A 144,179-nucleotide genomic window follows, 5' to 3' on the forward strand; every position below is an offset into this window, starting at 1 on the left:
ACCGGGCGTCCCTTCCATGCAAGAACCTAACTTCCCTCTGCCCAACATGAACATGCCTTTCGCACTAGTCGAGCCCTCAACGGTTCTTGTTGGGATCGATGCGTGCCAGTTCAACGAGTTGATGCAGTATGTCCGAGGGATAAATCTACAGATGAGGACATGGGAAGGACGCTTTGCGGTCTTGGCAGGGATGCAATAGCAACATCAACAACAATAACAATAACAACAACAACAACAACAACAACAACAATACCCATGAGGTAGAATGTTGACCAGAACCAAAACATCAGCTAGAATCAGAACCAATAGCCTGGCAACCAGAATTAGAATCCTGTACTAGACCCACCTCGTCGCTCTGACAACTAGAACCAATTCCCGATAGAGGAACTGAGCTAGGCCACAACACCAATTGAGACCGAGTGGTCCTAGAGAAGGCACCACAGACGTACATGCCACGTCATAGGAAGGAGCCACCTGGCTCTGAATGACAATGAGGAGGCAAAAAAGAAAGAAGAGAAGGAAGCCACTTTGTCAGCACAACAAGTGTCCCAAACTTCACCACTGGTAGTCGATATCCTCATGGCCCAATGACCGAAAGACTTCAAGGCCCCTAGCTTGGAATACTACGATTGGACAACCAATCCAGTTGACCACCTCGCCAACTTCCAGGCCCTAATGCAGCTACACAGGGCAAATGACGCGAGCATTTGCAAGGCCTTCTTAACCACTTTCCAGGGCAAATCTTGGATGTCATATTAGGGGTTAGCTGTGGGCTCCATTAAGAGCTGAAACCAGTTCGTTGACCTGTTCACTGCACACTTTGCTACAAGAAAGTGATGCCCAAAGTTCGCAACCTGACTACTCAACATCATCCAGTGACTTGATGGGAAGCTCCGGCATTACATCAAATGGTTCAACTTGGAGCGACTTTAGATTCCCAACCTCGACCTAGCTGTCCAACTCACTACAGCGGTCAACGATGCCTGATACCCAGACTTGAGCTGGGAGGTTGAGTTGAACCCTCTGGCATCCATGGAGGAGTTCCTCAACCAAGTAGCCAAGTTTACAAAGGCTGAGGAAGCACTCAGATTCCAATTGGAGCTAAGCGACAAGCAGAAGAGGTCAGAAGATGAGTTGAGGAGTAGAAAACACGATGGAAGAGCAAGTCACCAAGAACACGAAGAGGGGGAAAATACTGATGCAAATCAAGATGGCCAAGTATGTCAAATGGCCACCTCAGATGAGAGGAGACTTAGATAACAAGAACCTAAACAAGTATTTCAACTTCTATTTGGACATCGGCCATGACACAAAAAACTGCCGCAACCTCAAGGATGAGATTGAGGAGCTAATTCGCTGAGGTTACTTGAAGCAGTTCATCAAGCGGGAGGGACGAAGTTGACCTACTGACCAGCCAAGAGAAGTGCCACAGTCGAGTAGGGACCAAAATAGAGAGCAGCCTCCTTGAAACCCACCACCAGCAGAGCGACCCACCCATGGTGTCATTAACATGATCATGGGAGGGTCCATAGTGGTAGGATGCAACACATCAATGAGAAAGAACTTAGTTTGGGAGCTTGAGCATGAGGACAAGATCCCATCGAAGCACCCTTATGTGGAGGAGGTGACTTCATCGAGAATGATGCTTGTGGTCAAGTTAATTATAAGCGACTTCGAGGTAAAACAAATTTTAGCCAACTTTAGAAGCTCGACGGACATCATTTTCCTGGAAGCGTTTGAGCTGATGGAGCTCAAAGGAAGGACCTACAACCGGCCGACATCCCCCTGGTTGGCTTTAGTGGAGAAGTAGTCTGGCCCCTAGGCCGGGTGAGGGTGCTAGTAACAGTGGGCACCGCGCAGAACTCAGTGCATTTTGATCATGATTTCCTAGTGGTCGTGACCCCCTCACTCTACAATGCCATTTTGAGCTAAACTATCGTGCACGCCCTCCGAGCAGTAGTGTCGACCTATTACTTGTCGATGTAGTTTCTGACAAGTTATGGAGTAGGAGTGGTGCGAGGCGATTAGCTCGAGTCTTGCAAGTGTTACATGGCCGCATTGAAGGGCAAAGGAAAGCAGGCCATCGACATTGACCTAGAGCTTCCACTAGAGAACGGCGATGAGAGAGCTCGCCCCATGGAAGACACTACCCTGGTTCCTGTCTTAGATATTGACCCCGAGAAAACGATGTAGATCGGAGCTCACCTCGTGGAACCATTGTGTTTCGAATTTAGTCAAACCAGTCTGGTAGAGGAAAAGGAACCTTGCCCAGGAGTGGTGGAGGATAGTAAATGAGTAGGTCGGGAAGCTCCTCACTGTAGACTTCATTAGAGAGGTCCAATACCCCCAAGTTGGATTGCTAACCCAGTGCTCGTGAAGAAAGCCAATGGCAAGTGGCATGTGCTTCGACTACGCCGACCTCAACCGAGCCTACCCGAATGACATCTTCCCACTCCCTAGAATTGACTGTCTGGTAGATGTGACCTTAGGGTTTGAGCCGTTGAGTTTCATGGATGCATACTCTGACTATAACCAAATCCAAATGGATTCGGCCGATGAAGAAAAAACTACTTTTGTAACTAAGATAGGCATGTACTACTATAAAGTTATGCCCTTTGGTTTATTAAAAGGCTGGAGTGACCTACCTGAGCCTTGTAAATAAAGTTTTTAAGTTTTTTTTTTAGATTTAATTGGAAATAAAATTGAAGCTTATATTGATGATATGGTAGTAAAAACCCAGTTTTCAAATTCATTGATTTTTTATCTTAATTGCGTTTTTGACATTTTAAGAAAATATAACATGAAACTCAATCCGAACAAGTACATCTTCGAGGTCACATCAAGCAAGTTCTTTGGGTACATAGTGAACCAACGTGGCATCAAAGACAACCCAGACAAAATCCAGGCCATCCTAGATATGCGACCTCCTAGAACAATAAAATAGGTACAAAGGCTAACAGGTTGGATAGCTACCCTAGACCAGTTTATGTCTAAATTTCTTGGGTAGTGCCTTCCACATGTTTGATGAGCACAAGAGGTACCTTAGTTTTCCACCTTCGTTAACTAGGCTGAAACCCAAGGATGAGCTCAAACTCTACCTCTTTGCGAGTGACAAGGTAGTCAGCTTGGTCCTAATCCAAGAGGTAAACATGTGCAATGACCTATCTACTACATGAGTAAAGTCTTGCACAGAGACTAGGTATCCAAACATTGAGAAGCTGGCCTTCTCGCTGGTGCTAGTAGCCCATAAGTTGTGTCTTTACTCTCAAACCCACACCGTTGTAGTCTTAACTGATCAACCCCTTAGGCAAGTCCTCTAGAAACCTGAGGTCTCAGGTAGGCTGACAAAATGGCCAATCGAGCTCAGTGAGTACGATGTCCGATTTGAGCCACGCTCAACGATCAAGGCATAGGTCCTGGCTGACTTCGTCACTGAGTGTATGTTGTGAATGTTAGAAAAATCCCCAATAGTTCACTTCATGGCCGAATATATGGAGTCGCCACCCATTAGAATGCATAACTAGGAGTTATGGGCCTCCCGAATGTAAATTTCACAAAACTTTTAGGATTACGACTCCATATCAATCGACCAAGACAAGGCTAAGGCTAATTTAGGTGAATTGAGAGAGTGAGAGAGGGAAGGGGTTAGGCACCCCTCTCTCTGGTCAGTGTGAACACCATAATTCTCTGTTTATTTTAAATTCAGATTGAGAGTCTAGGTTATCCACCAGTTGGGAAGGACATGGAATTTCCTCTTCTCCCCTCTAGACTAACCCCTTTTGGACGTAGGGGCCTGAGCAAAAGGATGAACTCTCATCCCTTTTTTATTAGAACCCCCACCATCGTATTTAGTTAGCAAGGCTAAAGGGTAAAAGAAAGAGAAATTACAATAAGCTTTCAACTGTTAGAGGACCTGATGGTTCTCGAGTTCAACTTTGAATGAATGATAGAAAGCAAGACTAAAGCAGATAGTAATAATAATAATAATAATAATAATAATAATAATAATAATAATAATAATTAAAAGGAAGAAACAAACTCTAAACAAAAAAAAGGAAGAAAGACAAAAGAACTAAACAATGACTACAGGGACCAACATATAATGAAGTAAATGGACAACATGAAAGAAAAATCATTCAAAACAATAGTTCAGGTTTGAATAAAAACCTAGGGTGATGAGGTAATCGGTTTTTACTTCTTGTGGATTGTGAATCAGATCGATAATGTTGCAATAAAGCTCTAGGGTTGAATTATCTGCCAAAAATGACCTTTGGATAGAGATGTTTCGATTGAATTTCAAACCAACAAGTGATGGGATCTTCGAGTTGTAACCCATTCTCCTTCAAATTATTCTCATCCCATCTCCCTGTTTTGTTTTTCATCAAAACCTCCCTCCTTCTTTTCCTCTCATAGAACTCTCTGTCTCTCTCTCTTTCTCTCAAGACCTTCTTTAACGAGACAACTCTTCTCTCTCTGAGCACTATTCTCTTCTAACTCCTCTCATTCGACTAGAGTTCTCTCGTTTTCTTTCTCAGATGCCCTACCTTTTCTCTTTCAAATGCCCCGCCCAATCTCCCTCTCTCCCTTCAAAAGCCTAAGACGACTAGAGCCTCATGCTCATCCGACCTTTTCTCTAATTCTCGACCCCCTTCTTTCTCCTCTGACCTTCCCTTCTTGGGAAGGGAGGCTCCTATTTATAAACAGAGGGAGGAGAAGGTTCTACCAACTCTCAAGATGAAAGAGGGTTTTCAGCAAGTTAGGGTTTAAAGGAATTTTGGGGTCTAAAAGGTAATTTCATAATTTTTTGGGATAATTTGGTAATTTGGTAACTTTGAGAGAATTTTGGTGATTTGGGGTTTGAAGGGGCTGGTTTATAGAGGTATTTGGGTAATTTGAGGAATGAAGGGCATTTTGGTAATTTTAGGTCTAAAGGGTATTTTGGTAATTTTGGAAGGAGGGGTATTTTGGGAACTTGGGTGAGGGGATTTTGGTAACTTTTGGAAGAAGGGGTAATTTGGAAATTGGTACATGGGGTAATTTGGGTAATCTGGTCAAGGGTATTTCGGTAATTGGTCCAACTATCCAAGGGGGTATTTTGGGAATTTGGTTAGGGGTATTTTGGTAATTTGTCCAAGGAGGTATTTTGGGAATTTGGTGTGAGGGGGGTATATCACACAGTTATCGCACGTAATAACTGTGTGATATACGTCTTAGCTAATGCGCTTTTTATCTAAATACTTTTGTTCCATTAGACAGAAATTTTTTATTATGTTATTATCTTTGTCAAAATAATTAAAAATAAAAAACAATAAAAAAGGAAAATATAAATGAGTCCCAACTCTCAATACATTTCGGTTTTCCTTTCTCATTGTTTTTATTTTTAATTATTTTGACAAAGATAATAAAATAATAGATAATTTTTGTCTAATAGAGAAAAAACGTTTAGATAAAAAGCGCATTAATTGGGCCATGTGTCACAAAGCTATTACGTGCTCACTCATTGTACTTACCTAACGTGCTTACTACATCCAGACCCTCATTTTACACATTTACCCGGTATGAACTCCATCTTATCTGATTTTAATCCGATAACTTGATTTTTTTTGAGTCATTTATCAGTATTGTCTACAGTCTTTCCTCTCCTTGAGCTCAGGTCCATATTGCAATGTCCTAGTAGGACCAAGCCCAGCCCATGTACAAATGTTTGCTGGGCGTACTGATCCATATGATTCATATAAGCTAATATCTCTTAAATAAAGACCTCAAAGCAATGTTTAGAATGGAAGCCACCTATAGGCTTCAAAAAAATTGATTTAGAGAGGGAAAAATGGTTTCAACTTTGGACATATTAAAATTACCCAAGTCACAGTTTGGAAAGAGTGCAAATGTACAGTATAAAATACATATAACATAATACGAAATACAAGACTCTACATATTTATATTTGTACTCTTTCCAAACTGAGCCCAAGTGTTTTTGGAAAACGAGTTACAGTCTTACAGAAAGCCATTTTCTTAGAACTTGAATTAGTACTCGATTTTTAGTTTTATTTGTTTACAAAAAAGAAAAGAAGGATTTGTTTATCCATTGGCAAGCAAGCAAATACGATAAATAGCCATTTAAATGGCCATAAAAGAAGGAATTTGGTTTTCCTTACTATAAATGTGACAGAAGCCAGCATTGCTTGGCCAAGCAGGCAAAATACTCCCTTACATGCTTAGTGGTGTAGAAACTAGGGTGTTCATGGTTCGGTTCAACTGGTGGTATTGGTTTTTGGAAAATCAGTAATCGAAATCAAATCGAAGCCGATCAGTTAATTGATCAATAGGTTCAGTTAACTACCAGTTTGGTTCATTGGTTTTTTTTTTTATTTTCATAATATTATATATAATAAATATAAATAAATAAATAAATAAATAAATAAATATATATATATATATATATATAGAGAGAGAGAGAGAGAGAGAGAGAGATTGTTTTTGTTAACTGTCAGTTTTTATATTGGTTAATCGAAACCAAATCGATACCTTCAATTTTTCCAAAGTACCAAATTGATCAATTCAATTAAACAGAATTTTTTATTCGTTTTTTCTTGCTCACCCCAAGTAGCAAGCATTTAAATATCAATATGATACATCTAGTACGAGGTGTATCGTATTGATATCGGATTAGGGCGATATAGGATACGTTACGAATAGAAATGTATCTTGTGAATTGTATGTATCATACCGATATGAGCACGCATCGGCTCGTACCACATTGTATCGGGCAATACGCAACATATTCTATTAAAAATGCAAATGCTGTTAATACCTTGATTTGAACCCAAAACACTACGAGCGTGGTGCCAAAAGCCTTAAATACTCCATCAGACCACTTGGCCATGCCATGCGTTGTGATATTTAACGAAATAACACAATTTTTATTAATGTCTATCCAAATAAATAATCAATATTTATCTTTAACAACATCAATTAAAATTAATATAAATAATATTTAAAATTAATATTTTATAAATAAATGGAATAAATAATCTATCAATTCTATATTTACATCAAAATGAGTACCAAAAAATATATATTTACATCAAAAGATGATTTTAATCTCAAGAAATTTATACAAATAAAATATTAATAATATAATGATTACCTTACTACTTAAAATTTATAAATTTGTACATGATATATATCTTACAAACTTTATACATTTATATAATTATTAATTAATATTTTAATTTACATTAAATGATAACATATTTATTATTTACAAAAAATAAAAATTTGTTTGCAAAATATTCAAGAATATAATATTAAATTGAATTTATCAAATCCACTAATTTACATTTATATGAAAAATTAATTTCTAATTTCAAAAAATGTACAAATAAAAATTTTAATAATGAAATAATTATTTTAATAATTAAAAATTATGAATTTGCATATGATATATATCTTAAAAACTTTAACCAATTTTATATATTTTAAGTTAAAATTATATAGTTTTATAAAATATTAAATGATAATTTAATTTATATTTGAGAATTTAATATTTGGTTAACTTATTTTTCTTAATGTTAAAATGTAAAAATAATAAAATATAAAATAATTGACATAATAATTAGGATAAATATGATAAATTCATCTTAGATTCTTAATTAATGCATTGTATGATTTCTATGCATTCTGCTATTAATTATAATATATTTTCATGTACACTATTAAATATATATTTCTTATATATTTATATATTATTTATGACTATTTGACCATTAATTTATTATTATTAATGTATTTATAAAATTTATATATATTTTCCTAGTATAATCAAGTTTTTCATATTTTTCATACATATCCATTAGTTTTCAGAAAATATCAATATTTGAATCCAAATTAAAATTATTAGATACAATACTCGATACCGATTTATCTAATAAAAACTAGAAAGACGTTATGAGAATTATACCGAGAATAGCGTACTATCAACTATCAATAATGGGAGGACAATAATAGAATGAAAGAAGTAATACCCACGTTGGTTGTTATCAAAAATTTAACAACCTCAGCAATTGATCCTATATTAACTTGTCATAAACTCATAATTGTTGGTCAATATTGTTACACGTCAAAGACAAGCATTTGGAACTTGGCAGTAATGTCCAGGCCGGACTCGGACGCCGGGGCCTTTCGAGGGGGTAGTACTCTACTACTCTCCGTATTGGGGTGGCACGGCTAAGGACTCTTCTTCCATGTGAGCACTCTGCCCGGGTTGCTTTGAAGTTCGAAGTTTGAATGGGTCAGGGTGGTCAAACTTTGGGAATCTAACCCTCCCTGCCTGTAACTGCATACAAGCTAAGATGATTCACAGTTCACTTTCCTTTGAAAAATCATGTCATACCACTGAGTGAGTGTGAGTTGTACTGTTGACTGTTGTAGTGTGCGTGTGTGGTCTGTGGGGCTTCCATCGGCCAGCCCAGCCCAATCCATCATGTAGTCCCATCCCTTTAATTTGCTATATGTTAAACCCTAACTAACCACTTCTATTATAGAGAGTTTGAGGGAAAAATGGTTGGATCGATATGGAGGCTTTTCTGTGTTGGGACTACTTGGGAGGGAGAAGCTTCAGAATCATAATCATAATACAAGTCAGGTCCCTAATCCTTGGATGCTACAAGCCTTCGTCTTCGATTTCTTATGAAAATATACAAACAAGAAAAGGAATTGATCAAGTTTGGAAGATAGAAAAAGGATCGAGGTTGTTGGGGGCCTGGGGGGAAATGAATTTCCAAAGGTTGGTTGGGGAGAGTCTGACATTTCCCATGTGGGTTAGGCAGGGGACATGCTTTCCCCCATCTTTATTCTTCCCAAGAGAAGTTCTTCAGTTGTTCTTGTTGTTACTATTGCAAGACCTTTTTCAGGTTTCCATCTCTCTTTTGGAAAATGGATGGATTCCAAAAGTTACGAACATATAAAGTAATGGTGGATGCCACAGCATTAACATTGAACCAGTGGCTCTCCACCCAAATCGCCTTATAAGGAAGGGGCCACGAGTTCACCATCACCTCCCCCAGTCCCAGATCACACTCTCCAATATTCATCCATGATCCATGCCAGCCCTCACAGCAGTAATATTAATAAATGATAATAATAGTGGGAACTGCCCAACTGCTCTATTACGAACATAATTTTAATTTTTTTGTTATCGCCTTATAATATCATAATACAATATAATATAGTGACACAATGAACGAGTCAAGGTGAAACACATTGTTACGGTCAAAGATGTTGACCATCTTAATTTGCTGGCATCTGATCAATAGCTTTAGACTTCCGGTCAAAGCACTTAGCCCAAGCTAAATATCATTATTATTGCATTAAATAGTAAATAATAATAAGGTTTGGGCTGCACTTGTAATGGACTAAAACTAGTAACTTTGATGGAGAGGAAAACAGTTGGCTGTGGTGGCATTGTATGGTATGGCTTTCACAGATCAGAGAGTTGACACACATATGAGGCAGAGACGCTCCTTCGTCCTCATTTCAATTATGTTCACGTGTGGGTGTGATGCTAATGCTACTCCGCCAGTCCCCTCCACCATCAATACCTTCTTATCTTCTTTCCTTTATTTTTTATTTTTTTCTTTTCAACTTTTGTAATTGTGATGTTAGAGAGCTTCCTAGGCTCCTCCTCTCTTTGATCAGACATTAGAGCAGTGGGCCACCCTTATGATCAAACGTTACGTTAGTGCTCGACAGTCTTGCTTGCATTTTACACTAACTACTACTTTACTTGTTCACAATGCTTAACTTATCAATAGTCACCGCATAAATGCCGCTCGATTAATGATCAAACGGTTGTGTGGCGCCGGGTTTGGTGTTTGGTGTTTGCACAGAGAGAAGCTTTATATATACATAAAATTGCACTATGAAGTGGGATTGGTCATTGGTTGGTTAAAGTAGGACCATGAGAGAACAAGTTTTAGGGCTTGTATCATGGATGTGGGGTATGAAAATGGGGCCCAGTGGAGTAGGTTCTTCCCCTCTCTCAAACATTTGTTGGACTAGGACTAGGAGGGCCTTTGTGCCTTGATTAGGTCGGGTCGTATACAGACATCAGCTTTAAGAAAAACGCACCTGCTGTGAATAAAACTCAGCATCACATAGCTGGTTCCCATGATCATACTGTTACTGATACTAACTGCGCAAGCTAGAAACTTACTAATCAATCCTGCAATTAATTAGTAATTACCAGACAGCATCTTGATCCGGAGCATTCTTCCTTAAATTACAAAATGTGGTCAACTCGAACATCAACACTATTGAATTTCGGCCCAGTAGGCCCGGACCTAACTCGCTTGCTTATAACTCGATCGTTCGGTCTCTCATGCTTATGTTTTCTTAATAATATTATTTTTTCGTAGGAAATAATAATAATAATTGATGTAGGCGCGATTGGCTCGTCCAACCACAACCCTACACATGTCCAAAGGCGTGCTCTAAGTTGGGACCAATTAGGGTGCGTGCCCCCAAGTTCGGCAAGCTTCGCAGAACCAATGGCACGGGGTCACCTGGCGGCTTCGGATAGCCGCGCTCCTCGAGTACAGATTCCACCTCGACCGTCTAGGCTCTGTAGCCCCCAGGCAACCTGAAGTATAAATAAGAGGTGACTCTCTCTAGGTAAATGATCGAATAATTGAGCTCTCACTAGCACTTGAGATCTCTTACTCTCATGTGACATCGTCTAGGTGCTCACAGCTCGGACCTCATCGACTTTGTATCTCAATACTAACTTGACTATTGGAGTCTCTGCCTCGGGTATTTACTCGAGGCCTCTGACATTCTTCTCCTTGCAGAATCGATCTCCTAGTCCTCGGCTACCTCAGACTTTGGACCTCAAATTCTACTCATCGGCCACTTCAGTCCTCAGACTTTGGACACCTCGACCCCACTCAGGCTTGGGAGTGAATTGACAATGTTCTCCTGTGTCATTCCGAGCATCAACAATTGGCACAGTTTGTGAAACGTTGCTAAAACTTCCCTCAACTTACCTTAAAACCAAGAGAACATTCCTAAGCTCTAATCAACATGGTACAAAACACCAGGAACACCCAGAACCTAGTAATTCCAAGCGGTCCTCAACTAACTAGACCACCTCGCCCGGCGGGTCAAGGATGTGTATCCCCAAGTAGACCTGTTCATGGGCCGAGTAGCCCGATGGCCCGGCCAGGCCCGCACCCCGTCGGGCTTGGTCATGTAATTAGGCCTACGGGCCTGACCTCGGGCCTAATACAGTAAGCCCGACTGTGTTACGGGCCAAGCTCGGGATTTGTCAAAAAAGCCCGGCCCGAGCCCAACTCGACTCAGCATTATATATTTTATAAAATACAAAATATGTATTTTATATATTATATAAAATATATAAATAATATAATATTTATGAAATATATATATATTTATAATTTAATATATACAATTTTTTTTTAATTTTTTCTTTATAATTTCTCTCACACACTCTCTCTCTCTCTCTCTTTAGCTGCTTCAATAGTAGTAACAACATGGGATAAATTTCAGGTTCGGGCCCAAGCCCAGGCTTCAGGCTTTTTATGAGGGTCGGGCTCGAGCCCAAGTTGTAGGCCTGATGGTCGGGTCGGGCTCGTGCCTTAGAAAAATCTATTAATACAGAGTGAAAGCCCGACCCGGCTCGACCCATGAACATGTCTACCCCCAAGCAAGAGGTTGCCCTCAAGGCGGCCACCCTGTCGGGGCATCGGGCCACCAGGGCCAGCGCGAGTCCATAGACCCGTTAGCCCTCGTCTCCGCTAACTCCCATCGAGCTGAGCCCTCAGAATCTGGTAGTAGCCGACATACCTAAAGGGATGGGAGGTCCACCATATGGATGGCAAACCCTACAAGAGGGTTGGGCGAAATTTCAAAATTAAGGGAGGGATATACCTGATACAGAATCCACGCAAGAATGCTCCTCCCAACGTATGTGTTCACGCCCAAAGGGAGTACCAAATCCTCCCTCCACTAAAAATGACACAATTTAGGGTAAAGCAGGATCAATATGTAGTTCTTCACCAAGAGCTAGTGATTCTTCAGCAAAAATCAAATAAGACAGTGACCACAGCTTCTAGATTGTTTCTTCTCGCAAGAAACAATATCAAGATCGAATCTTGATCAAATCCAAGAACTAGAGATCGAACAGGATGGGGCGGTAAGAGCAAAAGGCAAGAGTAATCTAACTGTGTTGTCTTCTCTCTGTATTCAGCGAATAAGGATAATCACTTATCTTATCTGCTGATCCAAATCCCATATCCGCCCCTATTTAATTAATCTAATTAATGCAGTTCGAAATGAGCTTTTAGGCTCACTTCCTCTTTAATGTTAGCTAGCTTGGCTCTCTTTGTATGGCATGGGACCCTATCATTGATCTACACATTAGCCACATGGATTTAGCCTAGCCTCTGTTACAAGGCTTGGCCGAATTCATTGCTGAATACAGTGAACCCCTGAGTCCATCACTATGGGCTCTTAATGGGCCCAACATTTACACTAAATGGTCCTTGGGTCCAACCATCTTATGAAGGCCCAAGGACTGTGGGCAGATGTAAGATTAGCCCAACAGGTATAATCCTCAATGGTCTTACACTTAACCTCTCAGCCCATAATGATCAAACACTGCCCGACAAGAGATGACCTCTCCCTCGGCTGCAAGGTGCAGTGCTGCACTCTCTACTCACATGGATCCCAGGAATTAAAACCTTTTGCAAACATTTTGAAAATATAATATATATATGTATATCTCTATATAAATATATTTTACAAAAATACATATCATTGGTTGAAATCAATTGTCGGCAGTTTAGGTTTCCATCAGAGAGAGTGCATCCCCGATCATTCACTTTGTCCGACAAAGGGGTCGATCCTTTCATTATGATCACCCACTCAAATGAATTCTCAAATTGTCCTAACATACCCAGGTTTTGACCCTCTCTAAGTATCTCACTGATTGGCATATCAAAGACAGCTCAATCCGACACCTAGTGCAGTATCATAATTGAGTCTAGGGGTCAAGTGTAACATTCCAGTTTTGCCCATCTATCTTCAAGGTCTAGGGCAATACTGGAAGGTTTCAAGAAAACCCACACCACATGTACCTCATGTCTCACCCTGGCAGCTGAGACAAGCTACCCCAACCAACTTGGTGGCACATTAGTGTCAGCATTGGCAAGATAAATCTCCCCAGATCTATCCAACGACTGTGAAGATTCTAAACTAACACGAGTCTCATATGTGTCCAGTTTAAGGGTGTTACACATAAACACACCATAATAATATGAATCAATTATGTACTTTATTCATTTACAATAAATGTCAAAAGATACATCAATCTGATTGGAGCTAAGGGCATAACTGTCTAATAGTACCAACCAGCCACCAAGGAATGCGAGACTCCCTAGCCAGAGAGGGGAAGGATCAACATACTCCGCGACTACTACCAGAACTCCGAACAACACCACTACCGCCGAAGAGAGAATTCTTGGGATGAAGGTGGGCAGTCCGGCCACCATAGCCCCCACTCAAGGGCTAAGGGCCGACGTCGTGCCTCTCCCTCATAGGTCCCAAACCTCCATGACCTTCTGAATAACCGTCGGGCCAGAAGGAACAAACACGACCCTGCATTTTAGTACTCGGGAGTTTGGGCTGGTCCCCATCGAGTCCGCGGAGACCAATATGGGGCCTAGGCCCCCCGACCCACGAATCACGGGCTTGCAAGCCCATCTCAAAGTCGTTAAGGATGAGATCTGCCAAGTCAGGGAGAGCCGAGCTGAAGCCTTGACAACCATCTGAAAAGTTCAAGGCACTCATGCTCCTCTACGGGTACTCCGATGCCCTGATGTGCCGAACCTTCCAAGCAACTTTCAAGGGGGCAGCTCGATGATGATTCTCTGGCCTCACTCCTCACTCCATTAATTCATGAGAGCAGTTCACCAATCTCTTTCTCGCCCACTTCATCAGTAGCAGGCAGTGCCAGAAGAGCGTCGTCTCCCTGATGTCTGTCAAGAAGAAGCGTGGAAAGAGTCAGCGGTCTTATATCGACCACTTCAAGAAGGAAGAGGTCAAGGTCCGAGACCTCGACCCAATGGTCTCCATGCATGCTGCAATCAACGGTTTCCTCCCTAGCTCGGCCCTAAAGTGCTCAATAGCCAAGACACCATCGAAGTCTAAGGCAAAATTCCTTAAAAAGGCATATAAGTACATCACGACCGAGGAGGCCTTAGCTGGCGATCACCAAGAAAGGGAGGCCAAGCGCCATCAAGGAGGCTCGAAGAAGAAGAGGAAGAACGGGGACCACCATAGCAGTAACAACAACAAGGACCTTAAGAAACCATTAGCCTCGGCTTGGCTTACAGTTAGTAAATGTCACTCAACTCTACCCAAACTCAAATCCTGATGCAGGTTGGCAAGAAGGAGTATGTGAACTGGCCAAAAAAGATGAAGAGAAACCCCAAGAGGGGAAACCTAAAGAAGTATTGCAAGTACCACCACGACATTGACCATGACACCAAGGAATGCAACGAATTGATGTCCCTCATATGCCGCGACCATCTCAAGCAGTACGTCGGGGTGAGGCTGGGGCCTCATCCTTCCATCAATAACAGTAGCAGCAGCATCAATAGGTCATCGGCGTCATCGACGTCATAGTTGGGGGCATGGCCTCGAGTGGAGCCTTGGCCTCGGCCCGCAAGGCCTACGTCAAACAGTTGAACATCCCGTGGCTGACCCCCAAGAAGCAAAAGTAGGAAGAGGCCCTCTCGTTCACAGAGGAGGACTTAAAGGGGGTCACGATCCCCCATGATGACGGGCTCATGATCTCGACCGTCATCACAAATTTTGTGGTAAGGAGGATCTTGGTAGACAACAGCTACTCGGCCGGCATCCTCTTCTATGAAGCTGGTGCCTGAGTGCCTTTAGCCCGCCAACATCCCACTTGTTGGCTTCTCCGGCAATGTGGTCAGGCTGGAAGGAAGAATTACCCTACTAGTCATGGTAGGGACATAGCCTCAACAGGTGACGAGGATGAACAAGTTTTTGGCCATGAAGATTGGCTCCCCCTACAACGCCATCATTGGGAGGCCAACCCTCCACGTGCTCAAGGCAGCCATCTCCTCTTACCACCTCTTCCTCAAGTTCCCCACTGTACATGGCACCGGAGTCGTTCGAGGGGACTAACAAGTAGCCTACCAATGCTGAAGGGCAAGAATAAGGAAGCATTGCCACTCGAGGGTCTCAACCTCAGGGAGGAGCCAGTGAGCCAAGGCCAGCCGACCGAGGACCTTGTCTCGGTTCCCCTGGACGAGACCGAGCCTGATAAAATAGTCCGCGTTGGGTCCAACCATCCCCTAAAGAGCCTATCCGAACTGGTAAGCTTCCTCAGAACCAATGCCGACATCTTTGCTTGGTTTGCCGCTGACATGCCCAGAATTGAACCTTCGGTCATTACTCACAGGCTGAATGTGGACCCCGAGCTCTAGGCTAGTTCAACAAATAAAGAGGAACTTTGCACCAGAGCATTGGAAGGCTATAGGAGAGGAAGTTGACAAGCTACTCAATGTCGGCTTCATTCAAGAGGTACACTACCCTAACTAACTATCAAATGTGGTTAAGGTAAAGAAAGCTAATGGGAAGTGATGGGTCTAAATTGATTTCACAAACCTCAACCAAGCCTACCCAAAGAACAATTTTCCTTTGTTGAGGATATACCACCTCGTCGACGCCACCGCAAGGTACGAGCTACTCAACTTCATGGACGAGGAGAAAACCTTGTTCATCATCGAGCATGACACTTATTGTTACAAGGTCATGCCCTTCGGCCTCAAGAACGCTAGGGCCACCTACCAATGCCTTGTTAACAAAATTTTCAAGAATCAGATGGGGAGGAATGTTGAAGCCTACGTAGATGACATGGTAGTAAAGAGCCTAAAGGCCAAAGCAGACATCTCAGACCCAGCCGAAGCCTTCAACACCTTGTAGAGGTACAACAAGAAAATCAACTCCAGCAAGTGTGCCTTTGACATCACATTGGGCAAGTTCTTGGGCTTCGTCATCACTTAACGAGGCATAGAGGCCAACCCAGAGAAGATCCATGCCATATTAGATATGACACCACTTTGGTCGGTAAAGTCGGCCGACCACTGCCTACCCTTCTTCTAAACCATCAAAAAGCTAAAAGACTTTCAATGGATAGAAAAGTGTCAGCGCACCATCAAAGAACTGAAGTCCTACCTCACCTCACCTCCTCTCCTCACTCGCCCCCAATTAGGAGATATCTTGTACTTATACTTGTTAGTCGGGAACGAGGCCATCAGCTCGATCCTAATCAGAGAAGACAAAGTGCAGAGGCTGATGTCAGCAAGGTCCTTTAAGATGCCAAGACCCAATATCTCGAGGTAGAGAAGCTGGCCTTCGCCTTGGTGGTCTCGGCAGGAAAATCAAGCTGTATTTTCAAGCCCACATGATCACGGTCCTAACAAATCAACCTCTCAAATCCATCCTCACCAAGCCTGAGACCTTGGGACACCTGACAAAGTGGGCCATTAATCTCTCTAAGTTCGACCTCCAGTACCAGCCTTGGCCTACAATCAAAGCCCAGGCCCTGGTAGACTTCGTGGCAAAATGCACCTTTCGCCGACCCTTAGGCCGAGCCCCAAAAGAAGGACCAGAAGAGAGACCTCAGCTGACTGAGGAAGCTCGGCTCACCTGGAAGATTTTTGTTGACGAATCATTCAACTCTAAAGGAAGTGGAGCTGGCCTTATACTCCGAAGTGGAGTATGCGCTGAGGTTTGACTTCTTGACATCCAACAACGAAGCCCTCCTTGTCGGACTACGGATCACCAAGGACCTTGGCTCACAACACATGGAGGTCTTCAACGACTTTCAACTAGTGGTGAACTAAGTGAACAACAAGTACGAGGCTAGAGAGCAGAGCATAGCCAAGTACCTCACTGAAGTGCAAGAACTAGCCTGCCACTTCCAACACTTATCCCTACATCAAGCCCCCTAGTCCAAGAACATGAGAACTGATGCCCTATCCATGCTGGCAAGTACATTGGGCTCGGCCCTCGGCCGCACAGTTCACGTGGAAAAGTTACCTCGACCATCCATCAAGGAAGCCCAAGTCCTTCCAGTGTAGGCCGAGACATCATGGATGGGTCCCATCATCACCTTCCTTACAAAAAAACAGCTACCCAATGACAGAAATAAAGCCAAACAAGTCCGACAGCAGGCCACACACTACACCTTGCTTGAAGGAAAGTTGTACCAAAGGTCATTTACCTTACCTACCTATGATGCCTCCGCCAGGAGAAGGGCGAGTACGTGCTCCGAGAAATCCACAAAGGCATTTGTGGCAGTCACCTCGGAGACAGAACCTTGGCCCAAAAAGCACTTAGGCAAAGGTACTTCTAGCCGATAGTTCAAAAAGACACAGCCGAGCTGGTGCGAAAATGTGATAAGTGCCAAAGACACTCAAACATATCCCATCGGCCAGCCATAACCTTATCGGCCCTCAACAACCCTCGACCCTTCTCAAAGTGGGGCATGGACCTCCTTGGCCTCTTCCCTTAACCAACAAGAAACAAAAAACACCTCGTCATCACCATCAACTACTTCACTAAGTGGTTTGAAGTCGAACCCCTAGCCACCATCACAGCCTGGGTGATCCAAAACTTCAAGCCCCTAGCTACCATCATAGCCTGGGTGATCCAAACTTCTTTTGGAAAAATATCATCTACCGCTTCAGCCTCCCTCACATGTTGGTCACAAACAACAAGAAGCAGTTTGATGACGCGAGGTTCTAAGAATGGTGTGCCTCCCTCAGCATCAAGCAAAAATGCACCACGATAGGCTACTCTCAGGGCCTGGCCAAGGTCACCAACTGAACCATCCTCGAAGAACTGAAGACCAGATTCGATAGAGCCAAAGGCCTATGGGCCAATGAACTGAACATCATCCTGTGGACATATCGGACAACACCTCGGACGGCCATGAGAGAAACCCCATTCAACTTAACATATGACACCAATACCGTCATTCTAGCAGAGATCGGCCAGTTGACACTTCAAACAGAGGCATACAATGAGGCCGAGAACAGTGAAGCACTCAGAATGAACCTGGACCTATTGGAAGACATCCGAGAATAGGCACAAATAAGTGCGGCGGCCTACCAATAGAGAGTGGCCCGCTACTACAATTCAAGGGTGAAAGGAAGACACTACCGAGGAGACCTCATCCTCAGAAAAGTCATGGTGTTGGAGACCGGCGTAGACAACCTCGACCCCAATTGGGAGGGTCCCTACAAAGTCAAGCAAGTCGTCAGCTCCAACACCTTTCAGATTGAACACTTGGATGGAAGACTGGTACCTCAGACATGGAACTCGGATAATCTCTGGATGTACTACAAATGATTGTAATACCTATTGGCTAAACAATGAATAGTAGTACAAAGTTTATTATCGGCTCAATCTTTTGATGTGTAAGTTCCTATTCTAAGTGGCTAGTACCCCTCGATTGCACGGCTGGCTGACGCACCTAACCTTCTCTAAGGCCCCCATGCTCTTATTGCATTGTGGTCGGGACATACGATTCATCTCGAGCCAAACATCCGCCCAACATCCACAGTTGAGGCAAGGACTGATAAGTGCCTCGGCAACAAACTAGGGCCAATACCCTTGACCTATAACAAACAAACACAAATAAACCTAAGTACCTCGCGAGGAAGAAGCAAACCAGGTCGGTCGAGGTGTTACACACCCTACCCCAATCTTTGGCGGCAATCGACCACCTCGGCTCCCCAACACTTAGTGCGATCAAATCAAGAGGAACGCAACCCCGACAGCCTCAGAGGTTCACCTCGGCCTCGCCTAAATCAATACTTAAGGGAATAAAAAGCAAGCCAGGAAAGCTACACCTTGATGACATAGCTCAGCCTTGGCCAATGCCCTTTTACTCCTTAAGGAGCGACTAAGAGCCACTTTAGACTACCTTTTTGCCTACTTGTGACCTCTCGAAGGGGAGAGTCATAGATCCCTCAGTAAAAAAAGGAGAGAAGGAAGAAGCAGCAAACAATGATACACAAAGGCACAAAGTATGCAAAAAAGTTCCATTTGATATTCAATGTTCAAATTTATAGAAAGCTCCAGCCCCAGATGGGGAGGTCGAGCCCATTTACTAAAAGAAACAAAAAGGGAACATCAGGAGACTGGCTACACGTCACCCTCAGCCAAATGAGCAGTAGAGTCCTCAGCAATACCTGCGGGAGCTTCGGTAAGAACCTCAGCAATATCCTTGGGAGGAAGGGAGTCAGGGAGCACCTTCAACTTGTCCACCTGGAAGTCTAGCACCTGCCTCAACAGTGCCTTCTTGGTGTGCTCAATGCCTTCCAAGTAGGATTCAGATGCATAATTAGCCAAGCACTTTTGATGTTTCGGGGTCTGCCTCCAGACAAGGACAATGTTCCAATAGTTGGCCTCAGCTTCCATGGCCTCTATCGCCCGAGCTTCGACATCCACTACCCACCTCTGGGCCTCCCGTGCAACCCCATCAAGGTGAGCATGCTCCTCCTCGAACTTCTTCAGCAATTCCTGGAGTCAAGCGATTCGAGCCTGCTCAGCCTTCAAGTTGTCCTCCAGCGCCTGCTGGAGCTTCTTCTCTTCACCCAGGGTCGAGAGGGTCTCATCTCGGCTGCTCTCCGCGGAAGCCACCCATACCACAAGCTGCTTGCTCTTCATCTCAAGTTGATGCACACAATCAAGGAGGAGACCAACCCGGTCTCCTAGGCCAACATAGTGACGGTAGACTTGCAATAGATACACCATCAACAAAACAAATGATAACCAACAAATAACAAGTTGAAAGTTGAACGAAGCTCACCTCGGCCAGGAAGTCCAACCCCTGGTCCCAAACAATGAGGGGATCGATCTGCATCATCCCTAAGTGATCCCCCTGGGGGATCATTTGGAAGGCCTCTATGGCGTCCATCCTCCCGATGTCCCCTCAACGGGGCCCCTTTTCCTCACCAAGGCACTCTCCAATAGCATTTTCTTTGCGTCCAGTGGCACATCTATAAGAAAAAGCAAGGGATCAGTACCTTGGTGTATAACGAATAGTCAACGTGTGAAAGAGCTGACAACAGGACTTCTCCCACCAAGGGAAGCGGAATTGAGCCCCACAAAAACCAATGGAAGCTCAGCCTGCACCAGGGGCTTCATCATCCTGAAGGTGGGTTATCGTGGCGGCTTCATCATCCTGAAGTAAAGGCTTGGACTTCCTGATGGCTAAATACATCTCCCCCCAACTCGACTTGAATGACCAACCCTTAGGACAGGAGATGAAGAAAAATTTATTCTTCTAGTTATGGACAAACGAGGGATTGTCTAGGGGTTGGCCTCGCCGAGGTTGGAAATAATACATGCCGGCCTCAGAGGAGTGCTTCCTCAGCACAAATATGGCTCAGAACATCTTCAAGGTTAGGACCATGTCTTGATGCTGAACCACCACCGTCATGGCAATGATGGTTCTAAGGGTGTTGGGGGCTAATTGGCTAAGGGTAATTTTGTACCATTTTAGCAGCTAGGAGATCAACGGATGAAGGGGAAACTTGAGGCCAAACTCAAGGAAATGTTGGTAGACATAGATCTCCCCCTCCTCCAGTGTCCACGACTAATCACCAGCATCGGGGACTCAATCGGTTGGACCGAGGGATATGATACCTCTTAGCCAGGGACTTCACCTGGTCATAGTCGAGGATACTATCATACTCCGACCATGACAGGTGCTCTATGTTCACCCGTCCGGTGACATGCTCGGCCACCGTCCTCGGGCTGAGCTTGGCAACCGGTTCCCCCTCTACCACTAAGGGGGACCCCTCGGCCTCCCTAGGTGCCACAGACTTGGAATTTTCACAGGGAGAGTCCTCTCCCCTTTGGCTACACTCAATGTCCCTAGGGGCAACCCTCTTCCTCAACACCTCGACCACTCGATGTGGGGTTGTGATCTCGGCAACCAATGAGCCTGGGCCAGAGTTGACAGGAGTTGGGGTGTAGTAAGAGCTCACTATCAAGGAGTCCAGAAGTTCATAGCACTCTGGGCCAGAATCAAAGTAAGACATGGCGAGGCGTTTACCTAGGACAAGGACGAGAATGAGGAGTTCTAAAGAGAAGAGCTAAAGTCAAAGGCTCTAGGAAGCAAAGGGCTCTTGGAAGTACAGGCACTCGAAAGCAAATGGTGAGAAAATGCGCAACTAAGGCCCCTATTTAAAGGAAAATGGATGGCCCAGATCGCACCAGATCTGATGGCTACTCAATGACCGCCTCTGCAACCTCGTATGCTAACTGACACACGTCACTCACCTCAGAAAGATGAAACAACGCCAAATGAACTAGTCGGTCTCTTCACCGTAACTCGCTGGTCCACCTAACCATGTTCACCCAGGGAGTGCAGACCCGGTTCACCCGCGTTCTGTCTCCCCTATGGCAACAACACCACAACCTGCTGTAGGCATGGCCCCAACTCATCGATTCAGGGACCCGCAACGCATGCAACTTGGACCCGGTACCAGGATCCACCTCCTCCACAGCTCGCGACACCGAGGAACTGAGTTACCACATGAAAATGGCTAAGTACCAGCTCGGGCACCTAAGCGCCTTCTCCTCGACACACTCAGCTGAGGCCGAGGCCCCAACGAACTCGCCATTGCATCGATGTGAAGACAAGGTAGGGGGCAAGACCTCCCCTCACTCACACACAGTGGTACCCTTGAAGCCAAAGTTGAGGCCTCCCAATAGGTTCCTCTACGGCCACCCTCAAAGAACAAGGTCAGCAACACCACCGCAGGCCACGTCACTCTTGGAAATCCAACAGCGCCACCCAACCCCATCAGCACACTCCCTTCAACCGAAGCCAAGGTCTTCACCCCGGGCCTCCACTCTGGCCTCAGGAGTGGGGGCAAATGATGTAGGCATGATTGGCTCAGCCAAACACAACTCTACATGTGTCCAAGGGTGCAATCCAAGTCAGGACCAATAAGGGATTACACACACCCAAGTTTGGTGAGCTTCGTGGAACCAATGGAGCGGGGTCACTTGGCAGCCTCGAATGGCCATGCTCCCCACGTATGGACTCCATCTCAACCGTCTAGGCTCTACAGCCCCCAAGCGGCCTCAAGTATAAATAGGAGGTGACTCCCTCCAGGTAAAGAATTGAATACTTGAGCTCTCTCACTAGCACTTGAGATCTCTTACTTTCATGTGGCCTTGTTTGGGTGCTCACAACTCGAATTTCATCCACTCCGTACCTCAGTATTGACTTGACCATTGGAGTCTCTACCTCAGGTCTTCACCCAAGGCCTCTAACATTCTTCTCTTTGTAGAACCGACCTCCTGGTCCTCAGCTACCTCAGACTTCGGACCTTGGATCTCCATCACCTTGGATTCTACTCCTCGGACACTTCAGTCCTCAGACCTCGGACACTTCGGCCCCACTCGATTTTGGGAGTGAATTAACAATGTTTTCTTCTGCCATTCCGAGCATTATGATTTAAATATTTACTTTAGACCAAATGGGTTGTTGATTTGGTTGAGATTTTGGATCCTAATTGAAGACTAACCAGCATTTTTCCAACTATCACGATTTTGGACTCTACCCCATGTAAGTAGGGATGACAATTTTGTGGGAATTTTTAGATATCCAATTTGTTTCAAACCCTAAAAAGAACAGTTTTATTTAACACCGGTACTTGTTCCCAATACCTAATTGTAAATATGGCTAATAAGATATATATATATAAAGAAATAAAAAATGTGGTATGGTATAATATATAGTATAAATAATTTATAATATATAATATATTAAGAGAATTTCTTTTTATTAAGTCAAGTTCCAATCCTTCAACCTTCATGTTTATTTGTTTACCCATTTACCCTTAAAGCTTAATAGTTAAGAACAAGAGTCCAAGACCTATTGACAATGACTTTTGGGATTTTTTTTGGATTTTTTGTTCTTTGAAATTATAAACTTATTTTTTTCCCATTCTCTTATGTCACTTAGTTTTATTAAAATTTTGACTTATATTAATATTGTTTTGCTTTTTTATATGGAAGGGTTTTATGTAATGTTGGTTCTTGTTGAATGTTGTTTGGTTGGTAATGAACTTTGAAGAACATTTTTTATATACTTAATATTGAATCAAGGAATAAAGTAATAATAAGGCAATAACATAGGCTTAACTATTTCTGAAAACCATAAAGAAAGAGGGATTTGCTTTTCTAATGTTTAGCCAAGTGGCCCCACTTTCTCCTAAATTGTCTTTAATTCCTATTTATCTCCTAAATTATCTCTAACTCCTATTTATCTCCTAAATTATCTCTAACTCCTATTTGTCTCTTAAATCATCTCTAATTTAGTAGACAAATTCTCTCCTAAACTATCTCTAATTCTCATTTATCCTCTCCCCAACTTTTTATCTACATCTATCTAAAGAAAATTTTAATTACAAAATTTTAGAATTATTTAAATATTATAATGAAATTACATATTAACTTTAAAATATTTATTCAAAACACAAAAATTAATTATAATAGATTTAATAATATTCATATTATTCATAATTCTATATTTTTACAAATTATTCATCATAAAATTATGTAATAACAATATAAATTATAATTTTACAAATTATTCAATTTAAATGTTATTAAAATAATAAAATTTAAGATTAAAAATAAAACTATTTAAATATTTCAATAACTAAATATCTTAAATAACAAAACATTAAAAATAGATAAATAATTATATAGAAAATATTTAATAATGTGTAATAACTTTAAAATAAATAATGGAAATATTTAAATATTTTACATATTATTTAATATTTAAATAATGAAACATTTAACATAACCAATTTTAAATAGTTAACATTGCGAAATTATGTAATAAATTTAAAAAATTATTAAATGTGGAAAAATAATTATTATAAATTTCATAATATTCATATTAATAATAATTTAATATTTTACAAAGTTAATAATGAATTATGTAACTGTAGTACTAATTATAATTTTATGGATTATTAAATTCAATAAATAATTAATGTTTTAAAATTTTAAATAACAATATTATTTAAATAACTAAATAATATTGTAGATAACTAATTTCACTTATATTATAAAAAATATCTTTCAAAAAAATTAATATTTATTAGTAATAATTTTACAATAATATGTATATTCATTATATAATTATATATACTAAAATTAATATTTAATGTATTTTCAGCAAATTTTTATTATATTTTTGATAAATATATTTTCAATATTTATTTATAAATATTTTTTTTCTTTGTTATTTAAAAGAAAATTGTCAATAAGTATTGGAGATTAAACAACTGTTATTCAAAATTTGAAATTTAATTTATTGTATTTTTGTTATAAATTTATTTTTAGTTATTATTATTTTTAATTTATTGCTTAATACTAATTAGATATTAAACTATTATTTGAGATTTCACTATTTATTGACTAATTTAATTTTTTTTGTATTTATTGTATATTTTTAATTATTGGTTTTTTATTATATATCTATTATATTTTTGTTGTAAATTTATTTTCAATAATTGTGCATTTTTACTATAAATTTTTTATAATTATTAGAGATTAAATTATTGTTATTTATTAGAGATTAAACTATTAATTTATCTGAAATTAGGAGTGTTTAAGGATTGGTTCAGTTTAGTTGTAGGTTGTTTCACCAAACAAATTGACATGGTCAGGTCAGGAGTTTGCTACCTAAAATCAACTGACCATTAGTGAAAACCCACCAACTCGGGTTGTATTGGTTTGGGTCTATTTTGGTTTGGTTTATTTGTTCAAAAATTTAAACTTAAAAGTTAAATCTAAATTTAATAAATTATAGTGGTATTATTAAAAATTAAATTTATGATATAAAATATTTTAAACTAAGAAATGTGGGAATGTTCCCACTTTTCCATATTAAAAAATTATATTTAAAATATAAAATATATATATATATATATAGTCGGGTCGGTTCAATTTTGGTTAGTTTATAAATGACCAAACCGAAACTGACTTAACTTGGTCAGGTAAAAAAAATTTCTAAACCAAAGCTGATCGAAAATACTAGAAAACCGACTAACTCGGGTCAAATTCAATTGAATTTAAACTATAAAACAATTATATACTCTTATATATTTCTATTATTTTTACTTTTTAACATTAGCAAAAAGGTTAATCAAATATTAAATTCTCAAATATAAAATATATAATTTTTACTCAAAATATATCAAATCTTTTAAATTTTCTGAGATATATATCATATGAAAATTCATAATTTTTAATTACTAAAATAATTATTTCATTATTAAAATTTGAACTTTTATAAGTTTTTTGAAACTAAAAATCATTTTTTTCATATAAATATAAATTAGTGGATTTGATTGATTAATTTAATATTATATTCCTGAATATTTTGTAAACATTTTTTTATTTTTTTGTAAATGATAAATATTAATGATATTTAACATTAATTAAAATATTAACTTATAATTATAAAAATTGTAAGATATATCATGCACAAATTTATAAATTTGAAGTAATAATATAATTATTCTATTATTAATATTTTATTTATATATATTTCATGGGATTAAAATCATCTTTTGCTGTAAATTTAGATTTGATAGAGTATTTATTCTATTTGTTTATAAAATGCTAATTTTAAATATTATTTCTTTTAATTTTTAGCTGAAATGGTTAAATTTGGATGGAAACAAAAGTTAATAAAAATTATTTTATTTCATTAAATGATTAAATAACACAAAGCGAGATGGCTTAGTGACTTAAATTAGTGTTAAGAGTTTTGGTGCTGTCATTAATTGATCCGGTTTCAAATCGAGCTTAGTGGCTTAAAGTATCCTTTATATGACTCTCATCCTTTGTATATATGACTCTTTCATTTTATCATCTATTGCAATTATTCCCATATTTCTTTATATGACTCATTGTGTTTGGCATCAATACATTTCACAAGCATTATATGGTTCGGTTATGCAAAAATACATACAAAAAAATATGGAGATGCATGCTCATCAGTGTTTAAATTGCTTTGACTTCATTTTTATAATATTTTCACTATGACAAATTGACAATTTAAATTGAACAAAAGCTGTCAACTTTTCACATTTATGTACCACATCACTTTGCTGATTCAATAGATGTTTAATTTGATGATTCATGATTCAATAAACCCCTCTTCTTAAGAACCCCAAAGCTACAATTAATCATGGCAAGATGTTTTTCCAAAAATCAGCTTGTTGAATGCCAATGAAGAGCATTTTTTTTTTGTTTTTTCCTCAAGGCTGTGTTTAGTTGCGATGCAAAAACAAATATGTGCTTTGCATAAATACCTTCTTTCCGGTTCAAGAATGCAAAGTGGTTTCACAGTGCAATTCATTTTTTGCATTCTTCCTATTTGTTTGAAATTGATGCAAAGCGTGGGCATCATCATTAAATGCCTTAAACTTTTGGTCAAATGCACCAATTATCTAAAGAGTACAAAAATATATCCAAAAAATAGGAACAGTAATGCCCTCTCCTCAGGATACAAAAAATGTCAAAAAACACATTTTTGAACTCTTAATGATTGCTCTTTTGCATATCAAGCAAATGCTCACAAATCGAAACCGAGGTACATAAAAGCTAAGCCACCTTAATTGCTTACGCAAAAGATGAAGATGATGAGGGTAATCAGACAGTGTTTTGAGTTAATCTATAGCGAAAGAATCTCCTAGGCCTTAGCTCTCTGTCTCTCACTCAGAGAGGGTGGGTCCTAAATGTTATGAGTCTCCTCTCCTATCCTACACTCCTACATGCAAGTAGCATATCAGGTACTTGGCTCCTTCTTGCCCGTGTTTCTAAACAATCCTGCTGATCAAATTCAAAAAACTATTAATCCCTCCATAATTAACATCAAAACAAACAAACCTTGTTTGGTTTTTCCCCAGAGCTTTCAACTCATTGGCCAGATTGAATCAAGTATGCTTTAAAAAACTGTGCAAAACTTGATTAACTACTTCTTGCCCGTGTTAACTTAACTACTTAATTTGACTGGTTCCTGTTTTCTTGTTCCCTAATTAATCACTGATATATACGAGTCTAGGCAAAATCAAATATTGAAGTAGTTAACTATTGGAGTTTCAAGAAACTCTCCCAATAGCATTCTATATATTGCCAGTTAGGATGTATTTTCCTGAATCACAACACAACACGTGGCCCGTAACTCCCATCTATACAATATACTAGACTGGTGGAATATCTGGCTTCGAAGTTCAAACTTCAAATCCCATAATAACTTAATTAGTTCCTTATATAATCTCAACAATTAGCAGTAAAAGAAGGGCTGTCCTGTATTCCCGTTCATATATTTACAATACTCCCATCTGATCATCCATACTCATACTCAGATGTTTTACGGACCCACCGTATGCAGGATGTGCTTACGTATTTGGTCTGTGTAAGACTCTGAATAAGGCTTCCCATTTGGGAGGTGAATTGAATGGACAAGTACAGTGATGAAAAAGGAAAAACAATAATAATAATAATTTATACTATTTTAAAAAGCATAAATAACTTCAAGAATATTTCTGGAAAATTGGTTATTAATATTAAATGAGTTGAAAAGAGGTAATCTTAAGATATTTAATTCATTCAATTCCTTTCCATTAAATCCAATATTTAAGGTATTAACTTGCATTTACCTTCATTGAATCATATATTTAAGTCATTTTCGTTTCTTCTCATAATTAAATTCTATTAATTAAATCCATATATAATAAATTAATAATTCCAATAACATAAAAACTTATACTTTTAAAATCTACTTGAAAAAATAGTATTTCATCTAGGTGGTGGTAAGAAATTAAACTATTTTGGGTCAAATGGGCCAATCCATGTTGCTACAATTAAATCATAAAATTCACAATTAGATAAAATGCAAAAAAATAAAAATAAAAAAATTTAAAAAAATTGGGAACATTTTTAACATCATATATTTGACATATTAAACAATAATAAGTATGATAAATAAGAAATGCTTTTATTAATTATGGAAATGGAATGTAAAATTTAAATAAAACCATTTTCCTATTCTATCTCATTAAATCCTATATTTAAGATATATTTTTATCTCATCATTAAATACTACTAATTAAATCTATAATATTATTTTTAATAGTATAAAAAACATTTTGAAAATTAATTTGGAAATAATACCATTTTCTTCCTTCCTAGTGGTGGGTAAGCAATTAAACCATTTAGAGTCAAATGGGTTAATAAATAATGTCATAATTAAATAATAAAAAATTTAATATAAATAAAATATATAGTACAAAAAAATAAAAAAGAATTGGGCATGCCTCTAATATTGTATATTCATTATACTAAACAAAAATAAGTATGAAATATAAGAAGTAGTTTTATTAATGATGAAAATGGAATACCAAATTTAAAATCAACTTAGAAATGAAATGATTCCATAGTCAAATAATAAAATTTTTAAAATAAAAAATACAAAGAATAAAAAAAATAAAAAAGAGAAAATTTGGGCACGTATCTAATGTTATATATTTATATAAAAAAATATATTAGGTACATCTCTAATATTATAAGTTCATTATATTGAACAAGAATTAGAATTATACATAAGAAATAATTTTATCAATGATGGAAATGTAATACAAAATTTAATGTCAACCTAGAAATCAAACTGTTTTCCTTTTTGGGTGGTGGGTTAGTAGTTTGGGTCAAATGGATTAATCAATGATATGATACTTAAATAATAAATCTTAAAAAAATATACATACATATATATATATATATATATATATATATATATATATATATATTTATATATATGAACTATATAATTTAAAACTAATCCGAAAGCGAAGCTATTTTTTTTATCTAGAAGGGGGTTTAATGATCCAACTTTTCAAAGAAACTCATAATGTCATAATTGAATAATAAATGTTTTAAAAAAGATAGAACATAAAAAAATGAAAAAGTACAGAATTTTGTTGAAAACATTTGGGGACATTTCTAATATTATATATTCATCATATTAAATAAAAATATATTTTAAAGTAAAAATTATTTTTATTTATGACATAAATGGAATAATAATAATAATAATAAATAATAATAATAATAATAATAATAATTGTTAATGTAATTTAAAATTTTCATGTGCAATGCGTATGAATAAACATTTATGTTTATTTTTAATCAAATTGTTACTTTTGTTAATTTCCAATTTCTATCAAAACTATGATATATCTAAAATTTAAGTAATTAATATGAAAAAAAATGTTCTTACGTGCAACACACATGCTTAATTACTAATAATAATAATAATAATAATAATAATAATAATAATATATAACATGGACAAGGATCCTTTTATTTGGAATCATAAGGACAACTTACAACAATGAGATGGTATCTAATATCCAAGCATGCAGTGTGCAGATTGTAGACTGGTTTTGTCACTCACAACTCACAAGCTTTGAAACCTAAAGCTTTTCAAACTCTTCTTTTAGTTCGGTCAGTAATACCTGGATTATTAAATAATTGGACTTTTTAAGTATATTCTCTTGTCTAAGACTTACCTCTCTCTCCACCCTACTTAACAGCCTTTTCAACAGTTCACTAGAAATTGATTTGGAAGCCTAAGGTGGTGTTTGGTACAGCTATATTTTATTATTGTTATATTTTGGATTGATCAATACAAATTTGTATGATAAATTATTTTAAGGTTCGACTATAATACCAAAAAGAAAGATATCAAAAAACTTATCACCAATAAACTGGTATCATTAAAAGAGATATCAATTAGGTGGTATTCATCAAAATTCACGAGATGCTTTGATTGGTAAAAACTCTTTTGATATCATAAATTTTCCATTCATATTTAAAACCTTTTGAAAACGTTCTGAGTCGATCAATACAAAATTTAAATAGTAGATCTAATTAGATCTCATGTCTGACATGGATTTGAATTTGAATCTGTTAATAATGTTGGATTCAAATATGATCCAACCGATTTAGTTTCTTAAAATTTTAAAATATATAACAGTTTATATAAAGAAAAACAAAACATACAAGTATTTTCATCATACATATACATGCGCTTTATAAAAAATAAATAATATAAAAATTTGAAAAAATGAATATAGACAAATTTGTATTAATCACCCAAAATGCTACAGTGCTACTCTACATACAACGCTATTGTACGAAACAACCCTTAAATCCATCTTATTCCTTATGTAGTCAGGGACTCGGGGGCAAAGCATTAATTGTTGTGGCACCAACAACAGTAAAGCACTTTCAGATCACAGTATTGAATGTATTTAACAAATTATGAAGCCTTAGAGCTAGATCTAAAACTCCATGAATCAACCAGGAACACGGCTGAATTGGCTCGATAGAAACTCGACCCAGTTGACTCAAAATTCCCCATCCCCACTAATGACTTAATTAATTATTTCTGGAATATACATATTGATCACATTACAAAATAAGTGACGCGTCAAGTTGAGCGGCTAGCCAGTAAATTTGAACAACAAAATCGATTGCTTGGGTTTTTTATGACAACAATCTCCACTCTGAAGTACTACGTACAAATGTACCAAATGAATCTTCGTATTCAAACTGAGGATTAAGGGCAATGGTTAAAATAATGCATCAATGGTTGATGGACATTACTGTTTAATTATCTATAGACAGCTTAAACTTGTGGGAAAATAATGAGATAATCAAGATTATAAGTTTATAACATCTTTAGAGTACTAAAAAATCGTGATAATGGTTGTTAATTTTTATTCCATTGTTTGTATTAATTAACATAAGGAAAAAGCAAATCACGGCCGTTATATACAAGTGTCTAGAATATTGGATTTTCAAACAATAATTAAAAACCTTTTTCTCGAAATTGTACTTTTAACAAAATTATAAGTGCACAATGTAGGTGTGGGGCAACCCCAATTTAAGGTATTTGGGAATGATATGACTTACTATAATATATGTAGTTAAAGATTAAAACAACATTAAGAAATATGATTAAATTAATGGGTCATTAATGTGGGATGCAAATATTGCCAACTTAGTGTTTTTCAAGGGTCCAGTTAGTTTTGGATATTGTGCCCTCTTCTTCCCCCTCATTACTTCATTGCTTAGCCCTGTAAACAAAAATTATTCTAAGATCCACGCCTCTTTCTAAGGCTAGGTTCATTCATTGGTATATAATAAGGTGTGTTTGGTTTAGTAATTCTTTTTTAAGAAGATATTTTGACAGTTAAAATGGGTAAAAGATCTATTAAGACTTTGGAGTCTTGTCTTTAAAGATAAAGACGTTTGGTAAGTGTCCTAATTTATCATGGTCTATGAGACTATTAAATAAAATATTTTAGGAACAGAAAGATGGGAAGCTTATTGATTTTCAACAATTTGGGGTTTCCATGATCTTTTTGGGGTGTGGATCTTTCCAATTTTTTGTCTTTCATTGCCAAATGAAAAAAAAAACACAAAAAAAAAAACAAATTTTGGTCTTCCAAGCTTTGAAAAATCCAAAAGAACTAATGGGGTCATACCCTGGCCTAGTTGGTTTGCCACCATGGATCCAATGTGGCAAGTAGTCCAAACGTTAGCCTGATCATATCATCAATTTGAACTACCACCATAATTAGAGCAACAATTGCAGAGTAGACTGAGAACCCTGCATGATAAGGGGCACGTGGTAGTAGGACTACCCCTTTGCAACTCTCCACGATAGAGAATGTGAAACCAGTGTGAAACAACAAATGGAGGGCACCTTGGTACACGCCACACCACATATTCCAACAAGCAAAGAGCGTTGTTGTGCTCCCCCAAGTATTTAAAGGAACTCTTCTTGGGGTATTGCTCTCTTCTTCCACTCTCAACATTCTAGACCTCTCACTCTCTTGCTCTTCAACTTTGCTCGACTAAGACTAGTTAGTCCTTACAAATTCGGCCTAACTAACCTCTCTACCTTATTGACTTGAGGGTTAAAGTTCTCTTCCCTAGGAAACCACCTCAAGGCTTCTAACTTCGGCTTTTGTAGGTCATTGGACTATCATCAACTCATCTAGCATAACTTGTTCATCACAATCTAGTTCAACTTGGCTAACTCAGAAGGACTCTTATTTGTTGCTCGTCTACCTCAATTCACACATCAGATCAATGTGTAAGATTTCCTCTAGAGATCCATCATTTGTCGCTTTGGCATTCATTGAGTCTTGATCACAAACAATGGAACCCAGTTCATAGATAGGAAGTTTGAGGAGTATTGTACAAAGTTCAACATAGAACATTATCCCACCGCAATACACTACCTGTAGAGCAACAGTTAAACTAGGATCAATCACACCATTTTGCATGGATTGAAGATACACATGGACTGAGCTAAGGGTAAATGGGTTGAGGAGCTACCCAGCGTCCACTGGGCATATTGAACCACCCCAAGAATTGACAATAGAGATACTCCCTTCATCTTCACCTTTAGGGTCGATGTAGTGATCCTAATAAAAGTTGGATCCCCTAATCCCTATGCTTCAAACTGAATTATATGACGAGTCCATCAACAGTGAAGACCTTTGAGCCGAGCTCAACCTCTTGGAAGAAGATCGAGATTGGGTTTAGATTAGAATGGTTCCTTATCATCAAAGGATGGCCAAGTACTACAATGTTAGGGCCCATAGCAATTCAAGATAAGAAATCCCATGCTTTGCAAAACTTAGACCAAACTAGGAAGGACCATATGGGATCAATGAGACACTCAGGCTAAGCTCCTACTAGTTAGAAGATCTCAATAAAAACCCTACTCCTTGAGTTGGAATTCTACTAACCTAAGGATATACTATCAATAAACAGTGCCAAGCTGAACGATGAATGAAGTTTGTGTAATCCCTTTATGAACAATGAAATGAATTTTCATAATATATCCATTTATCATACTTGATGTTATTGAGTACCCACGACACCACACACATTGAGCACTAAGCATATTGACCTAGCCAAACACTAATAACCTAGGCCTACTATATAAAATGCCTAACTTGGGTTGGGCACGACGGGAATGATGCCCCTACTACCCATGGCAAGAGGACAACCAATATGGACTGCCCTGCATGGTGTCCACATAATCTTGTATGGATGAGTATCCGTGACTTTGGCCCCTTTGCCTAGTGCCTTGGGGAGTAAAGCTGGCTGAGGACCATGGCCCACCTGTTGAGGAGTCTTAGATGGGCTCACAAATGATCACACAATCGAGTGCTCTCGCTTAGACTAATCCCACTAATTGAGAGCTTGAAAGTTCTTCAACCATTGAAAATTAGGTAACATTTGAGCCATTAACTGAAGACTCAATCACACTCAAGCGAGTTCATGAGTGAAGACCTCAGTCTCATGAAAGTTGAGGCCACGTCATATCACATAAGCAAAAGTCAAGTAGTCAATAGGATCATAGAGACCAAGCATTATGTGTGTGTAATTAAATAGTCCAATGTGTCGAGGTTTAACATGTTGAAAACAAAAAGAGGGGGGAGAGAAAAAGGATGCTAGTTAAGATCATTGATGCAACAAAAAGATTATCCATTAATGAGCATTGTATTTACATCGCTTCTGATCGGCATACCAAGCTCTATAGCTTAAGCAAAAAATAAAATAAAATAAAATAAAGAAAAAGAGAATCAAAACAACCAAAGAATATCCAAGGAAGAATCCTAGTGGTTCATTGCTCAATTAGAGGATCACCCACATTTGCTTGAGTATCGTACACCTATCTAGCCACATTGGCTCTACTCCCGCCTCGACCATCATAGTTTCCTTGGCCAACACATCACTGCCAAAAGGGCTGAGCTCCTCTACGACTTCAGCTATATCAAGGCAAAGCCACATGACCCTCCCCTTGTACTAGTTAAAGCCGAAATGGTGTAAGTCCGTGCCAAAGTCATCCATGATGGCCTTGAATTCACCTAAGGCCTTGAACTCAACCACCACTTCCTCCTTTGCTCAAGTCACCCTGGTGTCATTATCCTTCGCCTACTTCCTGTGTGAGGCCATCTTTCCCTTCATATCATGCACCTTGATGACTTATCTTCTTGACCTCATCCTTCATACCCTCAAGTGCCTTTTCGGCCTCTAGCTTGTCCTTGAGCCCCGCCTTGGCGGTCTCTATTTGCTCTGCATACTTTCACATGCCCTGCAACCTATTCACCACCTGCATCACTGTGCAAACGTTTTGTAAAACATTTCATCAATACCAATCTAAGATAAAAGAGCTAGCAACAATATGACAAGGTACTTATTACGTGGTCTATGAATCATTGTGCTCTCCAAGGCACCAATCATGTAGCTCGTCATCTCCATCCAAACCTACGTGAGTAGTATGACTTAGGCAATCTACTTGGCCACACCCTCTATCTCCAAAGTGTCACCAAAATGAATGGTACATTGTAGTTGGTATATGTCATCCTCAACCTGTCCTGAGGTTTGTCCCTCTAAACTCCTCGAAGTCATCGACTAGCAACATCGACCCATCAAATGCTACTCCTCAATTTGCACCCTCGACTTCTTTGAGGGTCGTGAGGTCAACTCCTCAGCCTGTTATTGGCATGAGGGCAAGACCACGCCCAAAGTCATAGCCTTCTTCATTGTAACCTCCTAAAAGTGCTTTATCTGCCTCCTCACTTGGCACCCATCTCAGTGCCTACATGACATGAACGAATAGTCAATACTTGGAAAAGCAAGAAAACAAAAGAAGAAAGAAAATGGTCCAAACATACAGGCTTCCATAGTTTAGGGACCAACTAGCTAGGGGGCAACATCAACCTAGCTCAAATTAACATGGTCGAGGAGGTGTACAACTTTATATCCTCCTCGACTATCAATATCAAGGCCACCCTCTCCTCCTTACTTAGCTCCATTTCCTTCAGAGCCTTCACCTTGGTCCTTAGTGTGGTCAACTTAGGCTGTAGAGGCCACCCATCCTTGTGCTTTATAAAGAAAATCCAACCTTCTAGTGATGAACCGAGGAGAAGTTCTCGACAAGAACCTATGTGTTTGGCTAATCCAAGAAATAGTAATATCCCTATTGTGGTTCTTGAGGTGGAGAAGGTAGTGAAGGACAGGGAAAGTGATTGGAATGTCCAGGATGGTTCAAAATCTAAGAATCCCAACTGAATACCTAAAGGAATTTGACGTTAGCTATACGGGCAAGATGTGGTGCACCTCACCATGGACCTAGAGATGCAAATGGATTGGATTGGATTTGAATCCGATTCGAAAACACTGTAGGTACGATCTGGTCCAATTTGAAGATCTGAGCAGATCTCATAAGTACTGATTTGAATTCAAATCTGATCAAGGTGTTGGCTATTTGAAACTGATTTGTTCTTAATTATTATTTTTTAAATAATTTATTAAAAGGAAAATAAAATAACTATTTAAATAAATAAAAACAAAAAATATAAGTATTTTTCAACTATTTTCATGAATATATCTACATGTTTTTTATAAAAAATAAATAATATAAAAATTTTACAAAAATACAATATAAATAACATATTTATAAAAAATAAACAACATATATAGTATATATAAATAAATAAATACATAACATATATATTGGATCTAATAGAGGCGATTCGAATTCAACCCAATTTTTAATCGCATCCAATTATCAGATCCGAAAATCTGAAACGTGGATATTCAAATCTAAAAATATAGGATTGGACTTTAGATTAGATCAAATCAGATCATGATCTGATCCATTTGCACCCCTACATGGACACATGACCTTGGTCCAAAGGAAACCCAAGCCCATTACAAAACTCTCCTCATACATGTAGAGGTTGCCCCCTTGATTTATATAGAGACAACCAACGACTAGATCATGGCCAGCCAATGGTCCAAATCAAGTGTTCTACTCTGCACGCATGTAAGCTTGGTCTGACCACATACAGACCATTGTCATTACTCTGAACTAGGTCTGACCACATAGCGTATGAACCAACCAAGCCCCAATGCCACTACCGAGTTCTACATCTGAGCACAATAGGAGCTCTTCCATTTGATTGCAGCCAAACACCTCCCTCCTTGACTACAGAACTAGGGGGCTGGTGATGGGACCATACCCTCGACTAGTTGGCCTACCACCTTTAATCTAAAGTGGTAGGTAGTCCAAATGTTGGCTTGACCACATCATAAGTATGAACTTCCACCATGAGAGGAGCAATAGCCATAGAGTGGACCGAGAACCCCATATGATAAGGGTATGTGGTAACAAGTCTAGCCCTTCACAACTACCTATGATAGAGAATGTCGAGCTGCCCTAAAACCTCAAACAGAGGGCACCTCGGTGCACTTCACTATCCCAACAAGTAGGGAGCATTGTTGCATTCTCCCCAAGTTTTTAAAGCCACTCCCCTCAAGGTACTACTTTCTTCTTCCACTCTCAACATTCTATCCCTCTCACTCTCTTGCTTTTTCAACTTTGCTCGACTAAGGCCAACTTGTCCTTAGTAGTAGCTTAGCCTATCCGACCTTGTCTCTACTTTTACTAACTTTAGCATTGGAGTGCTCCTCCATGGGGAACCACCTTGGGGCCTTTGACTTCGGATTTTGCAAGTCGTTGGACTCTCATTAGGTTATCTTGCACAACTCACCTAATATAAATCACCCATCACAACACATCCAACTCGGTTTGTTTAGTTCAACATGATTCTTATTTACTGCTCATCCACCTCAATTTGATCAAACATTAAGACCAAATAGAAAAACTTGTCAAGCATAACTCACATAGCACAACTCATCTAGCGTAACCTGTCCATCACAAAACATCCAACTCGGCTTGTCCAACTCAACATGACTTTTATATGCTAATCATCCACCTTAATTTGAACAACATCAAGACCAGATAGAAAGACTTGCCAAACACCCCAAGTAAATGCTAGTGTGTGTGTGTGTGTGTGTGTGTGTGTGTGTGTCCTCAATTTTTGAGGATATTACATGAATTTAGTTACACCATTTTATGCATCTAATAGCAAGACATTTCAAAAAAAAAAAAAAGGAAAAGGAAAAGAAAAAAAATGGAAATATTTATATTTGTACGATATATTTGGATATATTGGTACATAAATGTTTTAAAACATTTTAAACCATGAAAAGATAAATTCCATTCCTCTTATAAAATAAAAAAATGGAAAATATATAAATATCGATATACACCAATACCCATCTTAAAGTATTTGTTAGGGAGATGCACTTGTGTCAGCACCCAATTTTTGCTCGGCCTATCGCCTGAACCTCTAATTTACCTCAAAAACCTGATCAGGCCCATTCGACCTCTTCGAAATACCTCAAAACCTAGTTTTTAGCCTCAAAAGCCTTCAGATCCACCGCAAACCTACCTAATACCAATCCGATGGCCTCAATCAATCCCCATTAACACCTAAACCACTAAATCAGATGCCACCATTAGACTCAAGACCTCCTAGAATACCTACCCGACAAATATTAACTCAAAATTTCTCTTTTTACCCTCTCGTCAAGCAAAAATTTCATTTTGACTTCTCTCGTTAGTTTAAAACACCCACAACTTAGATCCCCTTAATCCAAACACATCTAAGCCAATCAGATCATATGATTGTGCTCTAAACACACCAAAACACCTGCCCATAAACTTAACCCAAGATCCTCCCGTTTACCCCTCAATCAAATCAAGATTCTAGATCCTCTTGTTGACCCAAATTCCTATGATCTTGACCCTCTAAACCAATCAGACATTACCACTAGATCACGGATACCCTAAAATACCTATCTGTAAAATTTCAGCCTAAAATACCTTTGTTTGCCCCTTCATCTCACCAAGATTCCATTTCGAAGCCCTAAATTAATTGAACCACCAACTTTCCAGATCTGCCCAATCCGGATCATGTTGGGTCAATCCAACCTTACAAATCAGCTCATAATGTCGGAGAACCCCATGTTGTAAAATTTCAACTAAAAATACTCCTATTTGCCCATTCTTCAAAAAATATTCTGTTTCGATTAATCCTATTAACCCACACATGCAAAATCATAGTACACACTCAGACCCTTTTCAACCTTCTGATCTCTGACCTAGAACACCCACCACTGTATTAGAATCTCGGTCCGGCCGCCCTTAACCCGTTTGAAACAAAAATACCACGGTTTTTCGAAATTACCAAATTGCCCCAAAATTACCAAATTACCACTGTATGTTAATATAAAGCCGATCCTAGCTTTCTTTTGAGAGAGACGAATTCAAAGGGGAGAGGAGAAAATTACTGTTCATCTTCTACCTCTCCACTCGACGCACAGCAGCAAGGCTGAGATTTCCCTTCTCCGGCTGCATTTTTTTTTTCTCTCGTTGCTCTCTCTTTTTCTCTCATCCTCTCTCCCTCTTGCTGATTTTTTTTTTTTTTGTTTTGCGTCCAAACTCCTCCCCCCCTCCCCCTGTTTTCAGACCTCACTGCCGTCGCAGCAACTTCCAGCAGCGGCGGTAATCTCCTCTCTCCCTCTCGTTCTCTCACACTTATCTTTCTCTCTTTCCCTCTCTCCTCCTCCTCTCCTTCTTCCTCTCTTTCTCCCTGTTCGCGTGTTTTTCCAGATCGGCTTCTCTTGTTCTCAGTCGCAGAAAGGTCTCACGGTGGGGGGATGTTTCCCTATTTCCTCTTGGATTTTCGGTGACTTCTCACTGCTCTTATCAAATCATTCCTATTCCCCGACAACCATACCAGCTCCCTTCACCATTTTGGTTCCTAAAATTAGTCACAGGTCCCCTGTTCTCCATTGTCACCGCCGACTAAGATCGAACATATCTACTATTTCCGACGGCCTTCCCTTCTCAGCTTCAAGTGAAACCCAACACTCAAAAGGACCGCAACGTCACACCAAGCTTCTGGTCGAAAATGCCGGTCACCATTGTCGTTCGAGAAGTCAACCCCAAACGAAGCATAGCCAGCTGACTCTCTCTCTTGCAGCTTTGACAAAGTTCAGAGCCAAAATCCCAACCGAGTAAGTACTGTGATTGCTATTTTTTTGTTCATCTTGTTTTCTGGATTTGTTTTCCCGTTTGCATTCGATTAATCAAGATCTGGGGGGAGGAGGAAGTTCTCGGAGCCGGCAAGGAGGCCAATGCCGAGTCGGTTTACATGTGATCTTCGAAACCCAGATCAGCCGTAGTCTCTCTGTTCGCAGTTTTCTTTCTTTGGTGATACTGTTGATAATATGGATGTCTAATTGATCCTATCGTTCAGGATTCAATGCTGAATAGATTTCCCGATCTGTTGATTGCTATGCTTGCCATATTCAAGACTGCAATTAGCGTGCCGTTTTCTTCGGTTGTTGATGGGTGTAGTCTAGGTATTCAGTTATCCTTTATTTCTTAGAGATTGGATCGTTACTTTCTTCTCGAACCAACTTCTGAATATTGCCGATGATATTGCTTTTGAATCTCTGATTTGATGAAGTGATTGCTGTTTAGTTCAGGTTTTATTTAGTTAGTTATTTGGGACGGTAGTTATTTGTGTTTGCAGAGGTGAATGTTTAGTTGGTAGATGCTCGGACACCGGAGAAGGGGATTGATCTGAAAACTTTTTTTTGAAGGCGGATTGATCTGAAAACTTAGGTGGATAGGGATCTGTTTCAGCAGATAAATAAGGATTAAGTGAATAAATGATATATCAGTAAAAGAAATAAAAAATGATTGTAAGACAGAATTAAATAAAAAAAATAGAGAAGAACAGCTAAGACACTAGTAGGGATTAGGTCTTTTGCTGATTGAGAGAATTAAAATAAAAAGTTTGGCAAACAAAACTTTGGCTTGATAGATTAGAATATATATTTGCAAAGGGGGTGGGGGTAATAATAAAATAAAATAAAAACAATTTCAATAAAAAAGGTCATAAAAAGAATGAAGGGAAAAAATAAAAAATAAAAACATATGGAAATATAAAAGATTAAAATAATAATAATAATAATAATAATAATAATTAATAATAATAATAATAATAATAATAATAATGGGGTTCTATAAGAAGATAACAAAAAATAATAGTAGAAAAAATTAATTAAAAAAGAAAGATAATAAATAAATAAGTAGAAATGGTTAAAATTCTCTTCTATGTACATTGCTTTTATAGTTTGATGTGTTTAATGATTATTATCCTATTGGTTTGAATAATTAATTGTGCTTTTTATGCTTATGATCGTTTTAAGCCACGTGTGGATCCTACCTATTGGACCCGAGAGAGGGGTGTCTAACCCCTTCCCTCTCCCATTTCAACGCAAGTAAACCATTTTCTAGATACTCAGAACCTAACATACACTTGCATATTGACTTTGATTATCTAATATGTATTTGGCTACTCCTACCAAACTTGGTTATTATTGCTTCTTATTGTTCACCAAACTTGGTTTTAGATGTATTCGGTTACTCCTACCAGAAGAGAAGAAATTAATTCTAAGTTCTAAGGGCAAACTTGGAAACACAAAAATATGGTGGGTCTCTATGTCTCTTTATAACAAAGAATAAGATAACTAACTAGTAACTACCATTTATCTTGGTTAATAAATCATGTGTATTATTATTTCGGAAATATTTCCGCTTGTATAGAAATTAGGAGTGCCAGCCTGCTAGTCATAAGGGCTTAAGGCCCACTCCAATGGCTCATCCCGTAATAACAGGCCCACTGGCCCAGGTACAATGCTACACGTACTCTCTCCCCAGCTCGCTATCCCCTTTGAAGACCAAAATCTCGTCACGAGTCACGACTCACGAGAGAGAGAGAGAGAGAGAGTAGGGGAGTGCGTTTGTGACTGTGTAACCGCTAAAATAAAAAGAAAAAGGTCACGCACTTAAATTGCTACTCTATCAGACTATCACATCCGCTAAATTTGGCGGCACTAAAACCATCCCTAACTATCATCGCTTCGACCAAAGACCAGATTTCTCTCTGGTTCTGTCACAATAGCGGTCAATTAGATTTCGTGTCTCCTTGTACAGTGGATTTGGCCTTCAAATAATGGATTTTTCTGTGTGGATGTAGAGAGAAGATAGCGAGAAATGAATGGAGGACTCCGGCTCTTCATTTTCCCTCTCCAATCTTCTCTGTCAAGAAAATGAAGGTTGCTTGGATGGAGAGGTATACGAAGACGTATTTCTTAATTTAAACAATTACCCATATTCAGAAACCGAAGAGGAATATATAGAAATGTTGGTTGAAAGAGAGAATAGTTTTGGAAGCAAATGCCATGAATCTACGAATGACTATTCGATGATGAACGAGAGCTGGCTCAAGTGCGCTCGCTTGGATGCTATTCAATGGATTTTCAAAGTTTGCTTCAACCTTTTTCTCTATTTTGCTTTGTTTTCTTTTTTTCCCCCTTTTTCTTATCTTGGATTTGGTTCAGCTTCTGAGAGTTCCGATGCTTTTGATTCAGACTCGGGCATACTTTGGATTTCGCTTCCAAACAGCTTATTTATCCGTCACTTACTTTGATCAGTTTCTTTCAAGGCGTACCATTGATGTAAGAAAATCTTTCTTCTTTTTCCTCCCCTTTACTTTCCTTTTCAAATGGCAAATAAACAACAAGAGGGTTTAACTATTACTTCTTTAGTTCTTTTAGGTGTTGATTTTCATTGATCATTTTCTTTTTAATAATAGAGAGGGAAATCTTGGGCGATTCAATTACTATCGGTTGCGTGTTTATCTTTGGCCGCAAAATTGGAAGAATGCAAAGTACCGGCATTATCTGAGTTTAGAGTAGAAGAACGCAACTTCGAAAGTAAGATCATTCAAAGAATGGAGCTTCTAGTTCTGAATACGTTAGAATGGAGAATGGGTTCAATCACTCCTTTTGCTTATTTCCATTACTTCATCAACAAATTTTGTGAGGAATATCGACCAAAGCACTTGGTATCTAGAGCTGTGGAACTCGTCCTCGCTATAATAAAAGGTAATCTTGAGCGGAAATCTTTACCTAAAAAAGGGAAAGAAAAATTGATAGGTATTTGATATAGACTGAGAACTATTTCTTCGCTTTCGTATATTTGTCCTTTCATTTGTTTGTTTATTATATACAGAGATGAATTTGATGGATCATCGCCCATCTGCAATTGCTGCTGCCGCAGTGTTGGCAGCAATGGATCAGAGATTAACAAGAAAAACAATAGAGTTTAAGATGAGTTCTGTGTCGTCATGTGGGTCTCTTGAAAATGTGAGTTATTTTCCTTTTTCCTTTCCTGTTTCATTAGTCTTGTAAAAACAATTTACAAAGATCGGATTTTGATAAATGTTTGTTTGCAGGAACATGTGTTTTCCTGCTATAATCTAATGCAGGATTTAGAGATGGGGAAATTGAGAATACCCAGGCTTGTAATTTCTCTAGATATATCTTCAATTTATACAACTTCGACAGACGTTGTTGAGGATTCATCCTTAACCTCTGCGGTGGACACTAAGAGGAGAAGACTTGCATTCAATGACAGTGATGAAAATTGTGGCATAGCTAATGAGAAACCACTCCGCTAAGGCAAATCTAATTGACGACTAATGCCAATCTCGAGAGTGCATTTTACTAAGATTTTGTGTTTTTCTTTTAATTTATTATTATTATTATTATTTTTTCAATCTGATTTACTGATCTAATGAGTGTTACCCTCCAGTTCCTAGATATGATTTGGAGTTGAGTATGGGTTTTGTTTTCCGATGATACTCAAGAAAGTCTGATCGACAGATGAACTAGCATGCGTTTTAATAAAGAGGGGAAAAAGAAAGAAAAAAAAAAGCAAAATGAAACTTTACCCCACCATGAAGAGCTTACTGCAAGCCTGAAAGCTACAATACAAGGAGGGAAGTGAAGGCGGAGGGGAAGGAAGTCTAGAAAGCCATGGAAGATTGTTGATAGTTATTCAGAGTGGTGTTTTCATTTTATACTACATTACTACTTATTCAATTTGTTGTATTCGTTTCTTTCTTATAGGGGGCTTGGGATGCTTCCAATGTCTTTCTAAAGGCTGAAATGAAAGCAATGAGGAGAGATTGGGGATGGGGTGGGGGGTGGGGAAGGGAAGGGAATTGTTTGTGTGATTTGATGCATCTGTGTTGCTTGTTGGCCATCAAAAAGTATGTAAAGCTGAATGTCGTTCGATTTGTTTGAATGTTGGGGTGGGGGGGGGGGGGGCTTTTGGGGGGAGTGTCCTGCTTTTTACTGTTAACTAGCCTGTGTTGGAGTCACGAAACTCAGTGCATTGAGAGATGATTACGTGATGAGCTAAAAAATCTTTCTGTACCGGAATTTCATTTGAGAGATGATGCTTATTAAGGATATTTTGATTGGATGGTCCACTGACAACTGCCAACTTTTTTTTTCCTTATCACGTTGTCATACATCCTTGGAAGTGGGAACAGGCTAATGCTTTGCTGGTGGCATGGGTAACATTAACAACTCAACTCAACTCAGTTAATTACCCTGTTTTTCTACTCAACGTCCTCTCATTCGTATTAAAGCCAAGCCTTGCACGAGACATGTCCAAGTCCAACCCAACCAAAGGTAGTTAATGTTGTTGATAGCTAAAAGCTCAAAACTTAAAAGGGTGTGCTGTCAATTATCATGTTAGTTATGTTAATATTGCACTGAATATAATTAAGTTAATTCTAAGACAAGGGCTGTGTAGGGTCAAGTTTGGAGAGTGGGAAACTCTTGTATCTGGACTCTGGAGGGTAGACTTTGTGTTCCCTTATCTAATTTATTTTTTATGTAAATGGCAAGAAAAACAAAGTACATTTTCCCCTTGAAAATGATTTTACCCTTTTCACATTGAAGCAAACGGAGCCTTAACCTCAAAAATCCCAAGCTGGAGGTGGAAGGTCTCTGTTTGTCAAGGCAAGCTAGGAAACACTTGTACCACAAAAAAAAAAATTTTGGATTGCCAAGCTCGCTAATCGTACCCGCCATTGTACATTTTCCAGCTACCCTTTCTGAAGAATGCATGGACCTTATCATGAATTGCAGTGGTTTATCCCAAAATGTGGAAAGGCAGGCAGAGATGAGTTCTGTCCACAAGCTGTTGCTATCCTGTGGTAGATTTGATGACATGTTTGCATCCTTAACCAGCCTTTTGCAAAATATTGCCTCTGGATTTCGTATTAGATTTGGAAAAGTCTCCTCTCAGAGTGTACCATCTACCAGACAGGCAAAAACTAAGTTATCTGTGAAAACCTCAGCAAATAACGCCAGCGGAAAAAAATCTTCTAGTTCTGATACTTCCAATTTTGAGGAAGATTGCCTTATTGCTGCGGGAGTGACATGGCAGATAAAAGACTCGCTCATGTCTGTAGATACACAAAATGCCATGCTAAAGTCCAAGACACTGGAACTGGCATTTTCAGCTTTGAAGATCATCTCTGAGGTTATTATTGAACAATGCATGTGTTATGATTTCCTGGAAACATCACCAGTTCTTGCATACGCAGCTCTTGCCATGAACATGACTTTTCAAAAAATTGGTTTAACTAATAAAACCAGTCCTGATGAAAACAAGAATAACAGGTTGGATACTACATCATCGGAGGTATGGCTCTTCTTAACTTCATTTTCTTTCTTTTAATGCATTAAATTTTCTAGCAATTTTTATTAAATGCCAATTGTCTACTTAATGTTTTATTTTAATTAATATCAAAGAAACAATATCTGAATGTTAAAACCAAATAGTGTCTATTTTGTCAGAGTTGGTAATTCTTGCTTTCCTTCTTTTGGGTTTGACTTTTTGACTTTAGTCTGTCTTTTCAAGCACAGATTGATGCTGACCAAAGCATTATCTTACATTTCCAGAAATTATTCTAACTGCTATTTTCTTTTTCAGATGACAGAGTTGGATCAGTCGGTGAATCATCTGCTCAATTGTGCAGAGAAGCTAATTGATGCAAGGCCCATTGGAGAAACTAGCTCACTGCCTTTAAATTCTAAGAAAGGTGATGGGCATATATAATGCTAAACCAAGAATGCCCTTTAGACATCATCAAATGTGGATTTTCGTTACACTATTGCACTTTGGAATTTTAATTTTCATATTTCAACCTCAGTTATTGCTTCTGTTTCTTGTTACCAATACTTTTAACATTTTGGATGTCAATTATGGAATGCATATGAAGAGTACATAGCTTACTAGCATCACTGGAAATTAAATATTATCATGCAATTCATGAGTCCATATATTAGTATTGATTAGCAGCTTACTTACACCTGACCATATCTAAAACGGTTATATAGTTATCTATTTAATGAAAGTTAAGCTTTTATAAATCCTACATATTTTTTAGAGAATTATGGCCATTTTACCAATAAGGAGTTGGGCTATGTTGGGAATTGAATCTTTTCCAATTTTTTTTAATTTTATCTAGGGAGTTGCTTTTTATTTGTTTTTGGTTTCTAAATTTGTTTTATAACAGTTTGTGTTTTCATTGAATATCTAATTCTGTTAGAAGTTTTATTTGGTCAAGACTAAGGCCTAGTAAACCCTATCTCTATTAAAGTGATGGAATCCTTAGTTTGAATAGATTGAATGAGCGAAAATGAATTTGAAGTTTGAATATTTTGTGGTGCATCCTCTCTTTTCTTCTAAAGGTGTGATATTTATTTATTTATTTTTCTCTTTCTCTTCCTCTATCTGTTCTTCTGTTACTCTGTTATGTTTCTCTACTGCAGTCTCTATTTTCATATTCTATAAGTTATCTTTCTATACCTTCTCCTTCCTTTCTTATATCATACACCCAAACACACAATGAGAAGATTTCTTAGTTGGATTGTCTTGTTATCTAGCCAAAACAACCCAGGAAACTTCCATGGGTCAACTTATATTGGGCCCAGAAGGGGGATCGGGGGTGTCCTTTTAGGTGCCAAACTAAATTGCCACATGCGTGATTCCTGGGTCATTTTGACTTCCTCACTAAATGATTTGACTAGCAAGTGTGATTAGTTTTTCCTTATTCATTATTTGTATCTCCCAATCCAATATCAACTGGATGCATACATACCCTCAATCTCAGTATTATTTTCAGCACAAATTAGAAAAAAATGTTTATTGCAGTAAAGTTCAGTTGGGAGTGCTGAAGCACTCTGTATGTGAAGGACATCTCCACTACCCAAGTACCCAACTGGATGTTTTCCTTTGTTCAGAAGTATATACTTATCTTTCTTCATTATCTTATTTCTTTCCTTTAACTTAAACATAGGATCCAGTTTATCCGAACAAAGGAAGATATCAAATATGTTGAAAATGGTTACCACAGTTCTCAAGTCTATTGTTGATGCCATGGCCATACATGTCGGTTCTCACAATCAAGAAAGGTGCTTGTGGTTCACTTCAGTGTTTGTTCAACATGTCATCTCAACTCTAAGGAAGCATTCCCATGATAATCTACAATTCAAAGAAGACGAGTTGAAAGAAGTGTTCTCTTGCCTCGGGAGTTCCTTCACCTATGCAATAAGGTTGCTAAATATAGTTCTCACAAATTGCAATGACTCTTCACCACCACCACTGGAGGTCTCTGGTCTTGTGAATAACATGTTTGATTTGATTGCCTCAACTGAATCATACGTGGGTTTGGGCCATGCAACACGCCTTGTTTCTACAGTGAAGCCATGGATACCTGATATAATATTAGCATTAGGATATGACCACGTTATGATAAGGACTCCACAAGGAGGAGGTTGCTCCAGTGCATCTGATCACATTTGAGCACCGTTTCCCATCATGGTTCACAATTTTGGGTAAGGTTGAGCTCTGTGAAATAATTGACTTTAACCAAGATGAGACTGAAAGTTCATGAACCAGAGGATTTTGGGGTTTTCAAAATACTAATGGAAAAGGTAGCTCTACTTATGAGAGAAAATCCAAAAGTACTAGATGCTGTTGGGGTTATATTCTTGACTGGTTCAGCAGTTGGGCTTGAAAGGAAGGATTTTGGGTTGGTTCTGGGATTGGTGCATTTTGTTTGTATTAAATTGGCCAGAATAGACCATGGAGAGTGGGAAGAACTGGGGCTCATGTTGGCTTGTCTGAAAGTGCTTTACCCCCAAATAGATGCTTACATTAGGAATCCGAGAATAAATGAGGATGAGAGGCAGCAATTAGAGAGTACAATGAGGTTACTTGAACCTGTTTGGAGGAATTATATTTATGAAGATGATGATGGGTGCATGGCGGAAGATTAGATGCTAACTTCACGGAGCCCTGTTTGTTAATCAGTAAGTTCTCGTAGTATGAAATATAGAAGGAAAGCCCTGTTTATTTGTATCTATTTTTGAATAGGTCAGGTAAAATTGTATTACTATCAAAAGGAGGATTTGAGACCCATATATAAGATATTTACAAGATATTCAGTATACATCCATCACAAGATATACACCTACAAACATTTAGAACTTCGTCACTCAAATTGTTGCAAAAACGAGAAAGTTCAGCCGACTGGGATCCACTGGAGGAAGCAACCTGAAGTTCAGTATCATTTAGCTGGCGTTGCTTAATAGTGTTTCTCCCACGGTAACTGCTCCACTTTACCAATGCCAATGGTGGCCTTCTCCTTGGCCCATGCCTTTTCTTTTTATTTGTAAATTCTCATTGCCTTAACTCAAGTTACCTTATTTGCCTGTCTAATCTATACTACTAAAAGTGTGAGTAAGTTATAGATCCTAGAATTTTTCTGACTAAAATACCTAACTCTTTGAACTTGGTCTCCCTATATTCAAAACAGGTGTTTGAATTTAAAGGCTGAAAGTGACCTTTCAAGATTGCAAAAAAGACTGCAAACTTATTTGGCCCTTTCTTTCACAGTTTCATTCCTCGTTTCCACCTTTCAGATGTCGGAATTTGTTCAAAGACCAAAGGAAAAATACAGGCCGGCTCTCACAAGACCATGGTTTGTGAAACAAGCATGTTACACACTACCGAAACACAACACCAAGGAATATTTATTTGTACAGCCACTGTAAAATCCCAAGACAACCCTGTATAAAGAATCCAGGAAAACATTCTGGACTTCAAAACTCCGCTTTCTGAAGCAGTGTAGGAACCGAAGGTCTGTCAGGCCAAAAGACTATATGCAATAGAAGCACGTAGCAGTTGGGAAGCAATAACAAGTGCTGGATTAATAATTTGGTGCTTGACAGAGTAGTTTTCAAATATACCCTCCATTTAGGGATCCTGTATACTGCTTCAACCTCACAATGTTCCTCCTATAATGCTCTCCCGAAAGTGCAATGGTGACATCTTGAGTGTCAAGGCCGGAGTTCTCCATGCTTGTTACACAGCTATCTAGGCTCCGCTTGATATTTCTTTTAATGTTTTCTAATGCAATTCTAATGATATTATAGAATTGTTGTAATATGTTGCAATTATTTTATGTTATTTTAACATTATTATATAAAACAATAGATAGCAAAAAGGATAGGATAATGTCATAATTAGGTGGTATTTATCAAAATTCACCGGGGGATGATTGATTAAAGCAGTTTTGGTATCATGTCAGCAGCATAGATTTCCCTAAGATTTAAGTACAAACGAAGTCAACAGGGCCTTAGGCTTTGTATGCAATTTCCTCTGAATTGATGCAAAAGCATGGGAGTAAAAATGAATTACATGCAAACACTGTTTTACTTTGCTTGTTTGTAGTGTAAATAAAACAAAACCTGATGCAAAATAAAATAAATTCAAAGCAATTAAAAGTAAATCGTAATTTACGATCTTCTTGTTTGCACTCTCATGCATTTGTGCTACTAGTGCAGATGAAATTGCACTGCAAACAAATGGCTTAGCTTAATTTTTTTGCTCAAAACTTAATTCTTCAAGCAGTGATTATTTGGAGGACAATTTAACCGAACGTAACCTTAGAAGCTTGACAAAGGATGAGAGTTCGGATCTCTCACTTTCATCTCAATGTCGTACTGCAACTCTACAATTGTAGTTATTTAAACATCATTGAGATGTTTTAACCTAATGGAATTGCACCACCGCCACGCTTGTGGCACCTATTAACTCTTTTCCCCAACCAGAGAGAGAGAGGGAGAGAAGTCGCTCGGTATTTTATTGCTTTACTAAGACTGGAGGATTGGACCGTGAAAACTGGGAATCAGTGTTCCAGTTGGATGACGATTTTCACATGTTCAACAGCTGACCGCCTGGTTAGCTGGTAAAACCATGACCCGTTGAACATTCTGGTTTCTAGTCCGGTCTCAGTCATACAACATTGCTTTTAATCGTCTTCCCTACTGCATTTCCGGACCAAACCTGCAAGGATTTAAAAGTAAACTTCCAGTCCCGGTCTCGTGTTTCTCTATTATGGTTATTGGATAGGAAAATGTCCATTTATGTTTCACTTAAAAGTTAAAACTAGTAGCCATGGTTTTAAAAGGCGGCTGAGGTGAGGTGAGAGGCGTACAAGGTGATGCGGCCAAATTTCACCTGGCCTCAGCAGCCTCAGTCTCAGAGAAAGGGGCGTAAACCTCAGCTTTAGTGAGGCGTAGGCGTTTGGTCTTTTGCCTCAATATACATGAGGCGGTAGCTTTAAGTTAAAACTAATAGTCATGGTTTTTTCTTTTTTTTTTTTTGTCTCAAACTCTCAACTATGTGGGGCAGCAGATATGTGGGAGGTTAGAGACTCAGAAATGTAGGTGTGCTGCTTTGTTTTAGTTTCACTTTTGAATAGTAAGTGCTGTGATGAACTGCTTGGATACATGTTGCTATGTCGTCATCAGATATATTGAATCTAGATCCGTTCTGTTATTCTCATTTGAATGTTTCCGACTTTTACCTCTCAACAGTCTTGGTGAAATAATTCCTCTTCTGCATATCCTATTTCAAATTTAAGACTAGTTCGTCCCCTTCCTACTGGAATTATACAAAACAGGATCATTAAATGGCACAACCGTTACTCCTATTTGACTAGTTAGATCATTGGCATGTGAACCTTTTATAAGTGTGGTTCGAGAATCAAATCCGTAGGGTGGATTGGTATCTACCATCTAGAGCTGTAGTCTTGGTGAAATAACTCCTAAGTGACAAATAATTATATAAAATTTCAATTATTTATCTTTTTCATAGTTTTAAAATTTTTAATTCGAGGCTTATGCTTCAAACCGCCTCAAAGCTCACACTTAAGTAAGAGAGCTGGGTTAAGTTGGAGTGAATACATGGCAAAGTGCATTATAAGAGAGCTGGGTTAAGTTGGAGTGAATACATGGCAAGGTGCATTATAAGAAAGCTGGGTTAAGTTGGAGTGAATAGAAGTACACAAGGGAATAGGGGTGGAAAGAGAAGTTGGACCGTAGGAACATGAATGAAAGGGAAAATAGATGAGTGAAACTCTTGTAAAAATGAAGATAAAATACAGATGGCATCTTTATACCGTTTTTAGATCTGGTGGCTCAACGACTCCTGATGTTCTAACTCCTGGTATTTATAAGTTAGAACAGCAACTATAACGAAGGTTTCTAATATTTGGTGGATATCTGAAATTTACACACCAAAAGGATAATAGTATATGTATCGTCAAAATACATCCTCAAGAAGAGAAATAATTTGATCGAGAAAAATTAGAACTAGCTTGTTTCTCAACCACCTACAGGACTATGGAGATAAACTGTAAACTTATCATTAATACAACTCTTAAAATTCAATCTAACTGATGTTGAAAAAAAAAAAAAGGTTTGAATACCTATTTAGATCCCACAGGGATCAATTTAACGACAGCAGCAATTGACATTCCAAGAAATCCAATGAACACACTAAGGAACCACTGTGGTAGAGTGAGCGGATATGTATTTGCAAATGTACCAAGGAACTCAATGATTATAATCTGAAAGAGAACAGTGCAGGTGAGTACAGCCACGAATACATAGTTCTTCAGTATGCCTTTGAAAACATTTATCTGCTCCATCTCCCTGGAACTTATTTCATTGAAAACCTGTAAGAACGAAAATAAGATGCCCCTATTTCAAGTTACATCCAGCATGGTTACAAATGGAAAACTCATTACTTGAACAATTATGAACAGCAATTCATATAAGTCAGGATTTGCCGTAAACATTTCAACTTATATCTTTTTAAGACTGACATATGGTAAAAGTTTTGAACTTTTGAACAACCAGTCCTGAGATTAGTGGAGTGGTGGTGGACTTTTTCCCAGCTTCTAGGGGTGTTAAGCAGGGACTTGGTAAGAAGTTAAGTAACCGTTTCTGTTCAGTTAAGTAACCGTCGTGTTTAGTAGGTTGATCTCGTCTGCTAATAAGTGGGACTTGATAAGAAGTTGGGGATTATGAAGAATTGATTTTCCAATTACACAGTTTCAGTTTGCAGATATTATTTTTTGTTAAGGGGCATATGTCAGAAAGGTAGGGAATCTAAAAGAGTTAATAAGGTGGGTTTGAAAGGCTTTCTAATCTAAAAATTAACTTGGACAAAAGCTGCATAGCAGGTGCTAATATAGAGCATAGGAAAGCTGAGGCTATTGCAGCTTCTTTAAAGTCTTCTATCTCTGCTTGGCCTTTGAAGTATTTGGGCCTTCCATTAGGAGCCAACCCTAGGAACATTTTGAGAAGTATTTGGAACCCAGTAGTAGAAAATTTTGAGAAGAGATTAGCTTCGTGGAAGAAAAAGTTTTTTTGAAGAGTAAAAGGAAAATTTTCATTAACAAAAAAGGAAAATACAATCCGAGAGGTGACAAGATTACACCTCGTCAATACAAAAGAGCAACATAAACAACAGAGAAATGATCAAAATTACAATCTTGAATTTCGAGGACATTCCAAAAGATTTCCCCCAAATCTGATCAGCTACTTTGATCCAAATCTAAAGGCACCGATACTCAAACCACCACCATATTCCGACCAGGTTGCAAGCACCTCAAAACTTTTGACTTATCTTCAAAACATCTTCTATTTCTTCCATTCCATTCCAAAGAATCCAGTGTAGAAAAAAGAGAAGCCACTCCAAACTGTTCTTCCTTCCCTCCTATCTTTGATCCATCCTCACCCTCATCCTTACCCCCTCTTCCTAGTTCTTTTTCAAATTTAGACTTAGACTCCTCACATGTCCTCACCCCCTTCTTCATCCCAACCTCTATTCTTCTCAATTGTTTCTTTTTTTTTTTTTGTTTTTCTCTTCCTTTCTAACTTGCTCAAAAGTTTTCCTCGCAAAATCTTCCCCTCCCCAATAGAACAGGCCCAGGGATTTCCCCACTTTCACCTCTCTCTCAACCAACTTGCTTATTTCCACCTCTCCATTTCGGAATATACCCGTTTCTTCTTTTACCTTACTCCCCCTCTTCACCTCCTTCCTGCCCCAACTCTTTTCCTCTAGACCCTTCTCCCAATCTCCTACCTCAACCCCTCTCTCATCTTCAGCAGCCATAGCAATACCCACTAGTCTCCTATTATAAACTCTCTCCTGCTTGTCACCCCCTCCACAATCAATAGACCACTTTCTCTTCCTTCCACCTACCCTCCCCTTTTCTTCCCCAACCGTTGAGTTGGCTAGCGCCCAACCCCTTCTCACAATCATTTGTCCCTCCTTGAACCACCAAACCAGAGTCTTCTTCTTCCACCTGCAGCCTTGCAGAACCCAACATATCTCCCACCGCCATCTCAAGTGAATGGGAGACCGGCCTTCCAAAAGAACTATATCTCCTTGGGAGGGTGTATCACATTGATTAGGGCTACTCTTGCCAATTTGCCAACCTACTTTCCCTTTGTCTTCAGGATCCCACCTAAAGAATCCAAGAAATTAGAGAAACTTATGAGAGATTTTCTTTGGGAACTAGGGGAAAGCAAGGACCATCTAATTAAGTGGGAGATTGTGTGCAAAAATAAAAAGGGGGTTCAGAAATAGGAAATACGGTATAAAAGAATGCAGCATTATTAGGAAAATGGTTGTGGAGGTGGCTTTTGGAAAGAGGAAGTTTGTGGAGTGAAGTGGTGGCAAGTATTCATGGTTGTTTAGAGAGTGGTTGGGATATCAGTGTTTCTCATCGGGCCATGTTGGTAACACCATGGAAGGTAATTCACAATATTCTTCCCCAGTTTCTCAGGTGTGTCAAGTATGATGTGTGTTCTAGGAATTTTGTTCTGCTTTGGGAGGGTATTGGATTGGGGATCGTGCTTTAAAGGACCCTTTTTCCTCCCTATACTCCATCTTTTTTGTATAAAAATGAGGTCGTGTCCAATTTTATCTCCACCTTGGTAAATCCTTTGGAGCCAACTCGGGTTTTGGTTTCCATAGAGGGTTAAGAGATGAGGAGATTGGTTCTTTGCCTAATTTGTTGAGTACCCTTAGTAAGGTTTGTGTGGATCCCTCAAAACCAGACAAAAGGGTTTGGTCTCTACTTTCCAAAGGGTCTTTCTTGTTTCTCTTTCTTTTAATTCCTTTGCCAATCTCCTCCTCAATGTTCTCCTCGGGTTGGTAGTTTGTGTTGGGAAACTTTCTTGGAAAGAATTAACACAAATGACCTATTTCAGAAAAAGAGACCAAATTCTTGTTTACTTCCTAATAGGTGTACTCTCTGTAAAGCTGATGGAGAAACTGATTACCACCTTATGGTTACTTGTTCGGTCGCTAAAACAGTATGGGAGTGGGCTTTTTCCCTCTTTGGGTGTATTTGGATTCCCCCGGGGAGCGTCCAAAGCTTGTTCTCTTCTTCATTTTTCAGATGGCCGAAGAAGAGAGGGAAGATTATGTGGAGAAGCATTAGGGCAGCAGTGTGGTGGTCCCTATGGGAAGAAAGAAACTCACGAATATTTTCAGACAAGGAAAGAACCCTAGAAAACTTATTAGATCTAATACTTTTAAGGGTACCCACTGACTGAAAACTATGGAGCTATTCTCAGGTTATTCTGTGGCTGATTTGGTAAGATATTGGAAAGAGATAGCTTGCTCTGCCCTATGTAAGAGGGCTCGTAGTCCTTCTTGGTCCCCTCCTCCCTCTAGGTTCATAAAACTGAATTTTGATGGTAGTTGCTTAAGGAATCCAGGGCCTTATGGGATTGAGTGTTCAAGAATAAGGATGGGGTTATCACTGCCATGCTCTCAGGCCCAATTGGAGAAGGAGACTCTCTTAGGGCTAAGATTCTTGCAGCCCTGGAAGGTATCCAAAGAGCAAGAGATTTGAACATCAGATGTTTGGTCCTTGAGAGGTGCTGATTAGGTGGCTAAAGGAAGAAAACAGTGGTTTGTGGAGTTATAACAATGAGAAGAAAAAATTCAAATAGCTGAGTAGGGATATTGTGTTGCATTACAGCTGGATGAAGAGGACTGCTAACTCATTTGCTGATGGGTTAGCCAAGCAAGGGGTGAATAGGGAATCTATATTTTGGGCTAACTTTTGACTTTCTTCCAATGTATTCTGTTGGTGGGGAGTTAAGACATTTTACCTCCCCCCCTTTGTACTTAAAGTTTCACATAGTTTCATATTATTAATAAAGTTTCTTGCTACTGATCAAAAAAAAAACAAAAAAAACTCCTCAGTGTTTCTCTGTTAAGGAAATTTGTAGGCTTGTTCTTCCTAAAGTTAGTGTTTTTTATTGGAAAGTGTTCTATGGGAAAGTAAACACTTTTAATAACTTAAAAAGAGATGACATTTCCTGTGTATCATACCTAATTAGTATATTCTTTGTAGGTTTAACAATGAGGATACCTACCATTTACTAATCTCTTGTTCTGTTACTACAGAATCATGGGCTTGGCTTTTCTTTTTATTTGGGTGCAGGTGGAATATGCCACTAGAGGGCATGCTATTTGATTGTTCTACCTTTGCTTGGCCTAAAAAAAGGAAGGTTCATGTCGTGTGATAGACCAGCTTTATTGTGGACCACATGGGAAGAAAGGAATGCAAGAATCTTCCAAGAAGAGAGAAGGCTACAAGAGATAAAGGATCATGTGATGAATAGGGCTATCCAATGGTTAAAACTTCAGAACTATTCGGTCAATTTTTCTTTGATGATTTGTGGAGGAATTTGTGGCAAGTTGATCTTCCAGAGAATAATAGAATTTTGGAAAGTTGGACACCTCCCCCTGAAAGCTTTGTAAAGCTAAACTTTGATGGAAGTAGTATTGGTAATCTAATTCTAGGCCCGTTAGGAATAGGTGGGGTCCTCAAAAATGAGGTTGGGAATATTTTATCCTTTTACTCAGGTCTGCTGCTGGGAGTTGGAGATTCTATAAGGGCTGAATTACTAGTAGATGTTCAAGGAGTTCAAATTGCAAATCAGCTTGGTATGGAATTGCTACTGATGGAAGGAGACTCAAAAGTAGTGGTGGGGTGGTTGAAAGACTCAAAATCTATTATTTGGTGCTATAGAAAGAATCAAGATATTCAATAGCACATAGAATATGAATACAAGGAAGGGCGGCTAATGCCTTGGTTGATTGTTTTCCAAGAAAGGGGTAAATAGGGACCATTTGTTTTGGGCTCATTTGTAACTTGCTTTATTTTTTAACATTTGTTATTAGAGAGGACGCAACTCATGCCTCTCTTTGGGAAGCTTGTATTGCTTTGATCTTTTGAATTAATAAATTCTTCTTTATTGATAAAAAGAAAAACTAAGAAGCCTCAAGTCTATCTAACCATGCTGCGGCCTATAAACAGTATTGCAAGTGCCATATTTTGGTATATTGATTGTACAAGTCGACGTTTGCTTTGGTCAGTGCCAGTGAGATACTTCTTTTTGACAACTCATATTTTTTAGTTATAAACAGAAAATGTTACAAAGCTCGTAGATGTCCCTAGGGGAGGTTAGGTCATCTACCACTCTCCCAACTACATCAACACTTTACAACTTTGCTTAATACAATTCTTCTCTAGTATCCCCTTGTTTGGTTAATGCACCATTAATGCTATTAGCTGACCTATGTACCCATTGAATTTCTATTCGAGAATTTCTTGTCAACCATTAAACTTTCGAGTTTCATTTTTGTAGCACCACAAAACTCTTTCATTGTTCTTCATCCAACTGATCACCACTTTGAATCCTCTTTAATAATTAACTTGTTAAGGTTCATATCCTTTGTCATCTGAGCCAGTAGTTCTGCTCTTAAAGAGTCCCAAATTCCAATAGGACCCAAGAACAATGCCCTTACTTGGCCTCCCTCATCTCTACAGACACCTTCCGTTCCAGATGGTCCCAAATTGTCAAGGTTACCCTTACAGAAATGCACTCAATTACAGCCTCATTATTTCATTCTTGCTCCTTGAAGATTCTTGTATTTCCTTCTTCCCAAATTGTTCTAATAATTGCTGCAGTAGTGCACCTCCAGTTCTCCACATTATTTTCCAGCTTTTCTTTGGCCATGTAAAGGTTGACAAGATGAATGAGCTAGGCACATCATAACGAGGCATCTATTTGCACCCAAATAAAGAGAGAAACCATTACCAAGTACAAATAACAAATGAACAACAAATCAGTAATGGTAGGTCTCACCATTATCTTTGCAAATGATGCACCAATTAGTTCTCTTCTAAAAATATCCATTGTATTGATCTTCTTAGAACATCTCCCAACAAAAAGGTTTAATCCTGGAAGGAATAGGAGTACACCAAATCTTTTTTACAAGAAAGGCCTGCACAAAGTAGATGGAGGGCAAATAACTCAAAGGAAGGTACATGAGAAAGAATTCGTTGGATGAGAAGACTAAATACTACCATTAGGGTTTTGAGGATCAGACTAAACCCCTTCCGGGAATTTTAGCAAGTTTAGGACAATAGGGTAAGTCCCTAATACCTCTTTTTAAACCCAAATCCCAATCAAGCCAACATGTGAAAGATGAAATTAAAACAAACTTAGATATAGACTCCTCTTTAAAGGTAGTGATTGAAAAAAAAAAAAAAGGAGAAACGGTTTTTAAGAGGGACTTCCCCTGCCCACAAGTCTTCTCAAGAGGATTTTATTTCCAGAGCAAGCATCATAAATGATGGAATTTAGGAATGAGGAAAGAATAAGGAAATAATATTGTGGATACCCTTCCAAGGAAATGACAAGGCCCTTGAGGATAAGCCAGCATCCCACCCATTAGTCATCGGCCCATGAATAGTCACCACCACTCTATGACACAACTTCTTTCTCTCAATAGGCAACCTACATAACCATTTCCTTAACAAGGCCTTAATATTTCTTTTCGATAATTCCTATACCCAATCCCCCTTGGTCCTTCTAAACAATACTTCCCACTCTACCAATGAGATTATTATTTCTCCCTTTTCTTGTGCTAGTTTCCTCTTGCCAAAATTCTCTCTCAATCCACATATTTGTTCCATAATGAACTCATATCACCTTTCCTTCAATCCTTCTTTCACCTACATATCTGTTCCATAAGACCCCTTCCTTGTATGCTATATTGCCGCTATGTTGTTGGAGAGATTCCATCATTTGGTGGAGATTATGCATTCTAACCCTTAATGCACACTAATCTCCACCTTCTCTTTATTTCTCAACTTTATTATTATTGCTACTTTGGGCTTCCAATTCTTATGCTTACACAGTCCAGCTACATTACCTCTTCCCTTCAATTGTACCCTCTTTGACCAGACTTGCAAGACTCAATTTGTCACTTTAAAGCATTGTTTCCAGCAGCTGTTTTCTGCTTCAAATCTTAAAACTAAGGATGGCAATTTTTGACCCATCCAAATCCAACCATTTAACAGGCAAGTCCATATTGGTCAAGTAACCAATTTGGGTCACATAGAGTTAGGGTCAGTTGGGTCAAGGGTATCAATAGGGTCATCATTTAGGTTTAGGGTTCAAGCAGATCTATTCTACAGCTTTTTGTCTCCCTCCTCCATGACGCCAGCATAGTAAACGAAGGCAGCATTTTCAGATGCCCCTATGCGATTGATGAATAATCCCAACCCTTGCCATCGATACCTCTTCAATTAGTTGCTATGGAAACTACCTTGTCATTGATAGCTATGATGGTGTCTCCTCCGTGTCCAGTGTTGGCACAACCACCTCTGATGTAGTTGTGAAACTCCAGACTTGACTAAAATCCAGCCTTGTTAAAATTGCCCAGAACCCACCGATTGGACAACTGTGGCAGCATCATTTCCACATGAGAATCTGAGATGGCCAAGAAGCTCACAGCCATATGAATGGTCCCAGTATTGACAGTGACAATAACAGATGGCTCAGCTTAATGAAGTAGGCCCTTAATCCTCTGAGTCTCTAACCATTGCTGCCCTAGTACATATCTGAAGAACTCTCCCCCTTCTCTTGGGCCATATAAACATGTCAAAAAGCCTATTCAGCACCAAAGGCAAGGTCCACCTGTACCCAAACAAAGACAAAAACCTTTCCCAAATACCTGTAACAAATGGACAGGAGATTAGTATGCAATAACAATCATCTCCATTAGCTTTGTAAAGAATGCATCAGTTTGGAGACAAGCAAAGAAGAGGCCTTCTCTTTTATAAGTTATCCGAAGTATTAATCTTCCCATAGAAAACTTTTGAACAAAACGCACCAACTTTAAGGTGAAAAGGTCTACACCAAATTACTTTGGAGGGGATAAAGCCGGAAGGAAGGAGAACACAAACGAGAGAAAAAGGAAGCACAAGAAAAAAAAAATTCCCTTTAGGATTAGGAGAACACAAACAACACATGACTTAGAACTTTTTAACTGATCTAGTGTTTTAAAAGCGCAAGGGCCAATTTGCACCTAGGGTGCATGGTTCAAGGCGAGATGCATGCCTTTTTAAGAAAGACACTAAACTACAAAAAAAAAAAGCTAAAAAATCAAAGAAAAGTCAGAAAATTAAAAAAAAATGCCAAATATTTTAAGAAATGCAAAAAAAATCAAAAAAAAAATATTAAACATAATGTTAATAAAAATATAAACATAAATTTTAAAATAAATGTTTTAAAAAACCAATTATCTAAAATTAAAATACATAGATATAACATGTAAAGCGTATTGAAATGAAAATTTAAAAATAAAAGCAAAGAAATAAAGCATTTTCAAGCATGTAAAACCCATGATCTCTTTTTGCATAAACATCCTTAATTGCATTGCTTCAAGTAGCTAGTGTGATGTAAAACATATTGCATTCTTGATTCTATGAGTAGCCTTTGTACCATGTCCCTCGAGGCAAGCCCGAACAAATCTATGTTAGGGTTTGAAATTCTTATTTCTCACATGAAAAATAATGATTTTCTAACTTTAATTGCCTTTTAAGAAGATATTTTATTGGAATGAATAAATGAACAACATTGGTAAATAGGGGGTTCTCGGAGCTCCGGTGCGCAAAATTTTAAAAAGGCCCATGCCTGGGTTGAGGGGTGTGGTAGGGGGTCCGAGGGCAGAGCCCCCGGCCTAGCCATTAGACTCAAAAAGAGGCAAAAACCGCAAATATTTAAAAAGGTGCAAGCCTGGGCTGAGGCGCATCAAGCGTGTGCCTTTTGAAAGGGATGCACCTAGGACCTGGGTGAGGCACATACCCCAAAATGCGCCTCGCTTGTGCACCTAGGCACGCTTTTTAAATCACAAACTAATCAATATTGGGTCTATAGGTTGAGCCAACTTGATTATGCCATCTATGAAAGAATTCTTTGCACTTTGCATGTGTGTGTAAGAGAGAGAGAGAGAGAGAGAGAGAGAGAGAGGGAGGGAGAATTGTTAACTTTGGGTAAGTGGGTCAAAGTAGGCTGCAACCCATTATCCATATAGATATTAGAAATTCGGATTACAAATGGATGTAGGTGGTTAGTGGATGGGTTAGCCTTCAACCTGCATTCAAAGGCTCAAAGTATTGATATGTATAGTATCAGTATAGATGGCCACCAAAATGCAAAATGCTGAGAGTTAGGGGATTCATCCTAACAAGCTTATCTCTTATCTAAATATAAAACTGAAAAAATTAATATTTTAAAATTTAGGGGATTCACTGGTCAAAACACACGATACACAACATTTCTCTATCATGTATATCAATATTTTAAACCTTCCAGCATCCAACCCAACCAATCCATTTGCAACCCCAATTCAAAACCTTAAACCCTAATTAGCTGGTTAGCCCTACTGAGATGCCTTGATCGATATCTAACTAAAACCTATAAAATATTAAAATCACTCTAACATCTTGCTAAATTTAATTGACCTCTTGAACCCTAAGTTTACCCTAACCAATCATTTTGGTTTTCACCTTTGTTTGCCCCCCCCCAACCTGTTGAAGACTGATTCATGACCAGCCACCTTGCTGTCTCAATTCAGCCATCTGTACCTGCAGCACAAAATTGCCCCTTGATTTTAAATGAAAATGAAAACCTATATACTATAGCTCCACTGCAGTTCATTGCATTCTGCGTATCCAGTATCATGGCCCTGTCCATCATTAGCATAATTTTTGGGCAAAAGGCTAGCAATGAGATACCAAATAGATAAACAGATCGGTGATGGAAGACAATAACCACCTCTTGGCAAACCACCAAATAGTGTTACAACTAAAAGTAATCAAACTGCTGCTGTTATCTATCATTCAACAACATTGGCCTACCACCCAAAGACGAGAATCTACTTGGAACATAGTTCAGAAAAGTTACCTGACAAAAGACGAATGAGTTAAAAATCAGTGTGTTCAGAACCAGATCAGAATCAGGGCCATCAAGATGAAACAATGGTTTTCCTTGTGCTTGAAGATACCATATGACAACAAATTGATACAAGGCTTGTCCTAAGATATTCCTCCACATCACATTACTGATAAAATTCCCCTTCCTTCCAACTGGTGACCTCCTCATTAAATCACCATTGGGAGGTTCGGTAGCAAGTGCAAGTGCTCCCAATGTATCCATAATCATGTTCACCCACAAAAGTTGAACAGCTGTGAGAGGAGCATTCCCTGGAGCATTCATTACCAAAAGTTAAGAAAAAAAAAGGACAAAAAAATAAAAGATTGAAACTAAAAAGAGATCACAAGCATAGACTTTCTTGAAAAAGAGACTGCAAAGGTTGAAATGGTAAATATGTGCATGGGTTTGCTTTTACCTGTCAAACATGCAGATGAAAAATTAACTATTAGGGCAACCACATTAACAGTCAGTTGAAACTGAACAAATTTTTGAATGTTAATGTAAACTGAACGCCCCCATTTGGCCACAGTCACAATTGTGGAGAAATTATCATCAAGTATTATGACATCAGCACTCTCTTTTGCCACCTGAACATTGGAAAAAGAATTGTTTCAATTGATGTTTGATATTCTTCATTCATAAAGAAAAAGTTGAGCTTAATAACGATAAACATCCATTACCAAATTATTTGAACAAAAGGGGGGGTTCAATGCAAAGTGAAAAGGCAAAATAATGGCATCAAATTCAGCAGATAAGAATGAAATCAGAAAATCATCCACAATCAAATAATATGGAAGGACAAAAATCACCATAACACCCTCAAAAATCAATTGAAATTGAAACTAGGTTTAGCACACGATATACTAGATTCATAAACTTCATAGTTCAACCCATGTTTATATTAATGCAATAACATATTTCTGCCCATATTTTTCTCTCACCAGAATCTTGCAGGATGTGTTTCAGCTGACAAGAATGAAATCAGAAAATCATCCACAATTAAATAATATGTAAAGACAAGAAACACCAATAACACCCACAGAAATCATCTTAAATTGATGCTAGGTTTAGCACATTACACGATATACTAGACTCATAAACTTCATATTTCAACCCAAGTTTATAATAATGCAAGAATATATTTCTGCCTGTATTTTTCTCTAGACAGCATCTTGCAGTATGTGTTTCCAGCCCTTTTTCTAGATCAGACTGCATGACCAAATCTAGGATTGCAGACCAGCACACAAATGTTGCAGCAATCCAGTCACATAGTTAAGTCACAAGAAAAATCCATCTAAGCTGAAACCTGTTGGTCATTAGTGCTTAGTGTCTGATTACACAAAAAAGAACAAAAACAACCATTTACCAGCAATCGAGTTTAATTTTTCAGATGCATGCCATAACAATAAAGAGCCATTTGCCAATCTTGGCCCTGACTACCCAAGGTTTTGTGAGGGGTGGACTAGATATGGAACTAACCTCCATTACTTTTTGAATCGTAGTTTTCTTTTAATAGTAAAAAGCAAATTTCATTAAAAAGAAAAAGGAGATTACAATCTACTCAGGTGTTAAGATTAAACCAAGGAAAAACAAGTCAAAGGGACTCTAACAATTACAAAATTGTAATTTGACTACACCCCAAATATAAGCCTCTGGATCAAAGAAGCAGACTTGAGCGAATCTAGGCAACAGTGAAGCACCTACTAGAGTTGACTAGGCATCACCTAGTGATAGAATTTTACAACATTAGAAAAAATACATTTTAGGTGAGGTTCAAAGTATTGATATAATACACCCTGTATCAGGTGTATCATATTGTATCTAAGGGTCACAAACATGGTTTATAAAAGGAATTTGGGGGTTTGAACATTTTTAAAGGTTAAAAGATGATGTGACAAGTCCACTGTGAAGGTCAGACCAAAATAACAACTACAACAATAATAGTTTGGAAAACCCAAAGCTCTCAATATGCAAAACTTGTGCATTGAGAGTACCGAGACTTTGAACCATGATCTTAGGTTAGTTTCATAGCTTAATATGCCAATCAGCATGCATACCAATTGGAAAAAACACGAAGTAGAGGTTCCAGCAGAAAAGGAAGTTTCAAGTGGGAGGTTGAAGGAGGTTCGGGGAAGGGAAGGAATCAAAGTTGGAGGTGGGGAAGTGCTTGTGTTGAAAAAGTTTCTGATTTTAAGAGGAGTCAGGAGGCAAAGAGACAGGAAATTGGCGATGAGAAAGAGGTGGAGATAGATGTGAGGGGACTGTTGTAGCTATGGATGGGAGGGCAATCGGGTCAGTTACAGGGAAAGATTTCGGAACATGTGTAAGCTCAAAGGTGATATTTTATCACTTTTCTTGCATTCCCTTCTTTTTCTTTCTTAATAAATTTTCTTTTTTAACTATTATCTAAAAAATGCCATAACAATCAATACCAATATTATCTCTATAGTTATTAGTAATCTATCAAATTAGTAAGCAATGCATAATGTTGAAACTTGCAATCAAATAGTTATTTCACGTGTGCCTCCTTTTTTCAATCCTTACTTCTCATCACAGAAGCTCAACCTTTCCTAGTTAAAGAGGTATGGTGTTGCCAGATTCCCCCTAAAGTAAAGGTTTTTTTTGGGAGGCCGTTAACCAAATCATCAACACCCATGAGGGGCTCCAAAGGAAATGGAAACACTGGGCTCTCTCTCCTCATGTGTGTGCTCTTTGCTTGAAGAGCGGGGGAAATACTAACCATCTGCTGTTACAATGTCCCTATGCTTCTAGACTATGGCAGCTTTTCCTCTTGCTGTTTGGAAAAACTTGGGTGGCACCAGGTGCAGTAGTAGATCCATTCAAATCAGATGTTTATGGTGGCTCCACTCAAAGACAAAAGATCGTTTGGCAATGCATTCGCAGTGCAATTCCATGGGTTTTATGGTGTGAAAGAAATGCGAGCATTTTTGAAGAAAAATGCAAACCTGTAGAGGAAGTGTTTGAACTTACAAAAGTAAGGGTAGCTCACAGGGTTGTGATATGTGGAGCTTTTCAAGGGGTTTATATCAATGATCTGCTTAGGTAGTGGCAGGTGGTGACAGAGTTTCAGCATACACCATAGTTGTCAAGGCAACAAGGCGCCCTTTGAGGCTCGCCTCGCCTAATCGCCTAACAGTTTTCTACTTCCTACTATAAAATACTTCTTTATTCATTCTTTTTTGAGATTATAATTGCAAAATAGACATTATTAAACTAAACTAATCATTTTGTGTGTTTATATACTAATTCATTTTTATTATTTTCTTATTTATTTGGGTTTAATCAACACAAACATTGCTAAATGCTGTATTGAACCCTCAAAGACTTAAAAACCTGAACCAATACGTAAGGAAGAACTCAAAATTTTATCTAATCAGCACATTTTCTTCTTCTTCTTCTTCTTTCTTCTTCTTCTTCTTCTTCTTCTTCTACTACTACTACTACCAATACTTTTTATTTTCTTCTTTTCCTATAACAAAAATAAGGGTTCAGCCCCTATATTTTTTGAATTTCATTTTCCTTCTTCCTTTTCTTCTCATGAATATGTTGATTTTCTATACTTTAATATGAAATTTATACTTTTCTTATGAAAACCATGAATAATTATTAAAGAAATATGGTTATGGCACCTAGGGAACTACCCTAAGATCTATTTTTTAATTAAAAAAATTCATCACCTAGACACCCGCCTAGGCGACTAGGCATCCCCGAGTTGCCTAGCCTCGCCTTGGCGCCTTGAAAACTATGGCATACACGAAAACAAAGGATGGTAGATTGGTCCCCTCCTGATCTAGAGGTGCTCAAACTCAATTTTGACAGTTGCAGCCTTGGAAACATATGTAAACCTGTCCTTCAAATCTGATAAATAAATTTGATTACAGCAGTAAAAAGAACAAAGATAAGTGATTACAGCAGAAGGAAGAAGATGAAGATGAAGAAGAAGAGAAGGAGAAGAGAGTTCGATGGATTCCCTCCTCTCTCTCTCTCTCTCTCTCTCTCTCTCTCTCAATCTTTAATTTAATCTCACTTAACTTAGACTAATTACATCTCTGCCCTTTAAGTGGGCAGCCAGCATATAAAACACTTAAAAGAAAACAAAACAAGTTAATAGGCCCATTAACACATAAAATATAAACAAAACGCTACTTAAAAGCACTAAGGCCCATTCAGCCCAATCTCTCTACACTCCCCCTCAAGTGGAGCATAGATGTCAATCATGCCCAGCTTGCATATATGGTGAATCAATTTTCCTTTTGGAACACCTTTGGTCAAGACATCAACCAACTGCTCCTCTGAAGAAATGAAAGGCAAGCAAACTTCCTCTAAAGCAACTCTTTTTTATCAATAACACTTTCATTAATTCATCAGTAGAAAATTTACAAGTGGAAGACAAACACACTTATCTTCCAAGAGTCGCAAAGAACTTCAAGAAATGAAAAAAAAAGTACAAAGATACAGAGACACTAACGTTACAGCTTAGCCCAAAACAAAGAATCCCTTTCTGCCCCTTGTTTTGCTAAACCATCAGCAAGGAAGTTAGCTGATCTTTTAATCCAACATGTCTTAACTTCCATCTCCCGCACCAGCCATTTGAATTTCCTCTTCTCATTATTATACTTCCATAAATCATTTTGATCTTTAGTCAGCCACCCTATCACCACCTCTGAATCCCCTTCAATTATAAGTTTCTTGATGTTCAATTCCTTAGCTTTCCGGGCTCCTTCCATAACTGCACATATCTCAGCTCTAAGGAAGTCACCCAATCCAATTGGGCCTGAGAACATAGCAGAGATGACCCCATTTTCATCTCTAAAAACACCCCCGATCCCCGCTTGTCCCGGGTTTCCCCTACTGCATCCATCAAAGTTTAATTTCAAGAATCCACTAGGTGGGGGGGTCCAAGCCACACTCATTACTGACTTGGTCTGCGTGCAATTTGCAATTTCACCCCACTTCCTCAACATGTCATCCACAGTGTAATCTGTGAATATTTCCAAAGATTTCAGCCACTATACCGCCCTAAAATGTATGATAGCCCTCAAATCTGCTGCTCCTCTCTGAGTTTCTGAGAATATCCTGGAGTTTCTTTCTTCCCACAGTGTCCAACATACTGCAGCCCTTAGTCCTCTCCACATTGTCCTTCCCCTTTTTAACTGCCAAAAGGCCCTGCATGTCTGATGGGGGATTCCAACTGCATCCAAATAAAGAGAAAGCCCAATCCCACAATGACCTCGCAAAGTGACAAGACACCATTAGGTGAAAACCAGTCTCCCCATCTGCTTTACGCAAAACACACCACTGAGGTGACAAGCAAGTATTGGGTCTCTTCTTTTGGAATAGATCACCAGTGTTGATTCATTCCAGATAGGCTTCACAACAAAAACTACCAACCCTAGGAGGTATAGCTCTGCACCAAACCTCACCAACGGGGAAAGGGGACAAGGTAGGACTAGTGGACTGACTTAAGACTTTGAAGAACGAAGCACAAGAGAAAATGCCATTGGGGTTAGGTGTCCAAATTCTAGAATCCGCCCTAGTGGGGTCTAAGACAACATTATCAAGAAGTGCAAGAAGGCTCAAAATACAGTTGAAGTCTGAGTCCCTCAAATTCCTTCTTAGACCTAAGTTCCACCCAATCCCAGAAGTGGAAGAGGACGGGGTGGTGAAAGACGAGATCGACTCATTTTTCAAATCAGAAAGAACATACAAAGACGGAAATTGATCCTTTAGAGGGGCACTCCCCACCCAAGTTTGTTCCCAAAATTTTATGGAGTTACCGGAATTCAAGTCATACCTGATATTAGGAATGAAAACTAGTAACAGGTCATGAATGGCTTTCCAAGGAGAATTGCTTGTGATCCTAGCTCTGATTCCAGCATCCCATCCATTGTGCTCCAGCTCATGAATACTTGCCACTATTCTAGCCCATAGATTCTCCTTTTCCATAGGAAACCTCCACAACCACTTCCCCAGCAGAGTCATATTCCTTCTCCTAATACTCCCAAGCCCCAAACCACCACACGACTTACTCCTACACACTATCTCCCAACTAACTCTATGATCCCTCTTCTCTTCTCCCGACTCCCACAGGAAATCTCTCATTATCTTCTCTAATTTATTAGCAATCTTCACTAGGATTTTAAACACCGACATGAAAAAGATGGGTAAGTTAGCAAGCGTGGCCTTAATTAGTGTAATTCTCCCACCAAGAGAGAGGTAGTTCTTTTCCTAGGATACCAATCTTTTTTCAAACATTTCCATCACCGGGTTCCAGAAACTCTCTCTCTCTTGGGATTATCACCTAATGGTAATCCTAAGTAGTTCAGAGGCCACCCCGAAACTTCACACCCCAGCACTTCAGCACTCTCCCTGATCTCTCCCTCCAAATTCACCCCCACTACACAGCTTTTCCCAAGATTAACCTTCAAATTGGACATTTGCTCAAACAGTTGTATCACCGACTTTAAGTTCCTGATAAACCTCACATTACCACATTTTTTTATCAATAACATCAAGTTCATTAAATTAAGAGAATAGAGGGAAAGGAATACAGAGGGAGATAAAATAACTTAGCTCCCCAAAAAACAAAAAACTCAGGGAAAGCAAAGAAAATTAAAAACTAGCCCAAAAAACAACCTCCCTAGTCAGTCCTTGCTTGGCCAACCCATCCACAAATGAGTTTGCACTCCTCTTCACCCAGCTGTACTGAATCTCTATGTCCCAACCCAGCCATAAGAACTGTTTTTTCTCATTGTTAAAGTTCCACAAACCACTGTCCTCTATCTTCAACCAATCAACCACCACCTTCGAGTCACCTTCTAGAATCAAATGGCTAATATTTAGATCTTTTGCTCTTCGAATTCCTTCAAGCGCTGCAAGGATCTCAGCCCTAAGAGAGTCACCTTCTCCAATAGGGCCAGAGAATAAAGCAGTAACAATCCCTTCCTCATTCCTGAAGACTCCTCCAATCCCAGAGGGCCCTGGATTCCTTACACTACTGCCATCAAAATTCAGCTTTATAAAGCTCGAGGGGGGAGGGGACCAGAACGGACAAAGAGTCATCTTGCATCTTGCAGTGGAAGCAATCTCTTTCCAATTTCTTAGCAAGTCATCCATAGGACAATCTGAAAACGACTCCAAAGATTTTAGCCAGTGGACCGCACTTATAAGGATTCAGTCTAACAAGTCTTTCAAAGTTTTTTCCTTATCAGAAAATATGCACAAGTTTCTTTCTTCCCACAAAGACCAGCAAACCGCTGCCCTAATACACCTCCACATAGTCTTCCCTCGCTTCTTAGGCCAATTGAAAAGAGATGAGGAAAACAAACCTTGGACAGTCTCTGGAGGATACCAAGAACACCCAAAACGGGAGAAAACCCATTCCCAAACAGATTTAGCAACCTTACAAGAGACCATGAGGTGGTAGCCAGATTCCCCATCAGCTTTACAAAGAGCACATCTAATAGGAAGTAAACAATAGTTGGGTCTCTTTCTTTGGAGTAAGTCTAAAGTGTTGATTCTTTCCAGGAAATTTTCCCAACAGAAAAACCCCACCCGAGGAGAAATAGGTCTGCTCCAAATTTCCTTAACTGGAAATGACAACCCCAGAAGGATAGGAGGTTGAGTTAAAGTTTCAAAGAAAGAAGCACAAGAAAAGGAAACAGAGCTAGAAAGGATCCAAAATCTAGTGTCTTCCTTAGCAAGGTTTAGTAAGACACCCTCAAGGGAGGCTAGCAGAGCTACCAGGCTATCCAAGTCTGTATCCCTAATTGCCCTATGCAGGCCAAGGTTCCAACCAAAGCCCAAAGTGGAAGCTGAAGGGACTAAGAAAGAAGAAATGGGTTCATTTTTCAAGTCTGAAAGAGCATACAAGGAAGGAAACTTGTCTTTCTGAGGAGAAACCCCGACCCAAAGATGTTCGCAGAAATTTATTCGGTTACCAGAGTTTAGACCATACCTGATCCAAGGGGAGAAAACTGGAAGCAAATTATGGATGGATTTCCAAGGAGAAGCTGTTGAAGCCCTTGCCAAGATTCTAGGATCCCAACCATTGTCTTCGAACCCATGAATGCTAGCCACAATCTTAGTCCACAATTTATCCATTTCCAAAGAGAACCTCCACAACCACTTCCCCAGAAGAGCCATGTTCCTTTTCTTGAAATTACCAATCCCTAGACCTCCTATTGTTTTACACCTAGAGACCACCTCCCAACTCACCCTATGATCTCTCTTCTCCTCTCCAAGCTCCCAGAGAAAGTTCCTTATTAATTTTTCCAAAAGGTTTGAAACCTTTGAGGGGATCTTAAACACTGACAAAAAGTAAACAGGAAGGTTAGCAAGGGTAGATTTAATGAGAGAGACTCTTCCACCTAAAGAAAGATAACTCCTCTTCCAGGCCGCTTGCCTCTTCTCAAACCTCTCCACTACCGGAGCCCAAAAGCTGACACTCTTAGGATTATCTCCTAAAGGGAGGCCCAAGTAAGTCAGGGGCCAATCCGTAATAGCACAACCTAGCTCATCTACAGATGCCCTTAGGTCTCTTTCGTTCACACACACTCCCACCACATAACTCTTGTTGAAGTTTACCTTGAGGTTAGAAATCTGCTCAAAAAGTTGTATTGTCAACTTTAGATTCCGGATCCAACTGAGGTTCCCTCCTACACAGAAAAGGATAGTATCATCTGCAAACTAAAGAAGAGTTAAGGGAACCTCCTCCCTTCCTACTCTCCACCCTCTTATCAGATTCCTCGAGTCTGCTCTATGGATCAATCGCCCAAACACATCAACGATGAGGGTGAAAAGAAAAGGGGAAAGAGGATCTCCTTGTCTTAGACCTCTCAACGCCGGAAAGAAGTCCACCACAATCCCGTTCACCAGGATAGAATAATGGCAAGTCCTAACACAGCCCCAGATCCACTTGCACCACCTGTCACCAAAACCAAAACTCCTCAACACCTCCATCAAGAATGACCAATCAACCAAGTCAAAAGCCTTCTCCAGATCCAATTTGCAGACCACTCCCTTCTTCTTTGACTTTCTAAAGCTCTCCAAGCTCTCATTTGCAATGAAGATCTGATCGGTGATCTGTCTTCCCTCCACAAAAGCACTTTGGTTGGGTGCAATAATAGAGGGGAGCACCTTCTTTATCCTAAGAGACAGCACCTTAGCAATGATTTTGTACAAGCTAGTCACCAGACTAATAGGTCTAAAATCTTTTGGTTGGGAGGCATCTTTCTTCTTGGGGACTAAGGCAATGAAAGTTGAGTTCAATCCTGGGTTTATCACACCCCTCCTATGGAACTCCTCAAAGACCGAAGCAAGATCATTCTCCAAGATATCTCAGCAATCCTGGTAAAAGGCCATTGTGAACCCATTTGGACCCGGAGCTTTTGTCCTATCCATAGAGAAAACTGCTTCCTTTACCTCCTCCATATCGAATCTTTTTTCTAGCCACTCTCTCTTCTCTGCACTAAGAGTCGGCCAGTCCAAACCCTCCAACCACACTCTCTCATTCATAGGCCTTCTAAAAATAGATTTGAAGTGATTTACTAGGGCCTTTGCAATTTCAGTCGGGTGAGACAAGACTGCTCCATCAACTTCCAAGTTAGAGATGTAATTCTTCTTTCTCCTTCCATTTGCCACTGAATGGAAAAACCTTGTGTTTCTGTCTCCCTCCCTTAGCCACTTACACCTAGATTTTTGCCTCCAACTGATTTCCTCCTTGATCAGGATGTCCTCCAACTTCCTCCTTAAAACCCATCTCAACTTCTTTTCTTCCACTCCTTTAATTGAGATTTTAGGTATTGGAGTTTCTTGTGGAACCTCATTCCCTCCCAATCAACTACCGGATTCGCTTGCTCCCACCACTCTCTGATTTTCTCAGTGAACCCCGGATGAGACAACCACATATTTTCAAACTTGAAAGGGGTAGGCCCTACTCCTCTTAATTCCTCCTTGACCAAAACTATTGGCCAGTGGCCTGAAGTGAGTCTAAGGAGAGCCCTAGAAGAAATGTTGCCCCAATGATCCTCCCAATCAGTTGAGAACAAAAATCTGTCCAACTTAGAGCAAATTGACTAAGATTGAAGGTTGGACCAAGTGAAGTTATTATTTAGGAAGGGAAGTTCTTTGAGATTAAAAGAATCCACAAATTGGTTGAACTTCCTCATACTTGTTGTCACTCTCTGTCTGGGGTTGTTGGTTTCCTCCATAAATCTCACTACATTAAAGTCCCCGCCCACACACCAGGGTCCATCCCAAAGGCCTCTAATGTCACTCAATTCTTCCCATAATTTCTCCCTTTGCCTATAGTCATTGGGGCCATACACATTTGTTAGAACCCATTCATACCCATTGGCCACCTGTTTGAACTTCAAGGTGACAGAGTGATCTCCAATTAGCTCCTCCACACCTAAGAGAACTATTTAGACTTAAGATTCTCATTGAAAACTAAAGGCTTTAACCCTAAGTCCTCTAAGAACTATTTAGACCCTTTTCTTCTAATCCATTTCACTTCGAACTTCTTGTCCCCCTCAATATCTTTTTTTAATCTCTCCACTTCACTCAGCCTTCTGAACTTCATCTTGTTGTCCCCTTTATTTTGCATGTAGGGTTTTAGGTCATTCGGGTTCTTCAGCTTGCACCCCAACTTTTTCACAAACTCTACAACTGACTCTTCCCCAAAGGTTTCCTCTTTCCCTAAAGAAGCACTCTCCTCACTCCTAGGAAGCTTCTTGTTCCTTCTCACTTTACCTCCAACCACAACCCTGTCTGTCCCCTCCAGGCTCCCTCTCTACAAATTCTTCCTTTCCACTTCGCCCAAGAGGCTTTCTAAGATTTCCCTAATTATTGTCTCTGCATGAATCCTCACCCACTTCCCCCCCTTGTAGACTCAATGTGGCTTTCAGACTAGGGGCTTCCGACTCTTGGTTGGGAAGAGAATTTGGTACAAGAGATACAGAGCGCTCATTAGTATCCAAAGCTGAATTGATAGAGTTGAGGGATTTACCTAAGGTAGAGAAGAGAGGAGAGAGCACAGGCAAAGGAGAGGTAGTCACTTTCTTTTTTGGGAAAACAGAGCACTCTGTCTCCCAAAGATGGGGGAGGGAAATCCCTGTCGTTGTATCAACACAAAGACCCCTTTCTGTACCCAAGTATGTACCTCTTTGTGAAGTACCCTTGTTCTACTCTGAGAAGACCCGAGCAACCTCCTTTTCGGCCTCTTGCAAAGCACTAGAACTAAGGGGGGGCTCAGCCAGTAATGGGTTAAAATCAAACACCCACTCCTCCCGAACTCCATCAAGTCTTCTTCATCAAGTCTCCCTTTCTTTCTTCTGTCCTCCCGAACTCCATCAAATTCCACTCCTTGATTCTTGCTTTCAAGAATTGTCTTATGGAATCTCATCCCCTCCCACTTCACCAACGGGTTACACTCATGCCACCACTCCCTCACTTTGTTAGGAAACCCTGGATGAAGTAACCACATATTTTCAAATCCAAAGGGGGTAGGACCTCCACACCTTCTTTCCTCCTTACATAACACTATGGGCCAGTGATTCGGAGGTCACCCTTGGGAGAGCTCTAGCATCCAAAGTTCCCCAATGTTCTTCCCAATCCAAAGAGAACAGGAATCTATCCAGCTTAGAGCGAATGGGTCTAGATTGGAGATTTGACCATGTAAATGCCTTATGTGCTAGGGGAATCTCTTTAAGCTCAAAGGCATCCACAAAACTGTAAAACTACCTCATGCTTTTTGTCACCCTCTGGTTAACCTTGTTGGACTCTTCCGAGAATCTAATCACATTGAAATCCCCACCCATGCACCAAGGCCCATCCCACAACCCTCTAACATCAGCCAGTTCCTCCCACAGCTCATTTCTCTCTCTATAGTCATTGGGTCCGTAAACATTTGTGAGCACCCACATATAATCATCCTCTTGCTGCTTAAACTTCATGGAAACCAAGTACTTTCCGATCAACTCCTCCAGACCTTCAACCACATCCCTCTTCCACATTGTTACAATCCCCCCGGAAGCACCCCACAATGGAGCCACCACCCAGCTAATCCCCCTGGCTTTCCATACACTCCTTGCCCATTTGTCATTAAACTCCTTTCTCTTAGACTCTTGCAACAGCACAATGTCTGGGTCATACCGTCTTACTACCTCTTTTATTGTTGCTCTCTTCTTCGCACTCCCAATTCCCCTCACATTCCAACTAAGAATCTTCATTCCGCTTCTTTTTTACAAACCCCTTGCCATCTACCCACTACTTTCCCCCTTTCCTTCTATCTCCTTTTACCACGAGCTTCTCGTCTCCTTCTACATCTCTCTACTTCACTCAACCTCCTCTTCTTTGTTATGATCTGCATCTTCCTCTTCTGTAAACTTTCTTTCAACTTGTTCAAATCTTCCAGCCTACAGCCCGAATTCCCTAGAAATTCTGCTATTGTGTCTTCTCTCCCCGATTCCACCACCCCTACCCTTCCTACAGAATCCCCTTCATCTCTATCCACCTTCCTTTCCTTCCTCTCCTCTAGTCCCACCTCAGTTCTTTCCTCTCCAACCTTCCTCCTCTTAATGTTACCTCCCTCCTTCCTTGCTTTCTCCCCATAATTCTCTCCATCTCTACCCTCATTCCTTTCCCTCCTCTCCACTAACCCCTCCTCCCCTTCCCTCCTCCAAATCAGCTCCCCTTCCACATCCTTAAACACTCTTCCAATGATTTCCCACACTTTTCCACTCCTATACCTTTCTTCCCGCACCTTCCCACAATCCTTCCTTCCCCTCTCCCCCTTCTCAGAGAGCCCACCTACTAGCTCGGCTGCATATTCATGGCCTACAGAACATGGTATAGGAACGGAATCTGGAGCCAAAGACACAGGAGACACATTAGTAGCACAAATCGAAATCACATGGTTACCTGGGACTGATGGACAAGCTAGAATAGGATTGCTCTCGACCTCTTGTTCCGGAGGTTGGTAAACAATTATCTTCCTGAGTTGAATGGGAAGTACTTCCGTCCTTTGGTCAACCTGGTGATATTCCACTCTACCCCTGGGTCACCCCTAGATGGCATATTCCTGCTCTGCTTCCGGTTCTCCCAGTTTTCCTCTTCTGATAAACCTTGCGCACTCTGTGGTCTTGGGAGTGAGATAAGTCGATTGCAGTCTTCACCATGGAATAATCTTGCAATATTCCACCCTTCCATATCACCTCCAACACAACTGCCTTCATCATTTACACTGCCCACGCTAGAGCCATCAACAAAAAGGTCCTCCGATTCATCATCGCCTTCACCGCACTGCACCCCTCCTTCAAACTTCTCTTTCTTCTCTTCAGTTCTTCCCCTAGTGAAACTTGGCTTCGGCCTCTCTGAGAAGCCTCGCATGGGGCTAAGCTCCTTCAAACTTCATCGGGAGACCCACTGTAACGCCCTCTTCTTTTCTAGTTTCCGATGCTGCGTGCATTCCCCCTTTTGGCTCGCGGCTGGGGACAATAATAGACCGTAACCAATGTCTATCATAGTCGAAACCCCAATCACGTGTTTCATTAAAAGCTCACGCGCCTCTTTAACAAGCGGGGTCGGGCCCGCTGACCTGTATGGGCCTTTACAAATACCATTAGCAGCCCACATGGGCTTTTGCTTTGGCCCAATCTTAAACACCCGCGAACTCACGTGACTTTTAAGAAGGTCACACACGTCCAACCCCGGCCCCGGTTTGGTTTTATCAGGTCTATGTTCGGTTCTTCCTTGGACCAACCCCCTTTCCTTGTTCAAAAAAGTCTTGGCGCCGGTTACAACCTGTGCAAAGGACCTGCCACCCTCCAGACTGTTCACTGCTTCCACACGCGAAACTCCCACCCCCTGCCTGCTACCCTTTTGTTTCTCCAGCAAATGTTTTTCCATTTTGGTGAAAGTGCTTTTCTTGTTTGAATCCTCCAACCCTTTCTTGCCATGCAGCTCTTCTTCTTCAACCTTCTCATCTCCCTCCCTACGAGCCTCTTTCCAGAGCATCGATTCAATGGATGAAGCCAGCCACACTGAGTAGCAATGCCCTTCGATTAACACCTCTATCTTTCGAGGAATCTCCTCAGGTTTTACTCCATTCAATAAAATGGAAGCTGAACAAAGGTCTCCCCAAAAGGCACCTCCTAGTGATCCTCCACACATCAAAGCAATGGCTTCAGCCGTTTCTTGCTTCCACAAGTGAAAGGGAAGACCTAAAAGACGCAGCAACACTCCATCTTCAACAAAGAAATCTTTGGAGTTTGATCCCGGACACCATCTTGATACTGTGAAATTTCCAAGTTTAGCTTGGATATTTAAAGCCTCAACTTCTACTCTGTTCTCAAGCAGATCCAGCAAAGCCTTGTCCTTCTCAAAAGGTGTTAAAATAAATGTGCTCTTCAACTTTAAACTTGTTGTTAACAGCTCTGCAACTTTCCTCCAGTCAGGAATGGGAGTTGAAGCTTTAACTATCAGTTTACTTTCCCAATCACCTCTCTGTATGTTTACTCCCATTCTGTATTTACCTGCCCCAGCTATCACTAAAAGAGTCTCTTGCTTAATATTGTTCACCATACTGCTAGAACTGCTTATCTTCCTTTTTACTATTGCTTCTCTTTTAAAACTCAGGCGTTTCAACAGTTCACATAAGGCGCCATGAACTGCCTTCCAGCCCTGACTCTTTCTTCCTTCTGGAAATCAGATCATTTGCTTACCCTTGCCAAAAAAAATCTGTCAAGGAGATAAAAAAACCTTTAAGGTTTCTCTTACACTCTACAACAAACCTTCTTCCAGTTTCTGAGAGAAGCTCTTTCCAACTATTTTGCTTGCCTTTGCTACTCGCACCTTCCACAAACTCCTTGAGCCCTTCAATTACCCCCACCCCTTCTAACAGCACCATCCCTCTCTTTGCTTCCCTGATTTTCAAGCTCAGTTGATCATTTAATCTCAGTTCCTCAAATAGAAGCTCCTTAGATTCAATCTTCAAAGCTTTTTTCCAACGGCCTACCTCCACAAATTCTCCCATCTCAGTTCCTCACCCTCTCACCCTCTCACCATCTCAGACAATGGCAACAGACGAAAACACAGTTCCTCACCCTCTCACCCTCTCACCAACTCAGACAATGGCAACAGATGAAAACACAGTTCCTCACCCTCTCAGCAACCCTCTCTTTGCTTCACCCTCTCACCCTCTCACCCTCTCACCCTCTCACCATCTCAAACAATGGCAACAAACGAAAACACAGTTCACGAGTCGCTGGATGGAATTATGTTCAATGTTGATAGTTACCTAATTATCACAATAGAGCATCACTGGCTTCTCACAATCAATACCCAACTCTCCCAAAAGTGATCTCAGCCACAATAATTCTGACACTCCATGTGCCATTACCCTATGCTCTGCTTCAGTTAAAGATCTAACTACCATAGACTGCTTCTTACTCCTCCATGAGACAATGTTCCCTGAATCTCTGCTACTAAAGCACAATATCTTGAAGTGGATCTCCTATCATCAATACATCTGGCCCGGTCAACATCAGTGTATGCTTCCAACTTCATGTGTCCATGCTTGGAAAATAGGATGCTTTTCCCTAGAGTGCCGTTCAAGTAACATAAAACTCTTTTTACAGTTGTTAAATGTGTATCTCTAGGAGAATTGCATAAACTAACTAATGACACTCACTGCATAGGAGATATCTAGCCGAATCATATAGAGATATAGCAACTTCCCAAGCAATTTCTGCAACACTCCCTTATCAGACAACAATTCACCATCAATAGAACAAAGCTTGTGATTTAAGTCTATAGGGGTGGAGGCCAATTTAGCACTAAGTTTGCCAATCTCTGCAAGGAGATTAAGGACATACTTGCGTTGAGAAATAAAAATACCATCTTTAGATCTAGCAACTTTAATTCCCAAGAAATATCGAAAATCCCCCAAATCTTTTATCTCAAACTCAGTGTTAAGAAACCTTTTGAGCTGAACCACTTCCTTGGTGTCATTACCAATAACTACAATATTATCGACATAAACAATCAAAAAGGTCACCAAGGAATTACTTCTCTTTACAAATAAAGTATGGCCAAATTGAGTCTACATGTAACCAAAAGAAACAAGGGCAGCTCTGAATCTCTCAAACCAAGCTCTAGGAGATTGTTCGAGACCATAAAGAGATTTGTTCAATTTGCACACATTCCCTTGCATTTCCTTCCCATACAACTCTTGGAGGTAAAAACATATAAACCTCTTCATGTAAATCTCCATTCAAAAAGGCATTTTCAACATCAAATTGATGAAGGGGCCAATCAAAAGTAGCCGCTAGAGATAACAGAACTCAAACTGAAGTCACTTTAGCCACAGGAGCAAAGGTCTCAAGATAATCAATACTATACATCTGAGTGTAACCTTTAGCAACTAATTGAACCTTAACCCTCTCAACAATACCAATAGAATGATACTTGATAGTGAACACCCATTTACAACCAATTTGTTCCTTCCCCTCATGCAAATCCAAAATATCCCAGGTATGGTCCTTATGCAAAGCATCTAGCTTAATCATCATAGCATCCCTCCATTCTGGTTTGGATAAGGCTTCTAGTACGAACTTAGGAATCACATGTGTAGAAACGGAGGCAAGAAAAGAATAATAGGTTGGAGAAATAAGGTTATAGGACAAGTGTTTGGATATACAATGGACTTCTAGTACGGACTTAGGAATCACATGTGTAGAAACGGAGGCAAGAAAAGAATAATAGGTTGGGGAAATAAGGTTATAGGACAAGTGTTTGGATATACAATGTGTTGTACACTTCCATTTGCCTTTGTAAAGGACAATAGGAAGGTCAAGATCTAGAAAGGTAGTAGATGGGTTAGAGGAAGGCTAACTTGTGATATTAGTAGTGATGGAAGGTGTAGGAGGCTCTATTGAAGGAATGAAAACAACTTGCCCATACCTGAGTCTATCTCTGGTTCCACCTTTGGACAATAGGATGTGAAGGAAACGTGGGAGGATGAGCAGGAGGAGAAGGGGTTGCAGGAACATGTGAAGTAGACACAATGGGAGGTGCTACAGAAGTAGATGACGCTAATGATGAATCAATAGGAACTAGGAGAGGAATAACTAGGGACATAACAAACGGCTCCTCAGAATGCTCCCCCTCAGAAGAAGTACCAAAGAAAGGAATAGACTCGGCAAATGTGACATCCTTGGAGACTAAGTAGGTGCCACAAACCAGATTAAAACAACAATATCCCTTCTATGTGAAGGCATATCCTAGGAAGACACTTATTTGTCTTAGACTCAAATTTGTGTCTTTGATGGTTCTGAACATGCACATAATATGTGCACCCAAAAACTCGAAAAGGAAGAAAGAAGAGATACTCATCTAGAAAGAAAAGGCTAAAAGGGATTTTGAAACCTAGAACCAGGGAAGGCATATAGTTAATTAAAAAATAAGTAGCACTAAGGACAACATCCCCTCAAAATTTAGTAGGAACATGAGATGCAAAAAAGAGGCTTCTAGCAACCTCAACTACATGGCGGTTCTTCCTTTCTGCCACTCCATTCTATTGTTGAGTGTAGGAACAAGAACTTTGATGAATAACCCCAAAGGCATCAAGGTAGGAAAAAAGGTTCTTCTCAAAATATTCCTTAACATTATCAAATCATAATATTTTGATCCGAGTGTTAAACTGGTAAGAATGAATTCATGAAACTTTTGCACACTAGTTGGTACTTATCCCGGGATCTCGGTAAATCCAAGTATCACGAGAGAAATCATCAATAAAGAGGATAAAATACTTATAACCGTCCATAGTAGGTTAAATGATATGACCCCCACACATCAGAATGCACAATATGGAAAGCAAAAATAGATCTTTTATTACTCAATGGATAAGATCGTCTATAATGTTTCACAAGTTCACATGACTCACAATGAAAACTCGATAGAGATAGTCCTTTAAACATGTCGGGAAACAAATGACTCAAAGCAGAAAAAGATAAATGACCAAAACATAAATGACATAACATGACTCGATCAATAGACTCTAACAAAACTTACTCCAAAACAACTTCATTAGGTGGTCCAAGACTTCTACCATGTGTGTCCAGCAAGTATATTACATTCGCCTCATGGCCACTCCCAATCATCCTCTGAGTTATCAGGACCTAAAAATCACAATGAGTAGGAAAGAAAGTTATGCTACAATTCATGGACTTGTTCAAGCTACTGACAGAAAACAGGTTGGTATTAAGTTTAGGGACATGGAGAACAAATGATAAAACAAGAGTGTCAAAGGCTTTGATATCTCCTTTGCTAGAGATTGGAGCAAGAGACCCATCTACAAGGGATATATCTTCTCTCTACCAGAGAGAAGCTAATATGAACAAAAGAGGTTAGGTATACTGGTCATATGATCTGATGCACCAGAATCAATAATCCAAGGGGTTTTATGATTACCTGAAATAGTAGCATGATTTGCAAAAGCACAAGAAACTGTGTGGTTAAGTGAGCAAATGCGAATGATGAGGTGTTGCCTGAAGGGTTGAATGCTGCAACAATGGTCTCCAAGTGATTAAGTAACCTCCCATACCTTTCAAACTTTGCCTTTACTACTACCAGCTGCTCCATAGTCGATTTTTCTTCACTTTCCCTATTTCTTCCTTCAGGCACTATAGCAACACTTGCATTTTTAGGCTTCCCTGTCTGACCACTCTTCTTGAAATTGTTGTTACTATTGTTCCGAAACTTGACCGGGAGAAGTTCTAGATGGAGTTTCCGACAAGTGTCCGTAGTATGCTTCGGTTTCTTGCAATATTCACATATCACTTCCTTCTTCTCAATCGGCCCTTTTAGCTTTATCCAAGTATTTGCGAAGTGTTCTGAAGGTGGTCCTTGTAGATGTACTTGTCATCTACTCTCTTCACTGCTCACCATAAAGTATGCTTGAGCAAGGGTGACTTCACTTTGGCCAAAATATCATGCCTACTAATGTTGAACTTAGGGTTGAGTCCTGTAAAAAACTCAAACACCCGGTTTCATTCTACCAATTTTCTAAATGTCTATGCATCCTCAGTGCCCTCCCATACAACTGTCTCCATAACATCAATCTCCGGCCACAATGACTTAAACATGGAGTGGTAAATTGCTGCACTCTTCTCCACCTATCTAAGATTATTCACATCACTCTTCAACTTATAGGCTATCGCAACATTTAACTTCTATGAATATGTTTCAGTGGCACTGTCCCAAATCTCCTTCGTTGAAGTCATCCAAAGGCAATGTTGGCTTATGTGAGGCTACATAGAGTTGACTAACCATCCAATCACTGCGTAGTTCTCCTACATCCATTTTTCATACGTAGGGTCCGTCTCTACAAGTTTCTCCTTATTGCTTGTGAGATACCCCAATTAACCTCTACTACAAACATAAATCCGTATAGACTGTGCCTAGGCTAGATAATTGGTTCCATCTAGTTTAATTGTAGTCACTCCACCCAAAAAGTAATATGCTAGACCAACCTCGAATACTAGAACCTACTTCATTTCACTTCTAGATTGCTCCATTGATCAAATGAAAATAAAAAAAAATGAAAAAAAAAAAAAAACTAATTTTTCAATCTTTATGGGACTAAGGCCAGCCCAATACCAAAAGGTTCAAAGAACTAGGATTTCACTACACTCAACTCAATGGAAGAAAGAGAAAAGAGGCAGCCACTCCTACCAGAGCTTCCCAACCTTCTTCAAACCTCAACCGCCCCCTTCTGGGAACCCCAAGCCCTGAACGCCACACCCAATCTTTCTCGTTATCCTATAACTTGAAATCTCTCTAGTTGGCTAGGGTTTTGGGTAAGAAAGATAACAGCTTCACTTCTTGGCACTCTTCGGCTAGACTCTAATTCTCCAAACCCTCTACCAACTAGGTAAACAGTCCTCTGATTGATCAGAAACTTATCTCTCCATACACTCTTCTAATCGAAGGGTGTATGGGAAAAGTAAGGGAAGAAACTGCTCTGATACCAAGATGTAAATATATCCTTCAAATCTGATTACAACAGTAAAAAGAACAGGGAAAAGTGATTACAGCAGAAGGAAGAAGATGGAGAAGAAGAGAAGGAGAAGAGAGTTCGATGGATTCCCTCCTCTCTCTCTCTCTTTTTATTTAGTCCCACTTAACTTAGACTTATTACATCTTTGCCCTTCAAGTGGGCGACCAACACAAAAAACACTTAAAAGAAAACAAAACAAGTTAACAGGCCCACTAACAAAATATAAATAAAGTATTAGGGCCCATTCGGCCTAGTCTCTACAGAAACTAAGGACCCTTAGGGGTGAGAAGAGTTAGATGGCTGGTATTAACAACCTTCGGACTGTGATGTGGTTCAGTTTCTGCAAGAAAATAGAGAAAGAAAAGAAAATAACAGAAAGGAGAGGAGACGAAGAGAAGAGAGAAGAATGAAAAAAGGGAGCAGTTATTATGATTCTGCCGCCCATATATGATATTTATAGATTTCTATCGTAAAAGAGATTACAATGGCATCTATACCCCTGCCCCTAATACACTACTTAACAGAATAAATAGTAACTACAAAGGCCCAAAAGAAAAATAATAACAGATCCATAACAAGGCCCAAACAGAATTAAAAAAAGTAAATAAAGAAATAACCAATATGACGGGGTAGCACCAAATAGATTACTATACTGTTTCTCTACACTCTCCCTAAAGTTGGGAATAGATATTGGTCATTCCCAACTTGCCTAAATCTGTCTCTAACTTGACCCTTAAAATTGCTTAGGTGAAGAGATCAACAAACTGCATACCGGGGGCAACATAAGGAAGGCAAACTTCTTGGGAGGCAACTCTTTCTCTAAAAAAGTGTCAATCCACCTCAATATGTTTGGTTATATCATGTTGTATGGGATTATGAGCAATATTTAATAGCAACCTGGTCATCACAATATAGCATTAGTGGCCTTTCATGTTCAACCTCTACTCCTCAAATAGTGATTTTAGCCATAACACTTCAGCCACCCCATTAGCCATTGATTTGTACTCTGCTTCAGCAACAACATTTTGTTTTTTACTCTTTCAAGAAACAAGATTGCCTCCAATAAGGGCACGGTACCCCGAGGTAGATCTCCCATCATCCACACAGCTAGCCCAATTTGCGTTAGTGTACACTTCTATCTTCATATGACCATTATTCTTGAAGAGTCTACCTAGACACCTCTTTATGTAGGCAAGTATCCTTTTTTTTATCAACAAAGTAGGCAAGTATACTTCTTCTTGGAGATTACCATTCAAAAAGGCATTCTTAACATCCATTTAGAACAACGACCATGAGAAGTTTGCAGCAAGTGATAACAACACTCATTTATCAAAAAAAAGAAAAAAGTGATAACAACACTCTAATTGTGTTCATTTTGGCAATTGGTGCAAAGGTTTCTATGTAATCAATACCATAAGTTTGTGTATCCCTTAGCAACTAATCAGGCTTTATATCTTTCAATTGAGCTATCTGCATTGTATTTCACTGTAAATATCCATTTGCACCCAGCTAGTTTCTTCCCTCTTGGCTGATCTACTAGCTCCCAAGTATCATTGTGATAAGTGCATCCATCTTTATCTTCATTGCTTCCTTCAACTCAAGTACTACCAGGGCTTCTTGCACTATTCTGGGAATGGATACAACAACAATGGACACTAAAAAGGACTTAAATGATGGTGAGAGGTGGTCATAAGAAAAAAATTGAGAGATGCAATGGGCAGTAGATGAGGTGCAACGACATTTCCCTTTGCGTATTGCAATAGGAAGGTCAAGATCATATGTGGGTGGTTGAGGTTCAATGGTAGTGGTAGGCATATCTTCTGCAACAACTATGGGTACAATGAGTGTAATACATGAATCTGGTGTCACAAAGGTGATAGGAGGTGACCTGGACTACTCATTACTAGAACCAACTTGCTTCTCCCATCGTCTATAAAACACCCTCAATTCCTTGCAGTTTTGACAGCCACTCTCACTACACTCCCCTTTAGTGACAAGAATAGGCAATGGAACTTCTTGACCAAAAACACCTTATTCACCACACTCACCCAAAGAAAAACTCCTAGAGTAATAAGGGTCATCCTCAAAGAAGGTAACATCCATAGACACAAAATAAGTCCCAAAAACAAGATCATAATAGAAATACCCTTTCTGATTTTGTGCATACCCAAGAAAAATACACTTGGTTGCCTTGAGATCAAATTTGGAACGGTGAGGTCCAAGGATTTGAACAAAAAAAGTGCAGACAAAAGTCTTAAGGGGAATGGTGAATTGGTCTTTATCAGGGTATAACAGGTTAAAAGGAGCTTTCATGTCTAAAACTTGTGAGGGAACTCTGTTAATAAGATAAAAAACAGTGTAGATGGCATCCCCCAAGAACTTAATAGGAACATTAGAATTCAGCATAATGCTCTTAGGAACTTCAAGAATCTATCTATTCTTTATCAATAAGATGAATGGTAGAGTCTAAAACCAAGTTTCAAGGGTGTCAAAGAATCAATCCGACCCCAACCCCCAAAGAGCCTTTATTATATTATGAATATTTACAAGTAAGCCAACATGAGCTTAGAGAATTTACGAGAAGGCCCTTATAGGCCAAAAGGATTATAAGAAAGCCCTTATAGGGTTGAAAGAGAAAAATAAAGTAATAAAAGATACAATGCAACAAGGGCTACAATATTAGAATACATAAATATTCTCCACACTCCCTCTTAAACTGATGCGAAGTCATAAGCATCAATCGCATCAGTTTGCCCACAAGAAATAGATGTCTTGCCCTCGTCATGGCCTTGGTAAAAATGTCAGGAATTTGCATATCTAAGGCCACATGAGCAAGAGAAATAGATCCAACAAGAAACATATCTCGGATAAAGTGACAATCCACCTCAATGTGTTTAATCCTCTCATGAAAAACAGGATTTGAGGCAATCTTGATAGCACGGATGTTGTCAGCATAAAAAGGAATCGGAGTAGCAAGATGAACACCAAGATCATCAAAGAGAGATTGTAGCCAAACAATTTCACTATAAACAGATGACATATCTCTATACTCTGCTTCTGTAGTGGACTTGGAGGTTTTTTGTAGTTTCTTGCATTTCCAAGAAATAAGGGAATCACCAAAGAAGACACACCACCCTGTAGTAGAGCGTTTGGTGTTGGAGAAACCTGCTCAATTAGAATCAGCATAGACTCACAACTGAATAGGAGAGGAGGCTAAAAAGAATAGGCCCTAGGATAACGTGCCACAAACATATTGAATAATCTAATGAACAACAGTTAAATGGGGTTGATGAGGAGCAGAAACAAACTGACTCACAATCTAAACCACATAAGAGATGTCAGGATGAGTCATAGTAAGATAAATGAAAGAACCCACAAGTTGTCGATAGAGTGTGGCATCAAGAAGTACTGGACCCTCTGTTTTGGATAATTTGACATTCAATTCCAATAGAGTATCAACTTGCTTGTCATCAAATGAAATTAGCCAACTTAAGAAGATCATATGCATACTTTATCCGCGATCACTTTGTTGAACCTCAAGTCCTAGGAAGTAGATGAGAGCACCCAAATCCTTCATATGGAATGAATTATGAAGTAGGGATTTAAGTTCTCAAATTCCCTCATCATCATCCATTATCAACAACTTATCATCAACATAAAGGAGGATTGTGATGCCTTGAGATCTTCTACAAATGAATAGAGAATGGTCAAAGGAACTTTGGCTATAGCCAACAGCAACAACATCACAGAACTTCTCAAACCAAGCTTGAGGAGCTTGTTTCAGACCATAGAGAGACTTTTTCAATTTGCAAACAAGCGAGAGATCATTACAGCCCAGTGAAGGATTCATATACATTGTCTCCTTGAACTAGCCATGAAGAAAGACATTCTTCACATCCAACTAATGAATAGACCAAGAGTGTACAGCTGATAGAGCCAGAAGAACATGACCTATAGTAATCTTAGCAATTGGGCCAAATGTCTCTTCATAATCAATACCATATTCTTGCATATACCCCTGGGCATCAAGGCAAGTCTTATATTAGTCTAAAGAACCATCAAATTTCAATTTGATAGTGTAGACCCATCGACTCCCAATAACAAAAGCATTTGAGGGTGTAGGGACAAGATCTTGAGTGTCATTCTCATGTAAAGCATTGATATCTACATCCATAGTTGCTTTCCAATGAGGGCTGCTACTGGCTTGTTGGTAGGTACAAGGAAAATACCGTAGAAAATGAACTATGGTTTAAAGGAAAACAATAGCGGTCAAGAAGTCTAGAAATGCAGGTGGAACGACAAAGAGGAACAGAGGTAAGAGGAGTATCACTTACAGGCACATCAACAAGATGATCCAAACTGGCAAGAAAAGGGTGGCAGGAGTAGGGTCTGTGCACGCAACTTCTTGTAGGAGAAGACAAGAAGATCCTTCACAACTATCAAAGAGGAATTGTCTTGTGTATCAAAGTTATACAAGATAGAAACTAAAGGAGTGGATAATTTAGCAATACCAACAAAGAAAGAAATATGTTCAAGAAAAACAACATTACGGAAGATACAGATACATCAGACAGATGGATCATAGCATAAAAATCCCTTATGGTCAGGAATATAACCCACAAAGGCACATATAGCAAATTGAGCAGATAATTTGGAGCACTCACAAGAGGGGAGATGTACAAAACATAGACAACCAAACACATGAAGAGAAGAAAAGTTTGGTGGATGACCAAACAATCTTTGAAAATGAAAGACATTAGAAAGAACAAAAGAAAAAATGTAGTTGATCAAGAAAACAATTGTACTAGTTGCCTCTACCCAAAAGGAAGGGGGAGCATGCGACTCCTATAATAAGGTCCTCACCACACTAGGGACATGCCTGTTCTTGTGCTTAGCCACTCCATTTTGTTGGGGGTATCTAGACAACTTCGTTGAACTTGTATCCTATATTAGTTTTCAAGTAAGATAAAGAGTCTCCATCAATGTACTCTCCCCTCGAATCTAAGCAGAGGATACGTACACAAGATTGTAACCAAGTTCGTACCATGGTGTAGAATAACCGAAATGTTGGGAAGACTTCTGATTTGTGCCGAACAAAATAAATCCATGTGTGCCTAGTACAATCAACAATAAATAGTACAAAATACATGTATGCCAATTGAGAAGTAACAGAAGAGGTCCAAACATCAGTATATTTAATATCAAATGGAAAAGTAGCATGCTCAGACTTATGAGAAAAAGGCAAAATACAACTCTTAAAACAACAAAAAACACATGAAGTATCAAAAGTTTGTAAAGAGGAAATTTTTCAAAATGCGGATGACCCAAACACTTATGTTGTAAGTCTCAGATATTGTTTATTTGACCAAAAAAAGGAATTAGATGAGGATCTAAAATAAACAGATGACTTGGTTGTGAGTACTTCTTGAATCCCAATGCAAATAGTCAACCCAACCTATGCCCCTTTCTTTTCACCTTCCTAGTGCACCGGTCCTAAATCAAGTAGCCATCATAAGAAAAAGTAAGAAAATGCCTTCATCAAGAAGTCCAATTGAATCAGGTTTGTAGTGAGATTTGGGACAAGAAAGGTCTTGGTAAGGGAGAGGGAAGAAGAGGGAGAAAGCCTATGGGACAAATCATTACTACAAATGATGTCCAAGTTTTCACCATTGGTAGTAACAATATGTTTGTGATGGATTTGTGTTGTTATTTGAAGATTCTAAGTAAGCTCCGGTCATATGATCGGTAGCTCCATAATCAATAATCCAAATAAGAGATGAGGAAGAACAATGACCAAAAAACTCACCAGATAAGCCAACAGTAGAGAAAGTAGAAGAGATAGACGAAGATACTAATTGTCGAATTTCCTCTTTATCCATAGAAGCAGATGATTCACCCAGTGATTTAAAAGGCGCACCTCGCCTAGGTCCTAGGTGCAGACCTTTCAAAAGCGCCTTGCGCCTCAGCCCAGGCGTGCGCCTTTTGAAAATTTGGCGCTTTTATGCCCTTTTTGAACATAGCAACTGGACCGGGGCTCCACCCCCGGACCCCCAACCATGCCCCTTGAGGCAAGTCCAAACAAGTCTTTGTTAGGATTTGAAATTCTTATTTCACACATGAAAAATAATGATTGTATAACTTTAATTGCCTTTTAAGAAGATATTTTATTGGAATGAATGAATGAACAACATTAGCAAATAGGGGGTTCTACTCCGCTCCATGAGTGAGTGATCGAGAACCCCCAATTCGGTAATGTTGTTCATTCATTCATTCTAATAAAATATCTTGCAAAAAAGCAGTTAGAACTATGAAATCATCATTTTTTTGTGTGAGAACTAAAAATTTAAAACCTAATGTGGACTTGTTTGGGCTTGCCTCGAGGGGCGTGGCACAAAGGCGGCTTGTAGAATTAGAAATGTAATATGTTTTACACTACATTAGCTACTTGAAGTAATGCAATTGAGTGGAAAAGGAGATTAGAGGTTTTACATGCTTGAAAATGTTTTATATGTTTGATTTTATTTTTAAATTCTCATTTGGATATGCTTTACATCTTATTTTTATGTATTTTAATTTTAGATAATAAGCTTTTAAAAACATTTATTTTAAAATTTAAGTTTATATTTTTATTAATATTATGTTTAATTTTTTTTTTGAATTTTTTGCCATTTTTTTAAATTTTCTGACATTTTTTAATTTTTAGCATTTTTTTGTAATTTTGCGTGTTGCATCAAAAAGGTGCGCGCCTGCCTCGCCTTGTGCCTCAGGCGCAAATTGACCCCTGCATCTTTTTTGCACCTTGCGCTTTTAAAACACTGGATTCACCTTTGGCAGAAGGATCAAATTTAGTAGGGGTGACATCAAAAGTCTAGCTCTCAGTTACTTGGTAAGCACGATGCTGGTTCTTTTCTTGAACACCAAATAATATGACCATGTTGCTTATAATAAGTGCACACATTTTTTTATCAATAACAGAAATCATTTTATTAATGGACAATAATATTACAACATGCTAGGAAGAGGTAAATAGGCTTAAAGAAAAAAGAAAATATGATTATAATACAGCCCAAAACATTTGTTCCCTTCCCATGTATCTGCAGAAGCATTTGCAGTGCTCTTCACCCATTGACTCTGAACCTCCAACCCCCTAGTTAGCCATTTAGCCTCCCTTCTCTCATTTGTAACCTTCTGTAACCAGCTTTGAGTCTCCTTCCACAATTAGTCTATGAATAATCAACTCCTTTATCACATTCTTCTCTTTACAATGAGAAGCAATATGGGAATTGAGTCTTGGAGGCATCCTTATTGGCTGGTTTCTTATTTCCATGGGCAATGAAAGCAGTACCAGCCCCAAAATCATCTCACTTTCCATCAAGTCCCACAACAGTCAAGAGTTTAGTCTCCTCCCTAAGGAGTTCACCCATCACTAAGTCTAGGTCTGGAAGAGTTCCTCGGCTCAAGATGTTAGACCTGATTATTTCATACTCATGTTTAAGTCTTCGTTTCTCAAAGTGTTTTTGAAGGTATTTGACATATTCCGCAAAATCCAAGGGGTCAATGCGGACCAACTCACATTCAACCCATAAATCCTGAAATCCATAATAGTATTCTTGTATTTTTCTATCCCTTTGGCAATAATCAAAATTTTCAGTTTCACTTTGATACTATCTTGATATGTTTGATCGATGGTAAACCTTCTCCAAATATGCATTACATATCATATGCAGTCCTCATTCTTCTCATATGAATAGAAATATAGGTCTCTATATAATTCAGAATCCAAGATACCAACTTTCCATTGCTGAAATGCTCTCACATCAGTTTCTTCAGGTTTAGTGACTTTACCATTCAAATAGCCCTCTAAACCTTTTCCCTCAACAAAAAAATCAACATGAAACTTTCACAAGTTGTAATTAGTTCCATTAAACTTTACTGGAATTATGTCTACTTTTTCAGCAATTTTATCAAATTGTTCACAGATGAAAACTATGCTAGTATTGAAGCCAAGCTTACAACTGGACAAACAATGACTGATCTTCAAGCAAAGATATCCGAAATCCTTCAACACACTAAGAAGAGTCTCACAACAGAAGAAGGATTTCCTAAGAAACAAGTCCAACTAGCAAAGTATTCAAAGTTAATAGTCCAAGAAGGAGATTGCAGTCCTACCGATTCAAAGAAGGGATCAAAACCCTACCAAAACATATTGAAATCCTCAACCAAACAAAATAGTATCTAGAGTAGGCTAGGGCGACACCAACTCTAGAGTTTCAAGATTAACAAAGCAGCTATTCGAGAGAAATCGGAGAAAACTCTACCTGGTAGGTGTCCTTTTCCAGGAGAAATACCAGAAGAACTAAAACCCTTTCCAAACTTATTCAAACCAAACCAAACAAGGAGATATTAGTACAGCTCCTTTGGGTGACACCAAATCCAAAGTTTTAGGCAGATCTGATAGTTCAAACAAGAGAACCAAAGAAAGCCCTAAAGCCGCTGTCGCAAGAGTCCATAATGGAATATAGTGTTGACTTATCAAAACAGCCCACAGAAGCTTCAAACCATATGTAAGAACTCAAGAGAAACCTTCAATCTTGAGCAGAAATCATATGCTAGAGCTGGTACAAAGAACCTGCTTTGATACCATGTCAATAAGATGAATAGTGGAGAGTCTAGAACCAGGTTTCAGGGGTGTCAAAGAATAGAGTAAGCCCACATGAGCTTAAAGAATTTACAAGAAGACTCTTATAGGCCAAAAGGATTACAAGAAAGCCCTTATAGGCTGATAGAGAAAAATAAAGTAATAAAAGATACAATGCAACAAGGGCTACGATATTAGAATACATCAATACTCTCCACATTCTTTCTCTTAGCTACTCCATTCTACTGGGTGTATGAGGACAAGTACTCTAATGAATAACCTCATACTCAAGGAGATATGAAGCTAAGGGCTTTGCAAAATACTCCTTGGCATTCTCAGATCTAAGATTTTTTATTCTGATTCCAAATTGAGTCAAAACCATCTAGTGGCATGGGTCAAAGTAGGTACCTAATCTCGAGAAGACATAAAATAAACCCAAGAAAAACAAGAGTAATCATCCACAAAGAAAAGGAAATATCAGTACCCACCCATTGCAATAATATGATATGGCCCCCAAACATCGGTATGCACAATTTCAAAATGAACCATACTTCTTTTATTACTCAATGAATAGGTTGATCTACAATATCTACAATGCTTTGCAAGTTCATAACTCTTACACTTCAAACTAGACACTTGGATTGACTCAAACAAAATAGGAAAAAGACTCTTCAAACACCCAAAAGACAAATGACCCAACTGATTATGCCAAGGCATAATCTAACTCACAGACTGAGACACAAAAAACCTTCCAACCTCTTTCCCCCTCCCAAGTTGATGCTCGAGCAAGTAGATTTCATTCATCTCACGGCCAATCTCAATCACCTTCCTTGTCTTTAGATCCTGAAAGACACAATGACTAGGAAAAAAAGTTACTAAGCAATTCGGGATTTTAGTAATGTTAATCATTGAAACCATATTAGTGTTGAGTTTGGCGACATGAAGGACAAGGACAAGAAGATAGAATCAAACACTCTGATATCTCCCTTACCAGAAATGGGTACATGGGAGCCTTCAACAATAGAAACCTTGTCTCTACCAGAAAATAACGAGTAGAAAGTAAACATAGAAGATAAACTAATCATATGGTCTGAAGCACCTGAATCAACAATCCAAAAAGAACTAGAGTTACTTGGGACCGAAGCATGATTAGCAATAGCTCTTGTACTTGAGTGAGCAAAAATTGAAGTGGGAGTAGTAGTAGATGTAGTAGCTGATCCGGATGACTGAGATGATCTTGAGGCTCCAGCTTCACACTCTAATTGAGTTAAGGCAACTCTGACTGCAGCTAAGGCATCTAGGGATGCAGATTTTGTAATAGACAATTGCATTGGCATTACCCTTCTTATTCTTGAGTTTTGTTGGAATAAGATGGGGATAGAGCTTCCAACAGATGCCCCTAGTGTGTTTTAGCGTCTTACAATAATCAAAAACCATCTGACTCTTGTCTTCCCTCTTTATTTCCCTCTCCTTATTACCAATAGTCCTTCGTTCCACCATTTCACTGCTGCCAAGGCTGATTCCATGGGTGGGAGCTATAACATAACCTTCCTTTTACTCTCTTCACTGTGTACTAGTGAATAGACCTGAAACAAAGTGACTCACAATGCCATATTCTAAATTTAGATCGGCAAGAAATTCAAACACTATTTGTTTCAACCAACTTCCTATATGTTGTTGCATCCGTTTGGCTTTCCCATTCAATGGTTTCTAGGTGATCCATCTCATGCCACAAAGATTTCAAAGTGGAGAAATAAACAAATACAGGTCCCCCCCCCCCCAAGTGGAGAAATAAACAACCAACTTTAAGGTTTTTTTTAATAAATCTCCCCATTGTTTAAGGTTATTCACTTCACTTTACCACTCATAGACCCTAGCAATATTCAGGGGCTGAGTAAGTTTCCTTCAAATTCTCCCAAATTTCCTTAGCAATTTTCACCCATAGGTAATTTCTACTGTTGTGAGGCTGCATAGAATTGCACAACCAAGTCATCACTATATAGTTTTCCTGAACCCATTAAGCATAAGTTGGACCTTCCTTTGCTGGTTGCTTTGTGTTTCCAGTTACATATCCCAGTTTCCCCCTTTCCTCCAATGGCCATCATGGCTGACTGAGCCCATTAACCAAGTCATCATGGCCGACTGAAAAGTATTGTTTGGCATACTTCCAGACCCCATAGATCCATCCCCAAGTGATTTTGGTTCCTTCCCAATTGTCTCCATACTAATCACACCACCAAGGTCCACAGGTATTCGAAAAAGAGTCTGTATAACAGTTCTGCACAACAAAAAACAGTTCTAGAATGCCTAGAACCCTAGAGCTGATTTGTTATCAATAGTTTAAAGCAGTCCAGAACAAAGAAACGGTTCTGAAATACCTAAAACCCTAAAACTGATATGTTTTCAGTAAAGTCTGGAACTAGCCCTAGAGATAATCAAGGGAAAATTCAGCCACACCCTCGAACTGATGTTTTTCAGTAAAAATTGGAACCGGCCCTAGACATAACCAAAGAAAGATTCAGCCGCACCTTCCAGAAGTGCCCAGTCTCCTTCTCCAAGCTATTGATCTCAGAAAAAATGTTGTTTTCTACCCAAAAAACCCTATGCGCCAGTATTAACTGAAGGGTTTAACCCCTAAACCTTAATCTGATCCATGAACACACTGATCCTTCCTGGTTTGTTGATGATCTCCAAGACTCCAGATCTTGGGCAGCACAATCTCCTCCAACAAAGATCCAAGAATCAAGCAATTCTGACTGAAAAGTCCAGCCCTAGTCTATCCTCATGTAGCTGGCTGGAACAAGACTACATGAGAACCCTGGCAGAAAAGAGAGGAGAAGAAGAGAAGAAGAATGAGAAAAGGGAGCAGTTATTATGATTCTGATGCCCAGATCTGATATTTATAGGTTTCTATCATAAAAGAGACTACAATGACATCTAAACCCCTACACCACCTAAGACACTACTTAACAGAATAAAATAGTAACTACAGCAGGCCCATAACAAGGCCCAAACAGAACTAAAAAAAGTAAATAAAGAACCAATATGGCAGGGTAGCACCAAATAAATTACTATACTGTTTCTCTACAGAGTTGTTAGAGACCATGAGGTTAGTATCATACTAAGCTATTCCAGTCCAGTGGAACAGGGAAATTCTTCTAGAGCTAAACTTTTGATCTTGGTTCAGAGTTTGAAATTGTTGGTTAGACAGGAGTTAAGGAATGCGGAAGTTGAGACTTGAGAGTGACTGTCAAATGGTTTTAGGCTGGATGACAAGGTGATACCAAATTCCTTGGAAGTTCAGACCTTTAGTCAGAATGCTCAAGCTCTAGGTGTTAATTTGAACGCTTCATTCAAATGGGTGCCCAGGAATGCCAATATGCTGGCTGATTCTCTGGCTATGGCTGGGGTAGGGAAATCTTGTTTAGATGGGGGATGCCCAGGACTGGCTGCTAATGTTTAATTTGTAACCAGTGCTGTTTTTTGCTTTGTTGTATTTTATTGTTTCTCTGTTGTCAGCTTTGGATGCTTTTTTGGCTGTACTTTTCGTGTGCAGCCTGGTGTTTAATGATTATTTTCCCTTTGTTGCTTATCAAAAAAACAAAAAACAGAGTTCTTTATGGTTGCAAACCTGTTACAGATATAAAAATGCCAAATAAATCTAAAATGCTAAGCTCCTAAATCTGGAACAAATCTGAGGAGATTGACTTATCTTTAGTATTTAAGTAAGAATTATGAATATAAACACCATTAAAAATAGTATAAAGCCCCACAATTCAAAGTACATTCTTCCCTTTATAGTGAAGATAAACATGTAGAGAAGATAGCATTGAAAAAATAAAAGGTGAAGCAAAGATTGATAAGGAAGTGAGGAATGAACTTCATTAATCAAAGCCAAAACATAAAAGCAAGGACCTTAGTTAAAATGACTCTGAGAAGTTAGCCAACTAAAAACCTGTGTTGCACATTTTTCCTATTGGCAGAAGTTCATTAACTGTTAATTTATGCGTAGCAACAAAAGCTCTGCTTGATAAAGAAATATCACCTCAGTTCCAGCAATGCCCATTGCTAGTCCAATATCTGCTTCATGAAGTGCTGGAGCATCATTTGTACCATCTCCAGTCACTGCAACAACTTCACCTAATGAGGATCGCAAGTGCTTCACCAATGTATGCTTATCCAAAGGTGAAGATCGAGCCATGACCTGGATATAATAGAAAGAATTAGAAGTTGATCCCATCAAGATTTTGCCATTATGGTGAACTGTGCCACAATGAAGTTTAAACAGACAACCTGAATTTTTGGAATTAATTCATGCAATTCTTCATTACTCTTCTCCCTGAAGTCCGGACCTTCAATGGCTATTCCATCAGTCAGAATACCACATTCCTTAGCAATGGCCTTTGCAGTGTTTATGTTGTCTCCTGTAACCATTCGTACAGTAATACCAGCTGATCTACAAATTGCAACAGACTCCTTGACTCCAGGTCGGACAGGGTCTTTAATACCCACAATTGCTATACAAGTGTATCCTGTAGCTGGAATTGGATCATTGTCAGAGAACCCATTTTCTATTTCCATATAAGCAAGGCAAAGAGTTCGAAGAGCTTCACTAGCAAATTGTTCTATTGTATCCTTGAGATGGTTGGTAGAAGCTTCATCAAGATGAACAACCTCATCCGTTGCATCTATAACCTTGTCACAAGCAGCCAGTATTATCTCTGAAGCTCCTTTAGAGTGGGCACGCATATGTCCTTCAGAAAGCTCTAACACAACACCCATTCTCTTCTTCATGGAATTAAATGGCTCAACTTTAACAAGTTTTGATTGTTTGCGCTCAGCATGAAAGTCTCCACCTAGTGACAAGCCAAACTCCAATAAAGCTGACTCAGTTGGTGTTCCCAAGATCTCGAGTTTTCCATCTTTGTTAACCACAACATCTCCCCCAGTGTTATTAAATATAGATTGGAGAAGAAGTTTTCTAGCAGTATCAGGAATTTCAGAGGACAAACTAGAAGCCTCCATGGAGCTGCTTATTTCCTTGATTTTCCCACAAATGCATGCTTTCACAACAGTCATATGGTTAGTAGTAAGTGTACCAGTTTTGTCACTACATATGCTTGTAGCAGACCCCATCGTCTCACACGCTGCAAGATGACGGACAAGTGCCTTGTCACTCATCATCTTCTTCATGGCAAAAGCAAGACTCAAAGTTACAGCCAAGGGCAGCCCCTCAGGTACTGCAACCACAACAATGGTAACTGCCACCGCAAAGTACTCCAACATTTCTAGTGCATCATCTCCAGACCAGCTGAAGTGTGTCCCCTCTTGAAACTTATGGCTGAAGAGGCCTTGTGCCAAAACTGCAAAGGTAACAACAGCAAAGAACAGACCTATCTTCCCAATGATAGTCGCTACTCCATTCAATTTGACCTGTAACGGGGTCTCATCATCACCTCCTTCACTAAGTGTAGCCATCAATTTACCCCATTGAGTTCTCATTCCAACAGTAGTGACAAGCATTTTGCATGACCCATCTTGGACTTTAGTGCCAGATAGCAGAAAAGGATTCTCCACACTCACCCCCACAGGCTCGCTCTCACCAGTTAAACTAGATTCATTTATTAGCAAGGAGTACCCTGACACAAACAGGCCATCTGCTGGGACCTGGTCTCCAATCGCAAGATGCACAATATCTCCAGGAAGTAGATCGTATATTGAGATCTTCTGTCTGTACCCATTCCTAGTAACATGCACATTGATCTTCTTCTTTTCCTTATCCAAATCCTTAAACTGTAGAGATTGCCGATAGTCACTTGTTGCAGTTACAAATACAACCAAGAGGATGCTTGAGACAATTCCAAGACCATCATGGGCTCCCTTTGGCCATCCTTCCATTGTTATACCAACAATCAGTGACACAAAGGCACAAACAGCAAGGATGATTAGTGTCATGTCATGAAGGGCTTCCCATACAAACACCCAGAAACTCCTTACTTCACTCTCAGTGAATTTGTTAATTCCATAAATCTCTTGCCTACATTTGAGTAAATCCTCAGAAGTGGTAAGCCCATTGGTAGTTGACGTGGATAGCTTGTTGGCAATACCCTCCACCCCACCATGAATTTTCAGTTTCTTTATATCATGGCCTTCAACAATGGATCCTAACTCATCGGCACAAATCTGAAAACCTGCTGCTTTGACTTCCTTAGGGACCGTGTATTCGTTGGATAATGTAATGCCTGAACAAATTCAATATAAGTTAAAATGAAGAAAACTAACCATGCATTAGTTCGATTTTCCCAACTCCTGGAGAACCATACCATGGATAAACTGAAGTGCAGCTTTTGACACCAAAACTGCAACTCTCAACTTCTCCTACAATGTCCAAGACAGAAAAACATCATGTGATCTAATAGAATAAGATCAACATAAGATGCACTAATGAACCAAAAAAAAATAATAATTATATTACTGTCGGAGAGAAGCCACCCTCTTTGTAAGAAGAAAATGCAGCCAGAAACTTTAAGATAGCTTATCAATACAGCGTACTCTGAGTAAATTTAGTATATTAGGTTTTCTCGAGAGGACAGGACCATGCTTGGCACAATGGTAAAATCTCAGGCTGAAAAATGTGAGAAAATGGATATGAATCTGAGAGCAGAAAATGTCAAGGGTTAGGTCAGTATCCAGTACACCTCTTCAAAGGAGATCGGCTTCAGTCAGGACAAACCCGTTCTCACACCGTGCGCACAGCCTGTTGCAACCTTGCATTGGGAATATCTCCCCATGAAATAAAGCATATAAATACGGAGATATTCTCAATGCAAGGCTGTAAGTAAAGGCTGTTCGAACAGGTGTTGCCCTGACCAAAGTCGAACTCTCTTCCAAGACCCTGGCTAGCCAAGGCCAATATGTGGGTAATGGCCCTATGGTTTTTTATAGATGATCCGAAGATAGTTTGTTTCTCCTGCTTATAATGCAGTATTGCTAATGAAGTCCTTAATCCATAGTTTTTTCTCTTCTCAAAAATAAAGAAAAGCAAATATTCCATTGCAATAAACTTAAGATGGAACTGGTAGAATGATACTTGAAAAAAAAAAAAAAAAGTAAAGTAAATATTTCCAATAGCAACATACTTGAAATTGAACTGTTAAGAAGGAAATACAAAAGGGTACACACTGAGATTGATTTAGGTCATCCAATCCATGTCCCGAATTCTTTTCTTCCTTTTCTGGGGGAGGGTGGGGGGTTATTTCTACTCCTTTAGAAGTCCCACTCTCAAGCCCCTTGTATTGACCCAGGAATAGGACAGTCAGTGGCTTTCCTAGTCCAACACTGTGTTTTATTCACTTTCATGATTTTGACTTTCAAAGCTGGATCATTGACAATATTTGTAGTTCGATAGAAAGAGACAATCTCATTTTTCCATGTAGCCTATAAATTAAACTGAACTCTTCCTCACTAAGGTAAAACATTTCAAGAGCTGGAAGATTAAATGCTTCATTTGTAATTATATGAATGATACTGTCAATATCCATCTTTTCCCAATTACTCAAGATTATTCACTGTCGATGCGTGTAACATTCATATGTCCCAAACAAAAAAAGGGGGCGACAGAACTAATTATTTAAAAGAACTTGGCAGCAGTGAAAAAATAAAGTTTTGAAACCTCATAATTTGATTCCGAAAAAAGGAATTGTTTGTAGAAGTAAGAAATAATTTAAGAGAGGCAGAATGGAGCTCGATGGGAAGTGATCTGGTGAAAAAATCAAAAAGACGCCAACAAAGAAAATAAGCCTACGATAAGGGTTTTAAACAATAAGAAGATAAGTCTTTGTTGTCTTTCTTTCTCTTCTCTTATTTTTTTCTTTTTTTTTTTTTGAGAGAGAGAGAGAGAAGGAGAGAGACCTGATTGGTGCGTCGCATAGCCTGGGCTTCGTAACGCTTGGAAAGGTTAGCAGTGAAGCGGAATCTTCGCTTGGGGTTCTTGACGACGCCACAGAGCTTTCTCCATCGCTGAAGCGCCTCGTTCGACGAGTTCTTAGGCTTAATATCTCCGAAATTCTTATTGAGATAGTCCTCCATTCCAGTTTTCTTGTTGTTTCTTCTTCTTCTCCTTGTGTAATATTATTATTGTTACTATCCCTGGTACGGAATAGCGTCACTGTTTCTGCAATAAGATAGGAAACCGGACTTAAATCTCAAAAGGTAATAAAATATTGATCAGACCTTCCTCTCCTGTACTAAATCAAAGGAAAAAATAAGTATGATATCGCATTTGATCTTTCCCTTTCTCCTTCTTCTCCCTCACTTCTCCTGTTCGGCCTTCCGGATCCGTCTCACTTCTCTCTGATTTACTTTTTCGGTTCCGTTTAGAGCTCAGAAAGACCAGCCACAACACCAAGCAAAAGAGCGATCGATTTGGATCTTGAGAGTTGAGACTGGGAACAGAAAGTAGATCACTGCCACTGCTCCCTCCATACCTCCGAAAGGCAGGGGGTCAAAACATGACCATGACTACTATTAACCGAGAGCCCTGGACTAGAAAGTGGAAAGTTGGAAACACCCCTCCCCCCCTCCTTCTCCCTCTCCCCTGGTTCCAAAATCCCGCCACTCGGCACTTAGCAATTCCTCTTGCCCAAAACAGGCAGCTTCCGAGCTAGCTTGGATTTTCTTACAGATGAGTGAACTCGCGGGTCGACGAATCTAGTCCGGCCGCGTTGGAAAAGGAACCTATCGGCAAGCAACGGCAAACCCAATTTAGCCGGAGGGGGTTCACCTCACCAACTGGCCAGCATTCTGATCAACGTCTTGATAGGGTTTCCACTTTCTCGATTGGCTCAACGGTGCCCCGTAGAGTCGTGTCGTTTTATTTTGATAGATGAAATTACCCAAAAACCTCCGCGCGACAAAGTCCAAAACGTTGTCTTTGCGGACGCTGAATTTTGAGAATATCAATTAATTCATTACTATTTTTTGTATTAATTTATTGCCACTTTTCTGGCATTATAATATTGTATTTGACCATTAGCTAATTAATTTATGACAGCACATGGAAGACCTTCTAACATCAAAGAAAGCAACGTGAAGCTTCCTTGAAGAGGTCAAGTTTCTAGGGTTCAAAACATTTGGTGTATGTAGATTATTGCACCGGGTGAAAATGAATAAAAATAATAATAATTAAAAATATAATTAAATTCATTAATGCAAATCAAATATAATAAAGAAAATATAATTTGGGATGAAAATTCGACTTAACTCCACGGGAAGAATTTGGATTTAGGCCATTAAAAAATGGTTTGGTTGATGCTTGACAAATTATGATTATTTCTTTGTTATTATTTTTTCATCTATTTGTATGTGTATTATATACTATGTTTTGTGTTTTTTTTTGTATTGTCTTTAATATGCACTTTTCACTATATCAAAAAATATAAAGTGAATTGTGTCATGTTGGCACAACACGATTTTGCAGGTTTGTCTATGCTTTAACAAATCGTGTCAAACCGACACGTGGTCCTATGTGGGTTGTGCCCTATCTAGCCTGAAACTCTTCAAAGGTTAGGCTTGCAATAAATGCCCAGACAAGCCCGGTCATAGGCTGAGGTGTGAGAGGCATATTTTTTATTAAAAAATGAAAAAAAAAAAGAATGAAAATTTAAATAAGTTAAAAAAATAGACAATAAATTTAAAAAAATCTTAAAGTTTTATTCTATATGAATTTTGATGTATACAATTGTTTATATATGAAATAATAAAATGAAATTTAAAAAAATACAGTATAATTTGAATAAAATAGAATAACAAAAATTGATATATACATATATATATATGCATGTTCCGTGATGAGCTACAGGCCTATACCAGCATGGTCCACTTTTTTGTTCTATATCATGATGATGCACGAGCCTCAAAACCCAAGCCTAACACAACTCGAGGGTATGGGCCAATTGCTATAGTGACTAGGTTGTGTTGGATATAACCCACTTTATAGTTTCACATTTATGAGTGACCAAACACTAGAATAGCAAAAAATGATGAAGGTAAAAATGAAAGGATGCAACTTTGGTTGATAGTTAGTATGTTAATGATTAGTATTCATTTTTATTGAAAAAAACTTTCTTTCATAGTTTACATCCCATTTAATGATAGGTTAAATAAATATTGGAATAACAAAAAACATAAAAGGTAAAAAGGGATCATGATTCGATCCGATCCAAAGTCTAATCCTATTTTATTGGATTTGGATATCTTCATTACGGATTTTGGATCGAATTGGATAATAAGATCTAATTAAAACCCGAATTGGATTTGGATCACCCCTATCTAATTCAAAAAGATCCAATATGTTATTTTATTATATTTTTATAATATTTTTATATTATTTATTTAAAAAAACATGTATATATGATGAAAATAGTTAAAAAAATACTTTCTTTTTTTTCTTTATTTAAATTGTTATACTTTATTTTTTAATAATTTATTATTTAAAAAAAAAGTAAATCTAAATGGATCATATTCGAATATCCAACATCCTTATCAAATTCGAATCTAAATCAATATTTGTGAGATCCGATCGGATTGGACTGGACCTATAACTTATCAAATCAGATTCTGGTATACCTTGATTTGAATCCAATCTGATCCATTTGAATCCATATAAAAAGGGAAAGTGTAATCAAGCTTTTTGATGAAACGTTGTTACCATCCCCATTTTTATTATAGATTATAGAAATATATAATGATTACAAAGAAATTAGGGTACAATGACTAAGGAGGGACGATAATGAAAATATAAAATACTATATATAATATTATAAAATACAATTAGAATAACAATGACTAAAGGGGGCAATAATAGAAATAGATATGTAATTAGAATTATAATGAATAAAGAGGGGTAATAATGGAAATAGATAATCGGAGTACCCATCTACCATTCTCATTTTTATATATGGTAATAGAAATAAATAAAAATATCCCATCTTTATTCCTCACTTGAATTGTTGTCATAAAAATTAGGGTATAATGACTGAGGGCAATGTTGGAAATAAAAATTAGGGTATTTTGACAATAACCATTCTCATTTTTATAAATGGTATAGATATCAAGCAATAAAAATAGAATGGCCCATGAAATAGCTAGTAGAATTAGAAATGTAGACGACCAAAAGTTGGAGATTACCTAAGACCCTCTGAATTGGTTAAGAAATATATCATGCAATCTTTCTTCCATTCCAAGAGTCAAACTTAACCCTCGTAACTTTTCCTATGAGTTGTTAGTTCCTCTTCTAAAAAATCAATGTTAGGTGTTGGGCATTAAATGAACGGTCATGATTAATGTTTAGATCTTTGGATAATTGGACAATGGCACACCAATAGGGATGTTAATGGACTGGATTTGGGTTGGACCTATCCAAATCAAAATCAATTTGAATAGATTGGACGAATCAATAAGACATATTGAATTGGAGTATTTCAGACTTAATAGTCTATATTTATTGGATTGGATTGGACATGGTCCATTCGTAACAGATTTATATTGGGTTAGATGAGATTGAACCAATATCTGGTCCATTGATAGAAGATAAGAATATAGGTGTCAATGGATCAAGTATGAATTGGAGCAAAGCTAAAATATAGCCAATTTGGACATATTAGATGGTCTAGACCGGTCCAAAATAATCCAAAGTATTCATTGGATTGGATTAGACCTGATCCATTTGTAATGAACTCATATTGGACCAGATCAGATTAGACCATACCCAGCCCAATTGACCCCCTACATGCCAATAAGCAATCAATTTAATGTGATTCATTGCTTCCCCATTCTTATAATATATGAATGTAGCTTGAATAAACTAATAAAAAATAGTTCAGAAAATGATATTTTTTATAACAATCTTTTGGGGTATATATAGAAAAAAGAGATGGTTAGTATGCATTAAGTGTATTTTTGTCACACGAAAATAGATGAGATGATAAGAAATGGGTTAGGGTCATTTTTTGTCATTCCAAAACTATTTATAAGACATTTAGCAAACAAAAAAAAATTATGAGATAATGAGAAAATATGACATGAGGGATGTGGTGATTAGGGGTGGCGATGAGTCGAGCTTTTCACAAGCTGCTTGAGCTCAACTTGGCTCAATTTCAGCCGAGATCGAGCTCGAGCTCGAGGCCAATTCAGTGGCTCGATTATTAAACGAGCCAACTTGAGCCTACTAGAGCTCGGCTCGTGAGGTTCGTGAGCCGGCTCGAATATATATAATATATATATATATATATATATATATATATATATATATATATATTTATATATTTATATATATAATAAAAATATTACAATTCTTAATTTTTTAAATATAAAATAAAAAAATTATATATAATTTTTATTTTTATAAAATATTTTTTCTCAAAATCGAGCTCGAGCTTATGAATTTTTTACTCAAGCCAAGCTAGAGCTCGAGGTTATGGCTCGAGCCGAGTTTGAGCTCGAGTCTGGTACTGTTTGGCTTGGCTCGGCTTGAATCCACCCCTAATGATAATATACCAAATCTTATGACAAGGAATTCCAATTCCTAGGAGGTATTTAAAGGTTGAGAGAAGTTTTACACATTGCCATTAAAGTAAGAGAAGGTTCTACATGAATTCCCATATATTTTTCTTGAAATATTGCTCATTAGCCATTACTTTTTAATAATAAACTAGACATCTCCCTAAAAGAATTTGGGGTAGAAATATTCTTTTATAATAAGTCACATATTAAGGTTACATTTGTTTTTGGTGTAAACTTCATTGATGTAAAAGTGCATGATGGAGTTCAACGCTGATGGGTTTAAAGTTAATGAACCGTTGGAACTTTTTTAAAGTGTGATAGTTGATGTAAATAATACATTAATGAAATCAATGTAGTATTTACATCGATTGTCAATGTAAAACTCAACTGATGAGGAGGTTTACATTGATACACTGAAAACAAACATGTGAAAATACAAATTAAGAGTGAAGTTTTAAACAAGTCCGTATTTACACTGAAAACAAAGCAAACAAATACAAACAAATGATAGAATTTTATGTTGATTCGTATTTACACTACAAACAAGTGCAGCCTAAATAGACTTTATGACCTCTTAGGCTCTTCAACTTCTATTAGTGGAATTAGATTATTGAAATTCAATATATAAAAAGAATATTGCTAGATTTGTTGGTTCAATTATGTTAAAAGCAACCTTACAAATTGGTATGTCAATGGATTGGATACGACTCCAATTTAAACTGAATATCTAGTCCAATTAAGGTGGATTTGGACATTCATTAAACAATTTGGATTGGATTTTGACTTAAAAATTTAATTTGTTTTAATTATTGGATTGAATTGGGCATCTATGATGCTCCTGAATGGAGCGCTTCCCACGCTTATCCACACAAACATTACGAGGGTGTTTGGAACCGTGGGCATTTATTAAATAAATGATACCACATATGTGCCACTTCAGCATTCCCCCCATTATGTGAATCTATACGCATAGGGACTTGCAAAAGTAGGCTTTGGTTTATGTGTGCCCTCATCGTTGGGGAAGCTTCATTTTAACGTTTCCTGATGTATGGCTCATTGTGACACTAGCAAGTGCACTAGCCGCTCAAGTAATAGAGTAGTGAGTAGAGTATCGCTCCCATGAGGATTTAGGTAACAAGTATCAATACTAAATTGAGTATTTCTTATCTGATTAACAAATAAATCAAAACTTTAATGAAAGATAAAAATCCTAAACTAAAATCTATCTAAATCATTGGCCCAATTGCCTTTAAATCAAGTTAGAAGAGTAAGCAGTAAATGTCAATCTTAGAATTCAACAATCTATCAATTTGGATCATTCGAATAAATCATGATTGAGCTTTGGTTTGGTGAAACCCCAAGGTCATAAACAATCTCTCTCAAGCGCATGTTCATCTTATGCATGAGTGATGGTTCTTCTATCTCTAACAAGAATCTAATCCCCACGCATGCATTTTTTCAAACACTTCTAAGGCATCAATTCAAATCTGAATTGATCACCAACTGAATTGTGCAAGTTATCTCTAACCTTGCACTTAATTCAGTTCTTGACTAGTAGATCTGAATTTCTATAGTCTCTCCCAAGCACTCTAGGAATTCCAAGCTTTAAATCCATTCGGCTAATATTAAATTTGCAGATCTGAATTTTCTTTCAAACAATTCAGATCTTATGATCTCAGATCTGAGCTGAGTTTTGAAAGTTAATTGGCTGAATTAATTTACAATTTAACCCCTATTCAAGAAACTTCAAGTACAATTCACAACCATTCAAATGAATAAAAAAGAATTTGATTGCTGATCTGAAATTTTACAAACTGAAATAAATCAAGAAAGAATGGAAGAGGAAGAAAGAAAAATTTATAATAAGGAAGCTGAATTCAAATCAAAGGAAAATGAAACAAGAGTAGAATGATTACAATGGATTTCTGAATCAAAAACCCCCAATTTCGAACTCACCTTCTCTTCTTGCTTAGCTTGACTTGAACTCCTTCAGCCCATCTTCTTCTCCTTTCTTGCGCTTAGCCTTCTTCTCTTCTCTTCTCTTCTCTCAAGGTGGCTGAACCTTCCTCTCAAGCAATTGAACACCTCTCCCCCCTCCTAGAGGCCTCATTATATAGTTTTTCAAGGGGGTTCTTGCCCCTTCTTGAAGCCTCTAGAATGGGGTGTATTACACCCCTTTCTTGAACTTTCTAGAGCTCTCTTAAAAGACTCCTAAGGGCTGCTATTTGGGCTGCACTTAGGCTCTCTCTTAGCACATGATAGTTATACTTTGAGCTGCTCTTTTGGGCTGAGAATGGGCCTTCTTTGCTGGGCCAAATTCTACTCTTAGCCAGGCTTTCTTTTCTTGGATTTTCTCAAGGAATCCACTTGCTCTTTTTGGGCCGAAATGCTCTCTCTTGCTTCCACAACCAGGCTGGGCTGAAATTGGTCTTTTTGAACATTCTTTTCTTGCATTTTTCCTTTCTTTTCTTGGATTAATTATCCCTGAAACTTATTCTTAGCATTAAACTAAATTAAGGTAAAATTTAATAAAATTGACATAAAAATCCATGCTAAAGTCCTCAAAAATTATAAATAAATTGTAGGTTCATCACTTCCCCTAATGGGTAGGCATTTATTCACTATTTTACTAATATGGCACCTAAGTGTTAATAAATGGGTTCATTATTGCTTTTCTTGGTATTCCAAACAAATCAATAAACATCCATGGTTCCAAACACATACTACAACTGTGTATTGGTAACATCTCCCCCCTGAGGCCATGACAATCAAAAGACAAATCATCTTCTTGCAATTTGCTTTATCATGTATTTGAAGGTACCATCATAATAGGCTTTGAAGTACTAATTGTACCACCAATTATCAAAGACAACATGATTTAGTAGAAATTAGGGCTCATCAAATATCCAATTGTCCAACACATTGGATTGGATTGGATTGGAGAAATATTCAGTCTATTGACAATTTGGCAACCCATCCCTAAGTCCAAAAACAATAAACGTAATTTTTCAATAGGATGCTTTAAAATCATGCTAATAATAATGCATTCCCTTCCACTATTAGCACATTTGAGATTTAATGTAAGTAGATTGACAATTTGGCAACCCATCCCTAAGTCCAAAAACAATAAACGCAATTTTTCAATAGGATGCTTTAAAATCATGCTAATAATAATGCATTCCCTTCCACTATTAGCACATTTGAGATTTAATGTAAGTAGATTTTATGAGATTTTTTTCATAGAAAGTGGTTATATTCATAAAAATTAATTTACAATATGGCTTTCCATTAGTTTGCATGGATTCTCTAGATTTCTCCAACATAATAGTTTCCCACATTTTCTAGATAATAAAACATTGGATCAGATTGGACGAGGCCATGTATTGGAAATTAAAAAAATAAAAATACTTACTTTCATATTAAAAAGTTGTTTTGCATTAGGGAGTGATGGAATTAATATTTTCATGTTAAAACTTCATGAATAATAGCTATCAATGCCTTAGACAAGTCAATTTAATAGGGTTATAAATTGAACCAACTTGAACGTTTTGCCCTTATATGTGAAATATATTTTTATAATTTAAACCAACTTTGCCAATAAATACATGTTCTTTTATATAGACAAGGATTTCACTTCTTAATTAAATAAATGAATTATTATTATTATTATTATTATTATTATTATTATTCCAATCCAACTTAATCAAATATAGAGTTTGGACTATTGGATTCACTTCTCAATTAAATAGAGTTGTAAATCCAACTTCACAATTCACAAAGCACCTCTTAATAGAGGTGTAAATCCAACTTCACAATTTTCTATCACCTAGGGACAGAAAATTTTCTGCCCCATCCAATTAAAATCGAACACGTCACTTTCCTTCCCTCTTACATTTTAAACGGACAAGTCAAGACCTAATGATAGTGTACTCCAAAAATTTATGAATTCAATTAATTAATCCTCTCACTTCTTTCTCTTTTCACATTCCTTCTTGTCCCTACACACTACACAACATCAAACCTGTGAAAATATTCTGAAAGGAAGCAACTTGAAGAGATGACCAGGTGGAGATCTTAAGCTTCAGAAAAAAGCCATCCAGTGGAATTGAACCTATGAAAATAAATGTATACATAAAATTTATTTATGGGAATTTTGTGCAGTGGATTTAGACCCTAGGAAAAAGAGAAAAAAAATATTTATTTAGGAAATAAAAAAGCAGAGAATTATGAACTCCATACTGTAATTTCTTATTTCCTTTTTTCTTTTTTCTTTTTAATTTTTAGATTGAGAAGTTCATCTAGCTAATACCAAATACAGAAGGGCGAAGAAGAAGAGTAACATAGGGAAGAAACAAATAGAACATCACCATTCAAGCTTTTAAATCTAAGTTTTACGATTATATATTCATCAACCTAAACAATCAAAAAATCTCAAGCTTCAAATACAGACTTGCGGTGGCCAAAATACAGTAGGTGCTCAAAGAGCTTCACTTGTTAGTGAAAACCCTTGTTGGAGAAGAAGAGGGTTTTCTCCTCTCTTGGCATCATTTCTCCTTTCTCAAAAAGTGAAGAAAGTCTAGCGTCATTGAAGAACACTTGTTCTTTCTAGTTTTGGTGAGACCTGCTCCTAACTTCATTAATATCGACGATGATTTATTTTCAGTGTAGAGAAGGGCAATGCCATGGCACCCTTTTCTTCTCAAAATGGTTGCTTAGTCTTTCAAGAATCTACCATTAAAGCTCTCGTAGAGTTCAAGAAAAATCTCAGCAGAGAGAGAGAGAGAGAGAGAGAGAGAGAGTCAGAGAGAGTGGTGGTTCCAGAGTTGAGGGTTGTAATGACGTTTTCCGATGGCAGCATTGTATGGGAGGTGGAGATTCAAACACTCATGGGGGTAGTTCAGTGCTATGTAGGAATAGTGGGAAGGGAGGAGAAGAGAGAGGGAATGAGAAAAGAGAAAGAAACAAGAGGATTAATTGGATTTCATAAAACTTTAGAGTCTAGACTACTGTTAGCTTTGGACTCCGTCAGTTTGAAAGTCAAGAGGGAGAGGGTGGTGCGTTTGATTTTAATTGGATGGGATAAAAATTTTTGTTCCTTAGGGATAGACGATGTAAACTCCTTAATAGATCCATTTCTATAGTCAATCATAGCTTTCCTTTTAGATGGTTAGTTTGTGGGGTTTAGTATAACTTTTTTGGAGAATATCTGAGTCTATTGTTGGTTTTTCTTTATTTTCTTTCTTTATCACCTCCAATGTTTAAGGAATTTAGATTTCCTCCTTACAAAATTGGTCCTTACACCCACCTCACAACACCAGCTAATAGATGTGCATTAGGAACATCTTCTCATGAATTAAAACATACAAGTACAAAGATGTTCCTAATACATGGATGCAAGTGTTGTAAGGTAGATGCGAAGACAAATTTTGTGAAGAGGAAATCCAAACTCAGGTTGAAGAGATATGACCCCCTTTTCTTCCATTTTGCAAATAGAGATGTATCTCTTTTTGACTAGTAAATGTGCTTGTGCTGTGTACGTGATAATTCTAAGCGATGATAATGATAGTAATAATATATCCAAAATTTTCTATAAAGTTTATGTATTTTTTATTTTTTGTTTTTATATTTTTTTTGTTTTTTATTATTAATTGAATGCAGATTGCAAAATCCAAATCTGATTACATAAATACCTCATCCAAATATGTGATAATTGAATTAAGTTGTGAAGTTTTAAGTGTCATTGATAGGCTTACCTATTTGGCTAAACTCTTCTTTTTGTAATGTTATATCTTTTTGGTGTATCTTTTTTCTTTTACTTATTTATCAAAAATGATATAAGATTTAAATGGAGAGAATTGAATGAAGTGAAAAGTAAATGTTCAATTTACAATTTAAACTTTACAATTAAATATGAACTAAATTCAAAAATGAGTAAATGTTCCACAATCTTATTCACATTTTTAAAAGTAGTGTAACTATAATATTATAGATGTGTTCATTTTCTATATTTTTTTGTGTGTAAAAAATAATTTTGACATGTCACACTTACTTTTTGTTTAATATGATATCATATATGTGCTTGAATGCTTTTTTTTTTGTATTTTTATATTTTATAAATTTTTATTATTTATTTATGACATTAAAGGTTAATATGTTTAACCCAAAATTTGAACTATTTATTATTAATTTTTGTATTTTATTTTTGGCTAGTTCTAAATTATGTATTTTATTTTCATTATTAATAAAATAATTATTGTTTATTATGTACACTTATTTTTTAATTTAATTAATAAAAATATCATAAATGTGTATAATTTTTTATATTTTTGTATTTTCTATATTTTATTTATATTTTAAATTTTTATTACCTAACTATGGTTTCATAGGTTGATCAATTTGATTCGGATGATTGAATTGCTCATCCACCACTTGGATAAAGAATGATCTTGTTTTTTATTCAGCTTTAAAATATATGGGTTTATAATATTATTAAAAATATTGACATAGATCTAATTAGTAACATTTATTAATGAAAAATAATTTAAATATAGGATTTAATAAGAGAAAATGGGATATAATACCTTAACTATAAGGCTTACTGAGAGGGGATTAAATGAGGTGGAAAGTAATAATTGAAGTTACATTTTCAACTTTTACTATTAGGGATGAATTAAATACACAAATATGCGCATTTTAGTAGTTATAAAAGCTAGCATTAAACTATAATAAAATGACTTTTATACTCTTTATCAAATAAAGATATAAAGGATAATTTTAGTCCAAAAAAGTTTTACATTGCATCCACACTTTTATATGTAGTACTAGTAAGCATGCACGTACTTTGCACGTGGCAACTCTATATGATGATAATGATAGTAATAATATATACAAAATTTTCTATAAACTTTTATGTTTTTTTGACAATCAGATTGAGTAGTGAAGTTTCAGGTATCATTGACAAGCCTACCTGTTCGGTAGGGATACAAACATATTTGATCAAATTTGAATAAGGGTATATCTAAATTTGATCCAAAACTATTAACAACGATCTGATTGCATCTCATAAACATGTATCTTTTTAACTATTTTCATTATATATATATATATACATTTTTTTTATAAAAAATAAATAATATAACAAATGAGTATTTTAGTTAAAAGAAAGTTCTATAGTCTTATTCGTATTTTTAATAGTAGTGTAAATATAAAATTATAGATGTGTTCAATTTCTTCTATAACTTTTTTTTTTATATTTTTGTGTGAAAAAATAATTCTAATATGTCACACTTACTATTTGTTTAATATGATAAATATATGATATTATACATGTGCCTAAATTGTTTTTTACAAAATTTATGTATTTGTTTTTATTTTTGTATTTTTATATTTTATTAACTTTTATTATTCATTTATGACATTAAAGGTTAACATGTTTGATCCAAAATTTGAACTATTGATCTTTGCCAAATAGTAAAATAATTTCATTTTTGGTTAGTTTTAAATTATGTATTTCATTTTTAATACCAATAAAAATAATTAATGTTTATTATAGTTTTTTTTAATTTGATTAATAAAAATATTATAAATGTGTATAATTTTCTTACATTTTTTGTAATTTCTATATTTATTTCTATTTTAAAAATTTTATTACCTGACTATGACTTCGTAGGTTAATCAATTTGATTTAGATGGTTGAATTGCTTTGTCACCAATTGAATTAAAAATGGTTTTGTTTTTGAGTTAATTTTAAAATATATAGATTTATATTGTTAAAAACATTGGCACGGATCTAAGTTAGTAAGAGAAAATGAGAGTTAATAATTTAAGCATAAGACTTAATGAGAGGAGATTAAATGATGTGGGAAGTAATAATTGAAGTTACGTTTTCAACCTTACCATTAGAGATGAACTAAATAAACAATCATGGGCATTTTAGTAGCTAGAAACGCTAACATTAAAGTTGTAATAAAATGGCTTTTATATCCTTTTTGAACAAAGAAGTAGAGGGGTAATTTTAGTCCAAATAAAGTTTCACATTGCATTCACACTTTTACATATAATATAGATAGATTTACTCTTATGTTATTACAATCTTGCAATGCTGGCATCAATTTTAGCACAATATACAACACATGGAAGTTTTAAAACTAAAAGGCTTGACCTTCCACATTATCATGGGGCCAGGCCTGTTATGCTATAAGCAAAATGTCTATTAACGCATTGACAATATGACGTCCAACTTCACATCAGAAATATCTCCTACAATTGTTTGTTACATCCATGAGGATAAGTTTCCCATATACAACTAGATGCCATGCTATCAACAATATCACTTCAGCATTCCATAGAGTGTGCCCCATGGGCACCCCATAGAACATTCCAATCATATATTGGGAGCATCTCCCAATGACAAGTACAGGAGATGTTCCCAATGAGTGTTGAGATGTGCATGTGGGGCACCTATGGGGCATGCTCTATGGGACATAGACATTAACTTGCTATCAACATGTTAACACAATTTTTTGCTGGTAGCAATTCCCATCATGTCATGGTTCTCATAATAGGAATCCTGCAATTTAGATAACAAGAAACTTATATAGGCATTGTCATTGGAAAAATGTTGGTTATCTATCGATGCCTAACCTTCAAAACTTGTTCATCTCCTGCAACTTGCATACAAAATTAATTGTAGATGCTATTAATTAAAGCCAAACCAATAGGTAAAGAAAATAATGTAGATGGAAAATTCGAGTTATTATGGATCCAACTCGATTCAAGATTCATATGCTTATTGTTTTAAAGACTAAGATTTTAGTTATCCTAAATCTCACTCAACTAAGTACGAGCAAATTTGATTATGTCAAAATTTGAGAATTATTATAGCAAATGTTATTGGAATTCGACTTAAAACCAAAATTTTCATTTGGGTCATTGATTGAACAACTTGAATATTGTCCAATTTAATTACTCAAATCACTCAAATAAATGTTGGCACATGGATTCGAATTAAATTCGACCAAAGTCAACATTTTTAAGAACCGTGCCACCTAAAATCCGTTTTGTTGCATTTCATGTTCCCAACTTTGATAGTCCTACCATTTGGCTCTGGTCAAAGAGTTTGGGTTAATCCATTCCCCCTTCCATTACATGAATATCAAAAACATTAAAATTTATTATAGAATAAAAAACCTATTCAAAGATTTAACCTAACTGTTTAAGCTTTTAGATTAAAACAATTATTGTGATGGTATCGGAGTTTATTTGATTAGTGATGGGTATTTGCTTGTTTATGAACAAACTATGATTTCACTATTGAAATTGCCAAATTGGTGTAGAATTATCAATTATATATGCTTTGAGGGAAAAGTATACTTCTGTTATTAAACGAGCATTAAATCAAATGAACATAATAATACATGAATAAGCTAATGGTTCCTCATGGGCTTTTCGTGTGGTAGCTAAGAAAAATCATTGCATTTGGTGAGGCATCGCATGGAAAGTGGATTGATAGCACAAAAATGTCTTAAAAAAAACACTTGCCCTAATTTGCAATTATCATACTTCTTGATAAGTTGGTGGCGACAACGTGTATGCCAACCAATTGGCTAGTAAGGTCTCCTATTGGTCGGAGCAGAGACTTGGGGTAGAATCCTGCCTGCACCTGGGTTGGGAGATGGGCTACCCCCCGTTGTGTAGCCCTTCAAAGGATATAAAAAAGGGTAAACTTCTTAAACTACCTCTAAGGTTTAGGAAATTGACTAACTCTACTCCTATTGTTTCATTATTGTCTTAAAGTACCCCTATTGTTCCTGATAATTGTCACATGCATCCCTTCCTGTTAACTCTCCGTCACATGTCGTGTACACTTGACTTCATGTGTTTGATTTAATCTTACATAATATTGAAAGTACACTTCAATGGTCGGAAATTCCCTTTTGAGTTGTAGACAAAGAGGTGGCAGCCAAAAGCTGTTATGGTGGTATGGTCTGGTGTAGATTTAGACTCCCTCACATCAAGGAGCCAAGTGAACAACATTTTGGTATGATCTAGTGCAGATTAAGGGCATGGAAGTGATGATGGAAACCATGGGTTGGGAACAATGAGATTTGTAGTGTGAAAAGACATGTTGGGTATCGACGTCCCTGAATAAGGAGTAAGGAGGAGGGAGGAAGAAATAAGGCTATTTTGGGTTGGGAATAATGACAGAGAGGAAGAAATAGGGCTATAAAAGAGTAGGATGGAGGAAGGAGGATTTTGACTTGTAGATGTTCGATGAAATGCTTGACCACACTCATGCGCACGCCTAGCCCTGCCACTAGCGTAGCACGCCTAGTACCATGCCCAACCTCGTGCCCGCCTACGCACATGCCCATCTAGCCTCGCACCCACCCACTCTCGCCCAGCCTTGTGCTAGCCCATGCCCATGCATACGCTTGCCCAGCCATGCGCCCACCCATGCCTGCTCAACCTTGCACCCACATGCACATGCCCATGCAGGCACACACATGCCCACGCCCACGCTTGTGCCCATACACGCATGCCCACCCACCCCACCCTATGCACCCTGCACATCATCCCTGTGCACCTATGCACCCTTCTAATGCCACGAAGGTTTTCTACCCATGTGGTGGTGGAGAGTGTGCTATGGTTTTTCCGATTGATAGCATATCATCTAACCCAATTCTTGGTTATTATCGTAGTTTACCCTTGTAGAAGATGTAATTACTTCTATTGGAAGGATGAGACAAGGAGTTGTCCATTTGGAAATGGGGTTTGCAAGGTCTTCACATCTAAATGGCCCAGTACATAAAGGAGACAATTTTGGGTTTGCACAAATCCCCAAGTAAGATTTATTTGTTTCTATAATTTAGTTAAATCTTCAATTGCTTAATCTACAATATTTTTTATAGGATGAAGGTGGGTGTAGGTTCTTTGCATGGATACCAGGGAGACCACATGTGCAACATAGCATGGGGAGCGTAACCATCAAAGGAGATGGGGCAGGGCCTTCTAAAGACCCACTAGATGATGTTGAAGTAGTTGTCCAATCAGAGAAATATAACTTCAATCGAATGTCTGGGTTTTGTGATAAATTGTTGGGTCATATAAAAAATCTACGAATCAAAGATGTATATTGCACTATTATGTAATCTTGGCACTTGGACAATTTAGTTGAATTAAAAGCCATGTTGATGGTCTACTATTTAGTTGAACTCAAAGACTTTAATTTTTTGCTTTTTCATTGGAGTTTGATAAGTTTGCAAAAAAATAGGCCCGATGGATCATTCAGCTCCATAGTTTTCCTTATACGAAGCTTGGTGTTGCGTAATTCCATGGGATGTGAATCCAATGGTGGTTGCCCAAATTCAGGTGCCAAAAGGGGAGACTCGATAGTTTTCAAAGATTTGGTGCCATGTTGAATCATGTTAGATACTAGAAAATCTTATGACCTATCAACGGTATCATAAAAGAGGTGACTAATCAGGTGGTATTCATCAAAATTTATGGGTTCCTTTGATTGGTCAATACTCTTCTAGTACAATGCCTTTATGGTATCATAGATATTCCTTTTGATAGAAAGTTAAATAAGATCCATGCATATCAATGCCAACTTTAACAAATAGCTTAGGGGATGTTTGCCAACATGCATGATGTTGTTTTCTAAAAAACAAACTAGAAAACTATATTTATTTTAGTGATGCCCAAGATATTTTTATTTTGAAAACTATAAAACCAATCACATTGATATGATTCTCTTGCCAACATGAATACCACTTGATTTGGCTCCAACTGAGTGAATTCAAGCACCTTGGCCCAAAACCAATAACTAATTATAGGTTAGTTTGAGTTTTTTCCCCTCTCAAGCTTATTGCAGTCAATCAATTCAAAGGAGAAAGTATTAAGATGGAATTTAGGGGAGAGAGTACATGGTACATATTATGTGCGTAACAACTACACTAGCTAGTTAATCTTATGACTTTTGTATCATCTTGAAGATTCTCAGGTAGACTCTTCACTCAATTAGATGGTTAGAATCAGTGTGCAACTAATAGAAACTAGACTGAATTCTATGACCAATTCCAATTCTACTTAGTTCTATACTTGTTGAAAATCCAAAAGCTAAACCTTACACACAGAACAACTACCCAAGAAGGAATGAGCTAAACCTTACACACAGAACACTAGGGGCAGTCATGAGAAGCCAATTCAATAGGTTTAAATTCCAATTTATATTCTTTCAATAGGACTTACCGAAAACCTAGAAGCTAGTGATGTCCAAGTTACGTTGGTTTCTCAAAACAAAAATAGCTACTCCAACAACAAATTATGTTGAGTTTAGTGATGTTCAAGCTATTTTATTGTGAGCTTTTTTCCCCTTCTTAGGCATATTGCAGCCAATTAATTCAGAAGAGAGAGTACATGGTTCATATTATGTGCATAACAATTGCTAACTAGATAGTCTTATGAGTTACTCTTGTATCATCTCCTGAACCCTAAGTCATTAGATGACTTTTTTTTTTCAAATGTTAAGATTAGTTATTCAAAAGAAAAAAAAAAAAACAGGGGTGGATCTAAAGTAACAATTCAATACATTATAAGACAATTCAGATTTTGGAATTTCAAAGTATATTTGAGAGAAATATAGTGTTTATTAAAATAAGGGCCATTTCCCAATAGCAATAGCCAAATACCCTGTATAAACCCTATTTCTTGATTTTCTATGAATTTTTTATTCATTCCACTTTTCCATCCCTGATACTCTAATTACATGATTGCAAACAGTTACTCCCTATAGGGTTAATGCATTGGTATGTTAGCTAGGACAAGGGTGGTTAGTTCATTCATTTTGGTTCCTATAGGTGCTAATGCATTGGCCATTTCTAATTTGTAAATAATACAGATTTAGGTGCCTAAATTCAGGTCCCACATCAAACAACACAAAAACAACATAGAAAGAAATTTCTATAGCTAGGATTGTTTTCACATTTGTAGTGTCTAAATTCAAGTGCCTAAATTCCTATAGCTAGGACTGTTCACAATTGCATTGTCTCCTTCCCCCTTTCAGTTATCATTACACAAAACAACATAGGAAGAAATGATGTGGTCAACTGTTATAGTTAGTTGAATTAACCTTAGAGAGAGAAGAGGAGGATGATGGGGTCAATTGTTACAATTCTGATGAGTGAGTTGTTACAGTCTTGATGATGAGTCAACTGACATATAGCTTCTATCCTCCCCCTCCTCCCATTGGGACCAGTTCGGCAACCCAATGAATGAGTGTTTATCAACATTTACAGAAAACATGTTGCCAACACTAAGGGTGTTGATTATACCAAAAAAATTAAGTCTTGTGTGGTATGTTAACCACACAATCCAAAAAAATATTAGCATATACAATAAATACACAAAATTTTGTGTGTGTGTTGATCATTCACATGGTTCATACACCAAGAGTGGGATTTGTGTCCATGCACATAGTAGTTAATATGGTGGGATATGTCTCCAAATGCACACCTGCCAAGTATACTATCAACAAAAAAAAGAAAAGATTATTCTTAGGCTCCCATGCTTCTATCGAGGCTAGGAATGTCTGATCTCCTGGCTACTTTGTTCATCAACCTTCACACATAAGAAAAATGATGTCAGTTTCTATTCATGGCACAACATATATCAGAGAACAATGTGCATATGGGTATTATTACTTATCTGATTGGTGGGCTAGTGTAAGTATGGTACAACACCCCTCTTCCACCCTTCCCGATGGTAGGTATCCCTCTAGCTCCCCTACTTGATGAAGAACCTATTGCATATGCTGGTGTCACGTCATGAGTGCTCTGAACAACATGAGTAGCTGCACCACCCCTCATGGGATTCAACAATTTCCTCCTAACAACCTGGGTACTTCTAGTCTATTTAGGATTAGGCCTTTGCAGTTGCAAAATCAACTTTAGACATTAGAGTTCATCAATAAAGGAATTAACATTAGTAGGGGGTGACTCAATATTACCTCTACATTAACATTAGTGACACTAGGGGTTGAGCACAATAGTTCCCTCTATTGTGCCACAGACCATTGGATATTTCCATCTAATAGTCTTGCACTCTAATGGAACACGATATGATGACCTGATTCAACAAGTGACCAATATTTCTCATCGGGCAGGGCATGTACAAAATGGTTGTATACTTTCACATGTGTCCTTGTGAAATACTTTGTCATAGAGCTTCTCCACTTTGCCCCTAATATAAGCCAACACTACAAGAGCATGGGCACATGGGATGCCACTAATGTCCCAAATCCTACACGTGCTTGTCTTAGAATCCATATTTGTGACATTCTCTACTAAGTCACTCCATGAAGTCTAATACTCATATTGCCCATATTGGAAAACTCTCATTGATGTGCAAATATAATATACAATAAGTATCAGAAAAGACATACATGATTACTTAGCTTCCCTCCTCCTTCTATCAATGATGGGCTACACCTTTGGAAGTAGCTTACCCCCTGTGATCTGGTTGTGTCAAACCTCTCAAATGTCTTCTACATCCATATTTTCCTTATATGTTCCAATATATCAATAATTGTCATTGCTCTAGCCTTCCCTATCCATGAGTTAAATGACTCACTCCAATTGTTAGTGATGTCATTTGACCTAACAATGAGATCAAAACCATGCCTAGATCAAGTGTTAGGGGGGGAGGGACTCTGCATAGCCAATCATAGGCATTTGTGAAATTCCTCTTGACTACTTCCATGTGGTGATTAAAATCAGCTTGTGTGTATGACTTCCCGACAACCCATACATCTTTCAATGTTTTTCCCTTGTATGCTTTCTTAAAGTTGTTGTGCAGGTGCCGCAAATAGAAGCGATGGTTTGCCCCATGCATGCATATTGAAATGCCATTGACTATACCCTACCAACAATCAAATGGGTTTGTTAGAGATCAATATACACACAATCCATTAATATAACAAATATAATGAAATTATAGCATACATACACACCTTATGCCTGTTAGACATAAATGTCCATCTGTGTGGATCATTAATACTTATGGCATTCTTTAGTTCATTCAAAAACAATATCCAACTCTCTTTATTCTCAACTTCTACTACAGAATAGGCATTTGGGAATATACCATTATTCCCATCTAGTCCCACTGTTGATAGTATCACCCCTCCTTCATGTGATACCCATCCATCCAATAAGTTTCCTACAACCCTCCATGAAACCAATTTTTGGTCCTCCAAGGCATATGAATACTTTCTTGAAAGTTCTAAACATGTCCTCTGCTATAACCATTGGAGCATGCAACTTAACAGTTGACCCAGGATTGCTGTTGAATAATGTTATGCAATATTGGGGCAGCATTGCATATGATTCGGCCAAAGATCCTCTAATCTTGTCAATAGCTTTGATACGGGCTCTATTAACCTTCCTCCATGAAAATTCTATCCGATGGAGTTGTCTGATCTCAGATTTCAGTACATGGATTGACATACTAGGATCAACCCTTAAATCTATCTTGGTGGAGAGCCAAGTATTTGTTGCCTCCCTATTTGTGGTCACCCTCAAACATTTATGTGTGTCATTCAGGGTTTTTATTATGAAACTACCCCCATCATGATTGAGGGAGGCATGTATCCTCTAGTTACATGAATCAATAGCACAAACACTAGTAAACCTACATTTCTCATTCTTTTTTCTCTAGATTCCAATGCCCTCCATCACATAGTAATGCCTCAAAATCTCCCTAAACTCCTTAACATTTGCAAATGCCATGCCCACCAAGAATTTTGGATTAGAGAAGTCAAACTCTTGTGGACCTTGTGTGCGGTCCTTGCCCCTTCTGAAACTAGGTTCATTATCGCACAGACTATCATATTCACTTGCTGGTCCATAGTCTATAGGTTAGTTGTAACCCCATTCCCACCTCTATTCCCTTCTCCATCCGTAGATGTATCACATTGTACGCCAACACCCTATACGCCCCCACCATCATCATCAGGTACATCCTCCTTAGCATCCATGTCATCACATTCACTTTCAAACCCTTCACATCTCCTTGATCACACTCCTCACCATATTCATCACCATGCGCACCATCATCTGAACAAGAATTAATAACACAACAATCGTCACCATACTCAAATTTTCCCTTCCCCTTTTCATTGTTACCAACACTTAGCGGCGCCCTCGCCTGGCACCATTCCTGGACCTAGCAGTAGACGGCGGGCCGGGCCTGAATTCAGATCCGACCAGACTCTTCTTTGTTTGGGCTGCTCTCATGCATGTAGACCGGAAGATCTCAGTTGTCCTGGACTGGACAAGTACATAGAGATCTTTGTGGGACCGGGGAGGTGGCCGGAAGATCTCAGCCACTCCATTCCTTTCTGTCTGCCACTATCCGAGGTAAGCGAGCTCTGTTGTTCAAGCAAGGGATGTGGTCTTTCTTTTTCCACATGACATGGAGTATATGGTCGATGGTGAAATATGATGATATGTGGGTCCGGTCGTCAAAGCAATGGGTCTGATGCAAAGTCAAAGCATGGGGTCTCCTTGATCACACTCCTCACCATATTCATCACCATGCGCACCATCATTTGAACAAGAATCAATAAGACGACAATCATCACCATACTCAAATTTTCCCTTCCCCTTTCCGTTGTTACCAACACTTACTTTTTGCATACTACCCTGTCATCTACACTTAGACATTTTGCATCAGCATGTGTAACATAGAACACTATCTCACGTAGCCCACCATGAATAGCAAACATTTACAACATGTCATTTTCACAACCCAACAACCTGATTTGTTCCTCTAATTCACACCCTAATATCTTATAATTGATATTCACCACACTGCCATTAGGTACCCCAACCAATTTGCAAAAGTCCTCAATAATGTTCAGGAAGCATATCCGGTCACTATGTTTTCTAGATATCCCACCTCGCCATCCACATATAACAACTTCCCATTGATGGTCTTCCATTGGCCACCATGATTCACAATGACCAAATACCTGTTTCTATCCATATCTTGCATCAAAACCCATTAAATAGTACATGGTATTCACATATTAGATGCCAATAAAATTTTCCAATTGAAAGCTATTCATGAAAATGCATTCAAGTGTAAACATATAGAAGTATTCACATGTGGGTCATGTCTGAACACCTAGGCCCTGGGATTCCTTGTCTAGGGTTAGTGTAGGACATGTTGGGCCCAGGCAAATCTGAGCAAGGCTTGCCAACATGGTAGCTGCCCATTAGCACTTATCTACTATCGTTTGGAGGCATTAGTTAAATGCTATATAACTGTACATGTAAATTTGGTGGTTCAGGAATTAAACCAAATACCTGATACTGTGTACACCAACAAATGTGTTTCTTTGAGCTACACACGTGTGGAACCCATGTGTGCACTGTAGCAAACACATGGGTTGCCACTTGTAACCCTTTGAAACACTAATGAAGTGGTCGGTCCCCTAACTCTAGCCACTTTACCCAGACGAAAACATGAGGTTTGAAAAAGGTAGGCACCCATGTCTATGAAATGGTCCCCCCAACGATAAACTTCAGAACCAGACGGTCCAGATAAAGGATGTACAAGAATCTTTGTACATACCTTACTATTTGAATATTGCAGGAGAAATATATGCAATTGCTGGCTTCCGTTGATCCCACTGCAAGAAAAATATAAAAAATTCATGTAAGATAAACAAAAGAGACAAAACTCATATTTAAGTAAGTTGGTTTTAGGGTTTAGTGCCATTAAATGTCGTTTTAGGGTTTAAATAACATCACGGATGGAATTTGCACCATTGATAGATCAGTTTTAGGGTTTCAAACAACATAAAGTTAGGGTTTTCACCGTCGAACTGCTAGATGGAAGTTGCAGTGGTGTCCATTGCAGGCGACGAAGACTGACCTTCTTTGTTTGATCGGAGTTTTGGTGCATCTTGTTATTAGATAAATGGGCAAAATAATAATTTACTATTTCATGCCCTTTCTTACTGTAAGGGCAAAACAGACTTTTCGTATGCCTCCGTTATTATTTAATGACTGTGGCAATTTTTATGAAAAGTAAGGATACTTTAAAAGATAATAGTGAAAAGCTTTCTTGTACCTTGGTCAAGTAACGCAACTGTGTTTGCATCAGCTTTTATTGTGGAATATAACATGTCATTTTCCTGTATTCTCTCACATACCTACCTTTTTGGCTTTTCTGATGAAGAGAGAGTTTATGAGTAGATTAAGGAAGAAGATAACCATTACAAATTGGTAACTTCCTCTGGCTCTGGCAAAAAGGGAGAGCGGAAAAAAAAGAAAAAAAAAGAAAAAGAGAAACACATGGCCAAGCATATGGTTTGCTCAATCATATTCAGCATTTTAGCTAGTGCGTTGAAAAAGTGGAGAGAGAAAGAAAGACAACGGAAACACGAAATAAAGATTTGGAAAACGGCCATGGTTTCTTTCTTTCTTTTTTATTATATTTATCTCTGTTCTCGACTTCAATCCTTTATTTTACTTTCTATGTAAATAGTTTTTTAATTATTATTCGGGATATTTAGCAAGAGTTACCTTATGGTGTTAGGTAACGTTGGTTGATAGGGTTGACTGACAAATTAATGGCCCATTTGGGAGGGCTGAGCTGAAGATTCACTCACTGGTTCAACTACCTTAAGCAATCCGGATGAACTATTGAAAGAGGTTGAAGTAGACAGTTCTCCAAACGACTGAGTCACAGCTGATTTGAGCTCTCTAATTTTTTCATCAAACATAATTTATCAACTCTTTGTGTGGGATTCACTTCAGAAAGCTGGAAGCTACTGCTTCAACCCTCCCAAATGGGCATTAATTTGGGCTTTTATTGTAGGTACTATTGTTTTTAAAACCGACCCGGTGACTGAACCGGTCAGGGGTTCAGTTAACAGGTCGAATGGTCCGACTGTTTGAATTGAATTTTTGGCCCGTTTTGACAAGAAAATAAAAAACATAAAAAAAGGTCAAAGCCGTTCGAACGATTAACCACCTGGTTCAGTGGTTTGCTGACCAACGATTTTGGGGGAAAATCCGGTTTTTGGAGAAAACGGTTCCGGTTGGTTCTCAGTTTTTTCGGTCCAGTCCGATTTTGAAAACCATGGTAAGTACAAATTATAATAACAGTGTTAGAGAAAGTGCTAGCCTACTTGCTGGTAAGGTTTTGGCCGCTTGTAGTTAACAGAGACTTGAATTAGCCTACTTGCTGGTAAGGTTTTGGCCGCTTGTAGCTTACAGAGACTTGAATTACCTTCACCCGGATTTAGGGAGGGGAATTGGCCTTAGTCGCAGCTGCTTTATGACTGTGACTTCTCCCAATGAAAAATAGACATGTCAGGGAAGGAAATGAATATAAAATAGGAAAAATTTTCAATTAGTGTCCTGTACTTTGGGTCTAGTGTCATTTTGGTCCTCAATTTTAAAATGCGGCAATTCAGTACCTGAACTTTCAAAACGTGCCAATCCAGTACCAGTCGTTAAGTGGCATTTGAAAAGACATAAATCCCTTTGAGTGTTATCTATTTCTCTTTATTAACCATCTAAACGTTGACAAGAAATGAACAATCCCAATTCCATGCCCCTTCTATTCAAGAAAGTTAGGGTCATTAGAATGTCCATTGAGATGTAACCCCAACATTCTTGAATAGAAGAGAAAAAGGATTTGGGACTGCTAATTTTTTGTCAACGGTTGGATGGTTAATAAAGAAAATTAGATGACACTTGAAGGGCATTTGTATCTTTTCAAATACCACTTAACGGTTGGTTAATGGCAGATATTGGATTGACACGTTTTAAAAATTTGGGTATTGAATTGTCACGTTTTAAAGTTCGAGGACCGAAGTGGCACTAGGCCCAAAATACATGGTACCAATTGGGAATTTTCTCTTTAAAATATCATCTAATTTACATTTTTTTTTATTTTCTATCATTGACATATTAATGGTTCATTGGGCTATGTCAAGGTAATCCTATAACCTTAATTGCAACAAATGTGCTACTTATGAAGGATTGCCCCATTTGATATGGAGACACCATGGATGATTTAATTTGATATGGACATACCACAAATGATTTAATTTGATATATACACACCACATTTTGCATCCCATTGGGGTAGGGTTGTAAGTAAAATGAATTTAAATATAATATACTAGTGGGACTTATGAAATGAAACAACCGATACTTGTAACTAAGGAAAGAATGTAATGTTGATTAAAATAATTAATCTTTAACTTTATATTTGTTATGAAAATAACTAAGTAATTTAGTAATTTGGATTAACTATATTAATAAATTTTAATAAAAATAATAAAATATTGCTAATTACTTAATAAAATAATTATTTTTTCCATATTATCTATTAGTGTTCTATTTTATTTATTTTATTTTATTAATGATTAAATGTTACAAAAATTGTAAATATTACCTAAATATATAAAAACTTAAATATTAGTAAATATATAAAATTATACTGTAGTCATAATTAAATTAATCTAAGCTCGGGCTTGAGGTTTAAGACTTTGGGTTAGACTTGGGTTGATTCTCATCCTGACCCAACCCACCCAAGTTGCATCCCTAAGAGCAATGTGACATTCCTAATTGTAGTAAACCAAACTGAGTGCAGCCCATGCATGCATTGCTTTTTCTTTTTTTAACTATTTTTAAATAATATTCAAGCCAAAAGAGCTATGAGGATGGACTACCCCTATTGTGTAGCCCAATGAACCAAGAAAACAAAAGATCTTGGGCTAGAATTTGATAATGTATTAACAATTTTTAAGGTTGTTTGGCCTAGCCTGGTCCACGCCTCAAGAATAATAATACTTGTCTGGGCCTAGGACATGGACAAGCTTGCCTTGGTAACATTTCTATTTATTTATTAATATGAAATTTGTTATTTAAATATTATATAATTATATTTACCATATATGCATATAACTTCTAGGTTGAGCTTAAGGGTTACTTAGCTTGGGCCCTATCTTCTAGGGTTGTCATTGGACTCCATAGTCTGATACCCAATTAGACTTTGAATTTGATTATCCTAGATTTGGATGTCAAAACTTGCATCTGATTAATAATGAGGTTGGATGCAGATTTAACCCTATTCGGTTTGATTAAATCCATGTCTAGTAAAAAAATATAATCATATATATATGTAGTATAATTATGTATACATATAGATATTATGTGTATTTATATAAAGTTTATAACTAATAAATTTTATATTTTATATTTATATACATTTATTATACATAAATACTTTAAAAATAATTAGTTTTTTACCTTTTTAATTTTTGGGTCATTTTTTATGATGGGTGATTTGGCCAGATCTAATGAGTAAGGAACACTTGAATGCGGCTTGCCAGCCAGACGACAGATCAACATGTGGTGCCACGATAGTAGATTGCAGAACCTCGGGAGTTTGGTCACTTCGGAACCAAAGCACCTTAGTACTAGAGTACCTCAGAACTAGAGCACCTCGGTACCCACACATGTTGAGGTGTTATGTAACCGAACCTAGAAGGTCACCAGTTATATCCGAACCTCATAGAATCATGTCGCGTAACCGTAGGCCTTATCTTCTCCTCGTCTGAAATGGAGGGAAGTGATAAACCTCATTAATTGATGTGTTACTCTCCTACCAAAGCGGAATGGATCCCAACGTCATGGGTCGAAGATTCTAAGATGTTTCAAGAGACCTACGGTATCCCAGCTATATAAGGGCATCAACCCCCAAGACTCAGGTATGCACGATTATTTGCTCACTAGCATTCTAGCACTCAAGTATTCAACTTGCAACCATAATACAGTACTGACTTAAGCATTGGAGCAACCTCGCTAGGTTAGCCACCCTGGGTTCTCTGATACTCTATCTTGCAACTTGGTCCAGTTCGCTATGTGACTAAGGTCTAGGTTATCTTCCAACTGAGAGTTGCTGCACATGACAAGGTTTTTGACACTCATTTCTTTTGCTAAGTTTAGCCTGGAAATTAGTGCCTCATACTTCGCCTCATTGTTTGGCACCTCGAATCCGAACTGAAGAGCATACTCCAACTTCACCTCACTCGGGCCGTATAGTATCAGTCTAGCACCACTTCCTCACTGGTCAGATGAGCCATCTACGTGGAGGATCTAGGGCTCCTCATCCCAGGTTGGTCCTACCCTGGCTAGGACCGGTGCCACGCTGATTGATGCCTCCGACGCATTAGCTAGCTCAGTCAGTTCAGGGGTTGGCATGCTGAATGTACACTCTGCTACGAAGTCCACCAAGACTTGGGCTTTGATCGCTAGACATGGCTCAAACCGGATGTCGTATTCGCTCAGCTCGATAGCCCACTTGGTCAATCTCCCTAACACCTCGGGCTCAAGAAAAATGTGCCTCGGAGGTCTGTTGGTGAGGATGACAAAGGTGTGGGCTTGGAAGTATGGTTGTAGTTTCCAGGCTGCTACTTTTAGTGCATACGCTAATTTCTCAAGGTCGAGATATCTAGCTTCCACGTCTTGCAAACTTGACTTACATAGTAAACTAGTCGTTGGATCCGGTCTTCTCTGATTAGTACCGAGCTGACCACCTTGTCACTTGTGGAGAGGTATAGTTTTAGTTCATCTCCTTCCTCATGTAGGGTTAAAATTGGGGCAGTACTTAGGTACTTTTTCTGCTCATCAAACGCGAGCTGGCACTCTTCAGTCCATGCAAAATTTTCATTATTTTTTATTGCCTTAAAGAATGGTAGGCACCGACGTACCAATTTAGACATAAATCGGTTAAGAGCGGCTACTCGGCTAGTGAGTCTTTGAACCTCCTTTATTTTTTGGGGTGGTCTCATATCTAAGATGACCTTAATTTTATCCGGGTTGGCTTTGATGCCACGTGGGTTCACTATGTAACCAAGGAACTTACCTGACGTGACCCCGAAGTCACAGTTGTTTTGGTTAAGTTTCATGTTAAATTTCCTTAGAATTTGAAAAACTGAATTTAAGTCATCAATTAAAAAATTGAGGAACTGGGTCTTTACGACCATGTCGTCAACATAACACTCTATTTTATTGCCAATAAAAGGCTCAAAAATTTTATTTACAAGTCGCTGGAAAGTTGCTCCAACATTCTTCAAACCAAAGGGCATGACTTTATAACAGTACAACCCGAACTCAGTTACAAAGGCAGTCTTGTCCTAGTCGACTAAGTCCTTCTTAATTTGGTTGTAACCAGAGTAGGCGTCCATGAAGCTTAGCAATTCATGTCCCAAGGTCACATCTACCAGGTGGTCTATTCTAGGAAGGGGGAAGTAGTCCTTTGGGCAGGCTCTGTTCAGGTCTGTGTAGTCGACACACATGTGTCACTTGCCATTGCCCTTCTTCACTAGCATGGGGTTGGTGACCCAGCTCGGGTAATGGACCTCCCTGATGAAATTTGCAGCGAGGAGATTCTCGATCTCCTCATCAACTACCCTCTACCGCTCCAGGGCAAGGTTGTGTTTTTTTTTGTCTAACTGGCCCGACTAAAGGGTCCACATTTAACTTGCAAGTAATCACACTAGGGTTGATATCGGGCATTTCTGCCACGGACTAGGCAAAAATGTCTAAATTATTAAGTAGAAAACTTACTAGTTGTGTTCAGAGCGGTTCACTTATCAGGGCACCGGTCTGGAGAGTCTTCGTTGGTTCGGTCTTAGAAACCGGTATGTGGACTATTTCCTCCCTCGGGGGCATATCGCTCCTCAATGTAGTTTGTTGGTTGTTCTAGCTTGACATCCTCTACTAGTTTTTCCTTTCCTTTCAATGCAGCCATGTAGCACTTCTGGGACTTGAACCGGTCACCTTGTAGGGAGACAAAGTCATGACTACTAGAAAGGCATGCTCGAATCGCGCTATGTTCAGCCACATTCTTGCCTTTACTGGTACCGTGATCTGACCAAGAGGTCTGACTTCTTCACAACTGAATCCCACCAAGGGTGTATTTGCTGGCTTCATTTTGCTTCAGTTGTAGCCTATCGAAAGTCCTTTTGAGTAGGATGTTGGCTGAACTGCTCGAGTGCACCAGAATCTGTTTCACTTCGAAGTCATTGATGACGATCTTCACCACAAGAGCATCGTCATGAGGGTACCGTATCCCAAGTGCATCGTCCTCGGTGAAATAGATAAGCTATTTTATCTAAGGTCATTTCGGTGGGTTTTCTGCTTCATGCCTTAGCTCTCTGATTGAGGTCTTCCCCGCTGCTGTAGTGGACCCCACCACAATGGACCCATTGGTGATCATGTTGATCACCCCACAGGTCAGTCTTTCTTCAGGTAGTTGTAGAGGTGGCTGATCGTTCTATCTACTTGACTCTAGAGCGTCTCTCCTTCGGTCTCTTTGCCGATCTCCCTGTCGGTCTCCTTATTCTTTCTCTTTGCGCAAAATGTAGTTCTTCAGGTATCGTGACAAATGAGCTCTTCGATTTCGTTGCAGAGATTCTGACAGTTCTCTATGCTGTGGCCATGGTCCCGATGAAAGTGATAGTACACATTCAGATTCCTGGTCGTTGTGTCTCCTCAGGCCATTTGGCGAAGGAGGAGTCCTTAATTGCCATCAAGATCTCTCCTCACTTTGTGTTGAGGGGAGTGTAGTTGGTTTTCTACAGGAGGGGTCCTGGATTGCCGACCTGACATGTGGCTTCGGGAGGGGGACTTACTCCTCGAGCGAGGTGACTTACTTCTTCTCCTTCGTGATTTGCTCTTCTTCCTTTTGTGTTTATTGTTGCTCGTACATTCTTCTTCTCTCTTTATCTTCTCACCTTGTTGGTTTTCCGGTTTCCGATTGAGCTCTTCCTCAGTACTTATGAATCTCTTGGCCAATGCGAGAAACTTTGTAATGGTTTTCCGCCGATTCACTCTAATGTACCACCTAAACTTCTTGTGCGTGACTCCTTTTGGAGTTGCAATGAGGCGTATTGTTGGGTCGAGCTCCGATATCTATAAGCACGTTTCATTGAAATACTTGATGTAGCTCCAGATTGACTCACCTTCCCTCTACACCACGTTCAAAAGGCTCTCTTATGACTTTGGGTACTTCTTACTAGTAATGAAGTGGGCTGTGAACATGTCTACGAACTATCCCCAACTTCTGATGGAGCCTGGTGCGAGGTTCCTGTACCAAGCCCGAGCTAACCCTTTGAAGGTGGTGGAAAAAGCCACACACATACACGCTTCATCAGCCCTGGCGAGGTGCATCTGAGACTAGAACGCGTTTACATGATCGCTGGGTCGTAATATCCGTCGTACTTGTCCAATGGAGGTACCTTGAAATCCTTCGACATTGGGACCACTAGTATCTCGAGTGACAAGGGGGATTGTCGGCTCAATAAAGCTAGAGCCGCCCATGTAGCCATCGAGCTTACTTCTTCCCTTTCCTTGCTTTGTTCCAACGGTTAGTTATTCTTCGTGGGTAGGTTGTTCCTGGCTGAGGCTCAGCGAGTCTTGTGACACCGTTGTTGTTGCTTCTTTACTGGCTTGGTGTTGGTGCTACTAACTTCTGTATGGTTAGGCACCTCAATTTTGGTTCACTCTCGCTCCCGAACACTATCGCGAGGTGGATCAAGGTTCCTTCTTGCTGGTTCTTCTTGGTCTCGAGACCAGTGTTGGTTGTTGCGGGGTTCCGAGGGGTCTCGTCTTGAGCCCGCACCTCAGGCCCCAAGTTGACGATCATCGCATCATGATCCATTGTTCTCCTGCTACAAAAGTTGCTACTAATTGTTCCTCTCGGGCTGGTTGACTTTGGGCCTATCCTTTGAATTCCCCCTTTGAGAAACTGGGGGAGTGTGTTGTCCGTCCATCTTGTCCCGAGGTGGGGTCCGACCTTTGGGAGGGATCGGTACCTGCGAGGTCCCCTCACCCTGATGGGGAGATCGGTGGACATCCTGATGGACCCTGTGCTGATTTTGGCTTTGGTTTTGTCTTTGATACTGACTTGTGTGCTGAGGTGAAATTTGCTGTTGGCTTGGTTGCAGTGATGGAAATTGCTGTTGGTATTGTTGGTAGAAATAATACTATTGAAACTGTTGGAATTATTGGATCTACTACATTTGGATCTGCATCGTCTTGACACTCTGAACGAGGTCATCAAATTCAGAATGCTCGACCCTAGGAGGGATCATAGAAGGCTCTGAGAAGGTGGTGTTCACCTGGGGCAACGGGACATTTATTTGTGGGGTTGTCCGAGGAACTGACAGAGAGGGGATCCCTGAAGCAGTCAGGGGAATGGTAAAGTGCTTGATAGTCACTGAGGGGCCTTGAGGGAGTGACGTTTGATGATCCTGCCCCCTAGTGACGTCCATGTCAGTGCCCTTACCAGTGTTACTGGAAGATGCCATTGAAAAAGAGTGTGGTGGTTAATGAAATGTAATGTTGACCTTTCGATCGATTCTCACAGACGACGCCACTTGATAGTGTGTGATCTGAAAGCTCCTAGCTGGAAGATGACCTGGACTTTAGTGAAGAGATGAGAGATCTATCATATGTATGATCGAACTTTATAGGAAGATTGGGTGAAATTTCAAAAGTTTCTCTCTCTCCCATGAGGGAATCACATTCCCTATTTTAGAAAACTGCATTTTCAAGGATCAATCTTCAAACCAAACCAGACCAGATCTGAAACCAAAAGGAAGTAGAGGGATATACCTGATACAGAGTAATAGTAAACCCCTAATGAAGGTATTCACGCCCAAGGAGAAGACCAAAGACTGCTTCCACCAAAGATGACATGGTGCGAGGTGAAGTAGAATCAGTATGATGATTATTCAGCAAGAACCGAATTCTTCAACAAGAATATGATGGAGGGCTGGTGAGCATGATTTCAGATTGCCTTTTCTAGAAAAAGGCAATATCAAGAACTGTTCTTGATCACTCCCACTGGTGGAGGTCGAACTGGGTAGGGCGGTAAGTGCAAAAGACAGTGTAGTCAAACTGTATTGTCTCTCTCTGTAATTCTGCATATTGTTAGATGATTTGGAGGTTCACCCTGCTCTTCTATTTATAGCCTTAAGGAGAGGTTCTCCTAATCCCATTAGGAGTTTCCTAATCCAAATCTTATATTTGGATTTGGATTCTCTTTAAGAGATAAGGATAATCCCTTATCTTATCTGCAGATAAAGATCAACCATCCTAATCCAATTAGGAGTTTCCTGATCCAAATCTTTATTTGGATCATGACTCTTTGAGTGGATAGGGATAATCCCTTATCCTATCAGTTGATCCAAATCCCAGAACCGCCCCCTTATTTAATTAATCTTATTAACCCAATTCGAATGGGTTTTAGGCCCATTAAGTCTATGTTCTCATTTAACCTCTTAATCTACTGCTCAGTTGGTTATCATTGTATGGTGTGGGACCCAAACATTGATCTACACATTAGCCACATGGGTTCAACCCAGCCTCTGTTACAAGGCTTGGTCGAATTCACTGTAGGAGACAGTGAACCCCTGAGTCCATCACCATGGGCTCTTAATGGGCCCAACATTTACACTAAATGGTCATTGGGTCAAACCACCTTATAAAAACCCAAAGACTGTGGGCAGATGCAAGATTAGCCCATCAGGTATTACCCTCAATGGTTTTACACTTAACCTCTAAGCCTATAATGATCAAACACTGCCTGACAAGAGAGGATCTCTCCCTCGGCTGCAAGGTACAGTGCTGCACTCTCTACTCACATGGATCTCGAGAATTAAAACATTTTGCAAACATTTTGAAAAATAATATATATATATATATATATATATATATATATGTATGTATATCTCTATATAAATATATTTTGCAAAAACAAATTTCAATGGTTGAAATCAAATGCCGACAGTTTTGGTTTCCATCAGAGAGATTGCATCCCCAATCATTCACTTTGTCCAACAAAGGGGCTGATCCTATCACTATGATCACCCACTCAGATGAATTCTCGGACTATCCCAACATACCTAGGTTTTGACCCCCTCTAAGGATCTTACTGATTGGCATATTAAAGACAACCCATTTTGACACCTAGTGTAGTATCATAATCGAGTCTAGGGATCAAGTGTAACTATCCAGTTTTTGCCCATCTATCTCCAAGGTCCAGGGCAATACTGGATTTTTGGTCCGGTACAAAGTTTCAAGAAAACCCACACCGCATGTACCTCAGGTCTCACCCTAGCAGCTGAGACAAGCCACCCCAACCAACTTAGCAGCACATCAGTGTCAGCCTTGGTAGGATAAATCTCCCCAGACTATCCAACGGTTATTAAGATTCTAAACTAACACGAGTCTCATATGTGTCCAGTTTAAGGGTATTACATAGAAACATACCATAATAACATGGATCAATTATGTACTTTATTCATTTACATTAAATGTCATAATGTACATCACTCTAATTGGTGCTGAGGGCATACATTGTCTAACACTTAGTTGCTTGGTGGGCTGGACCAAGTTACAAGATAAAGGATCAGAGAACCTAGGGTGGGTAACGCATCAAGGTCGCTCCGATGCTTAAGTTAGTACTGTATTATGGTTGCGAGCTGAATACTTGAGTGCTAGAATGCTAGTGAGAAAATAATTTTGTGTACTTGAGTCTTGGGGTTGATGCCCTTATATAGCTGGGATACCATTGGTCTCTCAAAATGTCCTGAAATCTTTGGCTTGTGACGTTGGGATCCGTTCCACTTTGGTAGGAGAGTAACACATCAATTAATCAGGTTTATCGTTTCCCTCCGATTTGGACGGGGAGAAGATAATGCCTACAGTTGCACAACGTGATCCTGGGAGGTTTGGAGATAATTAATGACCTTCTAGGTTTGGTTACATGACACCTTGGCATGTGTGGGTACCGAGGTGCTCTGGTTTCAAAGTGACCAAACTCCCAAGGTTTTGCGATCTGCTGTCGTGGCACCACATGCTGATCTGTCGTCTGGTTGGCTGGCCGCATCTATGTGTTCCTTACTCATTAGATTGATCCAAATCACCCATCATCAATTTTAAACACAATAAGATTGTCACGAATTAAATTCAAAATCCAACATAATAATTAGATGTGGATGTGGATTTAGAGATTTCATAATCAAATGCTGATGTAGATTTAGTAGGATCTTATCTAAATCTGATCCATTTATAGCCCTATTGCCCACATTATGTGTAGGTTTGGTGTAGATCCGAGCTAGACCTAGCTTAGAAGAAAGTAGTTGCTTGAGCTTGGAAATTTATAGGTCTAGCTGGGTTGGGCTATCTATTAATACTAATTTTATTAATTTCTTAATTTTTAATAGTTTCTAGATAAAAACTTGCTAAAGTTTAATATTTTTATTGACTTTAGTAAATTTCTTGTTAACTTTAGTCATTTACAAATTTCTAACAAACAATCAATTAAATAGAATTTGAATATGAAATAAAAATTTGGATGATAGTAAATTTTCTCTTTCCTTGGAATACAATAAACTAATAATAGAAGACACCTTTAAAAATATGCTAAAATAGGTTAATGATGAGAACTATGTCTCATAATTCACTCTCCCTCTCTCATTATTTTAGGTGATTTAACCATTTATGATATTTTTGTTAATTAATTTTTAAACTATTATTTGTTTACGAGTTGGTTGGATCCACACCCGCCTTGAAGAATTAGGCCCAATTTAGCCCTGAAATTTATGGGCTTGATGAGGCAAAGGCTTGGGCCAAACTAAAATGATAACCCTTAAGAAAAAAAGGGTTAATGGTGAATTAATGATGAGAGATGAAAGTCTTAAAGGCATAAATTTTATTGGGTACTTGAGTTATTTTGTTAAATTTTAAAAATAAAATTCAATAAAAACCCCAAAATAGATAAATGGTAGTGAGGAAGGAAAGCCATGCTACATAACATGTTTGATTGGTTGGATTCAAATTGGGGTACTGATCCAGCGATAACACATATGTTAGATCTAATGCAATCTGATATCATGGTGATTTGGATCCAAATGAAAGTCAGAATCACCTATTCTTGATGCCTACTTGGTTTTGTTAGGAATCGAAATTAGATCTATTGCTATTGTTTGGTTCATTTGAAGTTGGAATTGGAATTAACTAAAAATTTTCAATTTTGTATTAGCCTATTTTATTATTATTACTTTAATGTTGTCTTAATATTTTATTTTAACATGTATCTTTGTTTATTATTATTAATTTATTAATATTTTATTATACTACTATTATTTTATTACAATTTTGTTAATATTTTATTAGTTTATTAATATTAGGGTTTGGGGATTTTTTGTCATGAGTTCTTTATTCCTTAACAGACTATGGAATGGGAATCCCATTCTGCCAAGAACGGTAATCAGAATCCCATTCCTATGAAAAAAACTATTGTCAATTCTAATTTAGATTCTATTCTAGGCATCTATTCCAAGGAACTAAACATGCCCTTATTGTATTATGTAGACCTGTATACGAGTTGGGCTGGGCCGGGCTTAGCCTCTACATTAACAAAAAAGCTCAGGCTTAAGCTTGAGCCCGACCCGACCATTGGGACTAGGTCTTGAGCCTAAGCCCGAGCCCAATTAGAAATTTGGGCTGGGCTGGCTGGCCGATCAGGCTACCTGATCTATGAGTCGGTCTAGTATTATGTTATATTACTATTCCCTCCCTCTCCCTCTCTCTCTCTCTCTCTAATAATATAGTAGTTCTCTCTCATTAACACTCTCTTAATTATCTCTCTTTACTAATATAATATCTCTCTCATTCTCTCTCTATGACAATGATTATTTTTTATATTTTTAAATAAAAAGAAAATAAGGAAAATACAAAAAAGGCATAAATAGATAAATACCTTTATTGAAAGTAGAGTCATGTTGACATGGAACGTCTGGTTTTATTTTATATATTGATTTTTAATGAAACGGTAAATCACATATTACTAAAAAAATATGAAAGGGTAAATCACAGATTACCACCCATACTTTGGGAGCAGTGACACTTAACCTCTGAAATTTTCATTTGTGACAAAGACCACCTCCCCCCCACCCCCCCTTCCGAACTTTCTGATTCTTATATTGTAGACATGTTTTATAAAAAACTATAAAATAATCATTTAAAAGGCAAAACTGTAAAATAGGTATTTCCAAAAGTTCCAGCGTTAGAATACCAAATGATTTGAGTGCATTTAGAACTCAAAAAATGTCATTTTTGGCTGTTTAATTTTATGATTGTTTTGCAATCATAAAAAACTTGAGGGTTGTTTTTGAAACTTTTAAATTTTATGGGTCACTTAGTAGAACACCCCATATATTTTCACAGATATACTTAAACCTACCCTATAGTTTTTATTTTACTAAAACACCCTTATAATTTGCAACCTATTACTTAATTGACATTTTATTAAGAATTGTTTGTTTAGCAATCTGAAATAATAACATTATCACCTAAATTGAGTGGAAAATGTTCAAGGGCATGGACCCATAATTGTTTATTCCAATAGCACCCCTAACACTTCTTTGTATAGAAAACAAAAATGATCGAATAGAGCTAAATAAAGTGGTTGTTTTTGTCTTACAATGGGAAAAAAAATGATATTTTCTTTTGATTCAATTTATTTAAATGGCCAATTCATTCGATTTAGCAACAATGCTGATCAATTGTTGTTAAGCTTTATCTTTTTGCAACAATCATTTGCAACTGTAATTAAGTGCATGCTGCTAAAGGTCGATTTTCTTGTAGTGTGGAAGGTTGATTAAGTAAATTGATTGCAAATTTCAAAGGATGGTTTAGTAAAACACAAACTATAGGGTGGATTTTAATAAATTCATGAAGCTATAGGGGTGTTTTAGTAAATGAGTAAATGAGTAAATGAGTAATGAGGAACAAGTGAAAAGCAATGGCCAATAAATTCATCTAATTGGCATATAGTATTTGCATCCATACCTAATTCTTATTAAATTGTCTAACTTGTTTTTGCTTATGTATTTAAATCCTATTAAATAGGGTATTTAATATTTTTTTAACCCCAAATATTATTCAAGGTGGAGGGGCAGCCGCCTTAAAATTTTATTAACCAACCAGCATCAAAAGCAAACCTTTAGCCAATTTGTAAAACAAGGATCTTCATATAACCTTCCCTAAAGAGAATCTAAAGGTGACATGGAAAATCTTGAGTTAAATTAAGCACCTGAAATCTCTTATATATGCCCATGTTAGCCTAAGAAATCAACACATTTATTCCCCTAACAAAGGGTGTAAGTAAACTTAATTTTTATGGAATTAAACATTTGGTTGATATATTTTAAAATGTAGGTATTATTCCATAGAGAGAAAGTCCTCTTGAGAATGATATGGATTAAATTCTTATTATCACTTTGAACCTCTATTTTAGAAATACCATTATTGAGGTAGAAAGACAAACGATTATGAAAAGCCAAGCATTCAGCCATAATAAACATTCGAGTGCCATAAAAATTATAGACACCAAAGTGGAAAGCATTAGGATTAAGGCATGATCCAACTAAACTGCATGACGAGAAAGATTCTTTATTGTTACACTTCACATAAACTGTTAAAATATACATTTATACCTTATTTACAATTATACGAGCTTTAAATTTGGTTTTGTTGATACAAATTTATATAAAATTTCTTGGCGGGGTGGGGGTGGGGTTTATAAGTCCTTTAGGGTAAGGGTGTCAATGGATTGGTTTTGGACCTGTACAGTACAAAATCAATTTGGACAGATTGGATGGATCAAAAATACATAATGGATTGGACCAATCCGGTCCAAAATATTTATTAGATTGGACTGACCTGGTCCGTCTATAATTAATTTATATTGGATTTGGTTGGATTAAGCCAATATCAGGTCCATTGATATAACATAGGAAAATAGGTGTCAATGGACTGGGTTTATTTTGAAACCAATTTAAATTAAAATGAATTTGAATAAATTGGATGGTCCAAACATTGAATTGGACCGGTCCAAAATGGTCCAAATTATTCATTGAATTGGATTGGACCTGGTCCATTTGTAATGGACTCACATTGGACTGGATCGGATTAGACCAAATCTAATCCAATCGACACCCCTACTTTAGGGCATGTTTGTTTCTAGCATTTTGAGAGGAGAGAAAGTCAGTCAATAGGATTTTAGTTCCCATTCACCGAGATACCCATGTTCAGATTTATGTGGAGTCGATGCGCAAAATTCATTTTCCTTGGATTTCACTTATCACTTACCTAGGTAAGTGATACCCATTTCCGATGTAAGGAACTTTCCCGTCTAGGATAAAGTTGTTAACACTTGGACCGGAAAAAATTGCCTTTTTAATAATGGGTGTTCATGTCTAAAACATTCATTATCTCATTTACTTGGAAAATAAAAGAACATGGGTAAATGCACTAATCTAAGTAAGTGACTTTCCGAAAAAACAAACAGACCTTAATAGTTTTAACAATTTTGAGAACAAAAGAAAAACTCTATAAAAGGACATTTACACATAATGCGTTTAAACATAGACTTTGAACCATATATAGACGCATGGGTCCAAGATTAAAAGTATCAACATGATACATCCTGTATTAGAGGTAATGAGGGCAGATTTGGCCCTTCAGTGAAATAATGACACCTGACACCTCATGCCAACTAAGTACAGCCTCTTGACAATTAGACAGGTCGAGCTAACTACAGGCAGCTCATCACCTATAGGCAACTCGCCACTCACATGCAGCTCGTCACTAATAGACAACTCGACATAAGTAGCCCGCCACTTAGGTGCAGCTCGATACTTATAGGCAGCTCAGTACAGGTAGCTCGCCACTTAGAGGCAGCTCAACACTTACAGGCAGTTCACCACAGGCAACTGACCACTTACAGGTAGCTTGCCTCCTATTATGCCATGAAGACTTGCCTCGGGTAGAAGCACCTCGGCACATTACTGGCAGCTCGGTGAAAAGTAACTCGGCGCAAGGTAGCTCATTGTAGAGCAGCACAGCGTATCGCAGGAAGATTTCCTACCTGACAACCGTACCTACCAAATTTGGAGACCTGCACTCACGTCTCTCATTGTGCCTACCAACCCTGAGAGGTGTCCCTTGTCTGGCAGGGCCGTACTCTGCAATAGTTACCTGCGCTCACTAGCTCAGCCTTGGCAAGTAACGACTGCGGTAGAGAATCAGAGGCAGTTACGCCAGATCTATCAGAACACTGCTGTATAAGAGCTCCGACTCCCTTGAGGGGAGAGAGAGGAAAAATGGAGGTAACCCCTATTCTCTAGCTCTCTCATTTCTCTAATATCATCATCAAGCTCTCTATTATCAGAGTGCTAACTTAGCCATTGGAGTGGCCCCACCGGGTAAACACCCCCAGGTCCTCTGATTCAGTTCTCGCAGGTTCCTCGGCTCCTGCCATCTACAAAGAGGTGTGGATCATCTCATGCAGAGGTAGTTGAGTTGCACTACACCAGGGAGCTCGCCACCAAGGCGGCGCACCCAACAACTCATCAAGGTAGCTCACTACTAGGGAACTCGTCACTAGGCAACTCATCCCTAGGGAGTTCGCCACCAAGTAGCTCACCACCAGGCAATTCGCCACCAGAGAGCTCCATCACCCTTTGAGTCACAGGCCACTTGGGAGTAGGTCAAATGACGAAGTACTTAGCCAAAAAATTTGATACATCATGAAAAAATTTGGTACGTGACCAAAAAATACTAATACGTGACTAGAAACAGTCGCATCAATTGGCGCCATCTATAGGAGCACGCTACAAAAAAGCTAAGTTCTCATTCCTACAAAAATCTAAGTCCTCTCCTCCCAAAAAGCTAAGTCCTCACCTTTTAGAAACTGAAGCTCTCACCTTTTAGTTTCCATTTTGTATGAACTCAAAGACTATGTAGCGAGTTAACAGGCTAAGCAGCTCTACCAACTTTACATTCAATTTAGATAAAACCTCATCAGTCTTCTTCGCGAGGTCCCCTCTACTAAGATGAGCTCTTTGTAGCTTCCGCGGGATTTGGCAGCCAACAGACTGCATGGGTGCCCTTGCTGGTTGAGCCTTCCAAGGCTCCCGTGTGAGCTAGCGACCTAAAGTTAGTAGTGTTGCCCCCGAAAGTCGAGCTCCTAGTAGCTTCTTGTAGGAGTGGGCGACCGACATTATGAGGCCGATGCAGTGCAATCATAGCTATAAGGCACCCACTCGGTCAGTCCGACACCTCACAGGTAGCTCAGCACCTGGTCAGCCTGACACCTCACAGGCAGCTTGGCACCTGGTCAGCCCGACGCCTCACAGGCAGCTCGGCACCTCACAGGTAGCTTGGCACCCGGTCAGCTCGGCACCTCATAGGTGGCTCGACACCCAGTCAGCCCGACACCTCATAGGTAGCTCGGCACCTGGTCAGCTCGGCACCTCATAGGCAGCTCGACACCTGGTCAGCCCGACACCACATCCGTACTCTGCAATAGTTACCTAAGCCCACCAGCTCAGCCCTGGCAAGTAACGGCTGCGGCAGAGAATCAAAGTCGGTTATGCCAGATCTGTCAGAACACCACTATATAAGATCTCCGACCCCCTAGAGGGGAGAGAGGAAAATGGAGGTAACCCCTGCTCTCTAGCTCTCTCATTTCTCTAATATCATCTTCAAGCTCTCTGCTATCAGAGTGCTAACTTAGCCATCGGAGTGGCCCCGCCGGGTAAACACCCCCGGGTCCTCTGATTCAGTTCTCACAGGTTTCCCGGCTCCCACCGTCTACAAAGAGGAGCGGATCATCTCATGTAGAGGGCAGTCGGGTTGCACTACATCAAGGAGCTCGCCACCAAGGTGGTGCACCTAGCAGCTCATCAAGGTGGCTCACTACTAGGGAGCTCGTCACCAGGTAGCTCACCACTAAGGAATTCGCCACCAAGTAGCTCACCACCAGGCAATTCGTCACCAGGGAGCTCCATCATCCTTTGAGTCACAGGCCACCTGGGAGCAGGTCAAATGACAAAGTACTTAGCCAAAAAATTTGATACATCACAAAAAAATTGGGTACGCGACCAAAAAATATTGACACGTGACCAGAAAAGGTCTCATCCAGAGGCATGTTGTATCTATTTCAAAAGCAAGGAAAATTTCATAACGTATCGGCCCAATGTATAGTATTGGTAGGGTATTGATACATATACTATATAGTATTGGCAGGGTATTGATACATTGTTTTCAAGGCTTTATTTATTATTTTTTTTGAAAAAAGTTTCATTTTAAACATTAGTAGGCATTATTTCCAGCCCCTTTTTAAATTTTGAAAAAAAAAACTAAAAAAATTATAAAGCCAAAGGTTGAAAGTAGCAATACATAATCTTTCCTTGTATTGAGTGTATCAATATCTCCAACGTTGCTCAAAACTACTGATACACATGATGTAAACATTTTTAATATTTGAAATTTTAACACTATTATTTAATATATGATTTGACAGGTCGCCTACCAAATTATTGTCATGGTAAAATGTAAAAAAACTAATAATTTTGGTGAGCCAAAATTTCTCAATAAAAAAAATTTGCATGTCAAAATTATTGGTAGCTTTTGATTAATATCAGTGGCAAGAGTTGCTGCTATCCCAAGTAGGAAAGGAAATTCTTTTAGGTCCGTTCATTTTTCGGTAAATTATTTATCCGGGTAAATGTAATTATTTGGATAAATTTATTCTAAGAGATATTTGCTTGGGTAAGTGTATTTATCCATGTTCTTTTATTTTTCAGGTAAATAAGGTAATGGCCATTTTAGTCATAAAAATCCATTATTAAAAGGGGCAATTTTGTCCCATTCAAGTGTTAGTAACTTTCCTCTTAGATGGGAAACTTATTTATCCACTTAGGAGATGGGTGTCACTTGGTGATACCCAAGAAAATAAACTTTCCCTGTTCCCCACATTAATCTGAAAAATGAACATGCTATTCTTGGTTTCTTCTCTCTCAAAATCCGAAAAAAGATCGCTCCCTTAAAGTCCGTGGTGTCAGCCATACCTGCATATACAATGTCATGCTTCCTACATCCAAAGGAGTGTGTCAAGCCCTTCAAAAATGCAAAGGAAATTTTGGTGGGGTGTGGGAGAAAATAAGATGAAAAACACACTGGGTTAAATTGAATGATGCATGTAGAAATAAATTAGATGGAGGTATGGGATTTTGAGACCCTCATTTTGCAAGCCTAGAGACTTTGTGCAGAGGAAAACAGCCTGTGGGTGAGAGTGATCAAAGAAAAATATCTTAAAAATAAAAATTTTCTTCACTCCAAACTGACATAAAGAGGATCATGGCCTCATGGGGTTGGCAAAGTTTAGTGGCTGCAAAGGAAATAATAGTAAGGGGAGCATGTTGGGCAGTTAACTCAGGAACTGAAGTGAAAATTTGGGAATACAAAAAAAAAGTGAAAATTTGGGAGGATCCATGGTTACCAAATTTGTAGGACTTCAGAATTATTGGTCCAAGACCACACAACACTGACTTGATTTGGGTAAAGGACCTCATAAACCAACATAACAGCGAATGGAATGCAGATCTGATTCGAGAAAACTTTGTGGAGGCAGTTGAAAATAACATAATCAACACACCTTTGGCTGAGGGTTAGTGGAGGGATAAGTTAACATGGAAGATGAATGAAAAAGGAGTATTTACAGTTAGATCAGCTTATTTTGCAGCCAAAAACTAAAGTTTGGAAAATAGGGGTCAAATAGTGGACCACAGGCCTTTCGACCCAACGGAAAGGAAAAACTTTGGGGTCTGAAAGTTGACCCAAAGAGAAATATCTATCAAGTAGCCATTTGCCCAATCTGTAATAGTGAAGATGAGTCTGTAATGCATGCTTTTTTATTTTTTTTTTCTGTGCAGGATCAGGCTAAACTAACATGGTTTGGTAGCTATCTCACTTGTAACACCCAAGATTTTAGGCAATTCATAACTTTTGCAGAATGGCTTCAGCACTGGTTTGTTAAATGCTCCTCGGGTGTGAATAGGAAAGAAGAATTATTACAATTTTCAAGCTATCAAGGTAATTTGGAAGAGTAGAAATAAATTCATTTTTGAAAATACTTCCCCTGACCCAAAACAATCACTGATTATTGTAAATAGGATGGTGAAGGAGAGACTAATGATTTCCCAACAAGAAATGCAGCGTACTTCCTATGTAACTGAAAGCCTGTCTAAGGGCTCTCAATCTTTTTGGAAGGCTCCAATGCAACTTTTAAGGTAAAACAGATGGAGTGATTACTGATTAGAGACAAAAATGGAAATGTTTTGGCAGCCCACTATGGTGATGTGGCAGTGAACTCCCCCACTCAGGCTGAAAATGTAGCTGTGCTGAAAGGTTTGGATTTAGCTATGAAATTACAGGTGAACCCAGTAGTGGTGGAAAGCGATTGCTTAAATTTGATCCAAGCTCTGACTAAGCAAGATAAACAACAAACAAGTGATGCTATGTTTTTGTGTCAAGATATTTTAGAGGCTGCAAGATCTGATTGCTTTGCTTTTTTAAATTTGTAAATGGATCTGCAAACAAACTTGCTCATGAGCTTGCTAGGAGGGGTCTCTCTTAGTCTTGTTTGTTTTTAGGAAACTGCCCTTCGCGGCTGTTAGATCTAGCTAAACAAGACTTGGCTGGACCCCTTTAATTTCTGCCGTATCTCTGTCTTTTCTGTGTTTTCTAGTGATAATTTAATCATGTGTTTACCAAAAAAAAAAGTATCAGTAACTTGAATATGCATCTACCAAAATATAAACCATGGACTCTGTATGTGTGTTGATAAAAAAAACAACAGCACATGTTATGTGCTGGTATTTGAAAAAAAAATGATTATTTAAAAAAAAAAAACAGCCTTAACTGTTTGGGAGCTTACTGCACGTTGACACATTACCACAGTTGTGGGGCACAAGAATGTTAGCAATAACTAATCTAGATTCCAACAAAACAAGTTCCAACTGTGGCCCATTATAAAAGTGGGATCGTTGTATATGAGATGTGTAATATCAGATGTTATTGATAAGGTGTTGGAATGCATTTTATTGACAGGTGATCCAGACTCATATACACCACGTTAAGATCAGGGTAGGGATCTAATACCAATAAGATACTCCCAACACTGTTCCAATAGGTTAATGAAGCTGTACATTGAGAACATCTCCCTTGTTATTCAGCTGTAGAGGCCTGTTGGGATATATTTGGAGTTAGAGCGTCTTGTTGGTAGCAGATCTGAAGCCATGAGATCTGCATATGCGAAGTTGATGTGGTGTACAATGATTTTGGCCCAATATCAAGGATAGTCGGGTAGAGCTGTAGAATATTAGAGACGACTGAGTTAATGCTTGTGTTAATAAAATAAACAAACTGTAGAACAAACGACATGCTTATTTCACACACACACAAGCAGAAAATAAAGAAAATAGTATTAAAGAATGGGCTTCTAAAAAAATGCGTTATGAATGAGTAATTTAAGTACATTTAGGAAAATCTTTAAAATATAACCACGTACAATGAAGTACCAAACGAATATAATATTAAAAGTAAAAAACTTTTTAAATTTGAATTATGCAATATATTAGCAATAGCATGAAATAATCATCCACCTAACTTGAGTATTAATATAGAGTTAAAAGCTGGTGGCACATTTGCAATTGCAAGAATGATCCCCAGATTCATAATTTAATTGGTATAGTTCCCCTCGTTATCCTTTGGGTTAGCGTTTATGGAAAGAGAGATGCAAGCGCATTTATCAGAGTTCTCTTTGCAAGCCTTAGGGTCTGTTTGGTTTGTACTTAGAATTGGAGTCGGAATGATTTATTCTGATTCCGATTTTAGATCTTTATTCCTGCAAACCAAATAAGCCCTAAGCGATGGATCACTGATCTAAACTCCGTTATGGATATGTTTATAGACTCTTTTTTTCCTTGATGTTAGGGTTGTAATTGGATCAAATTCGAATTGGATTCAACGACATCCAAGTTCAATCCAATTATTGAAAATTTTGATCTGAATTCGATTGGAAATCCAATTGGATTTGAAGATATCATATTTGAATTCGAATCCTGACGGACTCGGGTCGAATTCAAATTTAATCTGACCTTGTAAAATACGAAAAAATAAAAAAGTTAATTACTTTTCAACATTTATATATAATAAGTTAATGTAAATATAGCACACTGAATTTATTATATATATAAATTCATATATAATATAATATATAAAAATATATTTTTTATACTTTTAAATATAATTATATATTAAAATCAACAAATAGTACAACATAATTGGATTCGGATTTTAATTAGATCCGATAGAGTCAAATATCAATCCAATCCTATTATTAATTTGATGCATATTGCAAAATCCAAATATGATCCAATTACATAATTACATCATTCAAATCCTAAATAATTTGATCATATGTTAGATCAAGCCACAAATTTTCAGGTATTGGGCCTATTACTTGATTCTCAATATCCCCCTCAAAGTTCTATAAAGAAGACGAGTTAAATGGATTTATTAGAAGTTTCCTACACATCAAGAGTTTAAATTAAATACTAATAGTGCTGGTCGTGATAACCTAGGTCACAGTGGTGGGGGTGTAAATTAAATACTATGGCTTTCTTAGCATCGAGGTGAAAAGTGAAAGCACATTCCTCAATTCTCATTAGACTTTGTTTGGAAACAATGCAAGTAAGTGTGAATGTAAATATGTAGAGTGTAAAACAGTTCATCTTAATTGTAAAGTTGATTAATTTTGTACTAGCAAAATTTTTTACCTTCTTACCAAACAGACTTTTAGCTGTAATGGACGCAAACATGAATTTCAATAAAGCATATACTTTTTTTTTTTTTTTATCAAAAGCCCACTTAAATGCAAATTTACTTCTTTTTTGTTGATGTACTTTTACATCTTATTATCAATGTAAATATGCATTAGTCTGTTATTTGTAAATACATAAATGTAGTGTTACCAAACACAGGCAAAAGTGAAAACAGAGTGCAAATTTACTTTGAACCAGAATTTATACTCCATTTGTATCGTTTTCAAACACAGTCTTAGTGTTATGAAAGCTGAATTTGAAAAGAGTATAAATGCAAATATATACTGTGCAAATACATACAAAATAATGGAAAGTATAAGGTTTTGCACTGTTCATATTTGCATTTGTACTCATTTCAAACTTAGCCGAAAGGTTTCAATCCATGCCCCTAGGTTGGTGTTTTAAACTTTTACATGGTAAAAAACTTACACCTCTTTAACCCTATGGATATTTCTCTCTATCATACTTTACGACAAGGGAATCATTGTGCTGACTTGTTGGTGAACAAAGGCATTTCGGAGGGCTCTTTAATTTCATGGTTTTTGAGCCTGGATCCATTCTCCCTACACGTCTGTCGACTCTTATGCGCGAGGATAGCCTATTGTTATTTTGAATTATTTGAGTTATTCTAATAAAAATTTAAGGTCTGATTAAATTTAGGGGTTAAAAAAACACTTAGACTATGTTTGGTTGCAGTGTGGTTTTATTTGCAGTAGCATATGGAGTGTAAATGAAAAAAAAATGCAAATTTTAGTTTAATTTTGTTTTAGATTTTACTTTATTCTGTTTTAGGTCTTATTTTACTTCATTTTTAATGCAATCAAACAAAGATAAATTTCGAAACAAAAATAAATCAAAACTTGCACCCAAATCATTTGCACTACTATAATTTTGCATTATTGCGAATGAATTTGCATTGCAACCAAAGCATGTAAATGAGGTTTTCATAAAAATAGAGGACTTCGGATCTACTACAAACAAAGCATGTATGGTGGTCCAGAACCAAATTAGGAGTGAATATATTAGAAATCTCAAGGAATTGTTCATCGTCAAAGATAAAGCTTTTAGGTGGGGTCCCTCATCAATAGATTTTTATTCTCTAACACACCTCTTCATGGGAAAGTCCTTCCGACCAGCTTGAAGCATAGACAACTACAAGTCCATTTATACCATGTGCTAAAATTTATGTATGATAATGGCGGCAAAGAAAATTGAATATTAAATCATTTGGTCAAATAAGCTCTGATAATATTTTAAAATTATTAAACCTAAAAAGTTTAAGCT

At 38.3% G+C, this 144,179-nt stretch overlaps 3 protein-coding genes and 1 long non-coding RNA gene across 6 annotated transcripts; 3 read left to right on the forward strand and 1 right to left on the reverse strand.

Annotated features, from left to right (window-relative positions):
* Window positions 1-38,422: 38,422 nt before the first annotated feature.
* LOC148877379 (cyclin-D5-1-like) lies at window positions 38,423-42,805 on the forward strand. Of its 2 annotated transcripts, XM_088985963.1 has the most exons (7): window positions 38,423-39,188; window positions 39,431-39,536; window positions 41,222-41,509; window positions 41,616-41,702; window positions 41,840-42,131; window positions 42,259-42,392; window positions 42,482-42,805. In XM_088985963.1, exons 3-7 carry the CDS (start codon window positions 41,243-41,245, stop codon window positions 42,704-42,706), a joined length of 1,005 nt encoding a protein of 334 aa, XP_088842089.1. In that variant the 5' UTR covers window positions 38,423-39,188; window positions 39,431-39,536; window positions 41,222-41,242; the 3' UTR covers window positions 42,707-42,805. The 2 variants fall into 2 exon arrangements, with proteins under 2 accessions (XP_088842089.1, XP_088842083.1); XM_088985957.1 differs by lacking the exon at window positions 39,431-39,536 and having other exon boundaries at window positions 38,425-39,188.
* A 710-nt stretch (window positions 42,806-43,515) lies between these two features.
* LOC148877380 (uncharacterized) lies at window positions 43,516-48,603 on the forward strand. The gene is made up of 5 exons (XM_088985975.1): window positions 43,516-43,727; window positions 44,147-44,748; window positions 45,040-45,148; window positions 46,409-47,718; window positions 47,930-48,603. The coding sequence occupies exons 1-4, from the start codon at window positions 43,703-43,705 to the stop codon at window positions 46,912-46,914; spliced, it is 1,242 nt and encodes a 413-aa protein (XP_088842101.1). The 5' UTR covers window positions 43,516-43,702; the 3' UTR covers window positions 46,915-47,718; window positions 47,930-48,603.
* Window positions 48,604-50,687: 2,084 nt separating this feature from the next.
* LOC148877381 (calcium-transporting ATPase 10, plasma membrane-type-like) lies at window positions 50,688-98,402 on the reverse strand. 2 transcript variants are annotated; one of them, XM_088986051.1, is made up of 8 exons: window positions 97,733-98,345; window positions 97,412-97,648; window positions 95,824-95,878; window positions 93,794-95,742; window positions 93,546-93,704; window positions 61,198-61,369; window positions 60,753-61,051; window positions 50,688-51,136 (listed from the first exon to the last, which is right to left on the reverse strand). In XM_088986051.1, the coding sequence occupies exons 2-8, from the start codon at window positions 97,586-97,588 to the stop codon at window positions 50,888-50,890; spliced, it is 3,060 nt and encodes a 1,019-aa protein (XP_088842177.1). In that variant the 5' UTR covers window positions 97,589-97,648; window positions 97,733-98,345; the 3' UTR covers window positions 50,688-50,887. The 2 variants fall into 2 exon arrangements, with proteins under 2 accessions (XP_088842177.1, XP_088842167.1); XM_088986041.1 differs by having other exon boundaries at window positions 97,412-98,402.
* Window positions 98,403-112,023: 13,621 nt separating this feature from the next.
* On the forward strand, window positions 112,024-113,274 carry LOC148877382 (uncharacterized). The gene is made up of 2 exons (XR_016110524.1): window positions 112,024-112,904; window positions 112,989-113,274. It is a non-coding gene; the product is annotated as an uncharacterized LOC148877382 (long non-coding RNA).
* Window positions 113,275-144,179: the final 30,905 nt, after the last annotated feature.

Source organism: Nelumbo lutea, chromosome 1, assembly GCF_056320005.1.
Source record: "Nelumbo lutea isolate HS-2025 chromosome 1, American lotus-T2T, whole genome shotgun sequence".
NCBI lineage: Eukaryota > Viridiplantae > Streptophyta > Magnoliopsida > Proteales > Nelumbonaceae > Nelumbo > Nelumbo lutea.

Excerpts from the sequence above, each read along its gene's own strand:
- LOC148877380 (XM_088985975.1), top strand. The coding sequence starts at position 43,703 with ATGTCCAAGTCCAACCCAACCAAAG. Across the intron at positions 43,728-44,146 it reads CAAGTCCAACCCAACCAAAG|CTACCCTTTCTGAAGAATGC; the intron begins GTAGTTAATGTT and ends TACATTTTCCAG. Across the intron at positions 44,749-45,039 it reads TGGATACTACATCATCGGAG|ATGACAGAGTTGGATCAGTC; the intron begins GTATGGCTCTTC and ends TTTCTTTTTCAG.
- LOC148877381 (XM_088986041.1), bottom strand. The coding sequence starts at position 97,588 with ATGGAGGACTATCTCAATAAGAATTTCGGAGATATTAAGCCTAAGAAC. Across the intron at positions 95,743-95,823 it reads TGCACTTCAGTTTATCCATG|GCATTACATTATCCAACGAA; the intron begins GTATGGTTCTCC and ends GAATTTGTTCAG. Across the intron at positions 93,705-93,793 it reads AATTAATTCCAAAAATTCAG|GTCATGGCTCGATCTTCACC; the intron begins GTTGTCTGTTTA and ends TATTATATCCAG.
- LOC148877379 (XM_088985963.1), top strand. The coding sequence starts at position 41,243 with ATGGAGGACTCCGGCTCTTCATTTTCCCTCTCCAATCTTCTCTGTCAA. Across the intron at positions 41,510-41,615 it reads CTATTCAATGGATTTTCAAA|ACTCGGGCATACTTTGGATT; the intron begins GTTTGCTTCAAC and ends CTTTTGATTCAG. Across the intron at positions 42,393-42,481 it reads CATGTGGGTCTCTTGAAAAT|GAACATGTGTTTTCCTGCTA; the intron begins GTGAGTTATTTT and ends GTTTGTTTGCAG.